This window comes from Passer domesticus, chromosome 6, assembly GCF_036417665.1.
Source record: "Passer domesticus isolate bPasDom1 chromosome 6, bPasDom1.hap1, whole genome shotgun sequence".
Taxonomy (NCBI): Eukaryota; Metazoa; Chordata; class Aves; order Passeriformes; family Passeridae; genus Passer; species Passer domesticus.
The window spans coordinates 57763852-57878726 of record NC_087479.1 but is presented as its reverse complement, the minus strand read 5'-3'; the positions used below and the strand labels follow the sequence as shown (position 1 = coordinate 57878726).

At 45.7% G+C, this 114875-nt stretch overlaps 2 protein-coding genes and 4 long non-coding RNA genes across 11 annotated transcripts in view; 1 reads left to right on the top strand and 5 right to left on the bottom strand.

Moving 5' to 3' along the window:
• Positions 1 to 5383, bottom strand: part of LIN7C (lin-7 homolog C, crumbs cell polarity complex component) — a 9458-nt gene extending 4075 nt beyond the window's left edge. Inside the window, exons 1-2 of the mRNA XM_064426058.1 lie at positions 5303 to 5383; positions 240 to 358 (exon numbers count right to left, since the gene is read on the bottom strand). Of these exons, the coding sequence (XP_064282128.1) occupies positions 240 to 358; positions 5303 to 5339 (156 nt within the window). The 5' untranslated portion in view covers positions 5340 to 5383. The remainder of the gene's footprint in view (positions 1 to 239; positions 359 to 5302) is intronic.
• Positions 5384 to 6018: 635 nt separating this feature from the next.
• LOC135303859 (uncharacterized) lies at positions 6019 to 10874 on the bottom strand. Its single transcript, XR_010365250.1, has 4 exons — positions 10707 to 10874; positions 8207 to 8261; positions 6579 to 6666; positions 6019 to 6491 (listed from the first exon to the last, which is right to left on the bottom strand). It is a non-coding gene; the product is annotated as an uncharacterized LOC135303859 (long non-coding RNA).
• A 14684-nt stretch (positions 10875 to 25558) lies between these two features.
• BDNF (brain derived neurotrophic factor) lies at positions 25559 to 63204 on the bottom strand. Of its 5 annotated transcripts, none has more exons than XM_064426052.1 (2): positions 63068 to 63204; positions 25559 to 27352 (listed from the first exon to the last, which is right to left on the bottom strand). In XM_064426052.1, exons 1-2 carry the CDS (start codon positions 63068 to 63070, stop codon positions 26591 to 26593), a joined length of 765 nt encoding a protein of 254 aa, XP_064282122.1. In that variant the 5' UTR covers positions 63071 to 63204; the 3' UTR covers positions 25559 to 26590. The 5 variants fall into 5 exon arrangements, with proteins under 5 accessions (XP_064282122.1, XP_064282125.1, XP_064282124.1 ...); XM_064426055.1 differs by lacking the exon at positions 63068 to 63204 and adding an exon at positions 62302 to 62457; XM_064426054.1 differs by lacking the exon at positions 63068 to 63204 and adding an exon at positions 45003 to 45938.
• A 247-nt stretch (positions 63205 to 63451) lies between these two features.
• Positions 63452 to 101969, top strand: LOC135303855 (uncharacterized). Of its 2 annotated transcripts, none has more exons than XR_010365247.1 (4): positions 63452 to 63591; positions 94185 to 94238; positions 99347 to 99419; positions 101338 to 101969. It is a non-coding gene; the product is annotated as an uncharacterized LOC135303855 (long non-coding RNA). The 2 variants fall into 2 exon arrangements; XR_010365246.1 differs by having other exon boundaries at positions 100945 to 101969.
• On the bottom strand, positions 67974 to 82724 carry LOC135303857 (uncharacterized). The gene is made up of 4 exons (XR_010365249.1): positions 82530 to 82724; positions 82240 to 82351; positions 79516 to 79619; positions 67974 to 69090 (listed from the first exon to the last, which is right to left on the bottom strand). It is a non-coding gene; the product is annotated as an uncharacterized LOC135303857 (long non-coding RNA).
• LOC135303856 (uncharacterized) lies at positions 93009 to 103317 on the bottom strand. The gene is made up of 6 exons (XR_010365248.1): positions 103069 to 103317; positions 102285 to 102401; positions 99111 to 99191; positions 98832 to 98994; positions 94590 to 94810; positions 93009 to 93140 (listed from the first exon to the last, which is right to left on the bottom strand). It is a non-coding gene; the product is annotated as an uncharacterized LOC135303856 (long non-coding RNA).
• Between the last annotated feature and the right edge of the window lie 11558 nt (positions 103318 to 114875).

Here is a 114875-nt window from a genome sequence, read left to right as displayed (position 1 = left end):
ACTCTCAAAATAACCTTTAAGAAGTGATTTGCTACCAAGCCATTATTTTGTACACCTAAGGTGTCCCAAATTATTTTATTTTGAAATTATTTAAAAATAAGGCTTGTCCTGTTAAGCTCTGTAAATTAAATGCTGCTTTATGAAGTTCAAAATCAGCTTAATGCAATGAGTACAAAAAGGAAAAAGTAAATCCTACTGGTCTTTAACTGAAGGTAACTGCTTGCATCAAGCTCACTTACCTCTCTCACAGCATTACAGAATTCACTCTGCAGAACCCTTTGCAATGCCTGTAGCTTTTGCGGTGGCACTTCTCCACTTCTCTGTAATTTTTCCAGCAATTCAATTGCTCTGCAGATGTCTATGAAAAAAATAAAGCACTAGTAATGAGGAATGCCTGAGGAATCTCAAGGTATCTTCGTTTTGCTTTTTTTTTTTAAATTAAGTTAATGGAGCAGTTTGTGTGTGTGCACTTGCATACACCTTAAAACCACTCTAAGTTTTGCTAGCCATAAAACTATGTCTTTACAAAATGCGACAATAAAACACCACTTCCAGCCTGTTATACATCAGCCACAACAAGAACCCTGTAACATATCTGGAGCTATCATGGACATATGCATATTGCAAAGACCATCCAATTTTTTGCCAAAGGACTGAAATATTGGTATGAGTATTAAAGTACTGGTAGTGCACACTTCATGATACTCTGTGATGGCATTTTGTTAACACCAGCTATAATATTATCAAATATGCTGTCTAACATGCCTTTTATAGTCAAAAATTAGTTCAGTAAGGTATTCTCAATACTGCCCATAAAAGAGAGCTGAAAATGATCTGGTCTATTTTTTTTCCCTCCTCAAATGCTTACAAAACCAGGAGAACTCCTTTTGATATTCTCAGCTGAGAGACATCTCTATAGTCTAGAATCCTGAACCCCAAACCTCTTTCAGTTCCTTGAAATTTGTTCCTAAGAGTTCACATTGTCCATTTTCTCATAAATGCTGCTCTGTGTAATGAACTCCATGGAGGATTTGACTCCAGACCAGAATGGCTCAAGAGAGGCACCAAATGCAACATGACATTCTCTTGGCAGCACAGAAAAGCAGAATACATTCACATCCCTCACTTGTACTTTCAAACTGTTACATCAAACTGAAACACAGAAGTCCTTGAACAGAACTAGAACAGCCTCTTAGAAAAGAAGACAGAAAGGATTACTTTCATTATCACAAAGACAAAAAAGCAGTGATTAAACTACTATATAAAATTATGCACAGATCATTTTAGAACAGGATGAAGTCTGGAACATTGCTAGTCCCAAAGACATGACTTCCTTTTTTCTGTAATTAACCTCTAGGTACTCATTTTTCATGTGACTGCACATCTACTCAATGGTGTCACAGCAGCACAGAGGACATGCAAAAGGCACAAACTTCTAAAACACGAGTGTAAAAAGAGTGCACTTCCATAACAGGATGAGCAGGCAGCAGGGTGCACGTTCTGAAATCAGGGTGAAGTGCACTGGCAGGACACAGCCCACAGCAGTGTTCTGTCCCCTCACAGGAATTATCAGACACCCTACAAACCTCCAGATCCAGACCAGGTCGTGCAGCTGACTGAACAAGGCATACCTGAACCACACAGACTGGTCATCCACACACTGGAAACAAACCCCTCGTGGGAAAACACTCAAGTACCACAGCCCCAAGACTCAAATTATTTCTGATGATAGTTAAAGTTTCCATGTGCCACGAGAACTTGGAGCTTTCTGGCAAGCATTTCCGAGATTTACAAGCATCAGCTATCTAGAGCAACACAGGATCAAAACCGAAATTATCTACTAATAATCCCATGTTCTACAGAAAACACATTTTTCACAGCTACTATTTGAAAAAACCTCCCACATTTAAAGCTTATTTCCCAATACATATTTTTTATTTCATTCAAAATCCAAAACAGCTGGTGAAATTAAAGACATTCTAGATGATGCAAAAGCACCAACATTCTTAGTAACCCCTGTGTTCAGCAACAGCAGTACTGATTAACGTAGCACTTCATTCACCAAGATCAACTTGAAGAGCTATGAGCAAATGGCAGCACTTCCAACCTGACAACACTCCACGTGTTAATGACAAATGTCTGGCAAATCTATCAACTACAACACCACTACCATTTTAATACTTGCAGATGTTTTCAGACAAATGATTGGCTACATGGAGCTGTAGTCTTTATGTGCATGTAACATTCTTGAACCTATGAACCACGTTAAGATGTAAGGTGTACAAACCTGTTATCAGTTTGATTAGGATTCTGCAAGAAACTGTAAATGGTGACAACAACGTACTGTTACAAGGAGTAGCTGTAGAAATGAAGACACCAGAATTCTGAGGGATAATTTCTCTTTTTCACCTTCATGTTTTGTCATTAAGTCAGACATGCTTCCTACCTGTATCTCTTTATGGACAAAACATTTAATGACACAGCACTTTTTACCCTAAGGTAAAATTGGTTTGTTTGGGAACCAGCCGTGTCTTTCATTAACTACAGACTAAGAACACACAATCAGCTTTTCAAAAAGTGATTAGGACACACTGAACTGGATTTATTTTAGATGAAACTAATGCAGAAGACACACTTGAATAAAAAAGTGTTTTCAGTTTGAAGGACCAAACTATTGCTATAGTTTTATTTCTATAAAGTCAGAGCAGTCAGACACAGCATGGAAGTCAGATCCTCAGTACTCAATAAATCATCTACCATACCAGAGCTCTTTACTCAGGTAGAATAGAGAAACACATCCCATCAGCAGGACACTTGGTTCCCAGCAGCTGTTTTGCTGTGTGTTATTGAGAGGATCCCATTACACCAGCATGGAAGCTCAGCTTTCTTCTACTGAACTGCACTGGGCACCAGTCAAAAGCTGAGTATTCCATCTCCCAGCAATACTGCCTTAGGAAATAAGAGTTGTGCTGGGAATAAGGGACAAAACACACGCCTCCTTTTCAAGAAAAGCTTGTAGACTACTGTGCTGAGGTAATTTGCTTCCTCCTGAATGACTAGCTGGAATATGATCAGCTGAAAGCTGTCTTCCTCACAATATGAGCACCATAGCTTAGCCAACTGTTCAGCACCAGAGACCAAAATGAATGTACACAAGTGATCCAACAATGCATTTCAACAAGGATCATGTAGATGTAACTCCAAAGATGGACAATTAAAACCCAAACCATAAAACTAACTGTAAAAAAGAATTCATGCATAATGGAAAACTTGCTTTTCTCTTCACCTTTTCTTCTTTTTTATACCAAACTGCCTGCTCTTCACAAATCATATTTTGGGATCACTAGACTGAAATCCTGAAAAAAAGAAACATTTAAACTAAAATAATGTGGGGGGGCAAAAGCCAGCAGGACAGCATGTGTGACCTAAACACAGAAAGAGAAAAAACACAGCATCCTCAGGGATATTCCTGATTAATCAACCTCCACTGATTATGTCCAAGCATTCTAGATGCTGAGCTGTGTGTACAGTTAGCACATCGCCACTAAAGTGTAACAAGAACTGAAACATTAACTGTGGTTTCATGCCTGCCCTCTGGTGACTTTGGGCAGCGGTGTTTCCACCCAGCTCAGAAGAGAAAAGACACAACAATTTCTAGTTGCCCTGGTGGTAAGCGTAAAGACTTAAAATCAGCCCATTTCTACAGGATTCTCCCTTTTCTTATGCTATATGCCAACGCCCTTAGGGACTTTCAAGCTAATTATGACTCATCATCAGGTTAAGTGCAGCGAACCCCACACAATCCACAGTTACCTAGGTCTGTAGATAAGGCTCTTGCTTTTGTGGGTCCATTACAAGGGGCTTTCTTTTTCTCCTTTTCCTAAAAAGACCAATATGCCTGAAGACCCAACAGCTCCTCTGTTTCACTGATCCCGAAGGAACTCTGCAGATTTGTTTGTTTTCAGGGACACAGCACAGTGCCAGGGTAATGAGGTGAAGGATGGGACCTGAGCCTTGAATCTGCAGACCTCCCAAGCACAACTAATCCACTGCTGAAGCAGCTGCCCTAATTAACCAGCTTTGGAGCAGAGAGGGGATGAGCTGCGTGAGGCAGAGACCTTACATAACTCACTATTTACAGGCCAACTCTCACATTCCAAGGGGTTCCCGGCTGGAATGGGAAGTAGGGCTAGCAAAAAAAGAGAAACTGAACTCTTCAGCAGGTAACACGGCAGTACCAGAAAAATTAAGTGGGTATGTACAGTGTGTTACACACCCACAAAAATACATCTAGCACCAAGAGCAAAAGGGGTGGTGCTAGTGGGAATGGTAGGGGGAAAAGTCAGAGCAATCACCTCTACTTCTCCTGTTTTCCTTTTCAAAAACATGATTTCTAATTATCAATAATCACTTCCCATGGGAATTTCATTTCCCAGTCCCTATTGTCCTAAATCCATACCAACAAAACAATCTGTATTGTAATAAAAACATCTGTGGGCCTTACACAGCACCAGATCATCACATTGAAGGGAATCTGGAATTCTTTCTTAAAAGCTGGGGATAAATCTCACAAACACTACACAAAAATACCCAGCGACATTCTATACTTTATCCGTTTTGTTCTTAATTTTAGTTACACACTGCACGTATTAACAACAAATTAAGACTACATACTAGAAAAATGGGGTGAAAACATGAATCTGAGAGCGTAACAGGAGACAATCATGAACAAGTGCAGCGGGACCCTTGCATGTGCCAGCCGTCTTCTGTGAAAGAAGTAAACTCTTATTCCTAACACACAGCCAACCAACGGAACTCGGAACTCTAAGAATTCTGCTGTGCTCAAGATGAAGTTTTCCCATGAGAGGAGCAGAAACCAAGAGACAGCAAGCTGAGTAAGAGCAGGCTGAAGCGTTACCAGCAGAGAAGGCAGAGCAGGCACAGCTACACAAGGCCCCAGGCGAGTGCCCCCATGGAAACTCAGCCGCAAACCGAAACGGAGAGAAACCTCCGCTGGCTGCACAGAGCAAAGCCCAACAGGTCGGCCCCACCGAAACGCTTCCAAGAGCCAGAAGCGGCGGCACCCGGTTCAAATCCGATCAGCCGTTCGAATCAGCCGCGGCTGCGCCCGGCGGAGAGCAGCGGCTCGGCTCCTGCGGCAGGCCGGGAGCGCGGCGCGGCACGGCACGGCACGGCCACTGCTGCCGCCGCCCCGCGGCCCCGGGCCGGGCCGCCCCAGGGGCTCCGCCGCCGCCGCCCGCCCGAGCAGAGAAGCGCCCGTGCGGGCCGCGGCCGCGCTCACCTCGCTCCAGCCGCACCGGCTCGCCCAGCGCCGCCATCTCGTCCTGCCCGGCCCGGCGGAAGTGACGCGGCGCGGCCGGAAGGGCGGCGGGGGCGGCCGCGGGTCCTGCCCGGCCCGCAGCTGTCTGCCTGCGTACCTGCGCATCGTTCCTCTGCTCTGCGCGGTGCCCGAATCCTGACGGGAATCCCAGTGGAAATTGTCCTTTCCGTTTTGTTCCCGGTCCTTCAGCGTGACCGAGGACACAACACCACGCTGCGAGGGCAGATCCGTCTGTGCACCCTGGAGAGGAGATATACATATATGTTAAATATATAAATAATGTTAAATAAACGTACACATACAGACTCACCTAGAGAGAAATGTTGACTACCCGGACTTCAGAAAGGTTTTTGACACTGTGGAAAAAACTGTCCACAAAGGAGACAGAAGTTCTGCAACTTCATTCAAACTCTATAGGTCCACTATACAATATTGTACTATATAATTAATATTATAAACAGTACAAAATTATACAATATATAGCAAACAGCACCTGTATAATGCATAATAGATATATTTTTATATCTACAAATACATACACATATAAATATCCTTCTGCCCGTGTGAAATGCGAGACGTGCTTCATGTTTCCTGTCTGGCACCAGTTTAATCTCTTTGTGGGGCTAAAGCATTGAATTCACCATCTGTCTCAAATCACTGCAAGTACAAGCATGACATAGTTACTGTGCAAGTTTCTTCTGGAAAAGAGTAGGGGACTCCTTCAGAACATGTATTTGTATGCTCCTGATTTATTCTGAAGTTATAACTCTTCCCATTTGGCTTTGATTTTGTCTGCGTTCTCTATTTTTTGCTTTGAAAGAGCACAGTTCTCAGCAGGTCTCAAAGTGTCCGCCAATGTGGCAGTGATGTACTCACTTCTCTCTGTGATTTATTTCCATGTCAGCTCCTCTCAGGCTGAGGGCTGCTGCATGTGCATTTCAATGGAAAGGTCATACCAATGGAATTTTGCAGGTGAACAAAATTAAACCTTCACAGACTCGTTTCCGGTAAGAAAAAGTGTTTTAGCAGCAGAACTGTAAAATGCTTCCGGAATAAAATCCAGATGTTTCTATCAGTGGTGCAGGAATGACCATTCTGTTAGAAGTGGTTGAAATTTTAAATAACCTGCTCAGACTTTGGACAGATTAGCCTATGGAGAAAAATGAGTGTTCAGCAATAGCTCATCAATCCCAAGGCTTTCCAAAGGACATCTACAACAGTACATGTTTAAACATACCTTTAAAGTGCCATTATTCTGACTTCAGTAAAGACTAAAGATCCAGAGGTTAAAGTGGCTGCTTTAAATTTCCTGTACACCCAGTGACCTGGACAAGGACATTACAAGAATAAGAAAATGAGAAAAGCAAATTTTAAGCAGTGCTGCCACTGTCTACTCGATAGCACTCTCCAGCTGAAACCCCATCACTCCAGCGATTTGCACTGATTTATACCTGCAGAAAAAGCCACAGCAAAACAAACAAAAAAACCCCTGAACGAGAACAAAGTTTGGATTTCCAGGTTGTGATCCGTGAAGAATATTGATCATTTAACAGTTATCAGAAGACAGGGTTCAAATTCCAGTTGAAGAAGTGGAAAGCCAGGGCAGGACCCCAATGGAGGGAAGAAAAGCAGGGCTACAGGTTGCACAGAAAAAGAAAAAGCCATGCATGCCCACTTGCTTTTTCCTTTCTGAGGTAACATTTAAGCACGCTGCTGCATTTTTACAGCACTGCCTGATTTTTGCACCAGTGCCTTAAATTGCAAAGGTAGGCATTGCTATGGCAGAAGTATTTCAGTGTGGTTTTTGTCTTCAAACAAAAAAAAGGTACTTAAAGAAATAGCCACTGTGTAAGTTCCAAGTCTGTCTTGATGCACTGGAAGAGAGTGAACTGCTGAGTCTACAGCATGCTGTATTTTTGTCAAGAAAACTTCAATCCATAAATGGATGCTGACAGATTAAGCATTGACATGACAAACTCTTTGTAGTCAGGAAAATCAGATCCCAAACCTGGCACTCCAGCCAGAGCCTGATGTGTTTAGAAGTGAATGCAAAGGAGCAGACTTGGTTGGAAAAATTGTCATCTATTTTAAATGAAAAAAAGGGCTCAGTACTTATTTCCACTTGCATCAAGATGAAACCAGGATTAAAACTTTTAATGACCAACTAGAATGAGACAAAGGCTGCAGAATACCTAGGAATTTTGTGGCTAGGAAGCTCTTTAGGAGATGTGATGCAAAGCAGGGAGTCAAACCCAAAGATGTCACGTCTGAGGTCAGCTCACTAATCACAGGGCTAGTGTATTTCCTAATATTTTTCTATAATCTCTTGGCTTTTTGTATTTTGCCCCTGCCCCTTCAAATGCTTGCTTTTGTTTCAGTCCACATCAAAACCAACTACACGAACCACAGGTTCATTTCTTCATTCTTATGGTAAAAACAGTAATTTGCAGTCTTTGCATGAATGTATATTGACATGTGAATGCAAAATAAAACCGTTCCACTCAAAGAAAGAGGCAAGTGCATAATCAGTCACAGAAATCATAAAACTATCTGTAGCCCCCACTTACCTCTAGTTCCAGATTAATATCCTAAGCTACCTCTTTCAAGATGAATAAAGTAATCATGAGGACATTGCCTGTTCTGGAACTGCTCCAGCATTTCCATCTCTTTCATACCTCTTGTTTTAACTAAATATTCTTGCTTGAGCCCAGGAACTTAGTGGCAAACGTATTTCTAAGAAGCCTACTCCAAATCTGGTCAATAGCACACTTATGCTCTTCATTCATTTCTTTTCATTCTCTCTTCAATGGATTCGTGCAACGGCTTCACAGGAAGTTCCCTTAGCACAACCAAATTATTGCATACCTTTAGCCTTTAATGTCTTCTGATGAGGACATCTGAAGCCACAATTTGTTCATTTCTGGAAGTGAATATTAAAAAAAATTCAGCTGAAGAGGTGCTAAAGATTTTGTTTAAATACTTGAGCTGAAATACTAAGCATCCATGTACCCATTAAGAGGTTTAGAAAATACAAGTAAAAACTTCTACATTGGTAGGCATCAGACTGTATTGATTTTGCTAAAAAAAGGACATATCTTTATTTTAAAAAGTCCGGCTAAAAACCTAACAATCAGGTAATAAGCAGCTACACTTGTAGCTCTGCTGAAGACCAAGTTTTCTAGCCTTTTCCTGTAGCCTGCCCCAGGTGAGTAACGAGACCCTGGTGAGGTAATTCAGCCAGATTGGCTCCGAGGTACTCGGCCCCTGCCTCGGGCCAGAGCCTGGCTGTGGTGGCAGATGCCTGGGCCTGCATGTGTCAGGCTGCTTGCTTCCCAAGGGTTCCTTGACATGGCATCCCCAAAGAGTCTGTAATCCGTGCCTGCTTTGTTCTGCATTGCTTAATATCCAGTGACTCAGCAGCATTCCCTGCCACCCACTGCCATATCTTCCCTGTTATTTGATACATTGTGAAACAGCCACTGATTTAATTTCATGCGTGAAGAATGAGCCTGCCACACATAATTCCCTAGCACGTCGTTATGTGGGATCTTATCTGGGAATGTCACAGCCCCAGGAAAAGTTTAGCTGGCATCTCAGTGAAGGCTCTGTTTTGTGGAAAGGCAGTTCTAAAATGTCTATCCTAGTGATCATACAGGGCCCAGGAACCCAAGGAAGAGGCAGGGAGAGCACCAAGGGACACTTATTGTGTGAGTGATGAGCAGATGCTCCAGAAGAGGCATGAACCAGCTCTGGAGCAGCACTGCCACAGCATGGAAGCTTCTCCAGCCACAGGCAGCTGCAGGTGTGTCCCTGCTCCATGGACAGGGAGCAGCTGACCCACCTTCAGCACTGAAGAGACTGCAAAAGGTTCGTGATGCTCTGTTTGCTTTGCTCCGGCTGATTTTGAAGACTTGGTTGGCATATTCAGCTGTGTAACTCTCTCCTGTTGTTTTGAAATGAGTTAAAATGTTTGAAGAACTCTCTCTCTTACCAACACTTCTGTATGGATGGAGCTCTCTGCTCTGGCCCTCAGGATTTTCCCCTGGGAGGAACCAGCTTGATAGCTTGCTAGTTTGAGTTAAATGACTTAAACGGTAAGTGGCATTTTGTTCTCATTACACTAAGAAAAGTCAATCAATATAAAGCCCATCAGCGCATTAATATAAAAGCAGAAACCAAAGAAAACTGATATTAAATGGAAATTCAGGATCCATTATATTGAACACTACAACTCAGTTTCCTGAAGTGGAGTTGACAAACCACCAGTAAGTGTCCAGCAGGGAGCAGTTCTCCTTGATTATACTGACTAGATGATTTAATAGGTCTGCTTCCTCTCTAATACCTATGACCATATGAAAATCAATGGCAGCCCACTTAGTGCAAGTACCTTCCCTCTCTTGCTCCAGATGCATGGTTTGAGCTACCTGTGCAGAGCAATGCTAGCAGAGATGCCAGCTGGCTGTCACCTCCTCGTACAGAAACTCTAGGCCAAAACCCAAAGGATTTCTTCTGAGCTCTGAAAAACACTCACCTCCTTTCCTTTGCAGGAACTTCAGGCATAACCCAGCCCCAGGAGAGGAGAGAGTGCCAGCTGTCCTTGGCAGAGCACGGTGGGCACCAGCTGGCAGCAGAGCGAGCTCTCTGCCCTGCCCTGTCCCCTTTTGGGACACGGCCCTGCCCGGTGGTGGGGAGGGGACAGGACAGGTGTCCCCCTGCAGGGACATTTCCTCCACTCCACAGCCCCAGGAACACCTACCTCGGCTGAATTAATATTAATTAATAATCCTACCCAGGCTGAATTCTCCCGACCGCCTTGTCCCGCAGGCTGTGAAATGCTGCGCCCAAGGAGGGGAAGCACTGTCCCCGCTGTACTGCCGAGGTTCCCTTGTGCTTTCCCTTTCATCCCATTTCCAGCAGATGCTACTCTACCCCAGATGCCTGCTAACCAGGAATTGCTCCTTACCCAAATGCCAGACCTTGACAGAAACATTTCTTGGTGTATTTTCAGAACACAGGAACACAATCCATCCAAAGTGGATCAATAGTATGACGTGTCTAATTAACAAGCAAAAAGGAACGAGCAAGGCCATGCCTACCCAGCGAAGCCCATGGTGATAAGCCAGTGCAGAAGCAAGCTCAATAAGCTAAAAACATTTTAGTAAACAGTGGCAGGACTATGGGAAATCACATTATACATCAGTAGTGCTGGTAAACAGCACAGGTGTAGGAGAAGCAATAAAATCTTAGGGCTTGCTAGTAAAATAAGGGAAAATGGAATAAAACATCCTTTCTGAAACAATCTTTATGAACTAAAACAACAAATACGACACAAATCTCCCCGGGTCCAAATCCCTTTGTTTCTCACCTGAACTTCAGATAATGTCAGAAACCCCAGAGGAGGCCAGCTTTGTGAGCAGGGCGCTGCTGCCTGGCCTTTTCGGAACATTCTGTGTGAGGGCTGCGAGCCGCCCTCAGGAGAAGGCGCCTCAGGAAGCGAGCACGGACACGGCGGTGCAACAGGGCACGGTCCCGCTACACCGGCGGTGCCACAGACACGGTGCCGGTGGGAACCACCAACATACGGCTCTGCTGCCACCTGCAGCTCCTCACGGTGCTTCCCGAGCCGCAGGGCTGCGCCCGCCGGTGGCCGCGGGCAAGCGGGAGCGCCGTGAGGGGAGCGCGGCGCCGTGAGGGACAGAGCCCGCCCCGCCCCTTTTAGGGCGTTTGAACGGCCCGCTCTGCGCTCTCATTGGTCCGCTCTGCACGCCCCCTCCCCTTAGGAGAGGTCTGATTGGTTGAGACAGCTGTCAATCAAACGCGGGGTTTGTTAATTAACGAAGCAGTGATGGCTGTGAAATTAATCACGCACATCTGTGGTAATCCGCAAGAATACGGGGAAATTCACAAAAATTCTCAAAGATCTGTGAAATCCGCACAAGTCTGTTACAGTTAATAAAGTCTGTGATAGGTGAAATGTGGAATCTGTCATCTGTGAAACGTGAAATTCACGCAAATCTCTGAAATTCACACAAATCTGTGATACATGAACCATGAAATTCACAAAAATCTGTGGTAATTCCCACCGATTTCTGAAATTCACACACATTTTTTGATCTGTGAAATGTCAAATTCACACAAATCTGCGATAATTCCCACAAATCTGTGATACGTGAAGCAGGAATTTCACACCAATCTCTGAAATTCACACGAATCTGTGATAATTCCCACAAATCTGTGATGTGATACGTGAAATTCACACCAATCTCTGAAATTCACACAAATCTGTGATAATTCCCACAAATCTGTGATGTGATACGTGAAATTCACACAAATCTCTGAAATTCACACAAATCTATGATAATTCCCACAAATCTGTGATGTGATACGTGAAACTCACACAAATCTGCAACAAATCACACAAATCTGTGATACCTGAACCGTGAAGTTCACACAAATCTGTGATAATTCACACAAATCTGTGATCTGTGATACGTGAAATTCACACAAATCTCTGAAATTCACACAAATCTTTGATCTGTGAAATGGGAAATTTACACAAATCTCTGAAATTCACACAAATCTCTGAAATTCACACAAATCTGTGATGATTCACACAAATCTGGTGGAATCTGGGATTCACACAGTGCTGTGATATGCTAATCAGGAATTGATGATGTGACGTGAATTGATATGTGCTACATTAATTGATATGTGCTATGTGATTATATGTGCTATATTAGTTGATATGTGCTACATTAATTGATATGTGCTACATTAATTGATATGTGCTCTGTGATTGATATGTGCTATGTGATTATATGTGCTATATTAATTGATATGTGCTCTATTAATTGATATGTGTTCTATTAATTGATATGTGCTTTATTAATTGATATGTGCGCTATTAACTGATATGTGCTATGTGATTGATATGTGCTACATTAATTGATATGTGCTCTATCAATTGATATGTGCTCTATTAATTGATATGTGCTACATCAATTGATATGTGCTATGTGATTGATATGTGCTCTATTGATTGATATGTGCTCTATTAATTGATATGTGCTCTATTAACTGATATGTGCTATGTGATTGATATGTGCTCTATTGATTGATATGTGCTACATTAATTGATATGTGCTACATTAATTGATATGTGCTGTATTCATTGATATGTGCTCTATTAATTGATATGTGCTGTATTAATTGATATGTGCTTGCTGCATTAATTGATATGTGCTCTGTGGCAGCACAAAGGGCAAACACGAGGGACGGGATCCTCGAGGCACAGCAGGACCATCAGAACATGGGGGTCACCCTGCTCCAGCTGAGCTGCAGGGTGCCAGCCCAGGGACACAGGGACAGTGCCCAGGGCAGGTGCCAGCCCAGGGACACAGGGACAGTGCCCAGGGCCACAGGGACGGTGCCCAGTGTGCTCTGTCCCTGCAGCCCGGGGCTGGGGCTCAGCTCTGCTGGCTCCTCTTTGCCAGCAGAGCCAGGTGCCTCCTCATTCCAGCTGCGTTTGCTCACTGAGGGCAGGAAGGAGCCACTGGGATTTCTGGGCTCTCTCCTGTCCTTCCCGAGGAAAGAGGCTGGGCCAGCCTGCTGAAGAGAGGGGACAGGGGGATTCTGTCCCCTTCTGCTGCTGTGAGATCCCAGTGAATTCCTTCAGCACCTCATGCTGAGCTCACCCAGCCCTGGCACCTGCAGGAGTGCTCTGAGGAGAACTGCACTTTCCAGGGCGAACTGTTCAGACAGAACTGTGACTTATTGATGATTGCTCCTGCATTTAACATTTTCCACAGCCCGTGGTTCAGCGAGGAAACACGGAGATGATTTCCCTTCCATGCAAACGGTAACCCAGACAATATGCAAACACATCTGCCTAAATCAAAGCAGAATTTCCATCCTCGCCCGCCCCTGCTCAGGCACAAACCTTGGCAGCAATTAGGGAGGTTCAGAAATCAAACACAGAAAGAAAGATGAGAGGCACACAACTGCATGTTTAAATGAGATACATTTGGTAAAGGAAAGGAATCTTTCCTAAAAGGTCACCTAACCCACTAGGACAAAAAAAGTATTTGTTATTATTTATTCCATTTTCATGAAAGAGACACTTATTCTTTCACCTTCTTTGGTGTTTGTGTGAGTCATTAATTCTCAGGTAACGAGTGATAAACCGAGTGAGACTTTTCCAGAAAAACAGAAGACATGGGACTGATGCCTCAGTTGTGCTATAATTAAACCAGCAATTACTGTCTGCACTATCCAGACCCCACAGGTCTGGGTTTTTTGCTTTGCAGCTGGGTGCAGCATAAGCAACATGCACTGAGTGTTTCTGACAGTGGTTTTAATTGATCATGGCATTGATCATCTGCTTGCAGTGGCTGGGGGTTTCTTCAGAGAAGTTTTTGGTGTCTTATGCTGCTGCTGATGGAAGCACAAGTGCTGATGGTGGCGTGACTAACATTCCAGCTTTAGTTACTGCACGCCACCCCAGTGGTTTCTTGCACCCTTTCCATCCCCTCAGCTGAGGGCGTGATGCTGAACACTGGCCAGTTTTGGGGGAGAGGGATGGGACTGCAGCTCTGGAACCCCACGTGCCCTGCTCTCAGCGCTGGTGGCCTTGCCAAGCCAGCATCTGGCACTTTGGAGCCCCAAATCTGAGTTTTCAGGCGAGGCAGCAGCAGCAGCAGGATTATTTTTATTTTTAAGCTCATTTATGTACATATGTTGGGCTGTCAGGAGCAGCACGAAGCAGATGCTTTTGCATAACTGTGTGCTGGAGCCTGGAGCCAGGGCTGGCGCGTGGGTGGGGAGGGCTGGTCACACATCTCCAGCAGGAGCCCGGCGGATGTCGTAAGAGCCACACGGAGAACATCTGCTCCTCTGCAGAGCTGCTGCTCCTCTGCAGAGCTGCTCCTCTGCACACACTTGGGCACGCAAGCACCAGCAGGCCCCGAGCAGGGGCTGCTCCTGCCCAAATCCCCGTGTCAGCCCCGGTGTTTGCCCCAGAGCCTCTAGCTCACCCCCTGTGCTCAGCAGCATCCAAGCTCTGCCAGTCCATACAATACTCCAAGGGGAGTTTTCCCCCTGGCTGGCTGCACTGTTCATGTTTCTTTCTCTCCTTCTTGCAAACACACTCACTCAGCCAACACCACCTTCCCCAGTTTCTCTGACTTTTCTTCCAGTTGTTCTGCCCAGTGCCCTTCAACTTCTTAGCCTTGTCTTCCCAAGGCCAACGGAAGGGGATTTTCTGTCCACTTCCCCTGTTGCTCCTTCCTGGGGCAAATCCCACCCTCTCTGCCAGGAATGGCTTTGTCCCATTTTTTAATTTGTGGGAAGCTGTTAATCAGCCTTCCTTCCTTCCTTCCTTGGTGAAGCACACACCCACCCAGCCCCTGCCTCCCTCCAGTGTCCTGCAAGCTGCTTCATCCATGCAGGGCTCTCTGGGGGGTTCTGGTGGAGGGGGAGCATCCTTGTCCTGACATGGTCTGTCTCTGGGGGCACGTGTCTGTGGTGGGCCTGGCTGTGCAGCAAAGCTGAACTCACCCCGGGCTCCCCTTCAAGTGAGGGGTTTGAGAAACAAACAGAGGGAAGCAGAACAGAGAGAATGAGACCAGTGATGGTGTGACCACCATGGGGATTTTTGGACAGGTAATACTGATGCCTCAAGTTTCAGCTTTTCTATTTTCCAGATTCTGTGCTGCTTTAGTGTGTGGGTCTGGGCTTCACATGAGGGCATGGTGAGCTCTGTGCACAGAGCAGGGAGACAAAACAATTCCTGCTCCAGCTGGGCACCAAGGACATATGATCCCAATCTCAGCCCAGGAGCACAAACCCCGTGGGCTGCAGAGAGAAAAACAAGCAGGATGGGACTGCAGGGGCTGCAGCTGGAACTGGACACTGAACTGCAATGTGCACATGGAGCAGAGCTGAGCCCAGGGAGAGACCCCGGCAGCGCTCGTGCATTTTGGGGCCATTTGGGTTCATCTTGGGTGCAGCCCTGGCTGGGCTCTGGTGCTGCCCAAGGTGGATCCATGGAGGAGATCCTTGGAATGAATCCCTGCTTTATTCTGTAGCTCTGCCCAGCCTCTCCTCTGGGGCAGCTTCCCAAGGGATCCGTACAACTCCTCCTGTTTCTCCCAGTCCCCAGCTGAGGGTCAGACACTTGGAGCCCCGTGTGCACCCAGCTGGTGCCACAGCTTTGGGCTGCACTGTCTGTGGGAAGGGGGCACACACGGCCCTGGGCCCTGCCTGGGCTGGGCCTGGCTAAACTCCAAGGGCAAGAGCTGCTTTGTCTGCTGTGGCCAGCTCTGCGCAGGGGCGGGCTGCATCCAGGACTTCAAAGATGTCACATTTGCTTGCCAGGCCAAAAAAGAGAAGTCTGGAGCCCATATTTTCCAACATTTCAAGTCTGCAGTGTACTTGAAAAGTCTGAAGTCTTTGACAGGGTTTTATACTTGCAGAGGGGGATTTTATTTTGAACATCCTTTAAATACTTTGTGGGTAGGAGTATTTCCAGTTTTGGAGTGGTGCATGTATTCTGATAAATAAAATCAGCCTACGGTGTGGACCTTTGCATTGGTAATCAATACAGCATTTATCTGCATCAGTGACTCACGCAGCCTGCCACATAGGCTTTGTTCAGTTGAAAGGTTATATTCATATCACCAAGTATTTACGTTGTAGATAATTTAACATCAATGAACAGGTATTTTGCAATATGTAATTTATTAAAGAATAAGAGTTTTGCATCCCGTGATGTGCTGCAGTCTTCATAATTACGTTTCTCAAACCTAAAAACCTTTTGGCTCCATAATATATTGTTCATCTCGAAAGACAGAAAACTGTAGGTCAGAAGCATGGTGGTAATAGTTGAAAGAAACACTTTTCCCAGTCAAAATGGTGTTTATTCAAACCCCGACTTCCCAACCCAAATGATGCCATTTTGCCCAAATTCTTCTATCGGGTACACTTTTTATTCCCAGAATAGCTCTGAGGAACAGCTCTGTGTTTGCTGCAGACCAAGCTGGCCAAGAACACAGATTGGTGTGGCTGCCATGTGAGGAGAAGAGGCAGAGTTCTGTCTCTGCAGCTTAAACTTGGTATTCGAATGACTTGAATACAAATAAATTCAAATAAAACTTGAATACAAATTCTTGTAATTTCCTAGTTACTACTCACAGTAATCACAGCTTTGGGAGAAGATCTTTTCTCTGTGTGCTTTGTTTTTAAATATCTGTGTTCAGCAGAGTTCCACAAGAACACATTGCAAAACACTGCAGGAGACTAAAGGGAAATCTTTAAGTGACTTGATATTGGGACCCAGCAATGCTTTGGGGCAGAGGTAGGAAACCCCTCCTGGCTAATGGCAGAAACCTCTGGGTGCAACATGTGGCACACCAAGCGGCAAATCCAGCTGATGGCCACAGAGCTGGGCCAGAGCAGAGAGCCTGTGCTCTGTCTGGGGGAGAATGAGATCTGCTGGGTGGAACAGGCTCATCTGCTTCAAAGCAAAATGGCAATTCCCAGCTGGCCAGGCAGCTGCGGGAGCCTGTGGCCAGGCATGGAGCTCAGCCTGCTGGAAAAACATGATCAGCAACACTCAGAGCAACAGCAGCAAAACCTGGTGGGAGAGCAGAGCCAGGGAGCCCAGCTGTGCCTGAGGCCATGGAAGTCTGCAGCACCTCGGGGACACGGCAGGTTCCTCATCCCTGTGGGATCCCTGTGCTGGCTGCACCTCAAACACGTCCATGTGAACCAAAACCAAACATATCCATGGAAATCCAGAACACGTCCATGTGAACCCAAACCAAACACATCCATGAAAATCCAGAACACATCCATGTGAACCCACACCAAACACATCCATGAAAATCCAGAACACATCCATGTGCACCCAAAGCAAACACATCCATGTGAACCCAAACCAAACACATCCATGAAAATCCAGAACACATCCATGTGAACCCACACCAAACACATCCATGAAAATCCAGAACACATCCATGTGAACCCACACCAAACACATCCATGAAAATCCAGAACACATCCATGTGAACCCACACCAAACACATCCATGGAAATCCAGAACACATCCATGTGAACCCAAACCAAACACATCCATGAAAATCCAGAACACATCCATGTGAACCCACACCAAACACATCCATGGAAATCCAGAACACATCCATGTGAACCCAAACCAAACACATCCATGAAAATCCAGAACACATCCATGTGATCCCAAACCAAACACATCCATGGAAATCCAGAACACATCCATGTGCACCCAAAGCAAACCCTTGGCCTGGGAGCATGAGGACCAGCAGTGGGAAGAAGTCACACGTGTCACAGGGCCCCCAGGAGATGGCTGTACCCCCCTGTCCCCTGAGCAGCCTGCAGAGCAGACCAGGTCCCACCCTATCCACCCCTGGGGCTGTGCCTGGTATCCTCTGCCCAGGCTCCCTGGGCAGTGCCACGGGGTCTTTTCCACCTCACTCTGCAAGGGAAGTTTCTGAGGAGTCCACACCAAATGCAATCACCTGTGTGGCCACCCCCAGTTGAGCTCCAGGGGCGGCCAAGTCCCAGGATGGGGGTAGAAATGGGGCCATTTTACAGCAATTGCCTCCCAGACTGCTCCTCTGCCAGTCTTCATCCCAAGTTTCTCCTGATTCTGTCCAGAATGGCTTCTGCTAGACTTATTCTCTATTGATTTATTGAGTACTCTTTAATCCTCCAACTAAATTCAGGAGACACTGTGCTTTTCAAAGGCAGAATTAGGCTCTGTGATTACGGAAAAATTGTCCTATTTAAAGGAGAGAAAAACAAAAGCTCCAAGAAAATATTTGCAGAGGTCTCTGGGCTTGCAGCTTTGTTCTGCAATGCCCCAACTAACTGCAGATGTGGTCATTTCATTGGCACCAAACTGTGAATTACAGCCCTGCTCAATACCTGATCCATATTTATTGGAGAAATTGCACCAATTCTTGGAAACCATAGATATCTATAGGAAGCACAGAACAGTGTTGTGTTTCCTAAGGGGAATTTATGAGGCAACCATTGCATGGGTAGTGGATTGCAGACCCCCACAGTCATCCTGGGCTGCAGGAACCCTTCATTTCAGGATCGCTTCCTATTGACACACTGCCTTGAAAGTTCAAGCAAAGCACCCACTATTTTCAGTGATATGCAGGGCTAATTAGCTCATGTAACTATTGTTTGCACTGCTTCATCTTCATTGCTCCTCTGACTTTGCATGCAGGCAACAATTACAAAGCCGTAGGGACATGCAGAGTTATGCCAGGAATCTCAGGTTTAATCGGAGAGGGCACAGACAGGAGCAGCACTGCCCACTGCAGGTGCCCACCTGACGGGTGTGCAGGGGGATTTCACGTGTCTGTCTGTGTCCCACACTGTGCAGGCTGAGTTTAACAGCTGGCACAAAGGGCTGTGTGCTCCCTGGAATAAAACCCCTGAGTCTCAAGGCCTCGATGCAGACAGCCACGTGAAGAGTGCTGTCTTTTTGGGAAGCTAACAGCAGTGCATGTTTACGGGAGCACACCAAGTGATGCTTTTCTTCCATTACCCTCTTCCAAGCCCTTGCCCTATTTTCCCCTGGGAAGACAAAGCTGCTGTCTGGCACATCAGGTGATGAATTTCTGTTTCACTAGACAGCCTGTTTGCAGCAAGGCTTCTGAAAACAGGGGCAAGGCTTGTTCCTCCTGCAGCACCGAGCTGAGTGCCCCTGTCAGGCTGGAGCTCAGGGCCATTACCTGTGTGCTGTCCTGCAGGGAGCCAGCAAGGAGCTGTTTGATGCCTTCCAGGGCAGGGCAGGGCAGCAGGACCTGCTCTGCTCCCTCTCCTGCCTGGAGAGCTCCTGTGCAGCTCAGCAGAGAGCACAGCGGCCAGGTGGGATGGGCGTGCCTGGGCTCGCATCCCTGAGAGGGAGCGGAGCAGGCACACAGCACAGCTGGCAGCAGGGAGGGGCAGCTCTCAGCAAAAGAGGGGTACGGGAACTCAGCTGCAGCTGAGTGAGGCTTCCTCTGGACCCTTCAGAATGAAACAGGCAGGCAGCAGCACCTCCAGGACTCATTCACTCACACCCGAGTGGTCACAATCTGTAACAAGCTGGGAGGTGATTTGAGCTTGGGTGACACAGCCATGTGTCCCCTCGCTGCTGTAGCCCAGCCCTTGCCATCGCCTGTCAGCAGAGATCTGCACATCCCCTTGGCTCTGCCCTCAGGAGCAGCAGCTCCCATGAGGCAAAAAAAAAAAAAAAAAAAAAAAAAAGGTATTCATTTACAAGGTGATGTAGTGCTTTTATTTTTTTTTAAATAAATACTTGTGTTGCTGAGGCTGTTCTTGCTCACCAAGTGGCCTGCATCACACAGGGACATCCAGGACAGACATTTTGCTTAGCTCAGGAATAAAGCAAACCAGAGGGACTAAAAAAAAAAAAAAAACAACAACAAAAAAAGCTGCACAGTTTGAGTTTCTTGTAGCCAAACAGGAATTTAGGTATGCATTTGTGACTGAATGGCCAAAGTAGGGATGCCCAGCCTGCTACCAACAGGGGAAGCAGCACCACATCACCTGCTCTTTGCTCTCAACAAAGCTGCTAGATTTATTATTTTTGTATTTCTCCAATCTTTTTTGGGTATGTCTTTCCATTCAATTTTACAGCTGTTGCAATCAGAGCAGACATCTGGAAGAGAAAGGGCCTCACTGGGCTGTTTCATGGCAGTAAATGGTGACACTGGCAGCACTATTTTTGTAACAGAAACATGGTCCCACATATTTTATATTGTCTTGAAATAACAGTTTCCCAAGGTTGGAGTCCAAATATAGTGGAACTTCAGTGAAGGACCATGTTGGGGTTAGAGAGAAAATGAGTCTCCCAGCAGAAAGCTCTTTAAAGGTCAGGGAAAACTGTAACTGGAAACCTTCTCAAGAGAATTGAAAACGCTCAGTGCAGATGACAGTTGAAGGAATATTTAGTCCACCAGGTACCTGCACCCCTGTTTAAGAGTCTGAGCAGCTTTAAAGGCTGTTATAACCAACATTACACAGGAGGAGCAGGCAGCTTGGTTTACACATGTGAACTGCAGTTTGAGCTTCACAGGCTGAAGCTACACCAGATTTTTTTACTAAAGGGGAGGAAGGGACAGGAGAAGGAAAGGAGTCTTCTAGCAAGGGGGAACATTTTCAGAGTGTAGACTCAGGAGATGGCGTTTCTGGAAGTGCAAAACTGCACTCCCAGCAGGACATCTCCTTCCTTGTAAGCCATCCCTTGGCTGGCAGAGGCAGGACAGGGGATTTAGGCAAGGAGCCTCACAGCTCTGTGCCAAATCCTGCTGCCCATCCCTGCCCTCCCTGCCTGGCAGCTGCTGCTCAGGTGGGCTCTGAAGTGAGGCAGGCAGGACTCTGGGCTGCAGGGAAGCCCCTGCTCCTGCAGGCACTGCAGTCCTGGGAAGTGCCTCTCCCTCCTTGCCCTCCCTGCAGAGCAGGGACCTGCAGCTGCAGTGCTGGCTGGGGTCACCACCCCAGCCTGACCAACAGAGACACACCAGCAGCACCAGGAGTGATTCAGACCTGGATAAATGCAGGTGCACGTGTGAGACTGCAGCCTGGAGGATGGAGCAGGTCACAGGCAGCTTCCAGAGGCTGCACAGCAAAGCAAAAACCTGCAGTTCTGTGCCACTGCCTCAGTAGAGACAAAGAGCAGCTTGACCCCAAGTGCTTTCTGCCACTGTCTAACAGGATTTAAAAGACTTACCAGAAGCATTTCAGATTCCACAGGTGAACCCAGATCTTGTGTGCAGGATCACTTGTGCTCTCTCCAGTCCATCTCCCATAGGCATCAAAATAAAGCTACACCCTAAATTCTCTGATTTATAGCAACACCACAGTCTCTGAGTACTCAAAATGGTAGCAAGTTGTTGTAAAAAAACAAACTACCAATAAAAAAAGTTCAGGAAAAAAAATCTCCTCCTCTTCCAAAACACCACCTACAGACACTTCCTGACTTTCCAATTCCTTCATAAGGTCAGATATCAGTGCTCTTTATATTTAATCAAAACGAGCACATCAATTACTTCTTCATTTTAACTGACCTGCCAGAAGGTGTCTCCTCAATGAGCACCTAAGTAGGGGAAGGAGCCTGTGGAAGCCATGTATTAGATCCACCTGGGACAAAATGAAATAAACATCCTCCCCCTCTCATTGTAGCCTTCCCTTCTCTTCAAAAATCTTTTACTGCTTTCTTTTCTATTATTTTTTTGCTGAGTAATTTTAAAGTCTAGCTATGGATCTTTTTTTGTTTGTTTGTTTGTTTTTCTTCTCCAAGTGAGAAAAGCCATGGGAATACCTTTGTTTTCCCCTCCAGAGCTAGGACCCAGTAGCATGGCTGGCTGGCTGGTTAGCACCTGTATCTTCCTCTGCAGCTCAAATCTGTATTTTGAGCGTGTGCGTTCCATTCCCTAGGCCCCCATGTCATATCATCAGCACATATTTAACGAGCTGAAGCAATTCTCTGCTGCCTCAGGAAGGAGGCAGGCTCCAAGCAGAGGCAGGGGCAGTGGTGTGGCCAAAAGGCAGCTCTGCTCACCCCAAGGTTCAGCACCCATCACGGCTTCTGCTGGCTCATGAGGGTGACAGTAAAAAAGCAATGTGCATGCAGGCGTGTTTAACATCAGTGACAATCTGCAGAAGCATAATTTCCTCAGTTTTCTGTGAGATATTGCTGGCACCGGGCTTCTGAAAAATCTGCAGCAATAGGATTTTTGGTGAGAGTCTGGGTTTGTTCTCCCCTCCCACCCCCAAGTTGTATCCAAGTTTTCTACTCATCATGAGATTTATTGATTATTAAAGGTCTTTGGGATAACTAAATATGCAGGCTTGGCAGTTGTAGTAGAGAATATTATTTTAGAAATGCTAACAAGATGTTAAATCCAAGGAATCCCACTCCTAGTACTCTGTAGGGTGACAAATCAGTGCAGGGGATATAAATATAAATTTAAAATCAGGTACATTTAAAAATCAGGTACATGACTGTAGATATTTGGTTTATGTGTCACTTATCCCTTAGTTACTGAGGGTAGAAACTCCCACCCCCTTATGCTCTTTATTTTATACTTGAGTAAAACCATATATATGTCATTCACGGGCTTCTAGTTCATGAGGACTTTTGTGCTAGAATTCAATGGAAATACATCATTCTGCAAGTATCCCCAGCTTTCATGTGAAGCAAATCCTTGCTCTCCCTCCCCTCCCAATGCTAACTGTCCAGCTATGAAACAGGGGGCTACCTGCCCTCCGAGTGAGATTTTATTGCTAAAATAGAGTAAAAATTGTTTTAAAACAAAGAACACACATACTTATAGTAAAACTCAAGTTTGTTTTACAATTAGAGAAAAGTCACATGGTCCCCCAAAAAACCCCATTTTATATATATATATATATGTATTTCGAAAATATATTTAAAAACATAAAAAACTCTAGTTAAACATATATTATGTTAATCAGTACACTTAAATATAGCTCAATTATATTTACAATATGACGCAGTTGCTTTTAAATTTTAATGCCAATTTCAGTATTTTCCCAAAAAACCATAAAATTATATAAATATACAATAAATATTTATGTTACACAAGATGAATAATAGAGAACAAGGCCACAGACATGAACTTACAGTTGCAAGAGTCCTTTAACACAGCACTGGCCTGCTGACATGCATGGAATACTTCTGTCACCAACAGACCACAGCAAGAGTTTAATGAAGTTTAATTAAGAGTTTAATCAAGTGATGTGAAGGAAAACCAACCCTCCTCTCTCTGTCTCTGTGTTAACTAAAACTGCCCAGCCTGTGACTAAAACCTCCCATTTAACTAAAACCTCCCATTTAACTAAAACATCCCATTTAACTAAAACAGCCCAGCCTATGGATTGTAAGGTCAGGCATGGCAGAGCTGTGGGGCTGCAGGTTAATTGCCAATATCAATAATATCAATATATCAATCACTATTGCAGGTTAATTGCCAATGTCAATAATATCAATTATTGATCAGTTACTGAGCACAGAGCTGCCATGTTCAGGGGAATATCGCTCTGCTGTAGGTACCAGGCACAGTTCTCCAGGTTAATTGTCAATATCAATAATATCAATATATCAATCACTATTGCAGGTTAATTGCCAATATCAATAATATCAATTATTGATCAGTTACTGAGCACAGAGCTGCCATGTTCAGGGGAATATCGCTCTGCTGTGGGTACCAGGCACAGTTCTCCAGGTTAATTACCAATATCAATAATATCAATATATCAATCACTATTGCAGGTTAATTGCCAATATCAATAATATCAATTATTGATCAGTTACTGAGCACAGAGCTGCCATGTTCAGGGGAATATCGCTCTGCTGTAGGTACCAGGCACAGTTCTCCAGGTTAATTGCCAATATCAATAATGTCAATAATATCAATTATTGATCAGTTACTGAGCACAGAGCTGCCACGTTCAGGGGAATATCGCTCTGCTGTGGGTACCAGGCACAGCTCCCTGGGCTCCCAGCTCCACCCTCAGTGCCCCCAGCTATGTGGGCTGTCCTTCACCCTCTGAACCCACCATCCCACTGCTCTCATTCTGCCACACCTGCACCACTCTCACTGTGCCAGCTGACGATTTACAAGTAAAGGACATAGCCACAGTTAACTCTGGGAAGTAAGGAGCTTTATTTCTAGCGTGATTTGTGCATTAGCTCTTCTCTTTTGGAAATTTCTTTGAGATGGTAGTTATTTGATTCCTGTATGTGAATTAAGCTACTGTCAGATCCTAGCTATCTTTTCTGGTCTAGATGAGTGATTTATTATTCACACATCAGCATCATCCTTTCCTCCAAAGCAGCCAGTCCTTGTTTTGAGAGGAGCCAGCATTACAGCACTTCTGTGCTGCAGGTGAGAACAGCTCCTGAGGCCTGCTGGGTTTCCTGAATGCAAATTACTGCACACACAGAGGTGTGGCCCCAGGGGAATGAAATGGTCAGGTGGAAGGTGTACCAGCCCATGATAAAAGTGATCATTAAGGTCCCTTCCTTGATTCTATGATTTAATTTGCATGAAGAGTATCTGAGATGAAATTTTGAGAATTTCAATAAGGTTTTGGGTAGGTTTTGTTTTTGTTTTGTTTTTTTTTTTTTTTTTTTGTGGTGTGGGAAATGCCCATCAGCAATCGATGAGGAAGGCTGCAGTTTGAAGCTCAGGTGGGTCACACAACCCTCTCTTTTCACTCAGTCTGGTGTGCACATGGCCACTGGCACTTTGACAGCCAGTTACCCTCAGGAAGGGCTGCCCTGCTACTCCCTGATGTGAAAGGGTCTGTTAGCTCCCAGCGATGACACAGAATCAGTGTTAAATACGCTCTTCAAAGAGCATTACTGGGGCAAACATATTTCTGTAAGCTTTGCCCAGTCAAAGTTTATTTAAACACAGATTCTACAGCATTCAGAAGCAGATTATGTTTTGCAGTATTCTCCTACTTGTTCAGCTTTTTTTTTTTTGTCTCCAGGAACTACAGATACAGCCTGAGCCTCCAGTGAGCTTACTAACAAGCTATTTCAGCTCTCAGCCCACTGTGGCCAGTGTGCTGTGCACAGCTCTCAGCCTCACAGCTGCCTTTCAGCAGCCCTTCTGTCAGGAGAGGGGGAGCACAGCGTGAGCACATCCCTCAGACAACAAGCAGGCTCATCCAACTCCTCCAGCACTCACTCCTCATTTCCTTCCAGAGTGGGTTTTTAGTGCCAGTGTTTGTTTCACAAGGCAAGTCTGCTGGCAGAGGTGGAGCCACAATGCCAATTGCTCCCTGCTGGAAGCAGCTCCTCTCTGTCCCATTCCCAAGCTGGTTTCCAGGTCTCCTCAGGCACAGATGCCTCAGAGTTTGCCCACCAGCTCTGCAGGCCTGGGGCTGCTGGCATGCTGTGGAGGAGAAGGGCATCCATGCACATGGCCAAGCTCTTGCTCTCTACCACAATGCACAGGACCACATTCTGTAATGACTGCAGCTGGGACAGCCTCAGCCAACCCAAATCTCTGTTACCTGTTCCCAAACTGGCTGAGCTATGAAGTCCCACAACCAGCCTGATTTCAGACCCGCCATCCTCTTTTCTAGACCCTTTTTCTAGTGACACTCTCACCGTGCTTCACCAAGACATTTGATCCAAGCACAGTCTTTTATTATATGAAAATAATTGCTCTGAACACTATAGAATATTCTCTATATGACAAGCTCCAGTTCTATGGTAAGTGAAATACTTGACGATCACAACCAATGTCCCTCCAGAGGGAGAAAAGGGGGGGAAAAATTCTCAAACGCAAGCAAACATGGTATAAGCAAATGCATGTCTCAAAAGACTGAAAATTGAAAAAGAAAGACAAAAAAAAAAAGCCCAACAACAACAAACCACCCCCCCAACAACCAAAAAAGCATGTTGCCATACAGTTAAATAGGCGTTGTCTTAAAGCCTGAAGTTCAACAATGTGAAGTGGAACATCACCATTCTTTTTCAGTTGCCTCTTTTTATTATTTTTTGTCAGTAGTCGGACTGCTATTGCAAACACCTTCACAACATACAAAAACCAAATTTTTTTCTAATCCAGAATAAGGTAACGATTTTTTTGTTTTTCAATCTGATGGGAGTTCAAAAGTAAAAGAGAAACAGTAAAACTATGACAACAGCACCTTGACATTGTTTTAATTTCAACGCTATCAGAAGTTAGAAGCAGTAAACATATATACTAACAGACTAAAGATACTTACTGTCTAAAATGTAAACAGAATGTTTTGGTTCAATTTATTTTTCTGAAAGAGGACAGTTTATCATTAATTCACAATTGAAGCAGCATGCAATTTTATTATTTTTTTTAAAAATTTTTTCTATTTTCAATTCTTGGCAACGGCGACAAACCACAATGTTATGGAGGAATGTAATGCAGACTTTTTTGTTAGCTTGATTTTCTTTTTTTTTTTTTTTTTGTTTGTTTGTTTAAACTTGTGCGCAAATGACTATTGTTCCCCTTCAGGTCATGGATATGTTCAATAAATAGATTGTGTAACCACTGTACTGTATAAACTTCAGTCATACATGCAGTCCATAAAATTATTTTTTACCGAATAATTTACCCTGTTATGTATATATACAAATAGATAATTTTGTCTCAATATAATCTATACAACACGAATGCACTATCTTCCCCTTTTAATGGTCAATGTACATACACAGGAAGTGTCTATCCTTATGAAGCGCCAGCCAACTCTCTTTTTGTTATCCATGGTGAGAGCTCTCACGTAAGACTGCGTAGTTCGGCACTGCGAGTTCCAGTGCCTCTTGTCTATGCCCCTGCAGCCCTCCTTTGTGTACCCCTTGGGGTTGCATTTGGTCTCGTAGAAGTATTGCTTCAGCTGGCCCTTGGGCACGGGGACTTTCTCCAGCACGGTGACGGTGGCCCCGGACATGTCCACCGCAGTCTTTTTCTCGGCGGCCGTCACCCACTCGCTGGTGCTGTCGCACACGCTCAGCTCGCCGCGGCGCGCCGGGTCCGAGTGCCGCCGCACCCGCATGGACATGTTGGCGGCGTCCAGGTAGTTTTTGTACTCCTCCAGCAGGAACAGCAGCGGGGGTTCCAAAGGCACTTGGCTGCTCAGCATGACTCGGGATGTGTACAAGTCTGCATCCTTGTTTCCCTCGCTGGGCTGGATGTCCTGCTCCTCGTCTAGAAGCTCCTCTATGACGTGTTCAAAAGTGTCTGCCAGCGACGTCAGGCCCCTGGAACCAGCACTGGGCCCATTGATGCTCTCCAGAGTCCCGTGGGTCCGGAGCCCCGGGTAAGCCAAGCTGCCTTGTCCTCTTAGACTGGCTTCTTTCATTGGGGCAGCTTTCATGCAAGTGAAGTATGAGATAACCATAGTAAAGAAAAGGATGGTCATCACTCTTCTCACTTGGTGGAACTGTAAAAACCAAGAGAAACAAATTAACTTACAAGGTCTGGAGTAATGAAAATTCACCAAGTTGTCACAAGACTGTGCATTTCCTACAGAGGTGTTCCGCGTGCGGTTGCAACTCATCACCAGTGATAAAGCATACTCTTGATAAAGAGTGTTCTTTAATTTAGGGTTTCAGAAAAAGCAGAGGCTGCAGCACAGGCAACATTGATCCCAGCAACTCGGTTCTTACACACTAAAATCCCTCTGTAGCAAGTATTAGATTAGATACCAGTCAGACTCCTTCTTTATTGACCAATTACACCTATTCCAAGAAACAGCAAAAGCAGAACTGCTATTTAGCAATACAACATTTCAGCAATAAAAGGCAGCTTCACGGCTGTCAAAGGCAAGATTTCCATTTCAAGCACAAATGTAAATACTTGATTTTGAGGATCTCTCTGGTGAACACAAAATAGTTCACCATTCTGCCCACAAAAAAACCACAAACAAACAAACAACAAACAACTGAGCAGCACCAGGATAAACTGCATTTGTGTTTTGAAAGCAATCTTCCAAGCACAGGAAGAAGCCATACAATTTTGAGGTCTCTGCAGGTCAATTTCTCATCTAAACCTAGAAGGTAAATACACACAAATGCAGAACAAGAAAATGGCCTGGAGCAGTAAAGTCGAGCAGGACAGATGCTTGCATCATGTGAACAGCACGGAAAGGGCGTGCTGGAACACAGAGCTGGCAAGAGCCACACTGAAGTGACAGCAGCAGAACCACTGCTCTGTGCTTCTCCAGGGCCCCACACCACCTGTTCTCAGGTGGGCAAAGCATTTCCCTACACCTGGTTAGAGCCCAGAGGCCATCATGAACCCCAGCATCACCAGCCCTGTTGCCATGCTGAAACACAGCAGTTTGCCCGTGTTTGCTCTCACATTCTGCCCCAAAATCTGGCACACGTTTATGGGTATGCTCATCTCTGCTCTCACTGAGAGGGGAGGGTAGCACCAGAGAGGAGTGCTGGTAAGGCAATTCCTCACCAGGCTGGAATCAGCACAGCTCTCTCCTGTCAGGACTCCCAGCCGTGGGGAGCTCACATGAACTCCTTCCCAAGTGCTTTGCTAAGGCTGCTCAGGTAGAAACTGTTTCCTCAAGAGCAGAGTAGATGCTTTAAGTCCTGTTACAAGAACGGCCCCCAAATCCTGCAGTGACAGAGAGCCATGCCTTCTGTCTGACCCCCAGCACTACTACAACATCGGTCACACCCAGCTGTTATTTTTTTCCTTCAGATCCCTCTTCTCACCAGTTCTGTTTGCTAGAAAGCAATGGCATCGTTCACATTTTTGAAAAAGCAGCTAATGCATGTTTCAGAGCTTTTGAAGTTCATTTGGAAGTACCTCATACTTGGCAACACCCATTGGAGTAAATGCTATTTCTGTTTGCCAACAGGGTGCTATGTAAAAAGACTTACTTTATCTCCAGCAAATGTACTGTGGGAAATGAGTACTCTTACGACTTAACATGGAAAGGCAATTTATCATAAAACATACCAATAAAATGAAATGTGCACTACAAAGGCAATGCCCAAAATGTACTTAATGAAGGCAGGGTGGGAAGTGTTCAGGTTTATGCCCATGCTCCCCCCATCTCCAGGCCCTCACTAAACAAGATTTTGGCCAAGAATCCTTTCTAACCCAGCACAACTCTTCCTCCATCCCCCTTCCTGTTTAATAGTGTTGTTGTGGCATAGATTTATTAAGATTAAACAAACCTGACATCTGTGACTCACAGGAACATAGTGTTTGCTCTAACCATGCAGAACATTAATATTTTGCAGTTTTTTTTCCTGTTGGGATTTTTAAAACATTCTGCAGGGAGTGTCAGATTTCTTCCTCAAAGGGGAGGAAAAGAGGCATTACAGAGGTGATTTACAAAAGAAGGAAAAAGATTGCTAGTCTTCCTTTACCAAATGAGACATGAGACAACTCTTCTTGTCTTGAAATGGGTGGCTCACTAACATACAAATGCAGAGCCAGTGGGACAGAAAAATAATATTTATACACTCTCTCTTCAGAGAATTGTTTAATATAAAACCTAAAATGAAAAGAACCCCAAACACACACTCTGTGGCCACCAGAGCAACGAACAGAAAGCAGATCTTCTGGCTCCTGACCAAGTTGCTGTTATTTTTATGGAAGCAGTGCCCAGAGGTCCTGGCCAGCTCCTGACTCTGTGGGACAGAGTCTCTCTGAGCACGTAGGGCACAAGAGAGAGGGCACAAGGGGCACCACAGAGCAGGGAGGAGTGTGTCCCCAGCAGGCAAGCACAGCAGCTGGAGCTGATCAGGGCTTTTCAGATTAGACAGGTGAACAAAGGAGAGATCCTTCACTCCACATCCTTCACTGCTGTCACTGGGCTGTTCACCTGGCACAGGGCAAGAACAAAACAGCCTGTGCAGCTTCACTCACAGCAAGCTGCAAGAAATTGTGTACAACTAGACTCTGGAAACCAACAATTTTTAGACAGGCATTACCCACACAACATACCAATGATACACTGCTTAAAAGCCAATCCCCTTCCTCCCAATTAAAACTGTGGAAGAGCATGTCAAAGTAAGCTTTAGCAGCACAGATAAAGGAGTACTGCCAGCAAGAAACCACAGATCAAACATCCACTGCTCTGCAAGTGAGCCCCAGACTAAACTGAACTCCAGAAGCAGGATGTAAAAACATTCTTCTCTCTATCTTGGCAGCGACTTGAGCACTATACAGAGTCCTTATCTTTGGCAGCAACATTATATCAAGTGATTTAATACAAGGGTGTAGTATTTTATCACCTGGGAAATATCTTTATTTTAGAGACCATAGCAATTTGTATTAGCAGTTTCTAAAAATCAACTAGTTCAACATGCTGTAGCAGAATAAGATATCTCACTTCATGGGTAGAATCCCACAACCTTTCAGCTATTGCTGAACTGAAACACGAATGCACGTGTGTTGGTTTTACCTGGCCTAATTTTTCGATGAGGAGGAAATAAGCCAGCCACAGAAGTGATTTTTTTTAAATACCTTTTAAGTTTTGAGCCTATTTTGCCCTTAAAGTGTTTCTTTCCAATCCTTACCTCAACTCATGAGCCTCTTTGGGTTTTTTCTCCCCACTCCTCTGCTCAACTGTATCAGAGGAGAATGGATGAAGAGTTTTTTCATGGGTGCCAGCATTTAGCCAGCATCAAACTACGACAGCATGGTTCATTTCTTTCTTAATGAAGCAGGACTAATATCCCAATGTAGCACCAATAAGGTCACTGGAACACTTTGGATGGCAGCTTCCAGTCCCTTTTCCTCTCTGTTCTCCAACCACCAAACCTTCTTTATATTGCATTACATAAAAAAGATTAAGGATACTGCCTGTCCTGTTACATTAAGTGTCTTGTAAACCCCAAATATTAGCATATTGTGTACATCCTTCTGATTATGAGCCAGTCAGTGTGCCACGCTGTGTGGAAGGGGAACTGGGCTGGGAACATGGGAGAAGACTATTTTCCTACTTTCCCAGCCTGCTATTACTGAGCAAGACATTGATCCTCTCTGTGCTGGGCATACCCACCACTGAGAGGCCCTGCATGGAGATGCCCCAGCATTCCTGTGTACATCCATGCCTGAGGCTCTGCTGGCAGACTGAGCCACTATTTCCCATGGAGGCTCACCAGTGCTGAGTTTTTCTTAACTGGAGCAACCTGGCTGATAATGCATGTTCTGAGGGCATCAGTACATCTGAGTGCCAGACAAACAGTGTAGCCATGACTACTTGTAGTAAGATGTGCACCTAGAAACACATAATAAAAAAAATCACAGATGTTACAACATCAGCCTGTAATCCTACAATACACTCATTTTCCCTCCCTTCTCAGGTGTAGGAGGTTCAGGTCTCTACTCCACACCTTCTAAAAACAACAAGTAAAGGCTGCAACCCTTCTGCACTCCTGTTCAGCCACACCTCTGGGCATAAAAGACTGCAGACCCCTCTAGGAGAGGAGATCTTGGTCCAGCTGTTGTCCCAGGCACTGCACACCCCCTAACGTGTACAACACAGACACACAGCAGCCTCCCTGAGGGCCAGCCTTGAGCTGCTCCCTCGGGACACGAGGTGTGTCCATCAGAAACCACACCTGAGACCAGCTTGGTGAGCACTCCGTTCTCATGGCCACCAGAATGTCCCCTCTGCTTTCACTCAGCACAGTGAAGCTGGGGCAATGGAAAGAGGTCACCCACTGGAGCGGATCTCAGGAAGATGTGACCTACTTCACACCCCAATAAAGTCCAACAATTACAGCTAGAACCATGGCAGGCATTTCCACTAATGGGAAGCAGCTCATTAAATGAAGGTCATGTCAATTAGCTACAGCTACTTTACATATGCAGTCAATTACCTTGCTGTACTATTTATTTCAGTATTTGTATTTAATGAAGATTCATCACTTAATTGTTTCATGTCATTATTTTTAGGTATTTTAAGCAGAAATCCAGCAGCTTAGCAGGTTATATTTCCAGCAAAGGGACCTAAGGAATAGCTGTAAACGTGTACTTGCTTTCCTGCATCCCAATATGTGCCATGTGAGTTGAAATAACTTTCAGTAGTGAAGAGATTCATGCTTTAATCTCCAGAAAGTAGTGCGTGAAGGAAGATAAAATTAGCAGCAAGTGACATTCGTTTTGTGCCTTACCATTTTCTAAGCTCTTTACACAAAAGTTCAATTTACTAAACCCTACTGAATGCCACAGGCATGAGTTTCTGCTTTATGCATCATTACCACAGTGTGTGAACAGATATCAAAATAGGATGCATGTCAGCACATGATTTGCAAAGACTAAATGTACTGAGAACAAATAGTATTAACCTTTATCACATGCATAACTGGATGTCTGACACACTCTACTTATCCTCAAGGCTATTTATGCAGCAAACTATATAATTATGTTTTATTACTGCAAATAAAGCACCCACCCCCCAATACATACACATGCACACCCATATCCAATTTGTATTCTTCTAAGCTGGTGCTTCTTGTCAGGAAGAATAAACCTATTTTATTCTCATTCTCATGTTGGTTTTCCCTGAGGTAATGAAATCTACTTAGTCTTAATGCCAGAGATAGCAGAGACTATTTAGTATTTTGAAGTCCAAGATAAACAGCAAGCAAATTTACAAGTAATGTTAACTTTAACTACAACTTTTAGCATGAGAAATTTGCTTTCATCTTATGTTGCTAAATATTGTCTGTGGTACAGCTTCTGAGAGCAAAGAAACTCAAGCAATGTCTGTTTTGGCTCTGGAAAAGCATGCATCTGTCTGAAGGAATACAAGGCATTTTTTTTTTGGGGTTCCAAGGTTTTATTGGACTCTCTCCTCAGTACATACAGGAATCACAGCTTCTGTCAACCAGAGGTGAGAAAGAACCCAAAGAAAATAATGGCAAAACAATAATGCCATGACATCACAGTCCTGATCCTTCACAGAGCCATGTATCAGAGTTTCCTACAGACTTTGCTCGTACCTTCCCAGACACTCAAACAGACCTCAAACACTCGCTGAGTGAGAATTCAGCTGCTTTAATGAGTGCAGAGCAGATTCACTGCAAACACGCCTAATTATACTTAAATTGGCTAAGTGCAGGACTGCAAGGTGTTGCCAGCAGGATCTCTCTTGGACACATCTCAGACCCAGTCTGCCCATACCAGTGGACAGGAAGGATGAGTTTGGACAGCAGGCACAAGTGAAGAAACAGACCAGAATCACAGATGGTATCATGTATTTTCAGAGAGACAACATCTTTAGAAAAGATGTGCACTTTTTAAATGCTTTGCTAATGGGAACTGATGATTGATCCAGCGACACACTTACTGCCTTTGCAGCTGTTCATGCAGCATACCACACCTGGGGCACCCAGACCACAGGAACTTGTGATTCCAGCTGTACTCAAAGAAGCTCCCAAAGGAGCCTGTGTGTGCCACCATTTCCATCAAACACAATGTGCTTCACCACAACATGTTTTGCCAAAATTTCCCGTTGAAATCCCAAGGTATTCAATGAATATCCTCCACAAATAAAAGCACTACCAACAGGTTTGTTTCTACTTTTCAGAGTACCATGGGTAGAGCAACATGCTGCACTTCTATTCCTATGCCACAAATACTATATAGTAGGGATGTTACTTCTAAGTCCAAAACTTGTGCATTAGCAAATTCCAATTTCAAAACTGACTTCAGGAAACTACATTTATGTCTTTAGAGTGTACATCAAGGTATGCCCATGCCATTACTGTGGTCATTCAGAAGTAACATTAAAGCAACCTCTGTGAAAGGAAGGTCCACCTATAGAACAGGGTACATAGTTCCCCCCACCCTCCCATGAAACCAATCCATTTTTTAACTAATTACTCCATGCCAAGATGCCCCCTCCATGGGGGAAGATAATTACAGTTCTCTGAAATAATTTGCTTCAATAGCCACTAGAGCTTTATAAAATACGAATTCAACCTGTGTGCAAGACAGCATTAAGGCAGAACCTCAGACCTTTGAGCAGCATCTGTAGTTTCTTCTGTTTCACTAGGGTTCTTTGGTGTGAAACACTGCACTGAATCATCACAGGACTAAGCTATTCTGCCAAGTACACACATGAAGCTCACACAGAAGTCAAGGATAATTGGCACCCAGAAGCAGGAACAGAATGGATCATGTTGTGCAATCTAGCACGAGCTGGATCCCTTTTGAACAGTGACATGTGCCCAGCACCCTGGAACAACCCAGGAGCTCCTGCACCAGTTGAGCTTGGATCTCAGAGTGCCTACAAACTATTGAACAGCATGTAAAGCATCCCACACACGCATCAGTTCTGTGGCAAGTGGCAGCTTCCTAGGACCTATAGAACACCAGGCACCCAACAGGAACAAAAGCAAAGATTTGCCAAGGAAAAGAAATGGTTAAAAAGCATGATGATCAGATGGAGCAGTTAGCAGTGGTTTGGGCAGGCAGTGCTTTCACCAGGGTGAGGAGAGGACAGCAAGGGCTATTCCTGCTTGCTGCAAGACCCTTACCTGTGCTGAGCCCCTGACTCTGTGTGGCACCGCTGTATGACAATACCTCACTTTTAGCCATAGCCAGTACTTGAAATGCAGCTGTACACTGTGATGTGCATGAACCAGAAACCAGGACTGCTTGTTGTGAGAGCCCTGACAGGTATTAACAGTCCTCCTGCATTTCCTAGTGGAGTTTCAGTCATCTTTTGGCTGTCTGCCCTTGTGTGTGGATTTTTCTTGCCACATGCTCAGTCCAGCTGTCAGCACAACATCTCCATGGAAATAATTTCTGTACACAGGGCAAGGAAGAAAAGCTTACTCTAAGGTACCACAGCACTTCCTTGGAGTATTCAAGTCCAAAGTTAGATGGGAGCAGAAGCAGAAATCTGTAGGCTTGCAGCCACCTCAATCAATGTTAATAGAATAACCAGGACTTGTATAATGATATAAGGATTTGCTTATTGGGAATCCACTGCACTGGGCAGGCAGCCCTGCATCTGTCTTGCTGTGACAACAGCTTTATCTTTGGAGATAACACTACTGGAAAGTTATGTCAGTATGTTAACATAACTGTACTGAAAACACTTTGGCAAGAAGTGCTCTTTCACCAACGATATCTTACAATGACAATACAGCTTCCTACAGATTTCAAAGCATTACAATTTTCAGCCTTTTTTCCCACCTTCTAAGTGGTTTCATGTTGAAACAAGACTTTTGCACTTGCTATGGCTGGTACTCTATCCCTAATCTGTTTTAAAAAATCTGGGGGCCAACTTCGGGCAGATTCAGCAGAGGGACACACAGGGTCACGTTGTATAACCAGCAAGCCCGAGAGTGACCCAACTAAGCTCTTCTCCTCCATCCTTGGGCAAACACCCGTGTACAGGCTTATGGACTTAGAACACTGGGTTTTCCCTTTCATTTCACAAGCCCCACAGAGGGAAAAGGTTTGGAATCCCTAGAAGGAGTGAGGAGGGGACATCTGGCAAAGATGCAAGGGTTTGAAAACAAGCTTCATTAGTTGTACTGCTCAAGGTACACACATTTAATGGAACATATAGGAAAAAAAGCACCTGCAGTCTTACAGGAAAAATTAATTTATCCAACTCCTGCATTCTCCCAGTGGTATAATGATGTACTTTCTTTCACCAAGGAGTGTTACACTGTGATTTCTGTGAATTACACAGACATTGGGACCTTCCCTCTCCTAATTAAAAATGAAGTTACATGGTTCCTGACTTTTCATACTTGCCACCAGATATAACAGATTGTGGCATCATGGGGAATTATAGCCACAAAAATTATGGAAGCTCCTTGAAGCAGTAAGTTCCAGTGGACCTAATCCTAGTGGACACAGTCCCTGCCTGGTATAAATCCACAGTGTTTCATTCATAGATTTATATCAGTTGCAAAGGTGACCAGTGTTTATGTGGTCAGAAAATCAGATGGGGTCACAACCTAAACTACAGCTAATAGCTGTATCAGAACAAAATGGGACAGGTTCCAGCAAAGCAGCTTCCTCAGGACTCCCGAGGGATACATGGATATTTGGTAATACAGTTTAAAGACAAAGGAAAAACCTTTCTAGGTGTGCAGGCTAGCTCGTCTCTTCCCTCACTGATACAAGCACATAAACAGCCTGGACATGTCTATAAAGAGAAGTATGCAAAATCCAGCCCAACACCACCTAATGTTCCTCACTTGGGTGTCCCATTTCATGCACAACCCCCCACTGAAGCAAGTGGCTTTGCTGCCAGCAAAGCACTGTTCTCACTGTAAGAGCCCTTAAGCTCCAAAGGGTAGGTTTGTATATGAGATTTCAGTCTTTAAATAAACACGTCTCTAGAAAAACTTCAATACCTGTCCCTTCATGTAAGCAGATCCCACTATGCTGCAGGGAAGGACAGCTTCTCTTCTAATAGCTGGGGGTGGGGAGGAAAGAAAGTTAAAGCAAGAAACATTAAATTACACAATTAGTCTTGGAAACAGCTAAGTATTCTCCCTCTCCCAGACATCTCCACAACATAACAGAATAGCTGTAGAAGTCACCATCCTATTCAAAATCAAAAGCAAAAATGTCACACCAGAGATAATTAGTAGTTATAGAGAAGAAAAGAGGTTGCCAAAGCTCAGAAATCTGGTACTTAAGCTGTCATGACTCTCCAATTGTGCAACACTTTTTGGAGAACATGCTATCAAAGCCTCCAAAGTGTTTTGCAAACACTGAATCCCAACAACCTTAGGTGAGAGGGAACTGCATCAGAAAACGTTCTCCCTCTGGATAGCCTAAAACCCACAAGTATTTTAAACATTTAACCCCAGATTGCAGCAAGTCTCTGCTGAACCAGAGGAGAACAGGGGAGCTCTTGCTCAAACCATCTCAGTTCAGCCACTGCACAAAGCTGCCTTTACCATGTGTACCACAGGCATATTTTGCTAATCTCTCCATGGCAATTTAGATGCCTAACACAGAAAGATGCTGATTAAAACCTTAGGGGTATTACTTTGAATACATATGCTAGCTCACTTCCATCTGTGTCATTATTAGTTCCTGACTGTAGGTTAACTATAGGGCATGTTGTCACGAGCCCAAGGCGGGGTGGCACAAACTCCTGCTATTGCCATATGGCTTTTTGCTTCTTCTTGCATTTCTCAGCTTTTAGCTTCGTGCTTCCAATTTGTGGGCTCAACCGCTACCTAACAAAGAGCAACAAGGAAAACAAAACTAGTGTTAAAATACAAATATTCTCTAAGTTAGATTTGAAATGCAACACAAGTTCCTATCTCATCCAGACCGGAGACTGCTTTTACCCGCAGCAAACTTGCTATGAAATTTGGGAAAGACCTATTCCCATAAAGAAGTACTACTGCACAAGCAGGTATTTACCAGCCCTACAAACACAAAGCAGGCAGCTTTGTAAGTACCAAGGGTCATCTTTAATTTAGATAAAATGGAGAACAGCAAGGTTATGCCTACCTGTAATATGGGTAGCAGCGCCATCACAGCAATAAAAGGAAAAAAGATGACTGAGTTCCAGTCATCTTTATTCCCAATGCACATCCACAGATCCAGCTTTATGTTAAAATACCAATGGCTCAATACAGTCCTTAAAAAAACTACGGGTCGTGTTTTGACGTACGCCTGGTCATGACAAATTACACGATATGCAGAATACCAGCAGTTCCCCTGCAGCCATTTTCTAGTGAGCACAATTTGAATACTAAAAGGTCTGGTGGTGCTTTGCAACTGAAGACTTGCTCCAAAGTGTTTAATTTAAAGTAGACATGTAAGTTATTTATTGTGTTTTCTAGGTCTCACTGCATACCTGTCCTTCCATTAGCTAAAGGCAGGGAAAATGATTTATAGTATTTCCAAGAAAAGAGTCTGTAAGTTTTGTAACAGTTACAGGAATCAGAGCAGGTTAAAAATACACAACCATTTCCACATTGGACAAAATTGATTAAGAAGTAGGTGATATGACTTCATGCTTGAAGTTTATAGACTTCAAGATGTTTCCTATGGGTTTGTCACTCTCAAAGACAGACTTCTTGAAGGCTTAGACTTCTAACTAACTTACTCTTAAACATTATTTCTGTCTTTTTTTAATGGAGCCGTGTGGAATTCACTCATTCTTTTGCCACAACCTTGTTCATTGGTGACATTGCTCCTACTTTTGCAGTTACAATGGCAAAAAGTTTTGCACAGGGGACGGCAGAAATTTATCACCAGTGCAAAATCAAGAGAGACAAAGGACTAAAATGAGTCTTTGAAGGAAGGCAGCTCCATTCCTTGTTTTAAATTCATGCGCCAATCATTAGCCTTTAAGGGGAAAGCTCATTTCCAGACATCTCTTGCTAGTCAAAAAAAACCAGTATGTCTGTGGAAGATGTAAAGAAGCACCTGCTTCTTCTCTTTGCAACTTTTCATTGGCATCCATTTGCCAATGCCATTCTGATGTTGTAAAACCATGTGAAGCATCCTTCTTTGCCTCCCATAAAACAAAAACAATCCTTCACCAGTCTACGATACATAAGCTGATAACAACAACAAATGATATTGACATAAATGGTAATGTTTATATCTGGAAAAGCAAAAAATGCAGAACTTCAGATGTGTTTATTTCTGGTTTTGGTTCAACCCATTATAAAGATAAAGGGTGGTCATGATGTTCAGGACATTCATAGCTCACCACAGTTTCCTGGCACAGGTTCTGGTTAAATCACTCTTGCCAGCTCCAACTTGTTATTGAATTTGCTTCCTCCTCACACTGGCTCTCTCCGTACAAATTCTATCAAACAGCATTTCTCTCAGCATTTACGGCTCAGTCAAACTGGATAATCAACTCAGAAGGAATGTAAATAGCAAGAGATGATCCAAGTCTTAATGGAGGCAGCCAGCAGGCAGAATTACCTAGAAATACTTCAAAACAAGTCCTGTCACTCATCCCAACAGCATCCACGCACTTCTGTGTCGGAAATGGCGGAGCCACAACCAACACAGAAGGAAGCTTCAGGCATGTGCTCTTTATGGTTCCTCAGTACAAGCTTTCATACTCTTGATCTTGCACGCATTCCACCTGTGTGCCCTCTGCTCCCCGTGTGATTGCTCAGCACCCCTGGGCACTCCATGGCTCCTCACCTGTAACAGGGTTCACCTGTCCTGCACAGCTGGAGCCATCGGGGATGAGGCCACAGCCCCACTCCCAATCACCACAAACTCTGTGCCTACAACACTTCTGTGGTACAGTGAGAGCTCTGACTAAGGGGAGAGCTTGGCTTTACTAAGCCAGCCTTTCAATAAAGTTTAGATTTCATTTCTTTTCTTCTCAGTGTACTGAACACTCTACAAGAGCACCATGGCTAGTGTAAAGATGGCTAAACTAAAGCATATAGATACTAGATGTTGCACCAAACTTAAAAAATGAATGGCATAACAGACTAAGGAATCCAGAGATCAGAACCTTTATTTTCTTGATCAAGATGAAACAGCATTTCTCCAGGAGCAGTTTTAAAAAAACCCCAGGGTTTAGATCACATTAGATGAGGCACAATACGCACACAAGATTAAGCTTAACTCACTTTTAAAAGATATATAGTAAAGGATTCTGGGTTGAGTCTTTTACATGCTGAATTAATAAAGAGCACATAACAGCATTTTGCTCAAGGTTTTGCTTAGTTCAATTTTTTCCCAGATTCCTCCTGCATTCATGCAAAGCCTACTTGTAACTCAGTGCACATAGAAAGGTTGAGGCTGATGTGGAACTCCAGTGAGCCAAGAATAGTTTTTCAAACTCTAGTTTGGTATTACAACTCTCACGCACCCTGATAAGGTAAGAAGAGTTCGCAGTTGCCTCCTGACTGGTGGCAAATATCCCTGCATCACAGTTTCTCAGTTTCCCACATGAAAATTCTGTTCCCTCAGAAGTTTTGCCTTAAGCTCTTATCCCAATCCCACTGACAGACTTCAAAGATCTTAAGAAATTTTTAAATCCATCACCTGGAAAGTTATACAGCACATGCAATTAACTAGTGGGTCACATTTTTGGGGCTCTGTGAGATGATGTTATCAGCTCCAGGTTTAGTTGTGTTGGTTTGCTTATTCCAGTAGGCATTTGATAGCTGAAAGCTAGCAATTATAAAAGCCCCAAAACATACTGTGTCTCTGAGAGCCAAACAGAAATAACTGAATATGAGATTAGGAGTTCAGGGGGTAAAAAAGGCTCATTGTTTCCCTCTGTAATCAGGAAACAAATTAAGTAGGGAACACTGCTTTTCTCTCAAATGCAAAGGAAAAAACTGCTATAGCAGGTTGATGTACAAAACAAAAAAACAAGGAGCAGATACTAGTGTATTCCATGTTGTTTGATTTGAGATAGTAATAAATAGTTACATACTCAACTTTGATACTTAACTTTTAAATTGAGAAAATTCTCAATCTAGTGAAACCAATCTAAAGGCTGCTGAGTTCATACATTCGGGGAAATCACTTTTTTCCTATTCCAGCAAATATATACTAAAGGACAGTCCCCAACCAGCAGACTTCAAAGATGGGATAGGGAACAAACCAACCTTCAACTGAACTCAAATCCTTAAATCCTAATTCTACACTGCATATTATCGGTGTAGGCTTTACAAAGGCTATGGAGCCTCGGCAGCAGCTGCACCAAACCCTTATAAATTTGACTTGCAAATACTTCTTTGGGTGCAGTCTAAATTAAATCAGCAAATGCTTTACTGAAAGTGATGTTTCTTTGCTTACCTACTTCAGTTGCACGAGGAAGACTGTATAAAACTTAGCTACCTGCATCACTAGAACAGGATTCACAGGTAATCATCAATTATAGGGCTAAAAAAAGTCTGCACTCATGCACTAAATCTATACTGTGGAGTAAGGACTGGGACTAACTCCTTCTCAAGGTGCAGGCTCCCCTGCCAGAGGCAGCCCGAGCACCCTGTGTGGTTCGTGCATCTCTAGGTGGCAGCAGCTGCTCAGATTTTGAGATACTGTAAGATGCTTATCTCAAATTTAGCAACCAGTATCCTTCCCTCCTCCTAGAATTGCCTTTCCTAACGTGAAATGTGACCCCCTCCCCCATTTCTTCATAATTTATAGTAGTCTGTAGCTGAGTCACAAGGATTTCTGCATTTTCCTAACCAAGTATACAAGAAAAGAAATGAACTGCCAAAGGATTGAGGTAATTTATAGCGTAAAGCATTGAGAGCTTCCAGTCGATCAAAGGACTCAGAGAAACAAATATAAGAACAATCATGCCTTCTGTTCTCTACAAATGCCACGGCCAGAAATAACTGTCCTAATTAACTGGTTTCAGAAAATGACTTCTCTGAAAAATACAATATTCTTACCAAGGAAAGTATACAACTGCTACAGCCTTATGGTAGCTTTCAGCAGGACATGAAAAATCCCTAAATGAAGTTTCCTTTTGCTTCCTCTGGCTGTGCATGGTACTCATCTTTAGACAGCTGTATCTATTGATGGTGCTGAAATGATGCTGTAAGGGGACATTCCAGTATCCCTGGTATCAGTGTTACCAAGAATTGCAATCACATCAGGTCTGTACCATCCCAGCTAACTGGTTATAAAGGCCAGACATTGTACCTGAGATGAGGTTGGCTTTTTTTTTTTGGTAAGACTGTTGTCTGGTCAGTCATGCCCATGGCATTTCCAGTATTCCAGACAGTTTTGTGTCGCTATTGGGTGTAGCAGTTGAACTCTACCAGTCTACAGCTGCCTGACAGTGAGGTCCTGAATGCTGCAAAGGAGGAAAGGCTGAGCCTGACCCTACAGATCACCTAAATTCACACAAAAGACTGTTTGCCCTCTTCCACATGGACAATGCCTGCAAACAGTGTTCACCCCTGGACTGCTCAGCACCTGGAATTGGGAACATCCAAGTTTAAGGTACCATGGCAAAGTTGCCTGTGTGCACTGCATAGCAAAATCTGTTATTTATTCTTTGTACTACAACAGAGTTGGTGAATTCTTGTTGGGTACCTTGGATATGCAAGACTATCTCTGCCTCAAAGAGCCTGCAGCCAAAGATAAGACTGGATAAGGAAACAAAGTAAGATTTGTGAGCTGACAGAGAGGGGCACAGCCTGCCAGCCCCATCCCAACTCATGTCCCAGGCAGTACACACCTGTGCTGCTTCCTAATGGGGTATCACAGCATGCAAGGGCTGCCACAGAGCCTTCCCTGCTGGAACTGAAGACAACAGGTTATTGGTTAACAGTTCACTTCAGCAACACACAAAACCAGCTTAGCTTCAGTGCCCTTAAAAGCTTCCTTTTAAAGGGTCTTTACAACTAAGGATTACCAAGAATGCCAGTGTATGAACTGATCTAAGAAATGATTGAGAGTTTCCCAATTAAGCAGCATTTGAGCTATTTAGGAGAAACCAAGCACTCACAACATATGCTTGAAAACAGGTCAAGACAAGTTGGCAATTAACCCATTGAAAGCACATATCCTTCTCTAGTAGAGCCTCCAACAATTCACACAATGCCTCATGTGAGATTTCTAGCGTAGGCACGGGGCACATTCTTAGAAAAACTTTTCAGCCTTTTATGCAAACCAGGAAGGCAGGTATGAGAAATACCTTTTTTTTTTTTTTAATAGGACCATACTTATTGCACAAGTCACTCAGTGGGGTGACTTGTTTCTCCTCTTCATGCAGTGCTTACCCATAGAAGGGTTGAGAGGGTCTCCTTATTCCAAGTTTCTTGTGACCTGCTTTTTTTAATATGTGCACTCCCTGAGAGGATTATTATCTGAGCAAAATGTGCAGCTTCTGTGTTTTCCTTACAGCAACAGCAGAGTAAGAGTTGCACAAATGCTTCAGCTACTGCAAGGACTTTTTAAGTGCAGCCACTTTCAGCTCAGCACTATCATGCATACAAAGCTTTTAAGCAAAAGCACAGAACCTTATTTTCCCCTGTATTTTTTTCACGTTAACAAGCCTTTAAAAACCTTTGCATCCGTGCACTACATTTTGTAGTATTCCAGCATATTGCAGTACTTCCCGAGCACTACTGTTACAACATAATGCCTTGCTGCTTAACAGCTTGAAGTTACACTTTTTTCAGTTTAGTCTTGCTCTGTCCAAGATAAAAGTCCTTTCCCATCTTCCTCCACCATTATATCTGGATTATTCAGATAAAATGTTCTTCATCTTTCTGACCTGGTTTACCCTGATTTCACAGCCACATAACAACAGGATCTACCCTGCAGTTCCGGAAAGCAGAGAGCACTTGCAGCATGCACAGAAGGCACAAATGGGTTTTCCCAGACAAGGTTCAGTGAAGCTGAACATTAGTGGTAGTACTACAGCAGAAAAGAGATGTTTTAGAGTTGAAACAGAGGTGCTGCTTTGCTCTGAGACCCAGGTGAGGGACGGCACTCATCCCTGCAGAACATCACTGTCTGTCTTCTCGCTTCGCCGGCTCTGTTTACACAGCCAGTGCCCTGGAACTCTGCACGCAGGAAGCCGCAGCATCCCCCAGCAGCTGCTACCTCCTCTCACCCGCCAAACTCCGGGATCCGCAGCGTGCCTGACGCCAAGAGCATCCCCTCTGCTGACGTCCTTCCATCCCACACCGCCTCTGGGCATCACTGGGCTGCAGTTTTCACCTGAGGGCTTGCAGGCAGCACTCAGCTCTGCGAGCAGAGCCTCCGATTTACACTACCCAGCACAAAAGAGCAGGTAATACAACGATGTCCTGCTTACTTAGGACAGCCACTCGTGTTAACAGAGCAGTCCTCGCTTTTGTGACCAAAAAGCCATTAAAACTTGGTGCTCTGAACGTTCTTCCTGCCCACAAGCAGGCGGCTCATTATCCCTTTGCTCGTATCTACAGACAACCAAGGAAATTCATTTCATCTATTTATCACCATGAATTAAAGATTACAGAAATACTGGCTGAAGAAAAATGTATTGCCAGGATAGATTCTTTGCATTCATTAGAACTGTGTTACTAGAAACATAAATAAGTAATGACTTATTGATCTTGCATAACCTCAGAAGAGCAAACTACAATAAACTGAGAGGAAAAGGACAGATCTTAACTGGAATGTACAAACCAAGACACCAACAGCACCTCTTAAAAACAACCAAGCAAAGCAAGCGTGGCCCACAGCTGCGACACCTCATGCTTTTAATCCGAGGGGGGAAAAAAGAATAAATCCGTGGGACAGCACAAGGTTCCCAAAGCACAACCTCTGCCCAACAAATTTACCATTTAACCCCAGGGCTTTTTCCTGGGCGCGGGCGTGTCTGAGCCCCGGTACGAATCCACAGCCGGTGGGTCGAGGCCAGCCGCCGCTCCTTCCCGAGCCCCGGCACCTCCGTGCCGGCTCCCCTCCGTGCGCCGCCCTGCCCTGCCTTCCCTCGCTGCCCTTCCTCTGCACCGGGACGGCAGAGGAGCAGGCGCCCGTGGCACCGGGTCCCGGAGACGGTGCCGGGCATGCTTCACATTCCAGCGACGGTCCAGCTTCAACAAGTGCATCGCGCCCCTCCCTGACGGCGCCCGGCCCGCCCCGCGCCCCGGCTGCTCCGCGCCGCCCGCCCCGCGCCCGGGCCCCGCCGCTGCCGCCCCACAGCCGGGCCCCACGGCCGGGCCCCACCGCCGCGGCTGCCGCCCCACGGCCCCGCTCCGCTGCCCCGGCCCGGCCGGGCCCCGCCGCTCCCCCGGGCCGGCCCCGCCGCCGCGCACGGAGCGAGGAGGCCGGGCCGCCGCCCCGCCGCGCGCCCGCCGCCAGGGGGCGCGCCCCGCCGCCCGCCGGGCCCCGCCGCGCCCCGCGCCCGCCGCCGTCGGGGAAGCGCCGCCGGGCCCCGCGCTCCGCCGGCCCCGCGCCGCCCGCAGCGCGCTCCGGCCGCCGCCGGCCCCGACAGAAGCCCCGCCGGGCACCGGCCGCACCGACAGGTGCGGGAACAAAGGGGCGCGGGCTGCGCCGGCCCTCGCCCGCCCTTCCCGCTCCCCGACGCCTCTCGCCGGCCGGCGCCCGCCCGGCTCCGCGGCCGCCCGCACCCCCTGCGCCCGGCCCCTTAAGTTTCCCGGCGGGGCGCCGCGTACCTTGTCGTCCACACAAAGCCTGTCCGGGTCCCCTCCGGGAAGTCACATCCTCTCCCGGGCGCTCAGTCCCACCGACCGCCTCCCGCCGCCTCGACAACACAGGCGGCGTCTCAAGTGTCTCATCAAAGCTTTATGAGGGGCGGGAGGGCAGCGCGGCCGGATCCCACACTCCGCCGGAGCCTCCCGGCCCAGCCCCGCCGCCTCCTCCTCGCCGAGCGGCTTCGCCCCCGGCCGGCGGCTGCGGCGGCCGTAGGCACCGCGCTGCCCCGCTCCGAGTCTCCGCACCGCCTCCCGCCCCGCCGCCGCCCCCGCCCCGCCCGCCCGGCCCCGCTCCGCTCCGCTCCCCCGGCGCTTCCCGAGCGGGGAGCGGGGCGGGCGCGGGGGGGGTCGGCCCGCCCGCGGCGGGATATTGGTTTACTCCGCCGGGTATTAAGCAAGCCCAATCCATTTAAATATCGCTCCCGCGCTGACCTCTCCGTAGTTCGCCTATTAAGAATGCAATCAAGATAATAACAGGCATTGCTTATTAATGAGCGCCCCAGGTAACGTTACACCGGTGACTTTCTGCAGGCGCCCAGCGGGAGCTCGGTCCCAGCGGTCCCGAGGCGGCTCTGCCCAGCCCGGGACCGGGACCGAGACCGGGACCGGCAGCGGGACCGCCCGTCGCATCAGCGCCCGCCGGCGGAGACGGGGCCGACCGCGGAGCCCGGGGGTGTCGGGGGGAACGCCCGGCTCGGCTCTGCCCGGCCGCCCGCGGGGCGCATCCCGTACCCCACGACCAAAATCTGTTTGGCCACCTCCTCCTCCTCCTCCTGCGCGTGCAGCAAGTACAGTAAATTATTGATAGTGGAAATTGAATGGCGGAGGCAATAATGGTATCCCCTGATTGACTGGCTCCATTTGATCTCGGTAAAGACAGAGAGATGGCACGCTCCGGGCTCCGGGCTGCGGCGAGCGGGAGCGCACGCGTGTGCCGGCGGCAGGAGCGAGCTGTGCGGGAAGGGCTGGCTGCACCCCCTGCCTGGCATGGGCTGTGGCAGCCTCGCCTCTTCCCTTCCCTCTTCCCTCCCATTCAAAATTGGAAACAGCTGATTTCAGAGGAAGCTGGCACAACTCTTTCGTGAATTGGTTAAAACACGTATTTTTCTACACCTCAAAGCCTGACTGCCATCTAATTGCAATTAATGCCAAAGGCCCATTCACTCCACGCACTTGTGAAAATTTATTTATCCTAGGAGAAATGTGTGCAACTCATTGCTGCCCTCAGACAGTCTGATTGCCTGTGTGCTTTTGCTATGAAACACCTGCATTTATCAGTAAAGAAAATAACCCAGGTGTTTGAAATTTGAGTATACCTAAGGCCTTCCATATAAATCAGCTTTTAATATATATTAAAGGAAAGGTTCCTGGTGGTTAATAACCTTTGCAGCTTTAAGAACTTTTTTAAAAATCCTGCTTGAGTACCACATCACCATCCTTCTTGCACTTGGGGGTTTGGTTTCACGTGTTTGAACTAAAAATGTCAGTAAGCGTCAAGACAGTTCTACCTCTTTTTGTCTCAGTGTTTTCCAGTCCAAATCTATCCAATTTACGAGAAAGGAGACATTTTCAAAGCCCTCGCTAACAGCCTGGGCCTGAGGAATCAAGTACAGCCTTTGCTGGCTGATGGATAGTCACTAATCCAGGTAGCTCTTCAGGCCAAGTCCTGCTCTGCTATTTTTATTCAAATTCTGCCATTGGGGTGCATCAACCATTCCTTTCCCCACTCTGATATACCAATATAAGCTTACAACTCACAGAAACAATGCCGGGTGGATGTTCCAGAGGCGGTTCAAAGGCATGATTGTACCTGGGATTTGCTAAGCTAACGTGTGCATTTTATTTTTCTGTTTTAGCCTTCGCTCCACAGTACCATTTAACTTTCCAGGTACGGCTGTGTTAGTGTGGGTACCTGATTTCACCCAGGCAGCGTGTTTCCAGCAGCCTTTTTGCACAGTTACAAAACAGCACAGTTCCAATATTCTGTGTTTATAAGATGGTGCCTGCAAGTATTTGGATGATCTACCAGACAAATTAAACAGCAGCAGGAGAGGCTACTTTAATCAGCTGTAATGTAATACACTGCACACTTGTTATTCCTGGAGGAAAGGCTCTTCTGCTAGGACACTAGACATGCAGATGAGCAACAGCAAATACCATGCTTTGGAAACACTGCTGGCTTTTTCTCAGGAGTGAAGGAGAAGGGATATACTCTGAAAAAATCTGCTTGCAATAAGAATTTTTTTCTTTTAATTTTGGAAAGGAAGCATGTTACAGACAGCCTGACAAGTCCTCACTCTGTGGGAAGCGCTTCAGCTCAGCTCTGCTGAGAACATGAGGACCATTAATTCCATGCAACCATGAAATGCCCGTTTTTCTCTGCTACAAACGTGTTGCCTTTTGCATCGGTGTAGAGATTTTCCTGGGGAAGAGGTGTGGTCAGAGGAGCTGCTCTTTCTTGCTGGTGTAATCAGCCCTTGGAGCGCTATTACCAGCCAGTGCTTGATTACTCGGAAAATGAAAAAGTAGCGTAAATAATTACTTGTTTGGATTTTTAATGCACACGCAAGCTGGGCTCCATATTGTTAAATCAGACCCTGACTTCCAAGAGAATTTTTATGAATGAACCCCTAAAAATTGTGTTCAAGGTATTAGTTTGTGAAGCAACTGCTAGTCCTGGGGACATGGGGACACTGCTCTGGTTGGAGATCCACTCCTTAGTCCATGAATTGCACTATAAATTTGGAGGTTCCCTTTGGGATTTTTGGGGTACATAGGATGCAAAGGCAAGGCATCCCAATGTTTTGTGGGCAGACCCAAAAGGAGTTCTCTCTTACTGTGTCTTCCAGCTATGTTTTCCCCCTGTGGAATGTACAGATGTCACACATAAGAGGCACTGGAAAAGAAAGCCACCCCACAATTGCATGGGGAAGAAAAGGGCAGGCAGACCCTTTTCAGGTGCTTTCAGATAATTCAGCATATCAAGCCTCTTGGTGCTGTCCCAGTATGCCCACTTTAAGCATTCACCTTGGAACCAGGTGTTTTTTCTATTCATGACTAATTAAAATAATTTTTTGCATACACAAATCATACTTCACCGTTTTCCAAACAGCAGCAGGGAAAGAGCATGAGTTGTCAATCAATAAAATGTTGATTTATCCCTGAAGTAATATTGCTTGCAGGAGGGTAAGACCATTGTTTTTGCTGAATTCAATTTAAACTGTAGCATAGGCACTAATGATGCTGTAGATACTATAAAGTAGAAAGCAGGAGCACGCACACCTGGTTTCTGTCTCAGAGGAGGTTATGCATTATAGTGATTGATGTATGAAGTCCAAATTTACTGATAAACTAATTATATGATAAAGTAGTTTGTGGGGCTCTTAAATTCCCCCATTGCAATTGTAGGAGAAGCAATAAAAAAGTCAATATTTGAAAAGAGTAACATTCATAAAAGGTACATAATTAGACAAAAGGCAATGGGTGATTGAGTCTCCCCTCCCCCAGACTGTGTCCTTACACTCCCCATTTTATTCACGTAGTATCTTTGCCTGTTTTTGAATGAGAAAAAGGTCAAGAAGCTGTAATTTGGAATTCTTCTCACTTGGCTGTCAGGAAATATAAACTAATCCTGATTACAAAAAGGACAATGCTATTGATGTACTCGGGTTTTGATGCTACAGGGTTTTTTTCTGTTTAAAATTTTAATTGGCTGAAGTAATTCCTTATATCATTACAAGCATTTTATGTTTGATTGTGTTTACTCATGTTTCCTAGTTACCTTTATTTGCTATTTTTTCACATTAAAGAGATGGAAAATTAATGGAAATAAACTTTTCCAACCCCAGCAATGCTAAGAATTGCAGTGGATCATATACACAAGTTATGTACACAGCCAGGGTTGCAGACATGGTGCATTTGTAGGATGACTGGGCTATGATGCTGCTCTACAATGATTCAGTGGCTGCAGCACACACAAGAGAGCCTCTTGTGCTCCACACCAACACCAGTGCCCTGGAAAAACTTCAGCATCTTTGAGGAGCAAAGCCAAATTCTGCTTAACTTTGATAAATCGCTGTATTTTAGAGGCTTTGACTGAGAGATGGTGAGAGAAAGATGGTGGTGGTCACTTGCCCAACTTTCCCCTTGCGTTCAGGGGTTGGCCAGGCTGTGGGCACAGCCCCTCCCAGCCCTCAGTGTTCTCAGTGCCCTGGGGCTGGTGGCTCAGGGTCTCACAGCCCCAAGATTTATGTTGGTTCAGCCCACAAAGAGTTGCTGCTGTTGTGGTCTGCAAGCAGCTTGCTGGGTGACCAGAATAGACCCTTGCGGTGCCTTAAATAGTGCAGGGTAGCTGCTCTTAATTTCAAGCATAATTTCACCTTCAGTGAACAGCATTTCTTGAGAGGCCTTGCAGCCTCATTTTAGCAGGGCAAGTATTAAGTGAAACAACAAAGATGGGAATACAAACCTAAAAATCTTAGACATGGTTTGTAGGCTGCATGTACACAGGATAAAGCAGGAAAACCTACTCTTAGAATCACAGGCACCGAAACCACAACATTTTTCCAGGAGAAAATCCACTTAATAGCTCAGAATTGTCACCCTGCAGCTACAGCAAAAGTAGCTTTAAAACTCTAACCAACAATTAAAAATAATTGTTTTCTTCTCATGTCTGCTAAAGGTATGCCAGCTTTCCATCACATGGCAGGATCTGTACCCTGAATCTTGTCCCATGCCTTCTAATCAGGGATTTCAGCACAGTTTATGTGCATGAAACCACCTCTCTGACAGAGTTCTGTGGTAGGTGCAGATTAGCCTTTTGCAAACAAGGAAATCCATGTGTCTATCACATGTACATCTATTCAGCTGCTCATGAACATACTTGTTTGGTGAGCACACCGGCTCTGGGTTTGGTCCTTGCCACTGCTCGTGTAGTTGTCTCTACTGGCATGAAGTGTTGTTGAAACAGAATGTGTGATATGTGGCAATTCCCACCTGCAGTGACGTGCACACACACAAAATCCTCCCCATCCAAACCTCTAGGTTTTTCTTTTGGAGTTTTGCATGAACTCCGTGCACTGCTTGGACAGAGGGACTCCTAAACCACACGTGAAGGGCTGGGGTAAGCCAGGAGGACAACTCACCCTTCCTGCTGACCCCTGGTCCCATGGCCAGTGTCCAGCCATGCCAGGCTTGCCCCACACTCCAGGGTGCAGGGCAGCTGTTGAGGATGATGGCACAGAAAAAAAAGGTGAGAACAGGAAAAAAAAAAAGTAAGGAGAGAATGAATCCAACCCCACAGAAACATTAAAAGTTTGGTTTGTCATTTCCTGATGCTTTGACATTCACTAAAGCTGGCAATTCATCTCCTGAGTGTCTCTGCCTTACTGCCGTTTTGGAGGCATTAAACACCCACTACCTGAGCAAAGAGGAAAGTATCTGGGCTGTGCCCAGGAGTATCAGTGTACCAGGTGTCTGGCGTGTGGTGTGAGCCTCCCTCCCTCACCCCTGACCCTCCTGCTGACAGCCCAGCCAGGGCTCCAGCACAGCAGGCAGAAAAGAGGGCATGGAACAACAACAACAATGCAGAGTCTGAGGGAGCAGCAGACAGGGAAGGGAGAATAAAATCCCCTCTTCCCCAAAGAGGTTGTGTGTGATTCCTTGGGATGGTGGAAACCTGAGCCAAGTGGGGAAAGGTTAGATGGCTAGAGATGCACTCCTGTGACGAATCAGGCCATTGGAGCTCTAGGATTAAAGAAGATCAGAAAACTGTAGGTGCACTTGTGGGTGAAAGGTGTTGGGATTGACTCATCTCTCCTTTCCTCTAAGTATTCAGTGGGTTTCAGTTAGATGCAATATAGTGGATTATTTTTAATATTTAAAGGGATTGGATTCCAAGGGCTTTATAAACTTAGCCAGGCAGCTTATCAGAACAGGTTTATGCCTAGCAAACCCTCCTCAGTGCATAACTTTGGAGAGCTTATTTTGAGTGTGTGCTAAAAATAAGCAAGCCCCAAAATCCCAGGTCCAGAGCCCTATGAATGCTCTTTTGCAGCTTATTTCTGTTGAAGCAGCTGAGATCTCCTCTGGCATCGAGCTGGAGCACTGCCTTGGCCAGGTGCAGCAGCTCAGAGATACTGCCCCAGGGTGATGGGCGATAAGGGATCTGCAGCGATGAGGGGAGGGGACGCGGAGGTGGAGCTTGGCACCGGGGCCGGTGGCTGTCCCGGGGTGCCCACCACCCACAGGGTCCCACTCTGCCAGGAGCTGGCAGGAGGGATCCTCCTTGGGTACACAGAAATCCTTGGGAATGCAAAGCATGTGTAAACATTAAATAGTTCTGCTGGCTCTCCTGCCCTTCAGGACTTTCATATTAACATATTTTATGCTGCACTTAGATGGTTGTCTTCATCTTCCCGAAGGGGTTAAGGTACTTTGGCTCCATCCCTTTTCAAAGCAGAGCCACATTGATGCTTTAAGCAAGCTGATATGTTTAAAGATGAATTCAGGATATTTTTTTCTTTAAATAGCATATTGAGCTGTTTCACCTAAGAAACAAAACTTAAAGGGTTCAAAACATTTTCTGTGTTAACCACCTAAAGCATTAAAGAGAGAAGCATCTGTGAAAGAGTAGATATTTTTGTTAATTGCAAACTAAAGTTACCAGTGCAGCAATAGACATTAAAAAGACTCCTCAAAATGAAACTTAGACTCCATTAGGTTCTCCTCCTCCAGTCACTGTGACTTGTGGCTGGAGAAACAAGTACTGGGTTAGTCAGATTAAAGCAAAAGTTCCCCTTGACTGAAACATTTCTTTTGCATGGTGTAATTTCTGTGCATTGAATACTTGGGATTGTTAGTCCTTTGGTAATTTAAAGGCTGGAAGCATGTTGTGTGTAACTAACTACATTCCACTCTGGAGATCAGTGTGTCTGCCCAGGAGTTTCCATTTGTCCAAGTGAAAGGAATGGTCTGCTCATCCATGGCAGAAGGGTGGTGCTCCCACTCCTCAGGACCTGCTAATACACAAAAAATACAGCAAAGAAGGGGCAATCCTCACTTCCTCTGTCCTCCCACTGCAACAGCCAGCTCCAAGGAGCAGGAATTGCACAGGGGCTGTTACTAACTCTGCACTGGCCAGATGAAATTATTTCATTGACTTGCATGCCAGAATTGCTTTAAGTAGAGCCAGTGCAGCTGGGTTTTTGGTACTACGATTAAAACACGATTTTCCTCCTCACTAGCCCGGCATGAGGGTAGTTGGATGCATAGCTGGCTCTCCCCCTACAGCAGGTGATGTGCTCAGACTATCATTTACAGCTGCAGAGAGAGGGGAACAAAACACAGGGTGGATGTATGACTGCTCGGGAATTCAGAAATCCTGAAATATCGATCCACAGAATCAATACAAATTTTAAGCTATTTTAAAATAACTTTCCTCACGTTCCCACAATTTCTCAAATGGGAAAACATATTGATTTCTCTGCCCCAGCCTGCACAAGGTCAGGGTGGCTTTTGAGGGTTAAGGGGTGGTTGGGGTGGGCACGTCCAGCAGCAGAGACATAGCCACCACCACAAACCTCATTTGAACATAATTTTAAGCAATCCTGCATTCTGATGCTTCAAGCCCCTGTATTTTTAGTGTTGGATATGACTCAAAGCCTAGCTTTGGCAAGGCATTTAGTGGGGCCTTGGTGGTTCAGGACTTGTGCCATTAGAGTATAAACTCATAAACAACATAATATACATTTATTTTCTGGACAATGTTTATTTTTCATGTAGTTTATACATCTGAAACATAAATGCTTACAAGGGAGTGTGTTAAACACCTCTTTGTGTTTCATTAGCTGGCTGTTTAATCTGCTATAATTTATTGCAAATTGCAGTTGTACTATATGGCCTCATGGTGCCTTTACTTATTTGAACATAAACACCACTGAAGTCAGCAGGAATGCAAAGTTTTTAAATCAGAAGGGAGTCAAATGCTAGGTTTTCAGCAAGGACTTTGCACCAAGGCATTAAACCCCTTATTTCAGACTTTTGTTATGTTTCTGTTTGATGCTTTACCCCGCTATGTGCTCCAAGCAGAATCATTTTCCCTTACAGGCATGTACAGCTCCTTCCCCTTTGGTTTCTTAATTTGGGTTAGATCCCGTAATATGAAAAATATACTCAGATATTGCACCTAGAGCACATTGATGAGACCTAAAGAGCTCTTCTGTGAAGGGAATTAAGATCAAAAAGAATGTGGAATTTAAATATTCAACATTTCTTCTTGGATATGAAACAGAAAAATTGTTTTGATGCAAAAGTTCTTGTGACAGAATACGTTACTTAGACTCTGAGACCATATTAGGATAAAATGGCTTTTTTATATAGGAATCGCACTCCTTCATATGGAAATTATGACATTTTGTCTATTGCCTCTTACTACAAATGTTTAAAGGATCTGTTAAAAATATTCTTTTAAGAAGTTGTATCAAGATAAAATAAAGTAAATAAGAGCCAGTACAATTTTCAGGCTTATTTCTGATTAGTTTCTTGATTTAGACCCCGTTAGCTGCCAGAAAATTGCACCAACTCCCAGAGCTGGGGAAGCATGTAAGCGACACCCCAGTTCACTTTGCAGTTGGGGCTTGCTGTGCTTTTGTCAGACCCTCACCCTGGCAGAAAAGGAGCGCTGTGTTAATTCCAGGGACTGATGGCTTACAGAGACTCAGGCAAAGGGCTCAGCCTGAGTGCTGACACAAATGAAAGACAAGCAGATGAAATACACATTCTCACGGTCTGACAAACTGGTACTAGACCTTCATCTACATTTAGCCGATCGATTTCCAACGAACCATTCATCTTTACTAACACCCCGTGAAAAGCATGGACTGGGAAGGCAGTGGACAGCTGCCCCCACCAGGGCTTCAGGTACAAGGGGCAGGACACTTGCAGATGGCTGAGGGATTGCCAGATTGCTGTTGGGAAGGCAAAGGCAAAGGGAAGAGCCTTCACCCTGTGCTCTTCCTCACTAGGCAAGTCTCACTGCTACATCCTTTCCATCCAAGCACTGCTCCCCAGGGTGGGAGGGCTCCAGCCAGGCCTCCAGCACTCTCCATCACTTGTGCTTGCCCTTCCCAACCTCCTCTCTGGCAGAGCCCCACGGGGGTCCCAGGAGCCCTGCAGGGCCATGAGAGCCCCAGGCAGCTGCCACACCAGGGCTGTGGAGGTCCAGGAGCTGAGTCAGCACGCTGCTTTGGCCCCACCCTGTTGCTCTTGGACAGGCTGATGCTCCCAAAGAAAATAATTTGCAAAGGTCCATCATCTTTGGCTTTTCTCCTGGCCTGAAGTGCCTCACATCAGTCTGAATTTCTTCCCTGTTTCTCCCTACAGAAAATGAATAGGAAATTCTGGCCGTTCCAAATGAACTTTCTAGGTTTGTCTTTTTAAGGACTTAGCCTTCTTGTCAAATGTTTTGGCTTCCTTAGAATTTGGGAGCCAGCAGAATTTTCTTAAGGGACTGCTGCAGAAATACTTTGATGGGAAAGTAGATGACAAAAATAACTATTAGGTGCCAAAGGCATTGGACTGGGAATTAAAAGCTCTTCTGAAGTCTGAGAGATTTGTGTCTTTAAAAGAGCTCAAAAAAGAGGTGAGAAAAGCAGCGGGTATGCAGGGCTGTGACCATGGCTGGACAGCTGCCTGAGTCCAGGTGAAGGATTTGGGAGAGGAAAACAACAGATGGTGGGCAGGAAGGGCCTGAGAATCAGATCTGCCTAGGGAATACCCCTGGATAGAGTGACTGGGGCAGGAGCAAGAAAGAAAAGAGGTGAATCTATCATTAAACTTTATCTCCTGGTACCACCAACACCTTCATGAAACCCTTTGGCACAACAATTAAACCCCTCAAAAACCAAAACTAGGGAAAAATCCTAGGGTTGAGTACTTGTTCCCTCAGAAGAGGATGAGAACAAAACCTGTGACAGAGGTTATAAACAGTGATCAATGATGAGTGTGCTGCAAGCACTTAAAATATCTTAGTAAATAAAACAAATTTAGGATACCAAAAGAGATTCATGTGGAAAATACTGTAAGATTCACTCTTTCTGTGGATGACCAATAGATGCAGTAGGTTTTTTTCCTCTCTGACGCAATACATTTTCAGCAATATAATAAAGGGTATCACACTTCAGGCTACAGCAAGAGATTGGTACAGTAGCAAAAGACATTTGAGATGTATCATCATCCACTGGAAAATTTCAAACCTAGAATTTAGCCTCATTTAAAAACTGCTAAGTCTTTTTGTTTTCCTGGTCAACACTATATTATCAGCTCTCTGCTCACAAAATTCAGCCAAATATTCTCTCAGATGGTTTTACAGACTTTTGTCAGGTGTGAGTGAACGTGTATCTTACAGAGAAAACCAACACATGAGCAGCTCCAGCCTCTTGACCTCTGCTCGTGTCTCTTGCTTCATCCCATTCTCAGTAGAGTTGGTTGGGTTTCAGAAGGTATTTGCTGTCAGAAAACAGCTGCCTTTTTTTTTTCTTTCCTTTGGTAGCCACCTGTTTACCTGAAATCCATTAAATCCGTTGTCTTTTCATTATATCCTTTGGGTTTGAATATTCAATATTATTTATCATTTGGGTCTGAATATTTTATCAAATGTCATTACCAGATTATTGATGATAGCTTTAAACAGCTAAATACTGAAAGCCTCTTTGAATACTCTATTAAACAATATAGAACTCAGTTTGTGTTGAAAATACTGGAAAAAAATTAATTTTGAAATGTCAAATATTTTCCCACCTCTGTCTGCCTTGACAATGCGTGGCCTTTTCTGATTCCTGAGAGGAAATCTGAATGGGAGCTAAGTGACAGATGCAGAACTGCTTGTGGGCCACCATACAACCTCCTCCTCCTGCTGCTGTTTCAAAGGGTGAAACACGTAAAGCAATAAAGAAACCTGAATGCAGGAGCAGGGCTGACGTCAATATTTTGATATTTCCATAGCTGTACAGGTTTCGTGGCTCTAATATTAGAATAATGCACTGCAAGAGGTGGTATGTTAAGCTATATTGTTGTGCCTTGTCTTAGACTTGAGCAGTAACCATCTAAACAGCCTCCATCATTCTCTTTCCCTTCTCAAATGTTTCTTTAAAACATATCCTTCAGATAAAGGATGGTTAGCCCCGTGGTTGGGTTCTGCTCTGTTTTAAATTGATGGCATGTTTCTCCTTGCTCAGTGCTCCGAGGGGAGCTTGGTACCATCTCTGTGCAGCTGCTGAACCAAGGGAGCTGGAGGGGCTGGGAGGATCTGCCACCCAGCACACACTGTGCAGGAACTTGGCTTTTCTGAGGGCTGTCAAAGGAACCAGCCTGCCTGCTCTTCCCTCCTGTTTGCCTCTGAGGAGCACAAACACACACACAGGAAGGGAGCTCCCTTTCACAGACACTGCCTGTGTGCCAGTTCTACTCCTGCCAAGCACATGAGAGAAAAGTTTATCCTGAAGCCTTCCCACTGCCAGGGCCCCTTCCACCTCAGCTTGCCTCACCCTTTTTTTTTTTTTAACTGCTTCAATTTGCAGCTTACCATTTGTTATAATAATGGAGTCTAGTGAGAAGCTTGTGGCCCCATAAACTTTGGACATAATTTTAACTGTGTCAGCTTTAAAAAGTCAGTATCTGCCTCATCAAAGGGCAATCATGTCCAATGTGGGTGTCTCTGTCAATTGTGTTCTGAACTGCAGCAATAATCCAACCAAACCATGCAAAGATCTTTTCTACACCCACATTTCTTAATTATCATCATGAGACTGAGGTAGCTGAGACCAGATCTATAATGTTTTCTGGATGTCAAAATGCCCACACACCTTCTGTAATCCTTGTGCTACCAGCCCCCTTTCATATTGCTTTTAGCTGGTCCATCTAATTATCTACTACCATAACTTTTTACTGCATTATTCCCAAATCCCACAAAGGCTCTGTTTAACAAAAAAGAAACAACTGGCCTGATGAGACCTCCTTAACTGAACAATCCTATTAACATTTTAGTGGATGATAAACCCCTCTTCACCCCTTTCAGAAGTGAACCATTTTTCTTGCAGTCAGGGAAGACCTAGGGCCTTAAACGTCTCTGCATCCATTGCATCCATAAACAATGCAATTTCTTGGGAGCTTTGGGGTCTACTGTCCATTTGGAGAATAAATAACTTTGTTATTTTCACATGTGCTATAGTCAATAAGGATCTGGAATGAGAAAGTAGCGAAAATGTTGTGACTTAATGAACACGTTGCAAAATCATTCTTGCCAAATGTCAAAATAAATTGGAGGCCAGAGTGCATGGTTTATGCTTGTTAAATTGGGGGTTTGTGCGCTATTTTGGGAAGGAAAAAGAATTAAAAAAGACAGACCACACCATGAAAAGGCAGGGGGAAGAGAAAGTGGCCACTCATGGTAAGAGCTTGGTCCACTACAGCCCCAGCAGCAGTGCTCCCCACAAGAGATAACACAGCAGCCTGTGGCTGTGGGGAGACCCCTCACTGAGAGCAGAACTGGCTCTGGGGCACTGCCCTGGCCCCGAAGCTCTGCCCCAGCCCAGGGAGGGCAGGGGCCAGGCCCCACAGCCCAGCTGGGGCCACAGCCCTGCCCTTCTGGCAGCACCAGGCTGGGCCAGGGTGAGGATGCATCACACCCATCTGCCATTTCTGAGACTTTTCCCATCAGGGAACTGTGAATTGCCATGAAGTTCAAATGACAACAGGAATAAACGTGACTGGAACCGGATGTGTTTCTGCTGGAGACTCCTGTGCCACGTCTGACCATTGCCACAGCTATCCCACTGATGCCACTTCTGGCACAGACGTGCTGAGAAGAGCAGGTTTTGCCAATATTGCAGAGAGTTTTCTGTTTGTCCAAGCAATGAGCAGCTTGGAAGGTCTAAGTTTAGAAATACCTACACAGCTGAGGACCTGATCCTTCGAACACCAAAGCGTGTCACAGCTATTTTCCCTTTGAGATTGCCTCAGGAAAAGACCAATTAGGATTACATGATAAGTAAAATTATTCCCATACTTACATGGTTGGGAAAATAGGTCTCTCCAACTGCATATTCAAAAGGACATCAAAGCAACATTGTTCTTTTGCAGTTAGATTTTGACTTATTTATGTTTTTCCCCATTATGTGCCTGTTCCAGCAGCATCAAGAGGCCACAGGCATGTGCTTCTTACTTCCCCTCTACATCTAGTAATGGGAGTGCCATGAAAGTGCCTCTATTTCTGGCTGCCTGCATGAAAATGTGTGGATACATATATGTGGCTTTCACTTATTTTACTTCACGACACAAGGAGGGAGGGAAAATCTTTTTCATACACCTACATCTATCACAAAGCAACTAAGAATAGAAGCAATATTGAGACAGATGGAAATGTTAATGGTGACAGCTCACAAGCAAGAATCACACATTTGTGAAATAATGAAATGGGTGGGCAGTTGTTATATGAACTCCATGTCAGTCGGCATGGTTTCCTGGCTATAATTTTGCAGAAGTATGTCTCAGAGATATTTTCAGTTCATGGGAGAAGCCTGTGCCCTGCCCTACACCTTGCTGCTGGCACGTGGGTGTAGGAATTCACCAAAGGTGGCGAGCAGCTTGCCAGTGACCCTGCTCATCACGTGCCCTGGGGGCTGCAGGATGTCCCCTGACATTTCCCTGCCAGGGCACTTCACTACTCCTAACAATGTGGTGGGAGAGATGCAGAAAGGAAGTGTAAAAATATTTGGAAAACCAAACATGAGAGAAACATGGGATACCCACACTTGTTCCAAAATCTCACTTCCAGGCATACAAGTATTAGCTTTTCTTTGACATTTCATCTGCCCATATTCTGGGGCCCTTGTTAGTAGCTGGACTTGCTGACCACAAGAGAAAATGAGCATTACAAAACCAGCCCTGCATTTCTCCACTCTTCCTTTCTAGTTCTTCATGCCCCAAAAGCCATCAAATCCATTTTAAGGACCACTTTGACAAGCCTGCTTTTGCTAGCCCCAGTTTCTTAGCCCCAATCTAATGTTAGCTCAAAGGGGAGGGAGCTGTGAAAGTGTCTTTTCAGACATATTTTACCTTGCACTACCTGTCTCATTCCCAAGGTCTGGGGAATCTACTGATTTTCAACAACTTTGATAGGTACTGTTCTTGCAGATGCTGTTTACTGCACTTGACGTTACTATTTTTTGCCAGAGGAATGAACTAGTTCTCCTGAAATCTTATGGATGCTCTCTTTGTTTGCGTATCTGATTAAAAAAATTCTAGCAGCTACATCTTCAAGTGCTTAGTGGTGATTTACTACAATGATTCATGGTAAGACTTACAGCTCCGAGGAAATCTGTCCCTCAGGATTTATCCACCTTTCCAGAATTTCTCATGGCAGGGCAACCATATGCCGCTGTATTTAGGAAGCAACTTATGGTTACTGAATGGCAGCCAGTCTTCATTTTCTTAGTTCATTTCTAAGAGCTCAACAGCATTAATGTGATAAAGAAAAAAAAAAAAAAAAAAGGACTTTCTGTACAAAGCCAAATGTATGCATCCAGCCACCTCGGATTAATGAAATGCTAGACATTAATCCACTGGCATACATGCCTGTGAATGCTGGCCACTAAAAATAAATAGTGAGAAATATCAGACCGTTTGAAACAGGAAATTGTTGAGCAATCCTGAAAATCAAAAGGTTATCCAAATGGTGAGGTGCTGAGAATGGCAAACTCGCATAGAGACAACGCCTGTGTCAAACACCATATATTATAAAAACCATCCCGTGCTGGGCACAGACACCTGACAGACACCAAACCACTCAAGACAACACTCATGGTACCAGGTAAAAGAAAACCTTAAAAAAAGAGGCAAAAAAGACTGCCACACCAAAACTTTGGATGATGAAGACATAGTCCAAGGACATTGGCCATTTTACAGTACCATAACTGTAAGAGATGAAAGGTGGTGATGAACCACCACCAAAGCAGTGACAGCTCCTGGAGAAACAGGAGATACTAAAAATCAATAAAGCTACTTGCAGATTAAGGTATGAGTCACCACAATGGGACCAAAAACGGCCCGTGTCATTTGTTAGCAGCCGTCCATCCCATGCGTCTCTGCAGAGAGTGATTAGAATTCCGGAGAAACATGGCAACAGAGGCAGAAAGGGAAATGCTGGAGTTTTTTAAGAGCTGGCAAGAAAGTAATGGGTGCAAATTTAAAATACAGGAAGATACACAAAATTATGCATGGAGTGGAAAATTCATATAAGTAGAAGCTCCTTGACAACCTCCTAGATAACAGAAAAATTTATTTTGGGAAGTGGGTAGATTTTTAGTAGGGCTCATCAACCTCTAGTTCAGAGTGTATGTATTGAAATATTAGCTCTACCACGTTACTTCTTCCTTAGTGAAAAAAGGTCAGAGGACGTTTCATTATGAATTTAATGAGACCAATACTGCAAATTATGAGTGTCTGAGTGTCACCCAGCCTCCTGAGGAGGGATGCTGCTGAGACCTGGCTCTTCTCTGGCTCCTCTCTCCTCGCCTTAAGAACTGCCTCCTATGCCACCCTGACAGGTATCCCCAGCAAGTTCTCCAGGTGGAAATGGAAAAATCCACGGAGGGATGCTGCCCGCTCCCTCCTCCGGCCGGCCTGGGGGGTGGAGGGGGACGGCGCAAAGCCAAGGCCGCCGGCAGCGCATCCCCGGGGCGGGGAGAGCGGCCGCTCCCCGGTGCCGCTCGGACCCGGAGCAGGCACGGCCGCAGCCGAGGCGGCAGATGACCGACTTCGGAGCGAGCCCCTCCGGAGCCGTCCTGCGCCGCCTCCATTTTGCCCGCGCCGAGTCCGGCGCGGCTCCGGTGCCGTCCGGGGGCCGCCGCCGAGGAGCCGCGCCCGGCCCGCGGGGGCGGCACTCCCGGGCCCCATCCCCGCGGCAGCGCGCCGCGTTTCCGCAGGACGGAGCCTCCGGGGAGGGAGGCGGTCGCCGTGGCAACCGCGGCGGGGCGGGGGGAGCCGGGGGACGCCGGCGGGGGCGGCCCGGCCCGGCCCGGTGCCCTGCGCGGCGTCTCCGCCCCGCTGCGCGCCGGGGAGCCGCCCCCTCCCCGCCTGCCTCCTTCCCTGCCTGCCGGGGGCTTCCCTGCCCGGCGGCGCTACGTGCGAGCCGAGCGGGAGGGAGCCCGGCGGGAGGCGGGGGGGCCCCGGGACCCGCCCTCGCCGCCTCCCGGCGGGCCCGGCTCCGCAGCGGGGCCGGCTCCGGGGCGCTGCCGCAGGGAGCGCCGGGGGCCCGGCCGGCCGCCCCTCGGGTCCGGAGCGGGGGGCTCCCCGCGGCCGGGATTCCCCGGGCGGAGCGGCGCGCTGGGTGTGCTCCGGGCGGGCTCTCCTGGCAGGCAGGAGCGCGGGGGAGGGGGCGATGCACAGCCTCCGTGCGGAGCCGGAGACCCCCTGAGCCTCTGTCTACCTGCGAGCGCCGCTGCTGCCGCCGCTGCTCCGCCAAACTGCTGACTTTCCAGAGCTTATTTTTAGCCCGGAGACTAAATATTATTAGCTACATTTCTACGTAGGAAGAATCGGAAGCGCGGGGAGGGGTGGGGGGAGGCACTAGAGATAGGGAGGGAGATGAGCAGAAAGCTTATCCGAATGATCTCCAGTTGGGGGGGCTGCGTTTGGGTTTCAGCCTTGCCAAACGCGCGCACACACACACGCACACACACCATTAATTATAGCAAAATAGATGCGGATATTGGATCATCGGCAATACATGCACGGCTCTCCCTTTGAGCCGTAGGTTGCGTATACGGAGGGGTCAGCTAATCTCCGTGTAGGTAAAGATCAGCTGCGTCCCTTTATCTGTGAAAGATCGCTCCTGCACAGTGCCAGCTAGAGCTCAGCTGCATCTCTTTAGCTATGCAAAATCAACTTGCATCCTTTAGCCAGGGGGAAAAAAAAATAAAAAAAAATCCGTCGCATCTGCTTCTCTTGGTAAAGATCAGTTGCATCTCTGCCCAAAGCATGCACACACACATAGACGAGATTCCCAGGTTAAATCAGGCACAACTTAAGTTAACTCGTAGTTAAATCTCATCCAGCTTTTCATTCCTTCCTTCTCTAGCTCTCACACACATCAAGCAGCCAGCAAGGTAACAAAACTAGGCGAAGAGCAGGCACCCATCCCCGCAGCACAGAGAGGGAGAGGCAGGAGCCAGAGGGGCCGCCGGGGGTGTCCCCCTGTGCTTACCTTGGTTACAGCTAACACCACGAGCAGTGGCTAGATCGCGGAGATAAATACTGGCATTTCCCAAAGTTGACACCGTCAAACCAACCCCCGGAGCTTGCAAGACTCTTTTTTTTTTTTTTTTTCTTTCTTTTTTTTTTTTTTTTTTTTTTTCTATCCCTCCTCTCTTGCTCCTATTCCAGTCCGCACCGCTAGGAATTCAACTTAGCCCAGCTCCAGCGGGGCGAGAGGGCGGCGGGCGGGGAGGGGAGGGGAAGGGAAGGACCGGGGCTTGGCGGGGGAGGGAAGCCGGCTCCCCGCGCCCGCCGGGTCGCGGAGCACTGCGGAGCGGTGCGGGGCCGCCTCCGCCGCCGCTGTCCAGGGTGCTGCCGCCGCCTCCCCGCTCCGCTCCGCTCCGCTCCGCCGCGGCCCCCCGCCCCCTCCGGGGCAGCCCCGAGCCCCCGGCCCCCCCGGCGGAGGCGGCGGTGCCCGCCGAGGGACGGGCGAGCGCCCGGCGGCAGCCCGGCCGCCGCAGCTCCCAAGTTTCTCTGTCAGACGCGCCGTTTCCATCGCAGCCCTAAATCAAAGAGCGCCGCAATTAAAGTTACACCGTCTAAAACACAATTCTCCTCCCGGCCTCCGCGGGTTACGCTCTTTGGCGTATTAAGTACTAGAAAGCCGAGCCCGTGGTATCAGATCCTGTCGTTAAGCAGCATCTCAAGCTTTTTGGTGTAGTTGTTTTGTTCCTCTCTCCAGGTATTAAAAATAAGGGGTTTTTGTAGGTACTCACCATTGTTTCTTTGCTGTCCTGGAGACAGAAGTGGTTTAAAATCCAGTCTCTCCAACAGATGCTGGAAGGTAATGTGTCTTGTTTGAAGTCATCATGTGAGAACTTCTGCTTTGCTCAGTGGATCGCCCACCACTTGGTGTGACTTATGAATCTAATAACCCTTTGCAATATCCGCAAGCTTAAACTCTCCACCACCTTGGTGCCTACAGAAGACAGAAAGCAACTGGCAGGGAGTTTTAAAAACCTATAGATTTACGCAAACGCCTTAGCTCAGAGTCACGTTTCCCTCCGAGTTCTTACGTGATCTTAATGAATGAGAGGGGTTACCAACCAATACAGTATAAAACGTGATCGCAGCCGCCTCCCAGGAAGCCGGAGCGGGACACGAAGTTCCCGAGCGGAGCGCTGGCCGGCCGGGCGCGCTGCGCGGCGAGCCCCGGCTCCCACCGCCCTCCTTCCACCTCCCGGCTCGCACCCGGGGCCGCGCACGGCCAGCCGGCTCCGCGGCTTCACCTTCGGGACAGGTAAGTCAGCATCTGGGGGGTGGCTTGCTTGTTTGTTTGTTTGTTTGTGTGTCACGTTCACTGCGCTCTCACGGGAAGTGCTCCGGGGACTTGTTGCATACTAGGTCCTGCCACAAGAGGAGCGTGGCACGGTTGCCAAGACGAGTTCCTTTCCGAAACCCCTGCCTTTCCCGAGCTGCAACTTCCCGCACGCTTCTCCTCCCCCTCGTCCCTCCGCCCTCGCCGGGAGGCGCAGCCCCGGGGCGGGCTGCTCCGCCGGCCCGCAAGGCAGAGGGGAGGGCAGCGCATCCCGGCAGCTGCCTCTGCTCTCCCCTTCTCCCCTCGGGGCCCCGGCAGCGCCCCGGCTCCGCCCGTGAATTCTATGGCCAAGTCAATTCCGCTCTGCCTGCGCCGGGTGAACGCCCGCACACCTGGGCGCCTCTGCACCCCGGGAGAGGTGGCCGAGCCCCAGGGTTACTCCTGCCGAGGCTCACAGAGTCCCCGTTCCCATTTTGTCTTCGCACCCGGGGTTCATTCTCGGTGGCTGCCCGCCTCCCCGGCTCCGAGAGCGCCGCGGGAGCGCCGCGGAAGGGCTGTGGGAGGTGGTGGGAAGGGTTTCTTTGCTTTGAAGGCGAATTGCAGTCAACTGAACCTGGACTTGCCAAAGTTTGTGGGTACTGTCTCTCATAAGGAAAAAAGAGACCAAGACCGAGGAGCTCCTCGACCAGTCCCGTTCTCTCCTGACTGAGTGTTGGGATTGCACTTACAGGTCATTTCTCTCCCATGCGCCCGTTTCTCCCGCCCCCCAGTCCCAGGTACCTCTGCCTGGGAGCCAAAGCAAGCAGCCTCTTCCATGACAACCATCTATGTTGATCCATGCAATAACCAGCAGATGCTGCCCTAAGACTGGTACAGCTGGTACTTTCCTGCCTCGGCTGTCCTGGGGACAAGGTGTTAGAAGAAAAGTCAAGTGGCATCCAGCAAAGCTGCCCTGAGGAGAGGCACGGAGCCCCCTCGGAGCATCGCACACCGCCCGTGTGCCATGTGCAGGCACAGCCTGCCGGAAAGGCTGCTGCTGAGGTAACACTGCACCCGGCAGATCGCCCTGTCACTGACACGGTGTCACCCGAGACACGTCCTCAAGTGCTGATCCTCAGGCAGGAAGCTGAAGTTTTCTTCCAACAGTCGGAAGTACTCATAGTTAGTGTTAATACTGGTCAGGAATACCAGTTTTAAATGGCATTAAAATTGATTAAAAAAAAGCCTAAGTGTTTCAACAAGTGGACTTGCAATGAGTTCTGCTTTCTCCCATTCTTCTAAGCAATTTGCTCCTGCCTCTTCCTCAGGGGAATAAAGTAATTTATTAGTAGTATTTACTTTGGGTAGTAAGTTGCACAATTCACATTTTGACTACATAAACACATATCTAAATCTTAAAAGTTTCTGACTCTGTGGAGTCCTCAGGGTTTTATAGAGAGAACATTACAAAGATGCAATACCATTTAAAACTTATTTCCACATACTTCTTTTAGAGCTCAAGAAACATAGTCTTTCATTGAGAAAGTAATTCCCTCTGTAGCACTTGTAAGAAGGTACTTTGCAGCACCATACCTCCCCTACTTCTCATTTCATTAACTTCTGTGTATCTTCATTTTCTGAGGAAGGTCTCAATTGTTAGAGATGCCCAGGAGAAACCTTCGGTGGGTCATAGTATCACAATGATGTAATAACGTTAAATTTACAACAAAAAATCCTTCCACGAAGCTTCCCAGGAGGTCCAGAGCAGGCAGCAGCACGGTGTCATTTCAGCCCTGTGCAGATGCATTTTCTACAGGAAGCTGATGGGGTTTGCCTGCGGTGACAGGGCAGGGTCCTGCCTGGGAGAACTCGTGTTTGCTGGGGATACCTGTCGGGGTGCCACATGGGACAGAGCCACGAGCAGTTACTTCTTTGGACAGCTAACTAGGAGAGCTCCTGGTCAGGATTTCTGCTGAAGGACCATCCACCTCCCTGGGCATAGGTGACGACTGAAAACACACCTCATTTTCAATAGACCAAATTAAGCACGTGTTTGCTGAAGGGATTGCTTTAGATAGCATCAATGTAATCAACGAAATTAACTGGGAATCAAGGGAATCAATCAATCAATCAATCAAGGGAATGGTACAAAACTCTATGGGAAAACAAAAGGTCATTGGTAGGGTAAGAGGGGGTGCTATGGAAAACAGGAATTACCTGGTAGAAGATGAATAGGAGGAGGCAGTATGAAACAATCAGAGTTCTTTCCTTGTAGTGGCACTCACAGGTGAGAGAGTAGCCCAAGTCATTCTGCTGGACCAGAGCTGAAGTTGACACACCAGCCAATGCACCAGTCACTCCTCTGTCAGGGATTCCTGCTAGAAGGGCATTAGAAAGGGGATGACTAGAATTAAACCGAAATGCCTGTTGAGTTTCTAGACATTTCTTTTCCCAACACGTCTTGTTTCCAGCTATGTTTTTTTTTTTTCTCTAGAAGATCTTATCCCCAGGCCATGGGAGACCCAGCCATGAAAAATCACTTGATGTGAGTCGGTGTGGAGGGCTTTTTTCCTTAGTACCCTAGAGGGGCACAAGTGACTCAAAGTTACTCACCTGACAAGTCATACACTTCAGTAAAAGCTGAAGCAGTGAGTAGAGTTTGGCCCATTATTTAAAACTAATAATCAGGCTGTTGAAATAGAATAGCTGCTAGCATTTGCCAGAATGACATGGCACAGCATTTGCTGCATGCAGGTAGTTCATACATATAAGGCAATGTACATCTCTTGTTCCAAGTCTGTTTATCTTGGAATCACATTGTTACCAGATGAAGTATACAGCTGCTGGACCTGACTTCAGTGGGGACTACTCCTACGTAAATAGTGACATAACTGTTTAGCAGATGAGGCCTAATTAAGTGGGAATCAGCCATACATTTTCCTTCTCTTAGACAAAACAAAGTGAAGAATACTGCAGGAGCATTGCTAGAAAGTCACAGTGCCTTAAATCAACCTGTGAAAGCATCCCGAAATCCTAAGCAAGCTGCAAATGCTCTTTCCCTGCCTTAAAACACCTTAGAAAATGATGAGCTGTTACTGGTTGGCATTTTCACATAGTTGAAAGACTACCAAAATATGTGGATAACTGCTAAGCACCTAACTGCTAAGGTGCTAAAAGACACCTTCCATTCATTAGGTACAGCTGCTCCCCCAGGGACCACTGAAAACCTGCCTCAGACATCAACATTAGCAATCTGAGCAGAATCAGAGGAGAGCAGGAGCTGTCAACTTCACAGAGATGCTTCTGAAATAAGAGCTGTGTGACATCATCGCTGGTGTGAAACGGGGCTGCCAGCTTCTCTCCGTGCCAGCAATCTAATGGTGTGTTTGCAAGAGAGGTCCCCCAGGGTTATGGTGTGCTAGTTCTGCTGGTAACCTCCTGCTTCTTCAACAGGCAGATCTGGCACCTGCCCTGCTGCTGCCTGGAGGGTAAATACCAGCCTCCCAGTGGGTATTTAGGGTAGCCTCCCATCAAGTGTTGATTTTCTGTGCCTGATTTCCTCCTCCTGCAGATTATCCTGCTCTGGTATTTCCATCTTTCCCCTGATCTTCACGCTGCAAGTGTTAGCAGTCTTTCACTCTGCCTCCTCCCTCCCTGGAAGTTTTCCTTTCTTTCTGAGCCTACTTGTCTTCAAAGTGCGTATATTCCATGCTGGTAACATGCAGATGAACATCGTAGTCATGATCCCACTCAGATACTAAACAAGCCTCCCACCAATGCCTTGTCCTCCTTTAGAGTGCTGGAACATTTCAGCTTGCTTTCAGTCTCCTGCAAGCAGCAGGAAATCCTCTGGAGCAGGCAGGCAGCAGCACACGTGCTCGTTGTGGTTGTACCTCCGAGCAGGGGTGATCACCGACTCCTCTCCAAGCGTCTGCAGGGAAGGGAGGCTGACATTCCCACAGGAATCCCACAGGAGGCCCCAGAGCCAGCACAGAGCTGGGCTCCAACCCACCTCAGCCCACAAGAGAAGGGCTTCAGTGTCACCATCAACGGGAGGTATTGTGCATGTTGACTTCTTTTAAGATCACAAACTGTGCCAAGCTCATATTCACATTGGTAAGAGAGGAGAGCTCGGTACGCTTAAGGAAAGCCAGCCCTGCTCCAAGCCAGGATAAATCGGGGTTTCCATCATCCATACTGTCTGAAGCAAACACCCTGAGACAGATGCCTTGGCCGGCATGGCTAATGTGAGGAGGCAGCAGCACAGGTCACAGGGGGAGGACATGCATCAGGGCTGACAGGGGGTCTGGCAGCTTTGAGCCAGCCACCGATTTCTGATCCTGGGGAAATCCTCTGTTCTGCACTCTCAGCTGTCCATAGCTGAGATCTCACATCCCTCTCACATCCCTCTCACAGGGGAGTGGGACTGTAGCAGGACTTCAAGGACAGCTCTGAGAGTTTGGCATTAATGGTTTGCCATCAACTTATAGTAAAAAAGTGCTGTTGTAGAAAAGTTTTGCCTTAACTATTTCTGTCACTTACAGAAAAGGTGTGTTTCAGGAAAACTTGTGTACCAGTTTCAGGAAAACTTCTAGAATTAAGGTTTTGTTTTTCTCAAACTGCCACACATGCAAATGTAGGTTCAGTACTTGTATGGCACTCATTTAGGTTAGCTGGAAAAGACAGGAGATTAGATAAATGTAATGGAAACTCTTGGCCTATCTAAGTTCTCCTGCCTGACCTGAGCAAAATGAGACACCGGGTATCTCTTACTAGAAGAAAACCAGAGATAGGGAGAGAAATCAGAACCTGGAGAAAAAGAAACATGACAGCTGTAATCTGTTACTATTGCAACCTGATTATAGGATTCATTGACAAGGTGGGGGACCCTTTCTTTTGGCATTAAAGTCTACACCTTGCTTCAAGTAACCACAAGAAAACATCTCCCGGCGTCAACCTTTAAAAGAGATTCTTTCTTCAACCTTATTTAAAGAGAAAACATACAGCATGACCATGAACAAAATAAGCTACACTCCTCATCATATTTTTAAATGCTGTTATGTGCAGACCTGAGTTAGTAAAGAAAACCAGCACTCCCAGTACAAATATACAACTGCAGGGGATTAGCCTTAATTGTACTTACAGGTGAAAAGTAAACACCTTAATTCTCTTCCAAAGTTACTGTTTATAAGGAAACTACCTTCCAAACCATATGAATGTGCTTCCTAACAGTCAAATACCCCCTCAGCCTCCATGGGAGCTCGCAGTCACAGCTTGGTGTCCGAACCCTGTGGAGCATGGCAGGAACATGTTATTGTTGAGAACAAAATATCTGTTGGAGGAATTACACACTGAGCTAGAGAGAGCAAGAGGAGCTGCATGCCTGTCATATAAGGGTTATTAAGCGATGCTGGCAAGCTCTGAGCAAGAGTGACCCTTGGCTTTGTCTCTGCACTCACCTGATGAACTCTTTCAAATGGAACTGTGTTCTCTGCAAGGACCCTGTGTGAAAGAGGAAGAGGGTGAGATGACAACAGAAGAAGAGAGGAACTGGGCAATAGTTGCATGGGGTAAAAATGCTGAAGGAAAGCAGAAATACAGATAAACTCTTACAAAGGTACCACTGAACTGGGGGGCATTTAGTGAAATAATAACCTCCATCCAGGCTCTTGCAACAAGTTAGCTAAAAACACCTCCCTACCAGTTAGGTATGAAATTGTCCCATCTATTTTTATCCTGGCATTTTCAGACTAAAATGACAAATTCTCCCCTGAGATAGTATTCACAACAACCAGGAAACAGTGCTAATGTTGACCTAAATAAATAAAGCTGCTCCTGTGTAAGAATTCCTGCAAGGATCCTTTAAAACAAGATACTCTGAAAACATTTGCTGCAAAATGCATGTGAAACCCTGGGGGACAAGCATCCTGCCAGACACTATGGTCTCACTATCCCAGTTTCCAAACAAGTCTGAGAGCTTTATAAATGCACTGCTGAAGAGAACAGGGGTATTAGAGCAAGCCAAAAACACAGGGTCCTGGTGTACCTTTCAGTTAGGGCACAAAGAAATTTTCAAAGAAAAAAGTGTTATTTTGTGGGTTGTTCACATTTTTTTGAGCTTAGGTGCACATGAAGCTTTAATTATGCCTTATGACAATTTGCATGATGCTTTCTGTCTCAGGTGGTGCCATTATTCTGTCTTAACTTTTTGCTAAGGTCATTAATTACAGCTAAAGAGAGCAGATACCCACAAAACCAAACAGATCTCTTCAGACGCATTGCTTACTGAGATGAATTAGATCTACTGTTCTTATTCAATCTGAAGCTCTAGAGCTAAGATCTGTTTCCAAAACTAAGCTTCACAAAGACAGGGGCAAATCTAGATGAATATTTTGTGGAGGTTTGTTTAGGATTTCATGGCAAACTCACCAAACGCAGCAGTGTTAGAGGTTTTCAGTAAAAGTATTATTGCCACTCATACTTTGTATTTGCATCACAGGTTTGAAGAATGTATTTTCCATTGGCAGCCCAGATACTGCTGCAGCATCCTTTCCTTTGCTCCACCTGATAACCTGTCCAAAAGGGGGCCATTAGGAAAATCTCCACTCTGCAACAATTAGCAAATCTTCTGTTCCAGCAGAGATGAAAAAACTGACATTTTCCCCAAGACCTGAAACTAGAATGGCCAAAAGGTACCATCATTTTCCTTTAGTGCCCCCTGTAGTGCCATCCATTTACCTTGAGGATGTTCTGCATGGACTCTAGGAGTCAGTGCCTTTCCTAACTGCCATGCACATGTGGAGACTTGGGATGCACAGATGTCATTATGAATTAATCCACTTCAGCCCAAAAAGGCCTTTTTACCTTTCACACCTCCACTGGAATTGAACCAGATACAACCTATACATTTTCCCTTCCACTTTATTCTCTGATGTACTCTCCTGTTCTAACTACTCCTCATAGGAGCAGGAGTAACTTTTGTTTGTGACTTGGGGAACTTGATTGAATAAATATATGTAGAAGTGTTCCTAACGCTGAACAGCACACAAATTGCATGATTACTTTTAGTGTCTCTTATTGAAATGAAAATATTTTAATAACTTGAAAGATTCTTCAGTGAACCATGCTGGATCTGTGCAATTTATAGCATATTTAAATATTTTTACGTTGGTACCCGAGATTGAATTCCAATACTTCTCTTTTGTCTCTCTGTGCATTTTAATACACTTCTGGGAACACTTACCTTTTATGATGAAACCAATATTTGCTAAGGTAAAGTGGTGATTTCAGCTTAAGTGCAACCATATGTGTCTTAGGGCACAGGCTTTTGGTTCTAAATAACTGGTTAATGTTAAGCATCTCTCACAATGAAAATGTCACAAACTACCATACACCAGCTTTCTCAAAGAAGCAAAGATAAAACACAGAAGAGCAGAGCTTCTATAGTTAAGGATAAATACTTTGAAGCATGACTAAAATTGAATTTTTTTTTTTTCAATTAAAGTGGTATAACTATGGAGTTATCAAGTCTGCTTGATTTTGTGAGTCTGTCTCTCTTGGTATGAATTAGATGATGCCCCATTTTAGTTCACCAGTGTGATAACTGATGGGTAATAACACCACTGAACATAATTCTATAAAACTATGCACATAATTTATTCCTGAATCTGTACAGCGTATATCCCTCATCAGTAGCTGCACACATTTGTTTATTTTGTTTCATTGCAGATCTCTCAGAAACCTGAATGAGTCCTTACAGCTTTGAGGGACATTTTTGTGTCCATTTTACAGAAAGACAAACTAGGCAGAGAGCGTTTCAGCTGCCAGGAAATGACTCTGATAGTGCAGCTTGGTCCCTGAGCAGTTTACCCACAATAATAATGCCGGTCAAGATTTGGCAGTCCCAACACTTTTTTTCTAAGAAATTTATAATGACTCTTCTCCTGTGCCTGCTGAGTATATTACTTGGACACTGGGAAAAGATCCATGTGAAAATATTTGTATCATAATATCAAGGATATGCCATATCATTCATATGGCCTTACAGCAAAACACTGGCAAAGAGGAATTATTAATACGGGAGTAAAATTACTTATTTTTTTGAAGTGCACATAAATTAGAAGAAAAAGCAGAGAACTTGGGCAAACAGTGAGAGAACAGCAATCAGGTTTTCCATCTCTTATGCCTTCTCAGGCTCACATTGTCTACCCTAAATGTTAAGGGTCACAACATGCTTCTTGTGCATTTACTACATGGCCTGCACCCTGGAGTAGTGAATTTGGAAGTTTTATGGAAGAGCTTCGAAGTCATAGAATAGAATCCTAGAATTGTTTGGGTTGGGAAAGACCTTTAGGGTCACTGAGTCCAACTGCTAACCCAGCACTGCCAAGCCCACCATTAAACCATGTCCCCAAGTGTGCCACCTTTTAAACACCTCCAAGGCTGCTAACAAAACCACCTCACTGGGCAGCATGTTCCAATCCATGACAAAGGTTTCCATGAAAAAGTTTTTCCTGAAATCCAATCTAAACCTCCTCTGGCCCAGAACTGAACATGTCATTTAATGCATGGCCTCAGCAGTGCCAGGTGCAGGGGGACAACCAGTGCCCTGCTCCTGCTGCCCACACTGTTTGTGACACAGGCCAGGACGCCCTTGGCCTTGGTGCCCACCTGGGCACAGCTGGCTCATGTTCAGCTGCTGTTCCAGCACCCCCAGGCCCTTTTCCACTCTGCCCCAGCCTGCAGCACTGCAATGGGCTCTTGTGGTCCAGGGACAAGACCTGGCACTTGGCCACACCGAGCACTCCACCAGCCTGGGGCCATGGATCCAGCCGGTCCAGGTCCCTCTGCAGAGCAACTGTCCCACCCAGCTCAGGATTGTCTGCAAACTCACTGAGGATGCCCTTGATCCCCTTGTCCAGATCACTGATAAAGACACTAAACAGAACTGGCCCTGGGGAACCTGACCTGTGACCAGCTGCCCGCTGGGTGTCACTTCACTCACCTTTCATCCTATGTAACTTCACTCACCATCACTCCGGGCTCAGCTGGCCACTCAGGTTGTACCAGGCAAAGAGTAAATTCATGTGGGCCATGAGCAGGCAGCTTCTCCAGGTGCCAAAGGCTTTGCTAAGGTGCGGGTGAGCAATATCTGCAGCTTTTCCCCAATACACTGAATGGGCCACCTTGTCACAGGACAGCAGGCTGGGCATGGTCTGGGAGCTCGTGGAGACAGGATGCTGCTGCCTGCGAGCTGGCAGTGCTCCTCACCTGCTGCCTTCCCTCCCTTTGTGGCTGGGTGTCCTCCTGAGCCCTGCCCTGCCCCAGAGCTGCAGGAACCTGGTGGCCATGTGGGCACAGGGCTCACCCTGCAGAGCCAGGTGGGCACAGAGCTCACCCTGCAGAGCCAGGTGGGCACAGGGCTCACCCTGCAGAGCCAGGTGGGCACAGAGCTCACCCTGCAGAGCCAGGTGGGCACAGAGCTCAGCACAGAGCCAGGTGGGCACAGAGCTCACCCTGCAGAGCCAGGTGGGCACAGGGCTCACCCTGCAGAGCCAGGTGGGCACAGAGCTCAGCACAGAGCCAGGTGGGCACAGAGCTCACCCTGCAGAGCCAGGTTGGGCACAGGGCTCAGCCCAGAGCTAGGTGGGCACAGAGCTCACCCTGCAGAGCCAGGTGGGCACAGGGCTCAGCCCAGAGCCAGGTGGGCACAGGGCTCAGCACAGAGCCAGGTGGGCACAGAGCTCAGCCTGCAGAGCCAGGTGGGCACAGAGCTCAGCCCAGAGCCAGGTGGGCACAGAGCTCACCCTGCAGAGCTAGGTGGGCACAGGGCTCACCCTGCAGAGCCAGGTGGGCACAGGGCTCAGCACAGAGCCAGGTGGGCACAGGGCTCACCCTGCAGAGCCAGGTGGGCACAGAGCTCACCCTGCAGAGCCAGGTGGGCACAGAGCTCACCCTGCAGAGCCAGGTGGGCACAGAGCTCACCCTGCAGAGCCAGGTGGGCACAGGGCTCACCCTGCAGAGCCAGGTGGGCACAGAGCTCACCCTGCAGAGCCAGGTGGGCACAGAGCTCACCCTGCAGAGCCAGGTGGGCACAGAGCTCACCCTGCAGAGCCAGGTGGGCACAGGGCTCACCCTGCAGAGCCAGGTGGGCACAGAGCTCACCCTGCAGAGCCAGGTGGGCACAGAGCTCACCCTGCAGAGCCAGGTGGGCACAGGGCTCAGCACAGAGCCAGGTGGGCACAGAGCTCACCCTGCAGAGCCAGGTGGGCACAGAGCTCACCCTGCAGAGCCAGGTGGGCACAGGGCTCAGCACAGAGCCAGGTGGGCACAGAGCTCACCCTGCAGAGCCAGGTGGGCACAGGGCTCACCCTGCAGAGCCAGGTGGGCACAGGGCTCAGCCCAGAGCCAGGTGGGCACAGGGCTCAGCCTGCAGAGCCAGGTGGGCACAGAGCTCACCCTGCAGAGCCAGGTGGGCACAGAGCTCACCCTGCAGAGCCAGGTGGGCACAGAGCTCACCCTGCAGAGCCAGGTGGGCACAGGGCTCAGCACAGAGCCAGGTGGGCACAGAGCTCACCCTGCAGAGCCAGGTGGGCACAGAGCTCACCCTGCAGAGCCAGGTGGGCACAGGGCTCAGCACAGAGCCAGGTGGGCACAGAGCTCACCCTGCAGAGCCAGGTGGGCACAGGGCTCACCCTGCAGAGCCAGGTGGGCACAGGGCTCAGCCCAGAGCCAGGTGGGCACAGGGCTCAGCCTGCAGAGCCAGGTGGGCACAGAGCTCACCCTGCAGAGCCAGGTGGGCACAGGGCTCACCCTGCAGAGCCAGGTGGGCACAGGGCTCACCCTGCAGAGCCAGGTGGGCACAGGGCTCACCCTGCAGAGCCAGGTGCTGCTGTGCTGGGTGGCACTGGCAGCAAACCTCACCTGGGGAGCCCTGCAGTGCCGGGGCCCTCCCTGGCACGGCAGCACCCCGAGATGTGCCACAAGCCTGCTCTCTTCAATCTTTATCAATCAGCACTTGGGTCAAAGCACAGGCCTGAGGAGCACATCACGCATGCCAACATTTTCTGAGCTCTTGAGTGAATCATTTTTTGGGCAGCCTGCCTTCTGTGAGGAGGAGAAGGCAACCCCGATACTACCAGGGAAGGAAGATGGGCACATTCAGGTAACTACAATAAATAAAATTCCAGATTATCTGATGGCATAACACGATGTTATCATAATAACATTATTAATAATCTGAGGTCTGCACAGTTATGCAAGACCAAAATGAAACTTGGCCTAAGGTTTCCCTGGCTTTCAGTGGGTTTGATTGTTGGCTTAAATGTGCAGTTCCTACGAGATTGCTGTCTCTCATAATCTCCTATTTATCTTTTTTCGTGTATTTCTCACAAGTCTTTTGACATTCCTTGCTCAGGAGTAATCCCCACTAAACCTGAATGATGTGGCAATACTCAAAGGAAAACAATTGTGACTAAAATCTAGAAGATAAACCACAGGGTGGAAAACAAATGATTAATTGCAAGTAAGTAGTTAAGAAGAATGTAATGGAATACTACTACCTCTCAATTACTTAATTAGGGGCATATAAATCACTGTATCTAAACATGACACCTTCCTGTACTACCAAGTCTTTCTAAAATAATATATAGTTATTGGTCTAAAGAGCATTCTTAGAGATTAGAGAAACACAAGCCAAAACAACAGCAAGATGAAATGATTACAAAAGAAATTATGTAGTTAAATAACATAAAGAGCCTTGAATGCATTTTGAAAAGTGCAGCCTGGATTCTTAGTTGCTTAAAATGATGTAGCACCACGGCTTTGTGGAGCTCATCCACCTTGCACAAACCATCTTGTAAGCTTGCATCTTTTAAAGGAACTTAAAGGCCTTTTAAAGGAACAAAAACTGTTCAAATCAGTCCAATGATGGCTTGACTATACTGATTACTTAATGAAGCTAACGAAGAACCTTTTCTCCACCTAATTCTTTATTATGATAAAGATTTTTTATTTTGAAAACTGATTAGTAGGGCTTATTCTCTGTCACTTATGTTTACTGATATAAATAGGCAAAAAGTGCTGATAAATAACCCAGAGGCCCTGAAACTCATCAGTGTGGAGAGGCCAGTGCTCATAGTCACGTGAAGTAAATAAGTACAACGTGCTCTGCTGTCAGCATTTCCCATCCTTACAGCTGCCACCTTATAAATTGGATGTCTTTAAAATTATTGAGGCTACATTGGCACCACCAAAAGCAGAAACACCGAAATAACTGTTCCTGATGTCAGGGTGCACACTAACTAAGCCCTGGTGCTGTGTTTTATGGAGGGAGGTGGGAAATTGGCTCTTCCTGCTGCCAGCAGGCAGGAGGAAACAGGATGGGGCTGTGGAGCCAGCAGGGCTCAGGTGCAGCTGCTGCCCTCTCTGCAGGCAGAGGAGGAGGCCTTTCCTGCCAGGCAGGAGGTAGCAAGGAGGTGTTTGTTGGGGGCAGCAGCACAGAGCACAGCAATGGGGCTCAGGGCAGCTGCTCCCTGCCCCTGGGGGATGCAGGCAGGCCGTGGTGTCCCCTCTGTGCATCCCTGTCAGTGCCTGGGGTGCAGGCAGAGGGGGTTCCTGACATCTGCAGGGATGGCAGCAGGGCTGTGCCAAGTGAAAAGGCTCAGGGCTGTGGCTGTGTAAAGGAGTACCACAGCCCAGAGTGAGAGGTTGGGCATCACACTGACCATGCTGCCTCCCAATCTCTTTGTACACGGATACTTTTGGATAAGTAACGTAAAATTTACACACACTTGTCTGTTTCTTACACGCAGACCAAGACTGACTATAAACCAGAATAGAAATATGGCAATTTAGAGAATAAAAATGACACTTTAGAGAATGACTGAGAGCAGTGGCACAGGAGATAGTCCTCCTCAGCTCCTGATGTAGGTTGAAATGAGCTGCCTGAAGCCTTTCCTTGGAGGAACACCGAGGGGATGCTGCCAGCATGGGTGCTGCAGTGAAACCATGTTGTTTGTATGAGATAGGGTAAAAAACAGTCAGGAGGACTCCATGTCTCTGCCATTCTCTCCTACAGATGTGACCCTTTAACGTGCAAAGCTTTTGGTTTGCAGGAATGAGATTATGAGAACAAGATCTGAAATGATCAGCATTTATCCCCAGTCTCATCAAAAGCAAAGAACCATCAAAAATTATCATTATTTGCCACACATAAATTATAGCTAGATTGGTGGCCATAATTTATGTGTGGGGAATAATTATAATATTAATTATAAACATTCTTACTTCACCGCTGTCCCATATGATACACAGTTCAAGGGTCAACTGCTAAGTGAAGAGGTGAGCACTGTCACTAAGAAGCGACAATGCTTCTCCTAACAAAGCTAGAGCAGTTCAGGGTGTAAAACCATTGTAGCTCTGCAATCTCAGACTCCTTTACCCTCCCCTTCTACCCATGCATGGTCTGTAGAGGACACAGGTGAGATAGGCATGCAGGGTGAGGCTGGACCCAGGAAAACTCTAAACCCAATTTACTTCCTAGCTTCCCACACCTTCCTGGATGGGAACCTGATTCCTCCTCCAAAAGGTGTCAAGAGCCAGGTGAGCTCCTTACCTCCTGGAGAAGTTGGGAGGGTGCAATCAGCAGGGCACACAGTCCCACCAGCATGGGGAGTCACTGGTCAGAGTCAGCAGGGAGCAGAGCAGCAGGTTTGTGCAGATGTGAGGTGCAGGTTGTGTAACAGCCAGGCGATTTACGTGTGCTATCTGCAGGCAGGGTGAGCTTTGGTGCCTGCAGTGCAAGTTTGCAGGTTCTGCAGTGAAGTTTGCAGGCTCCTGCACGCACAGCCCGAGGGAGCGCGGAGCAGAGCCCTTGGAGCCCAGTCAAGGCAGTGATTCAGAGGCACAGCAGCACATGCAGGCTGAGCAGCTGCTAAACAGGGACTTGCTGGGTGGGCTTGGCCTGATTAGGCTGATTGGAGAAAGGCATCAAAGATTCAGGATTGAGAAGAGAACAAAAACACAAGTTAAAATTCAGTGTCCAATAGCTTGATGTGTAATCTTATGGCAGTTTACAGGCCTGTGCATGAGAACAAAGTGGGAAACATCTATTTTCATGTTGTGGAGGGATGCTGAGCTGAAGATGAGACAGTTCACGAAACATGGTTTGGCTTTTTAGTCTTAATCCACCTCCTGTTACACACTCCTCTATTCAAAACACCCCACATCTTCATAACATTGCTTGCATGCAGGGTAATATTGTTTTTTTACAGGACTGGGATCAGGGAGGAAATTGGTTTCTGATGCTTGGAATGGCTTTGTAAATGAATGATGAATGAAGATGCAGGCAAACTGGGAGGTACAGGGAAGAAATTGATAAATAGAAGAGAATGCTGTAGAAAAAAAACCCCAAGAGTATCTAAATTACTTACACAAAAGGCACTAGTAATTTGTGTGCTTGTTATTAGGTATCAATGGCATCTCTCTCCCTGCTGCACCAAAACATGCTTTATATGCACAAATAAAGGAAACTGCCATCCACTCCAGCGTTTCTGTTAGTTTTAGAGAACCCCCACATTTAATTTCCAAGCTTAAAGGGAAACAAGAAATCTGGAGCTCTAGAAATCATTGCTGTTTCCTTTCAGAGCAATTCTGCATGTTTGACATCCTATCTATTGTTTATGTCAGGCAAACAGAGGCTGGACAACACAGAGTGGGCTGCAGTGCTGAGACAGGGAGTGAATACCTATGAGCCTCGGTGATTCATGCTTCCAAGGAGCTCTTGCTTTAATCACAGAGGGCTGCCAGATGAGGAAAACCACCAGGATTTATGACTTTGGGGCAGAGTGACAGCTGTCCTAGGCATTTCAACCCAAAACTGCAAATCAAGACTTTTATTAGAAAGTGACGGTGAAGGGCTGAGCAACAAAACGTCCTCCAGGACAAAACTGCCATGTGAAAGAGCAGCCCTGCTTAACTCATGGAAAAATCAATCTGAAATCCAACCTTTTCAGTGGCTGAAGGATCCACCTGTAGGATTGCCTGTAGCTAAGGTAATTTGGCCTTTCTGGGTGTTGGTCTGCCTGTTTTGTCACAGACACAAGAAGCATTAAATTCAGTGCTAGGACCTCGTAAGCAGCAATTAACCATGGAGCATCACTCAGCCCTGCCAGCATCCCTCCCTGGCCACTGCACTTCACTGCTCCACTTTCACAGAGACCTTTTCACCCCCGTTCTGCTGCTTTAGATGATGTCCAGTGTCTGTTTTGTGGTTTACATAAGACTGATGCTCCCTTCACAGCTGCACTTCTCCCCTGCCACAATCAGCTGTGTCCTGTCTGCAAGCAGCAATCCCTACAGGCCATGGAAAAATGAAAGCTTGCCTCAAAACTTGTGGCTGGATTTTATGGCTGGAAAGTAAGAGACCTGGGCTCTACTGTCCCTGACAGCACTCACGTGTGCAGGTGAATAATTTTGTTATCTATGTGACTTAGTTTCTCCATCTCTGAAATGGGAAAACTGCCTTTCTGGAGGGATTTTTCCCAGAAATGGATTTGAGTCTCATTCAGGAAGAGACATAGAAGTACGGACTGCTAATATGAGTAGCAGCTGTAGCCTGATTACACCTACAAATAAAGAGAATGAACTAAAGGAGCAAATTCCTTCAAATCTCCTACTGCCCAAGCCTCTACCTAAACCAAGAAATACATTTTATTTTAGCAGAGGGACCCTGGATAGAGCAGGAGAGCCTTGAGTAGAGCCTTCTCCCAGACTGACCTGCTCCAATAAAGGTGATACCTGATTTCTAGCCTCAAAGTAATTCCCACAGGAATTATGTTCCCTTTCCAGTCCTACTTTAATCCCTTAGAGCTGAAAGACTTTTCCAGCTTGCAGACACTCAAAAGATCAAGGTGTTTCAGCCCATACCTGCCATGAGGACTGAGCCATGTGGTTGCTGAGGTGGCTGTCAGAGTTCCATCAGAGTAGTTTAGGACTGGCTGATGGGTCTGCTTGATTTCAGTCCTCAGTAGCTGTGAAAACAGCACAAATTATCTAAATAAGGGGGAGGGGGCAGAGAAAAGACCTCAAATTCTTCCTTTCCAACTGCACTTGCTTCCCTGCAGAGTTATTTGTAGAAAACAAAGTCAAGAGCAATTGTGTTCACAGGCAATGCCCATTTTGCCAACACAAACCTGTGGAGCTGAGAGCTGGTACAGGAGAATGGTCATCTGGTGCTGCAGAGGCAGGGCTTTTCTGCAGAGAGAATGGGGAACCTTGTGACAGACACTGTGGTGTCTGCCTCGCTGCCTCTGAGGAATGCTCAGGAAGAGGAGGGTCACCTCTACCAGAGGCTCTGGAGGCTGTCACTTGTCACTCTGCAATAGCTGACAGAGCTGTCATTACCTGGTGGGAGACCCAGCAGAAAGCTCACCTCCTCCTGAGAAATGCAACCCACTCGAAGCCTTAGGGCTGGTTGTAATAACACTCTCCTACCAGACTCCATTTGCTTTCAAGAGTGATAGATGTAGCACCGGGGGAAGAGAGACTTTTGAGAAACTCATTAACCACTTGAGGTTTTGTTGTATCTCCATGGTATACCTTTACCATTTCATTAGGAAATCCTGCTATATTTTTCTTGAACTCTGATCCATGAGAGAGGTAACATCATTAGCCAGAATCACCATTCAAGCTTCTGTATGGAAATCTCACCTGAAACTTTCAAAATGTTACACCAAGATGCTGGCATCACATTTTCCTACTTCTGCTTTCTCTTCTGCAGTAGGTCACTCTACCCACCAGATCAAGTGTTATTTCTGAGTATGTGAATTTTCCATCATTGATGGGAGAGATGAGAACTGTCTTCAAGTCATTGCTGTGTCTATACTCAGTTATCAAGGAAAGACTTTATAAATATTTTGGCACATATAGAATAGAACAGTATCAAACAACCTCTTCAAAATGAAGAGAAAGTAAAAATAACAAGTCAGCAGCACACTGAAATTCCTATAATAATATGAAACACTATTCTACCACTTCTTTGGAATAAGATTTTCTGTGCAGTTGCCTTTATATGTGCAAGGCAACTGTTTACATGACTAGTTCCTAAAGTCCATGCTTTTCCAGCTGAAAGATCAGAAAAAATGGACAAGTTTGAGATTGTCATCTCAACTGGGACTTGTGATCACAGAAGATTCTTAGTAACAACAATGGTTCAGGGGATAAGATGAGAGTGTTTGAAAGGGACAAAAAGGTGATATTGTCAAGATATTCCTGGGGACTCAAGGAGAGTTTTGCAAAAATAAAACAAATACTGACATTGTTGTGAGCTGTGAGGCTCCAAACCATCCACCTGCTTAGCACTTCTGATCTGCAGAAAATTTGATTTATGACTGTTTTCCTCTGTCCAAAAGGGGATGAATAAGCAGGCTTGGAAAACAACAGATTCCAAGATCTGCCATTAGAGAATTTCTAACATTTTTAAGACCTGGGAGCCAACAATTTTTCTAATTTTTAATTTTTTTTTGCAGGGGTGGTTGGTTAGTATTTCAGTAACATGCCTCATATGTTCTGCTTTACTCCTTAACCTCCAACATGGCACAGCACAGCCAGATACTTGAAACACATATTGCCACAGACAGGCATGAGGAGTGCTGCATATACAGTGGGAAAAACACAGCAATGACACACACATTTTTAGCTAAATGCACACTTGTTACCATCCAGGTGAGCACAGGCAGCCTGAATCACCCAGGCTGACATGTTATTTTTATTTACTCTTCTCCCAGCTGTGGAAGATTTTTTTTTTTCCCAGAGCTCATAACCTGCTCCCTTCCACCAAGCTTGCACCTGGAGAATGGACCTTCAGTGAGTTTCTTCCCCCTCCCACACCAGGTGATATTGGGTAAACACTGGCTTTTAACCCTTAAGGAACTGAACTTGACCTTTGCAACTACTGCAAATACCTTCCTAAATAAATGCTTGAGTAACAAGGGAGGAGAAAATGAGGAAGGATTTGGGAGAAAAATAACACATGCAGAACTCAGTTGAGCTGCTTGGTGCCTGCATCCTCACACAGTGGTGATTGGGAGGTCCTGTGATGGATGGCATTCATTCTCCAGGAGCTCTCTCTGTAGCTGTCAGCACAGAAAGGAGCCCTTCACTCCAGCAGCTACAGCCCTGCTATAATCCTTCAGGAGAGAGCACAGACACCCACCCTCCCCCTTGGCCAGCACACAAACCCAAATGGCAAGCATAAGTCGCAATAAATTTGTTTGCACAAAACTCCCTGGCCATGAATTCCCAGCCTTGGGAACACACTACATCCTTACACATGAGAACGATTGATTTCATAAAACATCTTGGACATGAGACCACTGCTGTTCCAACTTCCATTTGTAGGCATTGAAGGACTATTGTAACTCAATTTTTTTTTTCCCTTTTGATCGTCACCCATTACATGGTGTGCGGAGTAGAAATTGTTCTTATCTGCCTTTGTTTGGATCTTAGCAGCCTTAATTTTTAATTGAAAGCCATGCTGTTACACCAAAAAACACATGAAACTGATTTGAACTGCAGTCCTTTCATTGAGCTTTGAGAACTTTACATTAGTTTAGACTAAAAAAAAAAAAAAGAAAAGTGCAATGTACTCACCCTTCAGAATATCTGGGGAGTTTTTCAGATTTTCCCAGCTTTTCACCCTGCAGCTCTTGGTTACTTGGTCTGGTTCCCATACTGCTCATTCTGGCTTAATGCAGACTAATTTCTACCAGAATAAATGGCATTTCTCAGTCAGTACAAAAGCATCTGACTTCCTTGCCTGAATTCTAAAGTCTCCACGGGTTACACCTGTGGCCAATATGGCCTGAGGGATAAAGCAGTAGGAAAGCAGGTCATTACTGGGGTAAACATGGGATGATGCCATGAGGAAGTGTTTGACTCACCAGGTGGCAGAGAGAAACAGCAGCCTCCCTCTGCTGCTCTGCACTTCTTCCTCAGACTGGGCACCCCTGGCCATTGTTCATCTCACACAGCTGCCTTGCCTCACCCCCTAGGGCTGAAGCTCTGCTTCCAGGGGTGATACAATCCAAGCAGGAACCTGATCTCAACAGCTCTTTCTCACGTTGGTTGGAGGCACCAGCTGGGGAACACCTGTGATTAACAGGAGCAGCATTTCAGTGCAAGAACACGGGGCAGCTGACAGAGGATGGTGCACCTCATCCCCCTGGGACTGCACAGGGTAACCGAGGGGAGGGGGTCAAGGTGAAGCAGGTTTAGTGCCAACCAACACCAGGAGCTGTTATTGACCGTGCACACACACACAACCCAACACCAGGAGCTGTTATTGACTGTGCACCCACAGGTGCCAACACCAGGAGCTGTTATTGACTGTGCACCCACAGGTGCCAACATCAGGAGCTGTTATTGACTGTGCACACACACACAACCCAACATCAGGAGCTGTTATTGACTATGCACACACAATCCAGCATCAGGAGCTATTACTGACTGTGCACACACAACCCAACACCAGGAGCTGTTATTGACTGTGCACACACACACAACCCAACATCAGGAGCTGTTATTGACTGTGCACACACACACAACCCAACATCAGGAGCTGTTATTGACTATGTACACACAATCCAACACCAGGAGCTGTTATTGACTGTGCACACACACACAACCCGACACTAGGAGCTGTTATTGACTGTGCACACACACACAACCCAACACCAGGAGCTGTTATTGACTGTGCACACACAACCCAACACCAGGAGCTGTTATTGACTGTGCACACACACACAGCCCAACACCAGGAGCTGTTATTGACTGTGCACACACACACAGCCCAACACCAGGAGCTGTTATTGACTATGCACACACAATCCAACATCAGGAGCTGTTATTGACTGTGCACACACAACCCAACATCAGGAGCTGTTATTGACCATGCACACACACACACAACCCAACACCAGGAGCTGTTATTGACTATGCACACACAAACCAACACAAGGAGCTGTTATTGACTGTGCACACACACACAATCCAGCACCAGGAGCTGTTATTGACTATGCACACACAAACCAACACAAGGAGCTGTTATTGACCGTGCACACACACACAACCCAACACCAGGAGCTGTTATTGACCATGCACACACACACAGCCCAACACCAGGAGCTGTTATTGACTGTGCACACACACACAGCCCAACACCAGGAGCTGTTATTGACCATGCACACACAACCCAACACCAGGAGCTGTTATTGACTGTGCACACACACACAACCCAACACGAGGAGCTGTTATTGACCATGCACACACAGCCCAACATCAGGAGCTGTTATTGACTATGCACACACAACCCAACACCAGGAGCTGTTATTGACTGTGCACACACACACAACCCAACAGCAGGAGCTGTTATTGACTGTGCACACACACACAACCCAACACCAGGAGCTGTTACTGACCATGCACACACACACAACCCAACATCAGGAGCTGTTATTGACTGTGCACACACACACAATCCAACAGCAGGAGCTGTTATTGACCGTGCACACACAATCCAACATCAGGAGCTGTTATTGACCATGCACACACAATCCAACATCAGGAGCTGTTATTGACCATGCACACACACACAGCCCAACATCAGGAGCTGTTATTGACTGTGCACACACACACAATCCAACATCAGGAGCTGTTATTGACCGTGCACACACAATCCAACATCAGGAGCTGTTATTGACTGTGCACACACAATCCAACATCAGGAGCTGTTATTGACTGTGCACACACAACCCAACATCAGGAGCTGTTATTGACCATGCACACACACACAACCCAACACCAGGAGCTGTTATTGACTATGCACACACAAACCAACACAAGGAGCTGTTATTGACTGTGCATACACACACAATCCAGCACCAGGAGCTGTTATTGACTATGCACACACAAACCAACACAAGGAGCTGTTATTGACTGTGCACACACACACAACCCAACACCAGGAGCTGTTATTGACCGTGCACACACACACAACCCAACACCAGGAGCTGTTACTGACCATGCACACACACACAACCCAACATCAGGAGCTGTTATTGACTGTGCACACACACACAACCCAACACCAGGAGCTGTTACTGATTGTGCACACACACACAGCCCAACACCAGGAGCTGTTATTGACCATGCACACACAACCCAACACGAGGAGCTGTTATTGACCATGCACACACAGCCCAACATCAGGAGCTGTTATTGACCGTGCACACACAGCCCAACATCAGGAGCTGTTATTGACCATGCACACACAGCCCAACACCAGGAGCTGTTATTGACCGTGCACACACAACCCAACACCAGGAGCTGTTATTGACCGTGCACACACAAACCAACACCAGGAGCTATTATTGGTGCCTCTTCCCTGCTTGCCATCGTGACGTCCAACCTGGAGACAAGTGCTCCTGCCCTTATAAGGCTCTGTGCATACATTTGAATATGTTATCCTTTGGCCGATGATACAAACTGCTATCTCAGTAGCATACGGCATGGGGAGGTGGGAGATTTTCTTGGCTCTGTGGTGAGAGAGAAATTAAAAAGGAGCCTACAATGCTGAGTCACTGTGACAAATATCTTACTATGGAATGCATTCAGGCTTTAGCAAGGAGGCAGCTGATAGTGAGTCAGTGACTGACTAGTGCCTCCTAGATTTTCCTCCTTGGGAAAGATTCAATTTAATGGGATGAACTGCCAACAAAAAGTCATTCTCACTGTTACTGAGACAATATCACTAATTATACACATGGTTAAAACTGTCAAGTTGTGTTATATGTCACATAAGATGTGCTTTTTTTTTTTTTTTTGTGAGTACAATATTGCCCTGTTATAAAACAGTTTAAAATCCCATTAAAACCACTGACTTTTAGGAGCTAGAAATTTTGTTAAACTTCAACTCTTTGGCTGTGTTAATTCAAGAATCTCCTCTCTTTTGGTTCAACTTGGCAGGCTTATGGATGTCCTATTTAGTGTTCTGGTTTAGCACTCCATGGCACAACTTAAACCAAAATAGATAATTCAGTGTTAAACAAAAACCCTCTAAGTGCAAAATGGGTAAGGATTTGAGGCAGAAGGCAGAAGAATGTCACAATTTTTTGGTTATAAGTAAAGTAAAATTTGTATTTGTTTTATCATTACCAAATTAGTGTCTTCTCCCTTCTCCAGTTTGACAGACCTATCCTCAGTCAGGGAATCAGGATCTTGCCTAGAGATGTAGCTCGCTCAGGACCTTGGACATAGAGGAGGGAGGAAGAAAGGAGGTCTGGGCAGCTTTGCTCTCGCCCTTTTCCCTGGACACCTAGTCATGTACCTGCCAGTAAAACAGCAGAAACATCAGGAAGCAAAGCCTCCCAGTATCCGAAAGCTGCAGCCAAACACCCTTCCTGTTCACGCATCTTTCTGTTCGTGCTGCCTGGCACAGCTGCCAACTGTTCTCAAATATTCGTGTAATCTCCTACCCTCACCTGATTGAGGCTGCTCCTGACAGGACACTTGCTGCCTTGATGAGTGTAAAAAACATGGAGAAAAGTTAAAGGGCAAAGCTGTCACCCCAAAGCCAAGCATCTGAGCCTTTTCAGCCAGTCTGTCCTTGGCAGCAGGGGATCAAGGAACCAGAACAACACGATTCCTGCTGTGTTTCCATCAGGCTGCTCATCCAGCTGATGTTCCTTTTTCACTTGCATGTGCTCTTGCTTTCAGAGAGACCCCACAGCATCAGCCCTGGAATTCCTCAGATGCCATGCTAACCATTCCATTATGGGGAAGATTATAACTGCTCACCAGCAGATCACACCAGAGGAAAGAACATTCTGCCTCCACCTGCCCTCCAGGAGGAGACATGAGGCTCAGACTGGCAAGGGGAATATTTTCCCTGAAGTAATTCCAGCTGAGACACTGCAGCCAGGATGCCTTTTCTGAGCACGTGCATCACAAAGGCATGGAACAATCTACTGCTTGCACAAACTGTTTTTTGGCAGGTGAATTATACTAACACTGTTCTGTACTAAAGGTTGGCTGCTCAAGGACAACACCTGTTGCTCAGCTCGTATGAATTTCAGTGGTCCACTTGCCAGTGAACAGGGCTCATAAAGCTGGTCAATTATTTTTACATTATACTTTGGTCAATACACTTTTGTAAATACACTTAAAGTGTATTTTTTCTCCACCTAAAACAAAGCTTTTCTTGAGAAATGGTGCTTTCATCAACAGTTTCATTGTCCTTTTTTAGCCCAGTGCACCTCTCCCCAACCCTGTGGGACAAAGGGCCTCCTTATTTCCACCTCAGCTCTATTAAACCCCACTATTAAAACAAGTGGCATTCTTGATGAAAGAGCAGAGGGGCAGCCAAGAGCTCTTCCAGGCCAGGGGAGACGCATGTCTAACAGGGTTGCAGGGAACTACTCACTCCACCAGTGTCAGCATCACATAATTTCTGGTTGCTGAAGGACTTTGGAGCAGGGCTGTCACTCACCTTGAGATGGTGAAGTGGTCTCAAAGTGGACGGGAGCATATAGTTATGATCAAAGGAGTCTTCTTCTAAGGAAGAATCATCTGTGAAAATCATACACATACCCTGTTTTTAAAGGGATAAAGTTCATACCATTTCAAAGAAAGAAAGGTAATCACATTTTCCTTTGTATTCTTGTGAAGTGAGGCTCTCAGCTATGACCTTTCCAAAACACCTGTCAATGTTCAGCTGTAAAACAAGAGATCCCAGTAATATTTTTTCTAATGCAGAGTAAAGAGCAGCCAACTTCCCATAGGAAGGGTTTTCTCCAGCTAATTTTATTTCCTTATCTTTAGTCATCTGTTGAAAAGAAAACACTAAATATACTCCTCAGTCTACTCCTTCCAGTGATAGCTTGAAGGAGTAAAGAACCATATGGTCCTTCAGCTGATCTGTACTGTCTCCATGACAATGCACATTTGCAAAGTTTGCTCCTAACAACTCGGTAGTATGAGATCCAACTGCTTGTAACTAAAGGCACGAGAAGCTTTTTGGGAGGGAGGGGCTGCTGCAGCTGTGCCTGGGCTCTCCTCCCAGCCCTGGAGGGGCTGCCTTGGGGCACAGGGCTTTGGTAAGGCCCCTGCACTTCTCTGCACTTCTGTGCAGAAATTCCCATCCCTTCAGCTGGAGGAAATTAGTTTATCTTCAGCCATGTCAGTGCAGTTTCAGCCAAGAAGCTGATAAACTTAATTCCTTCAGGTTCCATACAAGTTTTAATGCACAGGACACCTCAAAAGAGATTTTGTTTCCCAGGAAATCTGGGATTTTCAGAGTCTCCTCTTTGCTAATGCTCATGCATTGTTTTAATTCAGTGAAACCAGATTTCCCACAAGTTCTCCACACTAAGTTACAGTGGGGTCTGGCAGCCACGATCTCCTGGAGCAGGAGAGAAGAGTGGCACAGCAGGGGCTGAGCAGGGGCTCCTGGGCACCCACCACAGCTGAGACACAGGCTGGGGGAAAGGTGGGAGCTGCTTGGCAGGGAAGGGAAGCAGCATACCAGAAAATAAAAGGGCATGATGTTCTAGACACAGACATATTTTAAACTAGGGAAAAAAAACCCCAAACAACCCTTGTTTGATACCTTCCCTTTAGTTAAGGCAGAGTGAAAGTTAGAAAGCCCTGTATTTAAGGGTTTTACTCCTCTCTCTGGGCCAGCCCTCCTCACCCCAGTACAGTGGTGCAGCATTTCTTCCCAGGCTCAGGGGCAATGCCAGGAGAGCTGTTCCCAGCTTAGGAAGCAGCTCACACCCTCCAAGGAGACAGGACACAGCCTGCCCTGCCATAGCACCCCTGTGCCTTGCAGGGACTGGGTGTTGTGAACATCCCTTGGGTTCCTGCCCAGGGCCCAGATCCCAGCAGTGCAGGCTGTGTGCTGAGCCCTGTGACGCTGCAAACCCATGCCAGTGTGGATTCACTTGGCTTGTTGAATTTTCCTGGTGTGCCTGTGATGGGCAGCGTGCTCCCTGATGTGCACAGCCACCTGCAAAGGGCGGGAGCCACCCAGCAGGGCACTCAGCTGGGGCACCTCCACAACGTAAGGACCTTTCCAAAAACAGCCTTTGCAGTGGCCAGGAGCAAGGGATCACTTTACAGCTCCAAACACATCACATCAGGTGTGTCCTGTCAGTAAATACATAACCTGCACAGTCACCTTCTCACAAATAAAACGAATACAGTTTGCCCTTTGCAAAACACTGGGCAAGACCTGTTCTGGAATAGCTGGGAGCTACCCAGGAAAGGCAGCAGCCAACACTGGCACTGCTCCTGCCCCACAGCTCTGTCAGGGAGTGCCAGGGAGAAACACACGAGAGGTGATGGGGCAGTGGCAGATTTTACATTTTGGCCCCTTAGATCTTTTGTATCTTTCTTGACAAGAGTAAAGAAAGGCTCTGAAATGCCAGCAGGTGGGCAGCAGAGTGACAGTGACTGATGTCATCTTGGTGGGCACAAAGGAGTGAACTGCCCAGGATGGGAGCCCACTGCACATGGAGCTGCAGGTGACACAGATGAAACAAGGTCTCACCACCAAAAGCATGGGGGACCTCTTAATTCTCCTTTAAACCCATTATATTTATGTTTTTTCCTGACTTTCTTGGGTTTTCTTCTTTTTTTTAAAAAGTACTAATAGTTTAAATAATCTAAATAATCTAAATTTAAATAACATAAATAAATACAATTCAAATAATATCAATATAAACCAATAAACAATAGTTTATTGGTTTATATTTTTCATCTACATTAAGAGGGTTTTTTTCCTATCACAACTGCAAAAATAGCTTCCAGTTGAATACCTCATTTGCCAGAACGTGTTGACATATTTCAATACTCCCAGAAGCCACTTCACATACCCAACAGTGGACAGAAGTTTGGATTTACTTCCAACCAAGCAGGCCAGAGTGTCCCACTACTTTAATGGGCAAAAATAACCTTATACACCAATATAACAGCAGAAGAGAGTTCAGACTGCATCTGGGCCCCAGGCTGTCCACTGGCAGCCTCCACCCAAGCAAGTGCAGAGGGATATTGTTATATTGATATTTTCAGAGCCTCTTGTTTCACTGTTCCTTGGTTGGTACAATAGCTGCCAATAAACACTCTTGTTTTGAATTTCACATACTTGCTTATCAGAAACCAATAGAAATACTCCACTTGAAGTGGTGCACAAGGCAAATATTATTATTTTTTTTAACCAAAGAGTGGCCTAAAATATGGTTTGCAGATCAGGTTAACACACATAGTTTCAAATGGACCTATAGCAAATATTTCAACTCAATAAAAACTCCAGCTGGCTAAGATGTGACTGTAATAATTAAAAAGTATTCAAGAATAATGATACAATCACTTTGAAACAAATCTGACACATTTATTTGTCAGAATGAAACATTTAGAGCTTTTTCTCTTTCTGTAGTTTGCATTCCCACAAACTGACCCAGGCAGCAAATTCCTATGAATTTATGAGGTATCTATATGGATTTTTTCTAGGCTGGTGATATTCTCTAAGAAACCACTACCCTTAACATTTTTACTGTTTGTACATCACATTTAAACACAAAGAGGACTTCCAAGGCCTGGCAAAGCCCTGCTCCTCTGAGCAGTTCCCTGCTGACTGCTCTTCCCAGAGGTCAGGACACTGCTCACAGGTGCTCACCACATCCCCTTGGCCCTGGGAATACATGCCAACTTCTACTTACGCTTGACAACCCTTTGGAAATTCAAACTTCTAGAAATTTGGGTTTCATTTTCTTGCCTGCCCCGAAATTGCCAGGCTGCTCCTGAAGCCTATCTGGGGGTGGAACTGTTTATTATTGTGTTATTTATTATTTATTCAGCCTATTTAGGGGTGAGGCTTTTTTCCTGCACACCAGGAGGGAAGGCAGAACTGCCAGCAGTCCCCTCCAGACCAGTCTGCCATCACCATGCCATGGAGAGGAGCAGCTGCTGCTGCAGGGAGAGACAGCTCAGAGGCACAGCTTCCTCCCTAAGGCTCCAAGGCTCACAAAGAGTTGGTTTCTCCAGTCAAAACCACCCCTCTTTTGGGGGAAAACACAGCCCTGCAGGGGCTTTGCTGGTCTGCCTGTTCAGTGGGACGGCACACGAGGTGCCAGGAGCTGGGGAAGCAGCTCTCAGGGCTGGTTGGTGCCTCTGGGAGCTCCCTGGTGAAAGACAACCTAAGGGATTCAATGTGTGCCTCCGAGTGTCAGCAACTGCTGTAAGGACAGGAAATGCTTTCCAGACTCACCGGCCTGTTCCAAGAGAATTGCTGACTGTGGGATGTCAGACACATCATGCCAATGCCATGGGTGTCACCAGACAGCAGTTTTCATTCAGAGAACAGATGATTGATGGCAAGGAAATCCAAAGAAACACATCTCCCTTTTAATTCCTCTTACCCCTTATTTTTTTTTTTTTCTGGGGATTTGGGAAACAGGCTTCAGGAGAAGCTTTGAGGAGTCATGCAAAATCAACTGTCTCCAGCTTTCAGAGGGTGGGGAGCAGCTAAAAACTTGCCACATCTTTGGTGAGCACCAAGAAAGGGGTGCAGAGTCAGCACAGAGCTCCAGCACAGGTCGGGTGCCTGGCCCCCTGAACCCCACAGAGCTGCCAGCACAGCCCCGGGAATGTGGAGCTGCTGTCCCAGGGACATAGCAGAGTTTTTCTGCTAAGAAGGATTTCAAAGCAGCAGCCTGTTAGGGAAAAACAGTGAGGGCAGAAGAGCTGCTTACTTCCTGCAAGAGTATTTTACTTTAGGAAACAAACAAACAAACAAAAAAGTATTTTTTCCTATCCTGTTTGGGGCACACACATAACAAAGAGCAGATGGAGCCAGGGGCATCTTAGAAGACTGTGGTGAGACAAACCCCAAGGGGTAGGTGTGCAGGGATGGCAGCAAACACTGAGCCCTGGGGTCAGCAGCATCTCTGTTCCTGTAACTCTGACTTTATCCTGGGACTGGGATGCTTTTCCTCATGTATAGGAACCCCCTTCCATTCCCTTTCCCAGTTTAGAAGAGAGAACCTATTCTTCCTATTCCTGTTTCCTATTTGTTTGCTCTACATTTCCATAAGCCAAAAGCACTGCTATATTTGCTAGTTTTGGTGCCAGAGGAGCTTCCCTGGAGGGGCAGGGTAGGTGGCCATGGACACAGCACCACAGCCCTGGGAGGAGCACTCCCTCTGTAGGGAGGGTCAGATCTTGGTCATGTTTATTTAAATGCCTCCAGCTCCAGTTTATTTAAATGCCTCCAGCTTTGTCAACAGGGAAAGGCAGCTCCAGGGGTGACCCCAGCCAAGAGGGACTGAACATCACAGAGGTGAGTCTATCCAAGGCTTTACAGCAATGGCCCACCTGGTTTCATGTGCTGGAGAAGAGGGTTTGATTCAGGTTGGCTCAGGGCTGCATCCAGGCTTGGCCTCAAGCTGGAACCTGGAAGAGGAGTTGTGCCCAAATCCTTGAAAACTCAGACTAAAGTCTGGACTGAACTGTCACCCAGTCCCTACTTTTTACCGCTCCTGTTGCATTTTACAATCACCAAGGTGACTTTCTCCCCTCAGCTCCCAAGATGTGACTCCCCAAAGTGGGCTGCTTGTCCCCCCAGCAGAAAATAGTCACAGCAGCAGCAGAGGGTGTGGGGGCAGGCGCTTTTTGGGCACAAGAACTGGCAGTTTTTAGAGCCTCCAAATGAGTAGGTGACTGTGCTGAGGCTCTTTCTCCCACCACAAATCACGAAGCCAAATATCTCGGTGGCGCTGCATGTCTGCAGCAGTTCCTTTTCCAGGGCTGGCTAGTGTGGGAAGGGCTCTGTTGGCACACAGCTTGCCCAATCTCTCGCCTGTGTGTGGTCAAACTTTAGGGGACCATGTGTTCAAGATGCTCATGTGGGCAGGGCCCTTCTGCCACTTATAGCCTGCCTGGCTTCACAAGGACACGCAGAGCAGACATCAGCCTACCTGCAGCCAGCCAAATCCTGCAGGGATGTGGGCTCCTGGAGGGCCCTGCTCAGGCAGGGCAGCAGGGGGGAGGGCTTGTCTGCTTCCTAGAGGAGGGAGGGAAACCAGTCAGCTGAAGGTGGTAGAAATAGATGAACCTGCGTACCCTGTAACCTACAAGAGAAAGGCCTTTTCCAGTGAAACAGATGGGTTTAAGTGCCATTTAAAGCAGCTCCTGCTTTACCCAAGGAAGCCTCACAAACTTTGAATGTGGATTACACAAGCAGTTTATAAAACAGAGTCTGGCAACACATCTCCAACACCACAGAAAGCCTTTTTAAGCAGAGCTGAACAAGAGGAGTCAAAACCAGCCCCTGTGTCCTTGAAATACAAGCAGTGCTACTGACTTAAGCTACCTGTGGCTGAACTGAAGTCTGAAACTGCTGCTTCTCCTTCTGTTCCTCTGTTCCCACTCCTGGTAGCTCAGTCACAGGGAGACTTTTTAGGAACATGTAAGAGCATGGCTCCATTGCTCCTCATGAACTGTAAAGACCAAAAGTGCACAGGCAAAAGCTGAAGAGATTTCAGAAGAACAGTCACACAAGCAGAAGTTGCCATTGGTGTCATGACTTTAAACCTTTCAGAGTCTAGGCACTGATTTAGCATGTACTGCCTCAGCCTCCTTGCACCTCCCTGTAGATGGTTTTCCTTCAGGGACCTGACCAATGAGAGCTAGCAAGAGCTGCCAGAAACTCTCTTCCCCCTTTCTTTTGCAGTCATTTGCTGAACACCAGAGTTACAACCAACATGTGCATTAGACCTGCAAATGGTCACAAGTGCAGAAGACCAGAAACTCCTCATCATGTTTAGTGAAAAGGCCCTACACACAGAGAAAAGATGGAATAATTTGTTCCCTTCCAGTCAAAAAAATCAGAGCAGTGAAAGTGATAAGACAGTCAGACTTTGTTAGAATAAACGGTATGGACAGATGAAAGATTGGCTTGAATGAAAGAAAGATTGAGAAAGAATGAGAGGATATCTTTCTTTCTCCACACAGAGTTGTACAACCACTGCTGCCATTTCAGAGGGGATAGCTTTGAGAAGAGCCAGGGCTGGATTTCAATACTGGGCTGGTGGAAACACATGTATGCAACAGGTGAACACAAAATGCAGAGGAAATGAAAACATTATCAAGAGGAGAAAAAAATAAACCCAGGAGTACAAAAAAGAGTGGAGGGAATAGAGCAGAGTCAAGGCAAAAGACTTCCAGCAGTGAAAGACAGGCTGCAGTTTTGACTCACTGCTTAAACCAGGGCTTAAGAAAGTCTGGTTCTGACAAAGGGACATCTTCAACTACATCAGTCTGCCCAAAGCCCCACCCAACCTGGACTTGAATCTCTTCTTCCCCTTTCTGGGGATGGGGCATCTACCCCATACTCTGGGCAATCTGGGCCAGTTTTTCACCAGCCTCACTGAAAGACCTTCTTCTTCCCTAATCCAGTTCAACTCTCTTTCAGTTTAAAACCATTATCCCTTGTCCCATCACAGCAGGCCATGCTAAAAAGTTTGTCCTCCTCTTTCTTCCAGGCCCCCTGTAAGTGTTGCAAGGACATGACAAAGTCTCTGCAGAGACTTCACCAGGTGAGTGCAAAGCCCTGGGGTAAACATGGGTAAGTCAGCAAAACTGATGAAGCAAACTGTTCTCACACATTTGTCAGCAAAGTGACTGAAATGTAGCTGCTGTTACAGGATGGGACTACATGTTAGGAAGGTATTTTCACACCTGGAGGTATTTTCACAGGATAACAAATTTGTGCAAATTTTCAGTCTCTGCATTTCCCATTTCTCAGCCCAGATTTTTGCTGGCTCTTTTTGGAATGGAGTGTTTCAACAGGTGTTCTTTATCTTTCCAACCTTCCTGCTAACAGACAAAAAGAAAACAGAGGGAAATAATGGCAAATCAAGGATTTGCAGGGGTATAACTCTTCTTACCTCAGCGTGGCTCCTTGTGTTTTGTACCCTGGTGACAGTGAACTGGGGCTGGAGCTTGGTTACAGCCTGCTGGGTTTGGTCAGGCTCTGAAGATCACTGCCTCCTTCCAGGAGAGCAGGAGCAGAGTCCTTTCAATGCCTGTGTCTCATGCCATGCAATTCAGAAGTGCACGCACAAGTGCAAATACCCAACCATCATTCAGACAGCCTGAAGGACCATTCCTGAGGAGATAAAGGGTGAGAGAGAAGCATGAAGATGAGGGCAGTGAATTTTGAGTGTAGCCTTAAAGTAAATATTTGAACAGCAAGCTGGAATTCAGCCAGCTGAAGCATTTTATTCAAAAGGAAGTATCTTAGGGATAATTCTGCTGTACCACCCTGAAGCTGGCATCAGAGTGGTACAGAAGAATTAACCATGTCCTGGCCAGAGCCAGGACTGAAGGGTTTGGGCAAAGCAAGGGAATGACTGAAACTACAGCATGAGGAGCAAAGATGCAGTCATAATTAGATGTCATTTCAGCATGATGCTGGTTTGCAGACCAAAAATAAAACCAACACATCTTCCAATTGGGTATGCACAAAACATAAAAATATTAGAAAGATGTTTAGGCAACAAGAAGCTGTATGAAGGCAAAAGATGACTTCATTACAAAAGAAATCTGTTTCTCTGAAGGTGGTTGGACAGCACCCAGTGGTTTCAGTGGAGCAGGCATTCAGGCTGTTTGTTGTAGCCTCAGACTCCCCATAAACAGGAGGATGTGGTTTTCATGTCAGGGATGATGAATGGGGAATCTCTTCCTAGAGCCAATCCACCCCATCCCTTCCAGGGAGTCAAAGAGAGCAAAACTGTTTTTTTACAGTTGAATTGGAAAAGGTGCCAGTGTTGGGCCATAGGGATGGTGCTGTTTTGTGTGCTTGCTCTCCCCTGTTTGAGAAATGCTGGGGAAACAACGTTCCTTGGTTTCTGGGTGCATTCCTTTAGAGGTGGAGAAGGATGGACCTTGCAGCCTTTGACAAGGAGGACAGAACAGAATCTACAACAAGAGGAGGAAACACTTGGAGGTGTTTTTCCTTCCGGATGCCCATTCAAACATTTCAGCTAACACAAAAAAAAAAAAAAAAAAAAAAAAAAAAAAAAGCTTAAAACAGACTAACCAAAATCACTTTTAATCAGGTTTTGTTTCCATGGCACCTTTGATGTCATAAGCTTAATGGCTCTTCAGTGATCCATAGAGTCTTCCAGGAAAAAAAAAAAAGGAAAAAGAAAAAAAAAAAGGCTAGACAACCTGAATGCCAAATGTTGAATACACCTTTAAAAATATATCCTTTCTTCAAAGTTTTCAGGCCTCCCTTCTCTTGTAAGAGCCAATAGAAACCAAAAAACCCAACCAGGAATTTCCCCCTCCCACAAACTCCCACCCTGCACATCAATGGAAATCTTTGCAGGGAAGTAGGAATATATATGGAGACCCACAAATATATTATTAAACTGCAACGGAAATGCATAAAAACACTGCTATAAAAATAGCTGTAAACCTTTTTTTTTTTGTTCTACAGATGCAAACTCTCAAGAAACATCTTTCTGTCAAAACTGAAACAGATTGTGGTGCTGAGCAGCACATTTCTCTGCTAGGGAAACATTCTTGGTACAGTATTTTTGCTCTTTGTCTGATGTTTTTTCCAAGGATTTTCTGATTAAACATGGTGATGATGGATGACAGCAGTCATACTACGGTTGCTACTAACACACACAAGCCTTGCCAGAGGTGAAGTAGATGTAATTTGCTTTTATTTAAAAGCTTTTGCTCAGTAATACTTTCACAGCCTGATCTGCCACTTGCAGTCAAGCAACATTTCCAGTTCCATCAGCCCTTAAGGTCCTAGTCTGATTTTATATTACAAAAGGGGCAGATCTTTGGCTTGATGGTTTTCTGGGATTTCTGCCACAGTTTGGAGAGCAGCATATTCCTCTACCTGGTGGTTTTGGTAAGTGTAGGAAGGGAAATGAATCTTAGATGACTTGCTGCCGGACACTAGCAGTATCACTGAATGTACTAAAAAAAAAGAAAAACCCTAATCCTGATTACTTCTTTGAAGGTAATGATTTTTATATGCTGATAGTAAAATACACAGCAAAGGTACACTGTACTAACTTCAATGGAAAGAACAACTTAAAAATTCCAATTTGAAAAGGAAAACTTGATAAAACTCCGAGTAAGAGATATAAAACATGCATATCAAATGATATTTATACAACATATGAACAAAATAAAATAGTTCTTGGTAGTGGCTGGTGGGAGAAACATGGCCATTGGTTCCTTGATCTGGAACCTGGACAAGATCGACCTCTGGGGCTGTGGGAGCCTACAAGAATCTTGGATTGGTGGAACTCGTTGGCAATGGTACCTACAGGCAGCAGATCCTCTTTGAGTCAGAGGAGAGGAGGAAATGAGGACATGTGAGGGAAAACAGCCTGTGACACCAAGGGGCAGTGGAAAAAGAGGGGGAGGAGGTGCCCCGATGAGAGCCAAGATTGCTCTGCAGGCTGTGGTGAGGACCATGGTGAAACAAACTGTCCTGCTGTAAGGCACGAGCTCCAGGGGGATGCGGGGATCCACCTACAGCCCATGGGAAAAGTGCTCACACTGGAGCAGGTGGATGCCAGAGAAAGCTGGGTTCTTCTAGAGAGAGAGGGCCCTGCTTGAGACAGAGAGCCCTTGCTTTCACCCTTGGAGGAATTCACCCTGTGGATGAGTGACCCACAGCCCAGCAGTTTTGGGAGGGCTGTGTGCCCGTGGGAGGGACTCACGTTGCAGCAGTTTTGGCAGGACTGCTGCTGATGAGATTGGAGCCACGCTGCAGAAGTTCACGGAGAGCTGTCTCCCATGGGAGGGACACCATGGCACAGCAGAGAAAAAACTCTGAGTGAACAGAAGGTCTCGAGTGATGAACTGATCAAACCCCCCTGCCCTGCCTCCCTGTACTGTCGGTGGGAAGGAGAGAGGGGCTGGGGGAAAAAGGTGTTTTAAAGGTTTATTTTACTTCTCATTATCCTCCTCTGACTTGGTTAATAATAAATCTACTTTACACCTTAAAATTTGAAGCTGCTTTGTCCTTAGAGTGTTGTTTCCCAGTCCACACCTCAACTCATGAGCCCTGTGTTAATTTTTCCCCTCTCCTCTGCCCAGCTGAGAACAAGAGAGGGTGAGAGAACAGCTTTTGTGGCTGCCTGGCATTGCGCCAGTGTCAAACCACGGCATCATCTCTCTAACCTTGTGGCATTATGGAAAAAAAAGAAGTATGTAGCTACAATGTATTAAAAGACAGAAAATAACCCCTTCTTATTCTTTGATAATACTTCTTTCTTAGTGATTTTGTGTGGCTTGTGTTTTGCACAATGGACGGATTTATTTAGACATATGTACTCATGTATATATAAGCCCTTATTCAGAATTATGTTCTTTAAGAAACGGCAGCACTTTTCTCACTGGGAACTTCTCCAGAGAAAGTTCCCCAGTGAACCCTACAGATATTCATGTTCATGTACATCCATGTATATTCATGTTCATGTGCATGAATGTACTGAGCCACGGTCAAGTTTTAATGTGTTCCTATTGTCCTGTTTCAAACCAAATATTTCCAGACAAAAGAGATGAACAGACACATTAAAGTCAATGCAGCTATATGAAGTGCCTTATAAACTGGAGCATGCTTAAGTCACACTGCAGACAGCCTTAGAGGGGTGCTTTTCAAAACACTCTTGGATATGAGAACATGCCTTATAAATTACTTTATAAGAGAAGGATAATGAAAAATTATTTTATCTCTGTACCTGATATGGGGAACCACTGACAGCTGAGCTGGGTGAAAGCTGGCTGCTGATATGCCTAAAAGCTCTGTTAGATATGGCACTTACAAGGCAAACCCAAGCAAAACATGCCTGCCTATTAAGTTAATAAGAAGTGCATATAACTATAAATCTTGTGAAGTTATACATATCTGTCTTCTATTTGGAAAGTGAGTACCTGATTAAAGGCAGGGGGCAGGACCCTGTAGGAATCCAGATCCATGAGTGGAGCAAGTGGAAGCCCCAAATAATCCAGAATTTTTAAGAGCATGTTGTTATCATCATTACAACACACCCACATCTGCACACACTGACTTATACTAACTTTTTGGGGGTTTTTTTTTGGTAATTGTAAGTAAAATAAGAGTCTTTTAAAAGGAAAAAATGAAGACTTACTGAAAGCTGCAAGTTAACTTTTCCATCTTGAAAATATTATCCTCCTTTTTTTTCTTCTTAGTCATGATTTCTGCCTCCTCAGACTTGTCTTAGCCACTCTTTCCCTCCTGCTTGCTTTCTGTCTTGGAGATGAATGGGTTTCAGGAATGAACTTCAGAGCAGTCTGAAAGAGAAAAATCTCTTCCAGACTGGCTACTTTTTTATTAAATCCAACAAATGCATATTGCAGGCAATTCAGAAAACTGGCCATAAAAGACACAGACTTTCATCTTGTGCTACTTTTTCAGCTGCAGTTTCAGCCAGATCAGAAGCAGTTGGCAGACTTCAGTCAGCACCACTTTCTTGATGACCCAGGACTTTCTGCAACACAAGTTCACCTTTTGTTAAAAGATATTCTTACAAATATGCCACTTTTCCCCATTGTTCCATCACTTGTTTCTGCTGGTGATTTGATTTTTTTTTCCCCCCTTAAGAGCATATTAATTTTCTTCTTGTTTAAATCTTCTCTTGAACAGAACAGAGTCAACCACCCTCTGGTTTCATAGTCAGTGGAGGGATTCCTGCACCTTCTCTCTCTGCATCACTCAGGTAACAGCACTTTTTGTCCCCCATAGCATGTTCTTTTGAAGATCCCAACTCGGTCTGCAGCAATACTTCACCTTAAAAAAAACCCCTCTTTCCTCTTATCCATTCTCCACCCCTGCCTGCCTTCCACCCAATCAGAAGAGTATTAAAAGTAACCATTTTTTTCTCATGCCCACTCGGCATTTCTGCCCAAGTTGGATAAAGAATATAAGTTTTCTATTCCCATTTTAAAACTTTCCCTTTAAACTACTATTTCAGAACCTTTTCACTTTGCCTGTTCTAGGGATGCAATTTCTCTTATGTTTAATTATCTTCTGTCCTGAAGTTCAGTGTAGGATCAAATATTCAAAAGTACCAAGCAGCTCCCAGTTATCCCAGATTTACATCACAGTAACAGAGAAAATCTGGACTCAAAGCCCCAGAGAGATGTCGGTGCCACAGATGTCGTTGTTTGCATGTACTGTGGTGCCCTGATAAAAAACATGTGGCTCTCACTCACACAGTGACCTCAGAACTGTTTTTTTCTTCCCCAGACACATAAAATGCACATAAGGAGAGAATAAGGGCACGGCTAACATGGAGGCAAGCTGAACAACAGCAGCTTCAGGCTGAGCAGTTTCTGTTTGCTCCACTTTTGTAGGAGATGAGTGGCCAAGTGGAAGACAGAACACACCAACTGTACCACAGCCCAGCCAGCAGCCCAGGAAAGCCAGGCTATCATGCAGATTTTTGCTTGTTTGTTTAGAAATTAAACCCAACAGGGCAATAAATACTCAGCTTGGTACACCTCAGATCAAATCCTTCATTGTCCTCCGTAGGTATCATCACAGGGTTGATCCCAGCACAGCACTTCACCCATAGAAAGGCACCTTGTGTAATGATTACAGTAAGGAATGAGGAGCTGAGAGCCCTAGGTAATGGTCTTAGCTCTGTTTGAAATTCCTCCCCAAAAAGGGAAAAAAGAGTTTGGAGAGTTTGCTGGCAGGCACTCTGCTGACTCCTGTGATTGCCCTAGCTGGTATGACCCAGGCTCCACTTCCCCTGCTTCACAAACCCTGCTCTATTTACTTTCCTAGCAAGAAGAATGTCTGTGCTTCTTTGCTTAAACCTGCTAGTTTGAGGAAAAGTACAGGCTGGCCACTCTCCTGGAGGAATGAGACCACAAGGTGCTGAGAGGGAGAGGGGTCAGTCTGTGCTTCCAGCTCACGCCTGCAGTGTTTGTCAGGGTGAGGAACAGGATGATACATCCAGCAGGGAGCTTCCTTTTCTTTGTGGAATTGAGCACGGGGACAGAACTCTTCTGAGCGAGACCTTCACAAAGGTACTCAAAACCAACCATTAATAATGGACTAAATTGAATGGAACATTGCCTGGTGTACTGCTACTAGTTTCACCCTCCTAACACTTTCCAAAAGCTTGAGTTTATATAAACCCTCTTGATCTGACTCATGATTGCTTCAGATCGATCCCAACAGCCTTTACAATATTTGAATGCTCTGAAATTTCATTAGTCTGGCTTTTTTCACAGATGTTTTTGCTGTGTTCTGATGATATTAGAGTAAATCACGCAATGTTATGCTGGCTTTTTGGTGATGACCATCCAGAAAGTAAAACAACTACAACAACAACAAAAGAAAAACCAGAAGTCAAGAGACTGTGATTTCTGCTTTTTCAAGTTTTTTTATACCCAGGACGTCAGCCACATAACTTCTCCCCATGTTAATGGCCTTATGTAACTAAAGCCCTTTTCACATGTTTGGGACAGTACTTACAGTGCTGTAATGTATTTGTGGGACTGCTTGTCCACACAACAAATATTCCCTAAAATGTGCTCAGGGGTCTGAATCACAAAAGGGAATGGTTCATTTTATGACCCGTTTTGTGGCTGCTGTCTCCAGCTGTCCTTTGGACATCTCTGCAGAGCTGCCTCAGTCACCAATTTGCAGCGGAGGAAATCCAGACTTGGTACAACCTCACCTCAGTGCAAGCCACAGACTGTGAGCAGCTGCCACGTGGAGAGAGGAGACAACACCACAGCAAGTGTGGAAGGAGGGCAGCGTGGACCTCTGCCTGAGAGATCACTACTCATCATGGACTGAGTCATCTGTGTTTATCAGCCACAGCCCTTGAGGTCTAAGTTGGCATTTAACATACTTTTACCCAGCTCCAGGGGTCTTTGGGTAACTATAAATAGGAATTGGAGCTATGGTAAAGCCCCCTTACTTTGCTAAAGAGGTGAAATGAGGTTTACTGTAAATAAATATTCAGGTGAAAGCTTTTCAAAAAGGCATGGTCTCTGGGATTTGTGACAAGAGATATAATTTAAATAAAGTGAGTACTTAAAAACCATATTATCTTGTTCTCTGTGTAAGGGCAAAACATGAATAGGTCACTTAATAATTGTAGCTTTGGTGGAATTTGCTTTTTTTGGATGGATGCCCAAGTAGTCTAAATCATGTATACACATGCTGACATCACTGGATGTGAGATTACAGAAATGGAGACTTAGATCTGCCTTTTTAGTAATTAAAATTTCTATTGTATTAGGTGTTCTTATTAGGAGTCCCTGATCCCTTTTAATTCCCATTGTTAGAGTCCCTGTTGCCTATTTTTAATATGCCTGCAATGTAGATACATTTTCATGTTGCTTTAAGGATCTTATGAGGATAATACCCAAATAAACAGAAAACAGTGAGCCATATAATTTCTGGACATTCCACATGCAAGTAGTATGAATTCAGGTCATGGAGAACAGTGAATTTATGGGGATGCTACACTGGCTTGTAAGACCAATTAAAGAAAAAGGTAGAGATTGCTTTAGCTGGTTTGCAAAGAAAGCTTTGAATATTTCATTTGCATTTTGTTTACCAGGAGCTCCAAGTGAGTTTCAGGCAGATGTGTGTCCTCAGGAGCTGGGCCATTCCATTTGCATTTCAGCACTGCCATGCTGCTGGGGCTGGCACAAGCAGAAGGAAGGGACCATTCCTGTGAAAAAGGCAAAATTCAGTATTGTAAAAAGATGGAGGTGGGCTGGCCTTGTCACCTGCTCCACTGCAAAGGGGCACCTGCATACCCTGGGTGAGGGCATCAGCAAATGACTGACCTGGTGAATAATGCACATGGTTCTTACACCTTCCTACCTTGGAAAACTGTGCATCCAGCTGTCCATGGCATCCCAGAGAAATTTTATCAATTATTTTAATATTTTATTTTTTAAATTTCTGTATTTCAAACTGACAGAAGTCCAAAATCTCACAATATAACTGAAAGTGGGATGTTTAGATAGGCAAGAAAGGAGGAGGAGCAAGAACTTTGTATATGCTGCAATTGCACATCCAGCTGTACATTAAAGCTCAAGTTAAATATCACTGTTAGCTAACCCAAGAGAAGTGTTTCACTGATATTTTGTATTTAAATTCCATTCCTCTCACATTTTCCTTGGCAGATATCTGGAATGCCCATCAGACTAACTTGGTTTTGCCCTGCACCACTCATTATTGTGTTTTCACCAACAGAAGAACTGGAGTTGCCATAAATCCAGCTGGTACTACCTCTGGGAAAGGCCAGTCTTGGTTATTAAACTTTGGCCTGTTCATATTTTACCTTGAAAAACTGAGAGATGTCCTGAGAGGGGAGTACTGAAATGTTTTACCTTGCAGTTTTAGGAGCAGGTGCTCTTCTGGGCCTTGGCATTTCCCAGTAAGGTGGGGCAGGCTCAATGTTTTTTCTTGGCTTCAAGGCAGGACAGAAGTTCTGTCACAACAAGAAGGACATACCTACAAACCAAGATGTGACACTGTATATTTTTCTTTCAGAAAAAGCTCCATTCTCCACATTCAACAATAACCCCTGAAATCTAAGATATTCCGGTGAAAATAAATGGTCTTCCCTGGTTTATAAATTCCCCCAAATATGCTGGATGTATGCCTCAACAGTTGGTACAAAATTTCAGTTACTGAAAAAACAATTCAGAATACTGGATGAAAGCAAAAACATGGAGAAAAAATCCCGTGATATTTTCTTCTTTTGATCAAATCAAAAGCATTTTGAGGGATACTACTTTAAATAACAAGGGGGAAAAAATATGTTACCAAAATCTCCAATGTGCAAAACCTTTCTCTCAAACAGTTGCATTTCTTTTGGCATTGGCTTGCTTTCCAAAAGAGTTAGAAGCAATAGCAAGCAATGTGAACATGTTGAACATATTTTTTCAGGTGTCTACAGACACAACATCATCTGGCAAAAGGTTTTGCTGGGGAGGTTTCAACACTGCATGTTTCTGCAACAGTTCCAAGCATCTGGATACAGAACATTCCTGGGTAATTCCTGGTACTTCTATTGGTAAAAACTGCAGAGGAGTGCTCCCACAAGGCTTGCAGATGACTCTCACTTTTGTCAGATTTTTCATCCAAGTTCAAAAGAAACTATTCCAGGGTCAGAGAGTTTTATTAGTACAGGCTTTAGAAAGCTCAAAATAAAACTGAAAATTTTCTTGTTGAGAGAAATATTTTGTCCAGTATGAAACATATTAATTATTAACTTTGCAGTCCTTTGATTTTTAATTTTTTCTTTTTTGTGAGTGAGCCAGCAATTCCAGAATCAACCTCCTGAAGGTAAAACTTGCCCTTTCCAAAAGGACTTGAGAGGCAGAGAGGCAAATCAAGTGTTCCCAGATTGTTGAAGTGACCTAGCAGCAGTATTATTTTCCTTCACCTCAGGCAAAAATGTACACCAGAACACCTGCATGTGTGCCTTTGCATACCATGCAAATGCTTTGGGGTCAGGTGAGGGCTCTCCACAGGGACAACAAAGCCTTTTCCCTGAGCCCTTCTCTTTGATGCAGTTTGTCTTCCTGCCCCACCTGTACCTCTCTGGTCCCCTCGGAGAGGGAGAGGTGCTGCTGGACCTGGGGTCCTCTTGAGCAATCTGTGTTCTGATCCAGTTTATGAGATACATTTCCATGCTCCTCAAATATTAAAGAATAGGGGGAGCTATTAGCTTCCTATTGCAGAGATTTTTATGTAATAGAAGACTGTCCAGCCTTAGTCACTCCTTGCTCTTCAGCATGACAGCTCACCATGGAAATGAGAAGTCCCCAGCACAGATGGCATCCATTCCTGCCTCACAAGATGAACCTGCCCACAGGTGGGACTCCCTGCTCATCACACAGGACCAGCAGAAGCCTTTAAATCATCAAGGGAATTATGATTTTAAAAGGGAAAAGCAGAGTCAGGAATAGTGCTGACATAGAGCTGTCATTAAAGAAGAACAGAGAAGCTGACCCAAGGCCATTGACAATGCCTGGAAACAAGTGCATTGCTTGCACCACCTGCTCGCCAAGCTTCAGCAGTGGCTTCCCTTGTTGTAACGAAGCTGGAAGTGTCAGAGCTCCAAGAAACATCTCCCAAATTGTGGTAAAGGAGAAAGACAGTGCCACAGTTTCAAAGCAACAGCACATTCACCTTCCTCCATCTCCTATTCTTATCCAACTTCTCTATTTACTCACAACTGTTGTGGAAGCAAGATTGTGCATTAAGCAAATTCTCTTGCCTGTGTACGCAGATTTTCCCTTTTTGAGCTATTACACCAAAGTAATCCCTTTTCATTGGCCAGCAGGAGCAGGGAGGTCACTGCTCCCCTGTGCTCGACCCTGGTTGGGCAGCACCTCAAGTGCTGTGTCCAGTCCTGGGCCCTCACTTTAGGAAGGACATTGAGATGTTGGAGCATGGCCAGAGAAGGGCAACAAGGCTGATGAAGGGCTTGGAGCACAAGTCCTCTGAAGAGCAGCTCAGCTGTGGAGCCTGGAGAAAAGGGGCTCAGGGTGACCTCACCACTCTGCACAGCTCCCTCAAAGGAGATTGTAGCCCGGTGAGGGTCGGGCTCCCAGACAACCAGTGACAGAACAGGAGGACACAGACTGAAGATGCACCAGGAGTGTCCAGGCTGGGCATCAGGAAGAATTTCTTCACAGAAAGGGAGGTTGGGCATTGGAATGGGTGGCCCAGGGAGGTGGTGGAATCACCGTGCTGGAGGTGTTTAAGAAAGGCTGGATGTGGCGCTCAGTGCCATGGTTTAGTTGTCAAGGTGGTGCTAGCTCATAGGGTGGGCTTGAATTTTAAGGGCCTTTTTCAGCCTAGTTAGTTCTGTGATTCTATGTTTTTCAGATTTGTATCCCTTACCTATTGCCATCTGATTAGATAATCCAGTGGGCAAGCCTGATCAAAGCTCAGGTTTTTCCCTTCCCCCACACAGGGGCAGAGGCAAATATAACTGCTTCCATCTCGTTTACAAACAAAAAAGCCAAACATTTTACGTGTAGGCTCTGGAACCATAATTTTCCAGTGTCAGAGTTCACATGAAATACCTTTCATGTTGTCTCAGCCCCTTTCCTGGCAGGGAGCTGTAATCTCCGAGAACACATAAATGTTTCAGTATTAGTACTAAGAAGCCACATGAGGGAGCATTTGGAGAATTGAAATGCTTTCCTTGTACCATTGTAAATAAGGGAGGGAATCAAAGTTGATCCCTCTGGGACCTATGGAATTCAGACAAATCTAGATGTTATTATTCATTTCTCCACTCTCACCGGGATGCGGAAATTGTCATTCCCACTGAAGACAGAGGGTTTTTTTAAGAAAAAGCCCATTAGTGTCTGAAACAGACAATTTCTCACTCTGGCCAAGGTATGCTGTGACTGGTATACCTGAAAGGGAGCACAGATAAATGGGTTTACATTTCAGCTAAATGAAATTATGGGACAATCTGTAGAGGTTATTCCAGGCTGAGTGTAAGTACCAGCAGTACCAGTTTTCCCAGATTATCAGCAGCCTTGGCTGACAGTGGCAGGGAGTGGTAATTTCTGCAATATTCTGACTGGCAAATAGCTCAGCCTACATGCTTCTAAATTATTTTTACTTTTATATCTTAGAGCTTACTGAAAAACCAAAATCCACAGGTGTATAAAGTTAAATTAATCCCACTGTTTTTATAAGCTGACTCACAATTTTTTGAATATTTGGGGTTGGCAATAGCGAAACTAGTCAAAATGGTAAATAAAAATTTGTCCACATGAACTGTAATGGGAAATGTGCATAAATTTATGCTCTGTATTCTTATATCAGAAAAAAAAATAGTCAGCTGCCACTTGGGCTATCCTTATTGATAGAGCCAGCTCAGTCAAATAACATCATATGACTTTACCAAAACCATTTTTGTCAGTAGTGCTAAACAGGTGTTCAATAAATATAACATTTAGCACTCTACCTCAAAAGTCAACATTCATAGGACTTGCTGTCAATCAAAGAAACTCAAATTAAAGGTAATTTTGAAATCAATGGAAAAGGACTCCACCAAGATCCCATTTTCCCCTCATTATTTATACCTAAAATTGGCTAAAGAGCAAGTAATTAATGAGCTGCATAAAAATCAGGTTGCAGCTATGATGCTATGACCACACATGGCTCTGAATGTTTGACTGCAAGATTTCCAACTCCTGTTAAGGGGCAGAAGGTTCCATTAGTCTCTTTCTGCGTAAATTATACAATAATCAACTCCGGGGGTGGCAGAGAGGTGGAAGGGAAGCAGAAAAAAGAAAGAGAAGCACAAACTTTTATCTTTGAAGTAGGTTTGCTTGGAGCTGATGGAGGAGGCTGGGCGTGCTCTCGCTGCAGTTTTTGGGGCAGGGTGCTGGGTGCCAGCTGAGCCATGCCAGCAGCCCAGTGGCCACCTCCAAGGGGCTTGGCTGCCTGCCTGCAGGGTGGCCCTGCAGATCCCAGTGGGAACTGATCCGCCCTGGAAATAATCCCTGTTTTTCAAGGGATTAAACCCAACCCAGATGGCTGCAGCCAGTGGCTGGGGCTCAGCCCCCCCAGGCCCTGTGGCTGCAGCCGGGGGGAGCAGGAGCTGCAGCTGGGGCAGAGCTCTGCAGGTCCCCTCCGCTGCCAGACCCAAACCCTGCCCATGCATGGCCTGATGGGGCAGGAGAGGCTGGCACTGCTCCCCTCTCACTTCCACCCTCTCCCTGCCTGCTGATTTCTTTGCACGAAGTCATCTGACCCTTTTCATCAAGCCAGAGGAGCTCTGGAAGTCTGGTGCTTGCCGATATCCTCATCTCCAGAGAACAATTCTTTCCAGCTCCAGTAAATAGGACTTTAAAGGTAAATGGTATTATAGTGTTAATTTCAAAGTGAATTATTCAAAAAGTGCTCCATATATCAGCAAGCACCATTCTGTGGAACTATATTAATGTCTTAAATACAGTTCTCCCTTTCTAAAAGCTGTTTTATAGATCCAGGAAATATGTCTGGTATGAAGTAGTGCTTATTGTAAAGGATGTTTTAGCAGTTGTGTCCAATTAATTGAGGAAGGCAGGATGTAGTCCTATATAAGAAATAGCACAACAGCAATAATTCCTTGGGGCTTGAGAATCTTCACACTTTTAGAACTTGCACAGTTATCCATTCATTCAAGATACCAGATCAGTTTTGTTTCATATTCTTATTTTAACCCATTAAAAAAAAGAAAAAAAAAAGTGAGCTCTCCTTTCAACAAAGGCTCCCTGTAAAGAATTGAGAAGCTGAAAATAAGAAGCTGTTGCTTTTCAGCAGAGATGCCTCAGAATGAGGCAAATGACTCAAAAAGGACCTTGAAGCTTCCAGGATTAGCTGAAACAAGCAGAAAACTCCCAATGCTGACAACAATGGCCATTCAATAAGGAAAGGACCAGACTTCAAAATTCCATTTTATCCCTGTGATTCAACCATCAGCTCCCTTACTTCAATTTCTCAAATTTGAAAGGTGGAAAGAAGACATATAAGCTGCAGAAGGCCCCCTCCCAGATTTCTCCATATTGACATGTTATTGAACACGTCCCAGCAAACAAACTATAGGGAGAATCTCTCTAAGGGAGAATGTATGTTCTTTGAAATTGTACAGCAATAGGAATCTGAGCAGAAATCTTGGTTTTCTGGATTTTTCCCATTCCGATCAAAGGGCCAAAACTTCCCATCTCTTATGTCCCACATCCATTACATGAACTCTATGGCACTGAGGATTAAAAACAAATAAATGCAAATATTAAGAGGATTTAAAATGTCTGTGAGGTGGCTGTGTCCCTGTTGTCTTTAGTAAACAATGGCTGAATCTATCTTTATTTGTGTGACCAAATTGCTTAGGGGCTCAGCCAGGCTTGGAGTCCTACAGTGAGGGCCAGTGCAGCCTGGGACTGGAGGTGACAGCAGGCAAGGATTGCTCTCATCCCTGTTGTGCTGCAGATAATTGTGGTGGGGGGATTACACCCAGCTGAGCAGCAGCAGCACTTGCTGCCACTGGTAGCTCAAGGGACGTGGCAGAAAACTGGAGCTGCTGCCTCTGAGTCTAAGCAGTGCCATGGCTAAAACTGTGAACATCAAAAGGTCCTCTTTAAACATCAACCTGCCCCTTGAACTCATGATTAACTCCCTGAGCCTCTCCAAAACCTTCCCGCTCTTCACAGAAGAGCTGGTGACTGTGGTGTGAGTGCTGGGAGCTCAGGCTCACTGGGGAGGCTGGATCTCAGAGCCAGGCTTTGGTCTTGGCTCTCCAGCTCTTGCCATGCAGGTGAAAAATCTAGTCAGAATTTATTTATATTTTATGTAGGGTTATATTTATATCAAATACTACCCAGATTATTGCATTGTATTACAGGGTGAGTGCTATTATTCTGCTCCTTACTCTCAAATTTTCCTCTCCTGAAGTGATGAGTTCATCTACACTGCTCATACTTAAAATACAGAGGAGAGAACATTTGTGGTGACACTTTTCACATCAATTAGAAGCCCTGTAATATTCAGCTGTCTTGCACACTGCACACACCTGACAGTTCCTGCAACCAGAAACTCCTGCAAATCACATCCTGCTTGTGATGGAAAACAAAAGAATGAGATATCTCTCCTATTCAGTGGGTTTCAGACTTTTTCTTTTTAGAGTGAGTTTGACATCTGATGCATTTGAACTGACCACAGTGTTGTCTTTTCACACTGACAGTTAGTATACATAAGATATTAGTGCAGTATTTTTTCATTAGGGATGACTTGACTTTAAGTCCTCAGGTTTATAAAAAAAAAAAAAAATAATCCCTCTCAAAATTCATGGTAAAGAATAAATCTTGAACTGCTCTTTGTGAAAAACCCCCATTGGCATTCAGCTACCTTGTGAAAATCACCTGCATGGCGAGCAGCCAGAAGGAAACAAAGCCTTAAGACATTTTCTTATGGACAATTGAAGGATGAGAGCTTAAAATCCAAAACTCATCCTGTTGGCTAGCAAATGGAACTGGTTCAGACAAGGACTTGTGCCACACATTCAGCCCTGGCCTATGCTAGCATTATGGTCTCTGGACCATATTTTATTGCTATACTGCCAAAGCCTAACAACTACTGCCACCACCACTGCTACTAATAATAATTATTATTCTGGAGATTCAACAGAAGGAGAACTTGATGGGGGAAAACTGGAGGACAGCCCACCACAACCCTGCCCAGAGCTACAGGTGCAGCAGAGAATTTCACCGCTGCTCACATATGCTGCTGAGCACAATCAAACAGGATTTTTTTCCCTGGGATTTACAAGTTGGCCAAGTTTCAGCAGATTTTCATGAGGCTGGCTAAAAGAACATCATCAACATGAGGCTGACAGACCTGCTTACTTACCAAATAACACTTAGCCAATTTTTGAATTCCTGCTCTCAAGCAGGAAGGCACCATAAATGAAACAAGTTTTCCCAGAACAAAAATAAAGTACTAAACTAAAACATTTCTTGCTATCTTTACTCCAAAGGTTATTCTGATTTCTTTCTCACACATACACAAATCATCTTTACACGATCTTCAGCAGAGAAAATGCCATTCCCTGTAACAAAACTCTACTAAAGTTAAAAAACAGATAAAGATGGTTCTTACTGGGCCATGTCAGGCAACTTTCATCATGGTGCTCCAAGCTGAGCCAAAAAAAGATGTATGGTTAAACAGAGTAAGAGCGACAACTAGCAGGAGAAATGTATCTGAGACACGTCTGGAGGTGAGATTTGAGCAAGAGAGGATTGCAAAGAGCTTTGGCTCTAAAAGTAATGAGTGGGGTGAAGGATGTTTGCTATAATCATACCTTTCTTTGCTTCTTTTCTTAACCCACACGTGTTCCTCCTTATGAGTCAACTTCTCTGGAGTGAGGACTGCTCAAAACACAACTCTTCCAGTCCTCAGTGGTACAGGTATTGCTGAGTGCTGCCATGCCCGTGTTGTCTGACTGGAGAGAGGTGCCTGCTCTGCAGGCAGACTCTTTATACAGCTCACCAAAACAAGCATTATTTCAGTCAATCTGGACAAAGCCAGCCACAAGCCCAGCTCTTGCTGTGCCTCCCATCCCATCCTGGCCCACCTGGGGAGAGCACAGCAAGGGCTGCTGGAAGGAGGGTTCTGAGTGCCAGGGCTCATGGCTGGGCCAGTTCCATGGCCCTGCTGGCAGGGTGGGCACACAGACCCCACAGACCCCATGGCCCTGCTGGCAGGGTGGGCACACACCACCACAGACCCCATGGTTGTGCTGGCAGGGTGGGCACAGAGGCACCACAGACCCCATGGTTGTGCTGGCAGGGTGGGCACAGAGGCACCACAGACCCCATGGCCCTGCTGGCAAGGGGGGCACAGAGACACCACAGACCCCATGGTTGTGCTGGCAGGGTGGGCACACAGACCCCACAGACCCCATGGTTGTGCTGGCAGGGTGGGCACAGAGACACCACAGACCCCATGGCCCTGTTGGCAGGGGGGCACACAGCCACCACAGACCCCATGGTTGTGCTGGCAGGGTGGGCACACAGACCCCACAGACCCCATGGCCCTGCTGGCAGGGTGGGCACACAGACCCCACAGACCCCATGGCCCTGCTGGCAAGGGGGGCACACAGCCACCACAGACCCCATGGCCCTGCTGGCAAGGGGGGCACACAGCAGGGCGGGACTGGGGCTCAGCCTTTCCAAAAGCATCCACTTTGCTCAGGAACAGTTTTCGCAGGGCCACACTCTGTGCACTGCACAGGCTGGCTGAGATTCAACAGAGAGGGTGTAGCACTTCTCTTTGTGCTTCCTTTCATTAGAAAGGCTCTGAGGAAAGATTTGCCTCTTTTCCCCAGCTTTCTTGGTCCCTTCTGCAGTCAGAGGTGTTTGGAGCCTGTTTTCTGTCTCCTGAGCACCATCCCCAGATGCTTTCACTGTCCCAGCTCTCCACCTCTGCCCTGCTGGGAATAGAGTGACTGGCCCAGCAGCCGGCCTGGGCTTTGTCACAGCTCTTGGCTGTGGGTTACAAACTCGGACTGGCCCAGCTGAACCTGCTCACCACGGCTTTGCCTCCTCCCCACTAGATGCAGTCATTTCCATGAAACTTCTCCTGGAGGGAAAATAGGTTTTCTATGGTGTTACTTGTAGTTTTTCCACCAAAGCAATAGCATGTGACCTTGCATCAGCCCTTCCACCACCACTGGAGAAAGCTGCACTGACATGCTTAACCAGTGCCACAGGCTCTGACCCTCTCTCCCACCACAAACTCTCGTGGACCACAGGAGAAAATGGATGAAAGCAAAGCAGAAGGAAGGATAATGTGCTGCAGTCTTCAGTTTCCATCATCTCTTTCTTGCTCCCTGCAAAATAAACCCATTTCTACATGGTCTGCTCAGCAGATGGGTCAGCAGAGGCACTCCCTGCCCTGAATGTTCTGCATGAAGCAGGGTTTGAGTTCACATTTTCTGCATGTGAACCTACATTTTGGAGTGAATTCACAAACCTGTGCCCTTACAGTACCAAGCACAACCACATCAAGTAAACTTCTGTCCCAACAGCTGAATACCAGCGTCAGAATCGTAACTGCTGTTGTGTTTTCTGTTGCCAAAGCCCAGAAAACTGGGAGTTTTGTAGGCGCTGGAATTGCCATGCATGTCCCAAAGCAAGGGCAGGTGTTCAGTATTTCCTACCATGCATGACTTGTTCACAGGACAGCATCCTTAACTGGAATTTGTCTAGTGGCTGCTTAAGGGATGGAAGAAAATGACTGCACAGCACCATGGCAGCTGATCAAAAAAGGGCCAGCTGATCAGATCATTCTCCACTCAGTTATAAACATATAAACCCTATGGGCTCACTGGGATGAACACCTTAAAACCCCTACCATGGTTCTTCCCAGACAGTGCAGATGGATCAGTTCTGTCTGTGCTCCATCTATCTGTCAATGTCTGTGTTCTGGAAGAGCACATTTCCTTTCATTTTTTAATCTAGATTTTCAGCTTTAATTAATGGAAAGCTGGCAAGAATTTTGTTACACTTTTTTGTTTGTTTTTGTTAGCTATCTCCTCTTCCAACTCCAGAATTGCACCACCAAGACAGCCCAGCTGCCATTCTAAATGCACTCTAAGGTACTGAAAGATGCATCTATGTCAGTTCTAGATTAATGTGGTTTTGTCTCAAAGTCCATCATTTTCCTCTTTCATATCTTAATCACTTCTACTTCAGCTGTCTCTTTTTTCACATTTGGTGTGGTGACAAGAAATAAAAATGGCACTTTCAAAAAAAAAAAAAAAAGGGACTGACTGATTTCTAAAATAAAATCATATATTTATACTTTCCCCCCACATGATTTATATTGCCTGTTTTCCTCATCCCTTTTGGGCACAGCTTGCCAGGTTTAGACTTAGGTTTAGATTTACAGCAGGTTCTAATTTTTGGCCACTAGCCTTTTTCAACTCAACAGCACTTTACCCCTCATTTCGTGCTTTCTCTACTCCCTTAACAGTCATTTGTGAATACAAAAAATCAAGATATTAAGGAGGCACATGTTCCCTTCAGGAAGAGGCTGGTTTTCCTTTCAGCTCATGTTCCCTGCTAAACCTTTTGAACATCCATATGATTGGTTTTACAGGTTTGCCTAGAGGTAACAAACAGCAACTTGTACTTCATTGGGATCATCATTCCTTTTACAGGACACTGAAAAACACAGCTTGAATTTCCCTGTAATTATATATATTGTACCAATTGTATCTACTACACGTGGATAGATGTAGTACAACATACGTACAATATGCATCCAGGACATTTTGGTACCTTAATGTTTTGAGGCTTTACACCCAGGCTTCTCTGGAGCCCAAGTCCTCAGGTATTTCCCTGACTAACTCTGGTGTTTTGTTATCCACAGCTGATTACTCTTTTTCAAAATGCATTAAAGCAGCACCTCAGCCCCGGAACGTGTCATCTTTGTTGCCTGAGGAAAATTGGTGCCTCTCCAGAGCCTCCCCAGAGGAGACTGACAGAAGCACATCTGTGAGGTCCTCAACAATATTCTTTAATTACCTCTCACCTTTATTTGCTGGTAGCCTACTTGTCACAATACAATCTTTACTTTCCTCTTCCGAAGAGCTCCTTGTTTGTTTTCACACTTGGACCTCCAACTTTCTAAATCTGCTCTTACATCACTCAGAATTTGGCTTCACAGTCTGCCCAAAGTACTTTTGTTATTTAACCGCAAAAAATTTTTTTTTTCCTTGTTTTTTGGGGGTTTTTTTTTTGGTTTTATTTTGTTTTATCTGCCCAAATACATTTGAGGGCCAATTAGTGGCTAAACATTTGTGCTGATAACTCTGCTTTACTCACCCATCTTCCCTGATTTTTGTTCATCTTTCCCATCCTTTGTGGCTTTCTTTCTGATGTTTGCAGCTTATTTTTAGACTGGAATTCCTGGCTCACACCCAAAAATAAAAAGATTGACCTATTTTTGCCTGCCCCAATACTCTGACACTGGTTCCTCCCCTCCTGTTTTCTGAAGATTCTCAGAATCCAATATACACTGTGTAGTTCAAACACTTCCACACCTGCTGCCTTAGACATCCAAGTTTCGCAGCCACAGATAAAAACCTTTAAAGGGGGATTAACACCTGATAACAAACTCTGAGGAATGGACCAGTCCCAGCCATTGAGCTCTCCCCCCTCCACAGTGAGGAAATCTTTAAAATGATGCTAACATTTAAATTACACATTTGGACTTACAAATGAGACAAAGATAACATTGTGCATGGCTTGACTGAGTGGATTTCTGAATAAACAATAAAGTGATGGGGTATATTATAGAAAAATCAAAATCTCTGAGGTTTTCTCATTTATCTTCAAAAACCAGAAGCAAATACTAAGCTCATCCAAGTGCAGTAAAAATTTCTCTGCTTCTGAAAATGAAGAGCTCATCAAGACTGATATGAATCTATATGATTTCCAAAGGATTAGGGAGCTCTTAAAAGATGTTCCAGACATAATGGATATCCAATTCTATTCAATGTTCATCATAAACAAAGTAAATTAATGTCTCGAGGTACATATAGACAGAAGGGCTGCTGGTCTCCTAAATGTTTTTACCATACAAGATTTACAGGAAGTATTCATATTATACGGGG